At 42.6% G+C, this 143,188-nt stretch overlaps 8 protein-coding genes across 12 annotated transcripts in view; 3 read left to right on the forward strand and 5 right to left on the reverse strand.

The window, feature by feature from the left end:
* The first annotated feature begins 10,209 nt into the window (after positions 1–10,209).
* LOC306699594 (dolichyl-diphosphooligosaccharide--protein glycosyltransferase subunit STT3B-like) lies at positions 10,210–59,025 on the forward strand. The gene is made up of 16 exons (XM_079164241.1): positions 10,210–10,525; positions 36,280–36,388; positions 38,246–38,533; positions 40,577–40,642; positions 42,330–42,429; positions 46,216–46,314; positions 46,920–47,066; positions 48,840–48,888; positions 49,645–49,799; positions 51,563–51,774; positions 52,744–52,931; positions 53,583–53,754; positions 54,581–54,754; positions 55,079–55,192; positions 55,327–55,536; positions 56,504–59,025. The coding sequence occupies exons 1-16, from the start codon at positions 10,245–10,247 to the stop codon at positions 56,582–56,584; spliced, it is 2,445 nt and encodes an 814-aa protein (XP_079020367.1). The 5' UTR covers positions 10,210–10,244; the 3' UTR covers positions 56,585–59,025.
* A 184-nt stretch (positions 59,026–59,209) lies between these two features.
* Positions 59,210–61,988, reverse strand: kiaa1143 (KIAA1143 ortholog). The gene is made up of 3 exons (XM_079163880.1): positions 61,798–61,988; positions 61,274–61,415; positions 59,210–61,065 (listed from the first exon to the last, which is right to left on the reverse strand). The coding sequence occupies exons 1-3, from the start codon at positions 61,909–61,911 to the stop codon at positions 60,743–60,745; spliced, it is 579 nt and encodes a 192-aa protein (XP_079020006.1). The 5' UTR covers positions 61,912–61,988; the 3' UTR covers positions 59,210–60,742.
* A 526-nt stretch (positions 61,989–62,514) lies between these two features.
* Positions 62,515–65,327, forward strand: LOC306700144 (transmembrane protein 42-like). Its single transcript, XM_079165070.1, has 3 exons — positions 62,515–62,732; positions 63,745–63,891; positions 64,010–65,327. Exons 1-3 carry the CDS (start codon positions 62,571–62,573, stop codon positions 64,151–64,153), a joined length of 453 nt encoding a protein of 150 aa, XP_079021196.1. The 5' UTR covers positions 62,515–62,570; the 3' UTR covers positions 64,154–65,327.
* A 2,746-nt stretch (positions 65,328–68,073) lies between these two features.
* On the reverse strand, positions 68,074–83,254 carry LOC306699406 (palmitoyltransferase ZDHHC3-like). 3 transcript variants are annotated; one of them, XM_079164014.1, is made up of 7 exons: positions 83,193–83,254; positions 81,104–81,521; positions 80,608–80,732; positions 80,277–80,373; positions 79,836–79,917; positions 78,089–78,219; positions 68,074–69,228 (listed from the first exon to the last, which is right to left on the reverse strand). In XM_079164014.1, exons 2-7 carry the CDS (start codon positions 81,443–81,445, stop codon positions 69,022–69,024), a joined length of 984 nt encoding a protein of 327 aa, XP_079020140.1. In that variant the 5' UTR covers positions 81,446–81,521; positions 83,193–83,254; the 3' UTR covers positions 68,074–69,021. The 3 variants fall into 3 exon arrangements, with proteins under 3 accessions (XP_079020140.1, XP_079020141.1, XP_079020142.1); XM_079164016.1 differs by lacking the exon at positions 68,074–69,228 and adding an exon at positions 75,922–76,428; XM_079164015.1 differs by lacking the exon at positions 78,089–78,219.
* Positions 83,255–85,762: 2,508 nt separating this feature from the next.
* rwdd1 (RWD domain containing 1) lies at positions 85,763–91,136 on the forward strand. Its single transcript, XM_079164045.1, has 7 exons — positions 85,763–85,914; positions 86,424–86,489; positions 86,753–86,883; positions 87,653–87,796; positions 88,503–88,635; positions 88,729–88,791; positions 90,359–91,136. The coding sequence occupies exons 1-7, from the start codon at positions 85,842–85,844 to the stop codon at positions 90,466–90,468; spliced, it is 720 nt and encodes a 239-aa protein (XP_079020171.1). The 5' UTR covers positions 85,763–85,841; the 3' UTR covers positions 90,469–91,136.
* Positions 91,137–91,642: 506 nt separating this feature from the next.
* On the reverse strand, positions 91,643–106,274 carry LOC306700165 (amine sulfotransferase-like). Of its 3 annotated transcripts, none has more exons than XM_079165089.1 (7): positions 106,134–106,274; positions 100,544–100,705; positions 98,600–98,817; positions 95,276–95,402; positions 95,073–95,167; positions 94,802–94,982; positions 91,643–93,851 (listed from the first exon to the last, which is right to left on the reverse strand). In XM_079165089.1, exons 2-7 carry the CDS (start codon positions 100,698–100,700, stop codon positions 93,727–93,729), a joined length of 903 nt encoding a protein of 300 aa, XP_079021215.1. In that variant the 5' UTR covers positions 100,701–100,705; positions 106,134–106,274; the 3' UTR covers positions 91,643–93,726. The 3 variants fall into 3 exon arrangements, with proteins under 3 accessions (XP_079021215.1, XP_079021216.1, XP_079021217.1); XM_079165090.1 differs by having other exon boundaries at positions 100,544–100,760; positions 106,134–106,232; XM_079165091.1 differs by lacking the exon at positions 100,544–100,705 and having other exon boundaries at positions 106,134–106,222.
* A 3,953-nt stretch (positions 106,275–110,227) lies between these two features.
* zufsp (zinc finger containing ubiquitin peptidase 1) lies at positions 110,228–136,174 on the reverse strand. Its single transcript, XM_079164557.1, has 12 exons — positions 136,079–136,174; positions 134,730–135,258; positions 134,553–134,654; positions 124,210–124,260; positions 122,821–122,931; positions 122,572–122,681; positions 121,898–122,066; positions 117,930–118,118; positions 116,548–116,713; positions 114,688–114,845; positions 110,675–110,895; positions 110,228–110,414 (listed from the first exon to the last, which is right to left on the reverse strand). Exons 2-12 carry the CDS (start codon positions 135,247–135,249, stop codon positions 110,367–110,369), a joined length of 1,845 nt encoding a protein of 614 aa, XP_079020683.1. The 5' UTR covers positions 135,250–135,258; positions 136,079–136,174; the 3' UTR covers positions 110,228–110,366.
* A 5,490-nt stretch (positions 136,175–141,664) lies between these two features.
* LOC306699810 (calcium homeostasis modulator protein 5-like) overlaps positions 141,665–143,188 on the reverse strand; it is a 2,219-nt gene continuing 695 nt past the window's right edge. Inside the window, exons 1-2 of the mRNA XM_079164567.1 lie at positions 143,167–143,188; positions 141,665–142,322 (exon numbers count right to left, since the gene is read on the reverse strand). The exon at positions 143,167–143,188 is cut by the window's right edge and continues 695 nt beyond it. Of these exons, the coding sequence (XP_079020693.1) occupies positions 141,933–142,322; positions 143,167–143,188 (412 nt within the window). The 3' untranslated portion in view covers positions 141,665–141,932. The remainder of the gene's footprint in view (positions 142,323–143,166) is intronic.

Consider the following 143,188-nt stretch of genomic DNA (forward strand, 5'->3'; position numbering starts at 1 on the left):
GTGGACAGAAACACAACCCCAAATACTAATGTCCCTCGGTATTTGCTAAAATGACTCATTAACACATAGCCATAACAACTGTATAAGCTAATGTTTTAAATGTTATGACTTCAGAATGTCCCACTGCCCCCTAGTGGCCAAGAATAATTAAATGCAACTTTAACGTTTTTAATTTTATAAATAGTTTTCTGTTTGAGTGGTTTTAGCTGGTTACTTAATTCATGAAAACTCACTTTTTCAGAGCACGTACATCTGGCTGCCTACCAACCCACAAACTGTGAAACAAGACAATCCACTCAGTTTTATCTTTCACTTCCCAGATCAGAAAACAGGTTGTTCAACAAGCCAATCAGAATAGGCTCCCCTTCCTATGCCACATGCAGGTTCAATAGAATTACCCCCCCCCCCCCCCCCCCCCCATCTGAGTATCTCCACCCACAGCTGGAGAACTACCTTTGCAGAAGTGCACAATATATTTCCCACAAGGCAATCAGAGCAGAATGGGTTTTTTAGTAAGGGGGTCTTAAAGAGACATGCGCTAAAACGCAGCGTTTCAGACAGAGGGTGAATACAAGTATACTCAGACGGACAGTATGAGAAAAAGAATGTGTTCTTTTAAACATTAAAGCATATAAACATGTTCTAGTAGAAACCATAAATACAAGTAGGAATCTGAAAATGAGCACTATATGTCCCCTTTAAAGTTCCAGTGAATTATTTGTACCTCAAAAGCGAGTGCACTTTCACCATTTAAAGATCCTCATACTCCTTGATCACTAACAAGTGTACCTAACAAGTCATCTAACATTTCGTTTTTCCTGTAACGAGAACTCTGTTTTTGTAATTCTTTTATACTATATAATATATATATATATATATAATACATATTTGGAGGCCTAAGACCTATATGTTTTTCTCCCTACGGTATCATTCATTGACTAAAGTTCTGTAACTCACCTTAAATTGGTGTTAGGTACACAAATCCATTCAAAATGACCTTCAGAATATTCCAAATCCTCCTGTTGTCTCCGACTCATTCGCAGAATGTATTGACAGACGACGTAATGTGAAGTAACAGCATTCAAATGTGTCACCATACATCAACCAAATTCTAAAGTTGAAGTGAAAGAGAAACTCTGAACAAAACTCTCCCATCTGTCCATTCATCCTTTCCTCCCTTCCTCGTCAACTTTAGGTGACTAATGGACGACCCGGGTCATTCTGAACACAATCGGGACACTTTGCGTCCAGTTCTGGTCTAAAACATTATCCATTAACTTAGTCACCCCTCTAAGCTTTTAGCTTTAATGCAGTTAAAAACAAAACAGGAAAAAGAATGTCCACAGGGGCGGAAGGATTAATGAGATTAATATCAAGAGGATAAAGAGGCAAATACAGAAACACACACGTAACAGAGGACGCATCACAGAAAATATACCAGCAGTAGACAGAGTGTGCGTTTGGTGATGAAAATGTACTGTCATCAAGTCGTGCTGTACTTGTTTGTTGATGTGAGAACAGATTATTGTATACATATATCAGCCCATACATTTGTAATACTATTTACACTATCTTTCACCGTCCTATCTCTGACAGTGTTCCTCTGATGGGAGAAGAAGATCGAAGTAAGTATTCATGACACATCCGCGCGTCCACACCGGAATCCATTAGAGTCCCATGGATCCTGAGCACTGAGGGAAGAAGAGGAAACAATGTGTGACATTTGCACACTCGCCCCACTGCGCCCTTGTTATTTCTACGGTTGTAGCACATTTTGCCCACATCACGTGAAAGGACCACGAGCTGATAGATATTTATGGCTGTGCCATAAAGCTTGTCATGGTAGAGTAAAGCCACGTTCGACTCACTGATTTATCGTCATTGCAGGATTTGTGCACCTTTGCAGACTTCCCTTCTCATTGGAGGTTTGAAAAGACAAAGAAAATAGTCACCAGTGTGTTTACTTTCCTAAATGACGGTCTGCTGTCTTCGGGAGGTCACGTGGTGGAGAGGAGGTCAGGCTCCAGCTGTTTGGAGACACCTGGAAGCTGCTCGGAGTCGTCCCGGATCCATTTTCTTCAAATATGCTCACGTTCTACATTCCACATCCTTTTTTCATATCACTTATTTATTGTAATCTTATTAATCTGTGCCCCCTAAATCCTTTGGTGTTCCATCCAAATCCATGTGGGTTTAGGGCTGTCCCACTGTCAAATCATTGAGTGTTTGAGCTCTTTATGAACACTTTCCGTACGTTGGCATTTCTGCAGAGTTTGAGGGGATTACCCACAATTCACAAGTTCCCTCTGAAAAAAACCTTTGACTCAAAATGAAACAAACATTTTGAACTTGGCTTTATCGTTCGGATTCCTGTTCTGTAAAATGATGCAAATTAGCACAAATGTAATCAAATAATACCTCATTTGCATATTGAAACATTTTCGTTTCATGAGAATATCTAATTCAAACGTATCCCCCTTCCACCCAGGGCGTCTCCTCTTAATGTATTATATGTTCATACACAATAAACTTTATATTTTAAAAAGTGGATTTAGTTTTTTTCTGGTCAAGTTGTACTCCTAAATATTCAACTCGTGATGACTATGCACAGCCAAAATGTCTGTAGACGGTGAGGCCGCCGCTGGATTTCTTACTGAGTGAGGGATTGTTTTAATCAGTGACAGTGGAAGACACCAGAGACTGCAACATGTGCACACAGAACACAGAACACTGTAGGAAACAAACAGTTAGCATTCTGTCAGCCAGCACACTTACTTTACCCTATCTCACAGATTGTCGGGAGCGCTTACAAAATGATATAGTTGGACGTGAAATTCCATCAGATATTTACAAAAGCTGTGGGGGACCTAGTTGTATTTATTACCATTGATGACAACACTTTTCTTTCCCATTAGTAGCTGGTTGATTCCAGTGAAAGCCAGTGATCTTCACCACCGTGGAAATGATCAGGAATGAGGCAGTGAAAGGGCCGCTGATGGAATGATTCACTCCTCCGCGGTCTGTGGGGATGCACAGTAGAACTCTGCAACACTACCAATAGACGTCCAGTATATACAGTATGTACATATTAGTCCGACTATACTACAGCTGACCTTGGCTGACCAGATCTGTGAGCCCCCCCCCCCCCCCCCCCCAGCAGCTGAAGGAGTTTTGGACTTTGACTTGAGAGAGACAGAGTTAAAGTCCCTTTAGCTCTGCAGAGATGCAGCGTGAAGACAGCAGTGAGACAAAGCAGTTTGTTATCTACCCCGTAGCATTGTGGGGGATTTTTGTTTAAAGACCTGCTGGCCTGCTCTGCTCACCTTTATGTACCAATAACTCCACACTGGCAAGCAGATGGAGGGCTGATGTGGGCTGTCAGGTGCTGGATGACACAACCTCAGTGTTATCTAAGACAAGTCATTGATTTTGCACACGTTGCCAAGCAACTCCTCGCTCTGAGAGGCGAACAATAGTTCACACTTATCTCAACGTCTTGCAGGAAAAGATGTAATGCTGCCACTATCTGTTGTAAACTAGTTTGGGTAGTAGAGATATATCCATTAAAAAGATGTTGGACTGCAGCATCTCCCACAGACTATTCTGTAACATCCTAGAAAAGGATCTGGATCCTCTGCATCCATAGTGCACTCGCGTCTTCTTTAACCCTCAAATGTTTGCTTCTCAGAAATCTTCCATACCGCCCTGAGCTCCGGAAAAAAACTCCACACTGTAAGTCATGAATCACTAAAGAGTGATATTTATTCAAATTTGACTATTTTTAGTTATTTTTGGGCGACTGTGGCTCGTCCTATAATCACAAGGTTGACGGTTCGATCCACGGGTTCCTCTTGTCCGCATGTCAAAGTGTCCTTGAGCGGGACACTGAACCCCGAGTCACAATTAGACAATTTTTCAAAAAAGAATTGAAGTAAAAAGTAAAGAAAAAAAACGTTTCTTAAAGGGTTTTTGTTTATGTTTTTTAAAAAGTTTTAAAAAGTTTATGTTTTTTGAAGTTAAAGTATTCGAAGTTGAAGTTCTGCTGATGCTGATGGTGATTCAGAATAATTATGCTAAGTATCATGTCATATGCAAGACTTCATAAAGTCAACTAATACTACATAAAGAATACAACTTTTAGCACCGTTGATCTGCTGATGACGGTTTGAACGAGCACATGAAGAAGGGCAGAATGATGGTGGGCCAATTCTTTGAGGATGGTGACCATCAGCCCTCAAGTCAGCGGGGAGGACCTGGATGAGATTCACAATCTTTGTGATAGACTTGTTAGAGCAAGAGGAAGGGACATTGTCTACTTGGCAGCAATGTGAACCCGCTTAGAGTTTGAGGTTAGAAATAAACACTATTTAGCTTTTAGAACGTGTCAAATCCTAGATGACAGGATTGGGATCAGATCTAGGTTCATTGAGCCCATATGGTTCCACAGGAAAGAAGCTGGCCTTAATATAGCACCATTTGCATTATCTGCTCAGTGACATTGCCTCAACACAGAGAGAAGACAATTCTGTAAAAACCAGGGGATTTGAGTTAAACTGCCCATCCATGAATTCTCTGTTTTCAAATGTCTATTTATTACACAGCGGACATTTGCATTTTGGCCAGCTGCTGTGTTTGGGTGGGACTTTACATGTTCACTCACAAGAACAGAAAAAAGCATCGTAAGGCATCATGTTTGTACAAATCCAGCTGATGAACAGATCACCCTACCAACAAATTAAACACACCGACTGAATAAACTACCATGAAAAACCTCCATCATAGCAAAATGTTCACTTAGTTCCTCTCAAAACATGATCAGTTATGTAATTTATGTCATCTGGGGGAAAAACCAGCACTTTATTATTACTTTAGAGGATTTGCATAATGTGTATAATGAAAATACATACTACCTTTTATTTTTTTTAAAGCAGCTTTTATCCCAAGTACTTAAAGGCTTATTTGCCATCCTTTCATTTGGTTTTAGTCATTAGTCATTTTCATTTTAATTAAACATCATCTGTGTGATATTTATGTGGTGAAACCAACCAGAGTCATCTTGACCTCCAATATGAATTAATTGAAATAAACCCACAGTCATTCAAACTTTGTCGATCAATACAAAATTTGATAGAGACCTCGGTCTCAGTATGTGCTGAGCTTTTTAGGGTGCTTTTGACAAACAATGACATGAAGTCATTAGGACCAAATTGATTGGCAAAGTCAAGAAAAATTGGACCGATAGAATACAGTAATACCCATGACATATGAAAAGAAGTACACCTCTGAGGTCTAGTGGGTAGGATGAGGGTGGTGTGAGGCCTGCCTGTGCATCCTCCACACCTCAGCCTCTCATAGAGGCCAGTCAGCCTTAAAGCTGTGCCTCTACACACACACAGCAGTCTCTGATTTCACTCTCTGTACATGTGTGCAGCCTAACACGATGTTACATCTTGATACTGTCAAGAATACATTTCTACAAATGGAGATATAGGTTTATCTTGGGCATTATTTGCACATTTACCACATAACATTCTGGCTCTGAGCACAGTAAAAATAAAGAACTTGTTTGGGTTGCCATCTGTTGGCTGAAAATGGTACTGCATTACAAAGTTGTAGCGTCTGTGCAAACCAAAAGTTAGGCCCTTGGTAAGTATGTACAAACTTGTACAGTCTTTGTGACTCCCCTCCCCCACATATATGCTTATTTTATTTCTTATGTTGAAACATCAAATGAGCTAAAATATTTAAAAAAATTGGATACACAAGAAGCATAATTAATGGTCATATTTTATTTTTATATGTATTCCTAAACTTTAATTGTTTCCTCGGGGCAGTTGTCTTCTAGCTGCTTAATAATGGAGATTATGAGGTAAAATGATGTAGCTGGCCAATATTTTTGTTTAAAGGGGTCATATCAAGCTCATTTCAGGTTCATGTTCTACTAGAACATGTTTCTATGTTTTAATGTTCAAAACACACTTTATTTTTCTTATATTGTCAGTCTGAAAATACCTGTATTTACTATCTGTAGGAAATGCTCTGTTTTAGCGCAAGTCTCTTTAAGACCCCTGCACGAAAAGAAGCCCATTCTGCTGTCACTGGATTGTGAGAAAAATATGGCTCACCTTTGCAGAGGTAGCTCAAAAGCCTTGGGAGAAGATACTCAGATGGAGGCTTGTTAAACCACATGTTCTCTGATCGTGAACATGATGTGTCCCCTTTAATAAGTATTGCCAATAATCAACAAATGTACATATTATGGCCTAAAGAGGTAAAAAAAACATGATCAAGTGTGTGTGTGTGGATGGGGGGGGGGGGGGGGGGGGGGTGTATGGAGCAGTGCTAGTGAGGGTGAATGAGAATAGATCCACCAATCAGGTTGCATTCTTTGTTTTTATGTTAGTTAAACCGAGAAACAGACAAACCAACACAACTCTCATCGTATCAACAAGCATTCTAACGCTGTGTGTGTGTGTGTGTGTGTGTGTGTGTGTGTGTGTGTGTGTGTGTGTGTGTGTGTGTGTGTGTGTGTGTGTGTGTGTGTGTGTGTGTGTGTGTGTGTGTGTGTGTGTGTGTGTGTGAAATCAGTGGAGCTGAACGAGCTGTGTCGGTGCTAAAATCAGACTCAAAGGGCCTCTCTACACGATGAGGGATCTCATGCAACTGAAAGCTTTGTCACACCTTCACTTGTGTAAGTGTAAACTACGATGGTTTACCACCGCGCTTGCAGCAGGAGCACAGCTCACCACAAACTGCGTCATGTGTTTCAGTTTCAAGATGGTCGTCGCTGCAGAGATGAATGGAAATGACAAATGAATGAATTGGTCTCATTAGCCGCAAAGGTCACTCTCCCCCACTTCATTAATTACTCTAATAGCAGCCGCTGTTAAAACATGTAGTGCAGGATTAATACAACGGCCATGTTATCAGTCTGTTCATGTGGGCGCTACCAGATGTGGGCCTGCAAATGACTTGTTCAATCACATGTTTTCTGATCCAGGCAGCTCACAGAAGACAGTGTGTTGGGTTGGTACGCAGAAGCACTGAAAAAGGGAGTTTTCATGATATGTCCCCTTTAAGGTCAATGCCTTTTCTTTTTTTCTTTTTCAAACATCAATTGATCATTAAAGTTAAGAGAGTCTGCTGAGGAGGAACGCAGAAGTTGCATTAAATCCACAGGGGATATAGGGTCCAATCTCAGGCTTTAGTTCCAACAGGTTTGCTATTAACTGGCAGAAGATAAAGAGGTGCTGTACGTTAAGGCTCAGGCCTGCATTTAAATGAAACAGTTTCTAAAACAAAAAGATTTGAAATGAAATGGATGTGAAAAATGAAACCAATCTATCTTTGGTGTTACTTTCATATACACCACATTATGCAAATTAAGTGAGGAGAAGATATTGGCTTCCTCTTTTAATGCAGTCGATATAATCTGTACCTTTAATCTTGGTTTAAGCCGAACTTTGTTTCTTAAGAAATGAAGACAGGACATTTGCAGTTAGATTGTTTAACCACTAGATCTTACACATTTGCCCCACTTCAATTAGTTTTGTTGACTTCTGCAAAAGTAACTTTAAACTTGAACTCTAACTGTGCTACCTTGTACATCATCTGTAGAGCTGAGTTTGGGATATGAGATGACACAGGAAGATACAGGTCAACCTTAAACACCATCATCTCTCCTGCAGTGTGTCATAGTTCCGTGCAGGCCTGTGTGTGTTTTGCAGACACTGCAAAGAAGAGGAAGGCAATTCATGCGAGGAAGGATATAGTGCATGAGATAAATTTGGCTCCAAGAAAAAAAATGCCTTCCTTATTATTAGCCACAGACTGTCCTCGATCTCTTTTACATACGAAGGACGCAGAAACACTTTTTGACTAAACTCAATGTGCTTTTACACCGAAATGCATGTGCAACCACCCACCAATTCAAAGAACCTGCATGCACAGATGCACCATGGGATACTGTCAACGTTCTGCCCTAGTTGCTGACGTCCCTTATCAAGTTAAGATCAGAAGATTACTCATATGGTTCCTGACTGACTCTCAGCGTGAAACCAATTTCCTGTCTCTGTTTTTAAGACCTACTTCAAGCACTAAGTCTTTATTCAACGGTAAATGTTTTTTTTTCTTTAAATCAATACAGTATACCAGCCTGTTTATAGGAGAAGAATCAGAGGAGAGACAAATATGTAGCCGATGTCAGGATATTATGTTTCCTTAACATGTTGCCAAGCAGGAATATAAAGTATAATTCAAAAAAGAATTGATCCTTGTGGAACTCTTTTTTGTTTGAAAAGATTTAAATCCACTGATGGAAACATAGGAATTTCTTTCCTATAAAGACTCGAAAAGTTTAAAACTCAAAAATGTGGTTTGATTGACAATTGACAAACAGCAGTCCCTCCTACTTCAAACCAGTGAAAAGAGCGCCAGAAAAAAAGAAAAAAAACACCCCTGATCTGAAGCGATGCAAACTTGTGTTCACGTGAGACCGTATCACTGCTTGTAAAAGTCTGATTGAGAAAATAGGCTTTCGGGGTTTTTGTAAGAAAGCCAAAGTACACAGGAAGGCCTGATAGACCTTTCAATCAGAATAACCAGATCCACCGCTACACAGGAAGCTGTGAGGTAAACCCCAGACCGATCCGCCCATGTTTGCTCATTCCTCTCACTGTTCTAGAGGGATTTCAAAAGAGTAGGCTACATCATGAAAAGTTATCAGAATTACGAAGCATTTACAACGGTCCAGAAATTGAAATGGATAAAAGAATATATGTTCGCATCCTCTAGGTTAATTCTCTGTAAAACCTTGGAACAGTGGCTAGTCCTGCACATTGGAGCCATCCTCTGTGGTGGGCCGACTTTCACCTCATTGTGGACTCCAAACATTTCTCTGCGCTCACACAGCCTTCCCGTCTGCTTCAGCAGATACTCGATGAATTATCAAGCTCCTCCAGCTCCTCTCCGGGCCGCTGAGCTCATTTAACCTCGATATACTATCCCTCTCCTCGTTTTCTTTCTGTGAGAATAGGGACGCCTAATCTAATGGTCTCAGGTTCTCCAAAATACTGGAGAGCATCCAGCTTTGTTTTCGTGGGGTCAGTGGAGATGTTTCCTGCTCGGTAAATAAAAGTATTGTAAGTCTTTTGGCTCACGTCCGAGACGCACTGCTGCTTTCAGAGCATGCAAAGTGATAGAATAGAATAAAATAGACCAGAACATGTGATGTATTTAATGAGTGGATCTAACTATTGAGCTACAAAGAAACTAATTATTATTATTATATATTATTATTGTTCTTTACTTGTTGTATGTGTCTTTTGTAAGTGCAATACCAAATTGCTGGAGTAACTCTTTAATGGCGTATAATTGTTCAATTAAGAAATATCTAATTGTTTATTAACCAATAATAAAGCATATTACACCCTGTGGAAACGAAAATGGTTGTTCACGAGCTTGTTGAACGTTTTCAACAAATGGTTTATTGTTGACATCTAGGCTGCGTATCTCCATTAGGGAATTACAGCTCCTTACTTCCGGTGTTGATAAGTAACTACTGGCTTCCATCAGGGCCTAAGGTTGGCTCACAGCCCCGCTACTGAGCCTGTCATACTAGCTCTGGCTCCGTCAATATATTTTCAGTGAAATTCATTGATTTCATTGGCTCGCGCGACTCCAGCGCCCTTGCGCTGTTCGCGTGCCATACGCTCTTCCCGCTGTCCGTCATCCGACGTCTTCGCTTCAGAGCGTCTTCGGCGTGTCAGGCGGCTCTTTTGTCATTGGTCGTTCCGGTTGTCCGTCAGGCGCACTCTACTGTGGGATTGGGCTGCTCCCGGAGCCGCGTCCACCCCCTTGGCCGTACCTGTCTCGCTGTGAGAGGCTGACAGCTCTTCCTGCTCCGCGCGCAGCTCCCGCCCCTTCATCCAGCTCCCAAGGAAGGAAGGAGTAACTGCTCGAGCCGCATGTGACACTTCCAGTATGCTGCAAAACCGCGCTACTATGTGACTCCTCGGGATTATTTGAGCTGGTTTTGCGGTTGGTGGGAAGTAAGGTTAGAAAGTTTGCAATTATAGCCCGCGTGTTAGGGGGGGTACGGGGGCTAGAAGGGAAGGTGGTGCAAGTGGTTTCGGAAGAGGAGCGTGGCAGCGAAAAAGGAAAAAAAAGGTTGGAGGGGGGGGGGGGGGGGTTCTTTCCTGTGTGATACCAGATAGCTCTCTTCGCTCACCCGCCTGACGTAGAATATGGCGGAGCATCACCCGGTCTCCGACAACAAACACAAATCCTTGCTGAACTCCGGAGCGTCGTACTCGGGGAACGGACGCAGCAGCACGGCGGTGGTGGCGGAGAGAGGCAGCAACGCCGGGCAAGGAGGAGGAGGTTTGTCCGGCGGCCTGTCGCAGCCGGCTGGGTGGCAGTCTTTGCTGTCTTTCACCATCCTGTTCCTGGCCTGGCTGGCCGGTTTCAGCTCCCGGCTCTTCGCTGTCATTCGTTTCGAGAGCATCATTCACGAGTTTGACCCCTGGTGAGTTTGGTCTTCCTCCCCACACACACGCACGCACATTCACGCACTTAGCTTCTTTGCGTTGTTTATCAAGAAATGTTAATACAAACGTAGCCTCGGTTGCAGTGTTGGGAGGTATTTTTTCAAACATGTCAAGTGAACTGTTTGTCACGCGCCTAAATTCACAAACGATAAGACGTCTTGCTGTTTTTTTGGTTCAAACTTCAAATTGGTCTAAATGTTACTTATAGTGTTTTATGTATCTGTACCTTTTTCTGACCTGTATGCTGATTGAGAAACACTCCCCACATTTAAGGCTTTCCTCGGTACCAAGTGACTGCATGCGTATCTATTGTCGTTCATTATTAAGTGCTACGTTGTAACAGCCAGTTGGGAAGAAAGGAGGGGGTGGGGTGGGGGGGTCACAGCAGAGTAAACGAGGACAATGGTGACAGCCCTCATCTGACGCGGGTTGAACCCGGAAAAGAAGCAGTCGCGAGCGAAGTCCATCTGACACAGATTTTCCTCCTTTGTTTACCTGCGTCGCCTTGCATTGACACACTGGCACTGATTACGGGGTCGTAATGTAGCCTCAGTGACGCAAACTGTCATATTGTACCCTATTCTCGCACTCTATTCCTATAATACGGGTTTAGTGCGCCTTTGGCACAGCGTCCATCATTCTGAAGTTTAGAAAACCAGTGTTTGTCTCCACATCTGTGCCCCCTTATTCTGCACAACAATATCCAGTGTTCGGATTCAGCGTGGTCTTGAAAGTTTCCATCACCTTGAATACTTGAAGTACACGCTGCTGATTTTTTTTAAATTAAAGTGTGTAAAAGGCTTCGGATGTTAGTGCAGCCCGGGCTTGCAGCTGACAGTGAGGTTAGCAAGATAAGGTGTGAGGAGGGCCCTGGCCCAAAAAGTCAGATTTTGCACTCATTCATGTTTGTGTTCTTCTCAAATACTCATGATCTGCTCATGCACATCATGCATATGAGAGCTCCCCTCAGTTGAATCAAGCCGGGGGCCGACGCTCTTCATCGCAGCCCCTATTCTCACTTGTGTTTTGATTTCAAAATCTCTACTACCACTTCTGGCAGATATTGTCCAATAATGATTTTTTTGTTGCCTTGGCCCAAGCCTGCATTGCATCACTGCGAGCATTTTAATGATTATTCTGAGACCAAGCAGCGTGGATTAAACTGCTTGTCGGTGTCTCGTCTACTGAATAAAAGAGGGAGGCTTGAAAGCTCTGCTGGGTGGAGGGTCCTGCTCCTTTCCCCGCGTGTCGCTGTCTGAGAGCCTAACGTGGCATGGCGAGGAGTGAAATTTATTCATACGCCGCTCTCATTGTTCTGGTGATGCAATATGTGAAAGGTCAGGTAATCTCTGGTTGTACATTTATGACGTACAGTACATTTTCGGGCCGCCTCATCTGTGGAAGAGGAACCCTCTGCTCTGTGTCGGGGGAAGAAGCTTGTCTTTGCCAAACAGTTATTAATGTACAACAGGCTGGAGTTTGAACCCGCTGTTTTTCTTGCAGGAAGACATTTGAAAAGTGTGTAAGGAGTAATCAGCGGTCACACTAAAGACACCTGGAGGTTGTCGAGCGTTCAGGAAGATAAAAGCAGTGGAGTTTACAGCCTTTACCCGACTGCTGTTTGATGACAGTTCCCTCGTGCACTCGCAATGTTGCTGACTTTCTTATCTTTTAAAAGAGGTTGACCCCCCCCCCGCTACCCTGTTTCTTCTCTTTCTGGCCTTCTTCCTCTCTGTGATGTGTCCTTTTGATGTGGCTGGTTAATAGTCCTTTTCCTTCAGAAGCGATAGACGGAGCCGTTAGCTCTGACGGCGAAGTGGATCAGGACTAGTGTCAGGCAGGCGGCCCAGTAGATAGTCATGCTTTGGGCTTTGAGCTTGGGCTGTGTGAATCACAAATGCAACATTGCAGATAGAAAAACAAAATAGAAGGTCTTCATTAGTGCTTATGTCTCTGTCTGATGCACTTGCTAGTGAGACTTCATTTTCGTTGAGTCCAAAAGACCAAAATGAAAATGAAGTTGTTTTCTGGTTAGTGTGCTTTCTGATAACTGGTGTTGGTGCTCTGCCAAAGCTCATTTGTGAGTAAAACAAAAAACTTCCCTCTGATTGATATGTTAGGCCTGTGTGTCAGATAGAGCTGCAACGATTAGATTAGTCGATTTGACAGAATATTAATCGTCAGCTATTTTGATAATCGATTCGTCGTTAAAGTCATTGTTCTTGCAAAAAGGGCAGAAAATGCTGTTTGCAGCATCTCAAATATGGAGATTTCATGCTCCCCTCTGTTTCATATTATATTAAACTGAACATGCCAGAATAATATAAAGCCATTGTAAGACTTGGGGTGTTGTGCAGGCATTGCACATTTTTGTCAACGGAGCCGAGAGCCCATTTTATTCATCGTTTTATTTGTTTAGGATATTTCAATGTTTTTCTTCCCATTCCAACTCCAATGTCTCACTATTATTTCAGTATTAATAGTTAATTTCTCTTTGAAAGGTTGTAGTTGATTTATTATACTGTTATGTCATCATTATGTCAGTGGCATAAATTAATCTTAGTTGTATTAGATGTCTAGGACAATAAACCAACAAAATGTGTGGTTGTGATGGGAATAATCAAACCCCAACCTTGGTAACAACAGTATGATTCAAACATTCTCAAATCACTGGTTGGCTTTGTGACGAATGTCGATGCTTGATGGCAGCAAAGTGAACTGAGAAGGACCTTGTGAAAGCAGACAGGGTGACAGATCCTGTCTAATGTGAGGATTCTGTTCTCTTTGTTGTCACATGCACAAATGGAAGATAACTGGAAGCGGCCCCGTTGTTTATTGAGGATGGAGTTGATGGGCTTCAGAATGGGGGGGGTCATCATCAGCCGTGCCACGTTACAAGGCGCTCTGAGAGGTTTCTGTGTTCCGTAATAGACCCGACGCTGCGTTACCGTTGTACACGTGTCTGAGATGATCTAGTCGTTCCTCTGTATTTTCTTGAGGAAAAAGGTGCCTTTTTGAAGGTTTTGAAATGAAGGGGAGGGAGGAGAAATGAAAAGTGCCTGCTTGAAACAGAATAAGGAAGTAGATCCTCCATTTTGCCCCATTGGCTTCATTGTCACCGACTTTTCCCGCTCATTTCTGCTTAATCATCTCAATCCTTTCACTGCTGCTAGGGTCAAATGATGGAGCGAGTGAGTCAGTCCTTATTTTCTTTCTTTTTTTATTTTTTATTCTCGGCTGTAGATGACAGTTAAAAAAAACAAGCTGGATCCAGGTCAGCAATGCAAGGCCGATGATTCACGACAGCAAGTGCACTCCCGCTGCCTCTCCATTAGGGTGCCTTCAGCAGGCGCACTGTGCTCAGGTCGCGGGGGTCGTGACAGTTTGTGCCTGTGGCCCGGCTCTGTTGACAGACCACCTGAAACTCGATCCTCTTGGATGGCGGCGGCGATGGCGACTGCCAAACGTGGGTGCTTTTCACCGGGCAGGGGGAGCAAATGTTCCGTCAGCCGCCGGCAACAGACGAGATGAAGGGGTCAGATAGGCCGACACACTCGCAGACCCACCGGGAGGCCGCGACCTTGTGCAGTTTGGACTCCACACTGCTGCCATTTTCCCAATTGTTTACTGATGATGATTTTCTTCAGTCCTATTGAACAGCCCTGCAATAAATCTGTCTATATGAAGCTTCAAATGTCGAGCTGTTTACACCAGCACTGGGCCTGCTGCTGCATTACTGCAGTAATATGACTCCTACCTCACAGCGGAGCTCATTACCGTCGCCACTGCTACTGCTGCCGGTTATTCTTGCTCTCAGCCTTTAACATATGGGAACGATACACACCGTATTCATGGGATGTTATAATAGAACATGTTTGTGGTGTTATTCTGAGCAAATGCAGGACTTTAATGTCTCTTCAGTCGACTCAACTCATGGTACATTTGGCAACAGAAGTTAGTGGTATTGTGTTTGGATTGCTTTAAATCGAAAAGTGTTTCTAATAGTTTTCCACTTTCAATACACAGGGTTCCTGTGGATCCTTAAAGTCTTAAAAGTTATTGAATTTATGAATCTAGAAATAAGGCCTCACTTGGCATTACATCGATCTTACAAATGCTTAAACATCTGTTTTCTAAATCATTTACCGAATGCCTCTTGCATTGACGTTACACGGATCAGGAGAGAGGACACCAACGGCACTCGTATTTTGTTAGCGGTCTTGATGCTCAGAGCAGATCTGATGTCTGCTAGCTAGTGACGTCATGAGGAAGCGCAAACTCAATGATAACTGGCCACTCAGGCAAGATTTCACGGCATGGCGATGTAAATGAGGCACGTCGTATTTCTGTGCTTTGCACGATAATTGATGTTTTTTTCATCATTCTTGTAAAATTGCTCTGAAATTTCATTCCAAGTGGCAATAAAAAAAAGTCTTAAGAAGTGTTGAATCTAATTCTTCTTCAGATGTAGGAAACTTGATTCACCGCTGCAAACTTTTTGTCTGAAATGTACCATTAAGTTGAGTCAACAGTTCTCTGACACAGTGTCAACAAAAACGGAACAATGTTGGTTTTACAAACCTCCGACTCGCCGCATTACTGGCAGCATATCCTGAGCTGTGTTTGCCACACCAGAAGTCTGTCTACTGTAAACTGCAGTGAAGACCTTATTCTGTCAGCTAAACCTCTACATTGAGATTGAAGGGGTGGTTCTGTTTTGATTAAATTACAAGACAGAGAGGTTTCCATTTTTATATAAAGTTATGCTTCTGGATTATATTTGATCAATAACTCTCAGTGATCTGTCTACCTTGCTCGTAACTTAATGTGGCCTTCCTGTATCCCTTGAAAGATCCTTTATCGGCACAGTGTTTGGTGTCCCAATGGACCCAGTGTATGAGTGATCTTTTGAAAGTCCAAAAACAATGTACGGTAACAATGAAAAGGCTGTTGTGGGACAGTGAGCAGCGAGATGTTAAACACACCCTTTTGATTTGAACAGAGATAAATGTAATTCTCTTCACATCTTTACGTTTTTATCAGCAGTGTCTCCCCTGTATATTGTACAGGCCTGGCTGCCATGACAAAGAATATAAACTTTTTTCCTAATTGCCAAAAATAACGCTAAATATCGACTCCAGTGCGTCCCCTATATTCATCCTGGATTCCATGAAGTGTCTGTTAGTTCACATGTCTGTAATAACAGAAGGACAGTCGAGTGTCTGTTATCTGAACTGCTAAAGTCAGTTGAACAAGTGAAGTGAGCGACACTAACGAGGGCTGAACGATTTAGAAAAAATATTTGCGATTATTGTTGCACGGTATACCGATGTTAGAAAGGTATCGCAATACCATTTAAAAACGGTACGATACCCCATTTTATTAGTAGCAGTACTTTTAAAAATGAGTGTTTTACTAACAAAATAATGATAATACATGACGGATTCAGTGTTTTTGTGTTTTAAGCTGAGCTGAGACCAGAGAATATTGGGTCAAAACCAGGCGGCAACCTCCGGTTCTGCCGATGTGGAAGAGTCTTAAAACTTGCTTCTCTCTGCTGACCATCAGGGGGCGACTCCTCTGCTGCAAAAAGAAGTCTGGTTGTATAGAAGTCTATGGAGTAAAATGGTGATGGAGTAAATTGCTAGTGTTGCCACCAGAGGCAATAACAGTTGCTCAACAAACTTTACAATATATCGTCTTTTGATCTACGTCGGATTTCTTTAAACCAAAAAAACTCCAAACAGCAGACACACACTCTTTGTTCCTCCTGCTTCGCTATTTTCTGTTCTTTAATGTAGCGTCGGAGCTTCTTCTAGCTGTTAACAGACTGTTGTGCTGTACCCAGCATGCAGTTCGGCGGGGTAATTTTATAAATGTACAATTATTAGTGTTACAAAATTGTTTGTGTCACAAACTGTTGTGTCGTGGTGTTTTGCCCTGTTAAAGAGCGTTAGTTGTGGGTTATTAATTGTTGTTATAAAGTTATAATCATGATTAGGGGTCCCTCTCAATACACTTAAGACAACTAGCTCTGACCGTAGCGCCCTGAGCGGCGAACAATATATTTAGCTGCCTGTTAAAGAGTGACAGCAGTTGTTTCGGCTATGCACTGGTATGGCGGTATATGAAAAATTGATATCATAGCACTAGCTGCCACTACCAGAGACCTATATGTCACTCCTCCGCATTCCAAATATGGTAACTTCTGTTCTTTTGTTGCAAAAAACAAAAAAACTGCAGGGCCGTAATCCAAGATAGTGAACCAGAGGCTTCAAAACATCAGTCCACAAACCAATGTGTGATGTCACAATGACTACATCCACTTCTTATATGCACAGTCTCTGGTCAAAACAGCCCGGTGATGTGTTTTGCGCTCATTGTGACGAAGTTTGCTAGAAGTGATGTAATGTAGCCCTGGTGAGTTTTATGCGGAGTGAGCGCAGCGACAGACTCAGTTTAAAAAAAGAAATGTAATTGGTACATTGCTTGTCACCAACCTTTCAGATGGTCCACTTAGGAGGCAAGTTGGCCTTGGCAGCCATAATTCTTTGTTTGAATGAAAACTACATTTGTGGCATTTGCTCCTGCTGTTCTTCACCACTGTTTTTGGAGGAAGGAAATAACTGCAGTCACAGGCGAGCCCTCTTTAAATGAGAGGTGTTTTCTTTTCAAACAGCTGTGCGGCAGATTTGATTCATGCCGATGTGAAGAGCGGTTCATGTGGAATTTCGAAAAGTGATTGATAGACTTTCGGAAAAGTAACTGATGTTGATTGCAGAGTTGCCCATTTGTACCTATAAACTCCAACCTAGCAGAAGCTGGCAGGCAGCCATTACTTTCAACATCACCGCCTCCCCCTGTCACAGTAAAACAACTTCTACTGTGGCTGCTGTGTCACAGCACCGTTGGATTGCATGGACCTGTTGTCAAGGTGTTCTTAATGACTCATCAGAAAAGAGTTAATAATAATATTTCTGAGCGCTGAAGCCCAATTCTGTCAGTCATTTGTTTTTCCCAGGAAATCCTTCCCACCGCATACATGTGGAAGATCCCCTTTATTCAGCTTGCATAACACAAGTTCTAGTTTTTCATTATGCAACATCCAGGATGGGGATGAGTCATTCTAAGCTTTCATTTGGATGGGCAGGGTGAAATAGCCCAAACGATTGAACCACACCGTTTTACTCATGTAAGCTTGGTTTTATGTGGGGTAAGATGACAGGAAGTGCTTCTCTTTATGTCCAACTGGGTCACATTTAGGCCTCAATGGCATTAAGGTAAAATGTCACTCATTTGGAAATACTTTAGAGTGTTTCTTTCTGTTAATATCTCACTCCACCGGTCAAACTGTGAGATAGCAGTCAGAGGAAGTAGATTATCACAATTGATCAGGTTCTGTATCTGTGTGCGTGTCGACTGCTGCCGGAGCTGTGTGCTCCGCTTTCACACACTGTTGTAAGCCAGTTCCTCTTCCACCACTTTTGATCTGCGGTCGCCACCATGGCTACTTCTTCTTTTCATCTGTCAAAAGTGTGTGTGTGTGGGGGGGGGGGGGGGTCTGTGATCTGCCGTGGCACTTTTGTGGAGGATCTTACCCCCTGAAGCTAGATTTCTGAATCACAAAATACCAGTATTGTATAAGCATACTACTGACGATGATGATGAAAAAGCCACGCAGTGAACCCTCGCGTTCTTTTCAGATATCTGCTGCTTTTGGTTTATTGGTTCATGTCACCCGGGTGTTGGTTGATAGACTTTACCTAACGTGTTTATTGCTTAGTTTCAAAAGTTTGGAATAGCAGGTGGTTTTATCATATCAGAGAGACATTCTAGTCAATTTATTTATCTGGTTGACCAACGGAAAGTTTACAGGTAATGCGTACATTTTGAAATGACACAATGAATCGGCAAAGAGCTCCAGAACAAAGAGTAAGGATACCCTCTCCACACTTTAATGCAGTTAGATTCTCTGCCTGCACTGTACTCCAAAACTCCAGGTTTATGACACTCACTCTCTCTCTCTCACACACACACACACACACACACACACACCTCTGAAGGCCAGTGAACTTGTTTACCATTCACCCCAGCACTCTCACCTCTTTGAGCTCAGTACTCCTCCTGCTCTGCTGTCCCCCCCCCCCCCCCCCCCCCCCCCCCTTCAGCAGCTAATTGGCTCTCAGGGAATTAGCTCAGAGCAAGGAGGTGTTTCGGTCCGACCATGCTGAGCATCAAAGAGACTACGGAAGTAGCTGCTTCTTCAAGAAACACTGAGTTTTGGCAACCTTCATGACCTTGTAAAACAGAGCAAGTAATGGCTTTCAGCCGCTTGGCCTTAGTGTGGTACATTCTTTTTAACAAGGGAATTTGAAAATGTAAATGACAGTTGTATTGGTATCAGTACTTGGTATTGGCACATACCTTGTGTTGGGGTATTGGAATGGACACTGGGAGAGAGAAACGTATAACCGGTGGTTTCTTTGTGTCCAGGCTGTATTTCCTCTGGTTGGTGTGTGCTCACGGCTCCACTGTGTCAATTTGGTCCTAAATTTCTACATTTGTGTGTGTCAGACGCTGTCAGGTTTTCTGATGCAAGCTGTCTTGGGTCACGCCGAAAAGGGGCCCTGAGTGAACGTTTGAATGGCTCAGCATTTGTACTACTGTCTTGTGGGTGAGGCTGCATTGATTTTAACAAGCTATTATTTGACTTTTTTCATGATTTCTGATGGAGTAAACACACCAGGAGGCGTGGTACTCATCTCGGTTGCTTTCTAACAAAGTTCCATTTGTCATCTCCAGTAAGAGGAGAAAAGACTTTCTCACTGGGGTTGGGCTTATTTCAGCTCTTGCCAATACTTAAGATGATTTGAATATGAAGCTTATAATTTAGTGAATGGCCACTCTAACGACTTCTTCTTTTTTCTCTGCTTTGATTCCCACCGTGCTTTGAGCTGTTACTTCTGGCAGCGTGCCTCCGTGCTGCTAACACATTAGCTTATTCAGTCTTTTCTAATCACATTATAGGGACGCTGACTAGATGCACTGCTTTCCTTGCACATTCTCTTTATGCAAACATCACAGACACATTTGAATGCGTGGTTCTATATGCTGTATTTTTACTTCAGTCCACAGTACTTCTTCTACTCTTGAGTAAACTGCCTTTTTAAATTTTTTTTGAGAACGCCTTTGCAAATTTCTTTGTCAAGTTTTAATTGACTGTAGCTTTTGTATCTTGTGATGTATAAATGTGTCTACTGCCCAACCGACTATTGACCGATTTCATGTCTATATATATATATGACACGATAAATTGATAATGTAATTATCATGACAGGCCGGGGGGGGGGGGGGGGGGGTTTGATCTGAAGTAGTTTCCCCCAGAAACAACAAACAATAAATATCGCATTATAAAAATAACATCCCTTTTTGCCCACAAATGCTTAATGCCATTGCAGGAAGAAGCCGCCCTACGAGGACTGTGCAACGATGAATGTTTCTAAAGGGTTGAATATCCATGCTGTAGCCTCACCTGTACTTATAAACACAATATCACACAGGCTTCTTTTAAATGAGGATCATTGATAATGATTTTAATGAGGAGGATGGCACTAAAAAGTAGCACCGAGAGAAGTTGTGATCATTTAATGGTTTAACAAAGACATTTGCATTGAACTTGATAAGAGGTTTTACTGCATATGATGTATGTAAGGCACCGTCACCTGTTTTCTACTACCCACATCTGCCCCGTGTGTCTTCACTCTTATTCCCCTCTTGTTCTGGTGAAGAGAAGCTGACAAGCTCACTTCCAGCTCTTCACGGGCAGGCAGGAAATCAGACCGCGTGTCTGCTTTAGCTCAGAACACTTCCGACTGCACCAGTTTACAGAAAATGTGCAGCACTCGCAGATTGTCCCATGGCATTGAAGAAAGCCACCTGCGACCATTTCGGTCCTTGTGCTATCTGTTAGGGATCAAATGAGTGTTGGTCATTCTAAGTATTGAGTATTATTGAAAGTAGTAAACGGGTGCAGCCTCTTTCCTCCTCTGTGCCTCTGAAGGAGTCCCGACTCTACTCTATCTGTTATATAAATAAAACCGATGATATTTTATCATGATAATGTATGTGTAGGCTTTCTTTTCGTCCAACTGCCCTGCTGTCACAGGGATGCTTCACTTGGCTAAAGTCTTGCACATTCACACATTTAAGGCGCCAATCAGCAACACGCTTGTGTGTGTGTGGCTAATTAATCTGCTCTGTCATTAGAAATCTAGCTGGATCCCTCACCCGGATCATGGAAACTAGGTTTCTGGACATTTTAATAAATTCAGTCAATTAAGAACACCCAACTTAAAAGGCAGTCACACGCACCCCAACATTTCTTAGACATACACATGCATATATAATGTACATACATCCACTTGCTGTCCACTAGTACCCCGTACCCTCTCTAAGATGTTGCCTCCTGAATGTAAGTCAGATAAAGTTGGCTAGTTTTGCTTATGAACCTTGGTGGTCAAATTTTCAGCTGTCTCTGTCATGAGTATAAGCCACTCTGTAAACTCTGGTCTATGTGAGCTCTTGTGTAGATTAAGCCTGGCTGCTACAATAAAACCTGTTACTCCCAGTCCAGAGTCCGATTTAGTAAGGCCTGGTGGGCTAACAGACACAGTTGTGGGGATTGTGGTAGAGCTGGTTTGAGCCCAAATTCAAGGTATTTCAGCACCACCTTTCCAAAAAAGACCCATAGAGAAATGTTACATTTCCAACATGTATTGTCCTGAATTTAAGACAATTTTAAACAGTTTAAAGGGTGTAAAATATGTACAAAATTATAATGGACAAACTTACTTCTCTCATCCCTTGTAGCCGAAACCACATTTGAGATTACCTCCTGCTCTCGCTATCCTAATCCCCAGCCCTATCTCACCACATTAGTCTCAGGCCTTCACACGTTCTAGTTTGAATATTCAACATTGTCCCATAACATCTTGAGGCAGTGTCAAGTATGAATATAATTTAGAAACTCTAGAATCCTTTTTCTCTTCTTCCTCAGCTGTAAATACTTACAGAAATCGCCTTTATCGGTCATTCGTTCTTTACGGTCTTCAAATGACATAAACGAGCTTCTCTCATACGGCGGTTAACGGTGATTACGTCGTCCCGACCGTCGTCGCGGAAGCGTAGCACCTAACCCTCAGGTTAACACTGTCTGTCTGACTAGCCCTGTCAACACTGTTGGCGCTGTTGGCACCATTAACTTCTAGCAGCCGACTCCACTATCGCCATGTTGAGAGCCGTGCGGATGCAATCCCTCCATCATGGATTTGCTCTGAATTACATATAGAGCTCGTTCAAGTTCATATAAATGCACTGATTGGAAGTTCAGTACGGCAGTTGGTTTACCAATAGACCGAATGATGACATTTTTCAGCATGTCTGTTGCAGTGCAGCAGTTACAAAGTATTGTTGTGCTGTGGTTTGGGAAAGTCCCAGCTGGTGTGGTTACTTTACTTCATCATCTTACATACTTATGATACCATGGTAGTGGGTTTTTAATGAGCACAGTGTACATTGCTGTGGTCACAACAGACAATTCTTACATCATGGGCCAAGTGGGACTTGCCAGAGAGATAATGAAATAGCCATGACAAAGAGAGTGGCAAGGCCGATGAAGTCAACTTAAAGCGTAACAGAAAAGCAAAGCGGTCAGTATTGCAGTAGAAAACTACAGATGATTTCTCTTCTCCGCCCCTCTGCTGTGCTTCCTTGATAATGCCCCCCACTGTTCCTCTCTAAAGATCTGCATGAACGAGCAATTAAAGGAATTGACTACACAGCACACCTCCCATCAAAGAAACGTTGTTACCCTGATTAAATGTACAAACAAAGCGAGAAATTATCATAATGGCCTTGCCTTCTTTTCACAGCTGATTAATGTATTAATGCGACAACAGAGTCTCTGCGGCTGTCACTGATAAATATTCATCAGGATTGCACAGTCTTTGTCCCAGTTTGATAACCGACAAAAGAGCTTGTTTGACGTGTGTTACCTCGCATTACGTTTTGCTGTGCAAGACAGTAATGACATGAGAGAATTTTTAATTGAAAGATATCACTTACCCTTTCTACTCAACTTATTGCTAGGCTTCACCAGGCGGCAACCTCCGAGTCTGAGAAAATGAATCCAATTCTGGAGTGCCCTTGCACTCTTTCGAATGGCCACCAGGGGGCGACTCCTCTGGTTGTATAGAAGTCTATGAGAAAATGACTCTACTTCTCTCTTGATTTATTACCTCAGTAAACATTGTAAACATGAGTTTATGGTCTCAATCTCTAGTTTCAAGTCTTTAATACAGCATGATGTTCATTTAGTAAATGATGGTCCGTTTAGAGTCAAACGGACCATAAAGCAGGGGATGCTTTAGGGCGGGCTTACTGTGATTGACAGGTAACTAGCAGAGCTGTATACGGTGTCTCTGTCACTCCTCCTCAGTCCAAATGTGGTCACTTCTGCTCACTAGTTGCAAAAAAAACCAAGATGGCGACGGCCACACTGTCAAACTCGAAGCTTCTAAACGGCAGTTCACAAGCCAATGGGTGACGTCAAATGACTACGCCCACTTCTTATATACAGTCATTGGTTTTACTCGGCAGAACCGGAGGTTGCTGCCCGGACACCATATAACCGCTACAGCAGTCTGACAATTATCATCTGCTGTGTCCTTATTACCTCAGTAAACATGAGTTTATGGTCTCAAGCTCTAGTTTCAAGTCTTCTTCAATACAGCATGATGTTCATTTAGTAAATGATGGTCCATTTAGAGTCAAACAGACCATAAAGCAGGGGATGCTTTAGGGCGGGGCTACTGTGATTGACGGGTCACTACCACAGCGTTGACCGGTCTGGGAGTTGTCCATGTTCTCGTCTTGAAACTTTAACTTTAGTGTGATGTAAGTTCATGAAAGTTAATTGTTATATTTTGGTCGCATAAAAATGTTGGTGTCACTTCTGAAAAAAACCAAGATGGCGACAGCCAAAATCCCTTCCTTCACCTCCCCGTCATTCGTATCTCTCCCTGGTCTTCACTGTGTCGCTTTACCTTTCCAGCCATTAGGTTGCTGCTGGTTGGCAGGTGGATTAGCCCAAAGAGTGTTCCTCCTTGATGTAACCCAGGCAGTCCCTGCTCTCTCTCTCTCTCTCTCTCTCTCTCTCTGACTGTCTTGTTGCTGCTCTCTCTCTTTTCCATCTCTCGTCTCTTGGCCTGTGTATTTCTGTCTGCTCCTTTTCTCTCTGTTTTCCTGTCATGTGGCTTTGCTCCCTGCAGAGTGAGGCGGGTACATGATCGCCTGGCAGTGGCATGAGTGGCAAAGTGAACCTCTAAAAGATGTTGGTGAAGGAGATAGCGGTGGCGGCTGTATTCCTCTGATAAAGAGATTAGAGGGGTCACAGTAAGAATCTGATGTGTTGCTGTTTGGATGCTGCTGAATCCTGGCTGCTGACCTGTGAGACTACAGGAGATCTGTAACATCTCGGGTCGGTTAGCCTGTCTATCCAATAGAAGCATTCCACTTGGGTAGGAAATACTGCAGCAAATTCACCCTAATGAAATCCTAAAAAACATCTTTCAAAAAATAAAATAGTAGGTGACTGGATGAACCATCTGTCAATTTAGCTCTTATCGTGGGCCGTTCAGGAGAAGAGTGAAGAGAGTTGTTCTCGTTCTTTGCTCTTCTTTCAATGAATAAATACTCTCCAGTTCTGCGATGATGCTATTACAGCTATGCTAACCTCTTTAGGGGCTGTGTTGTTTAGAACAAACGTCTTTGTCGATCCCGGTCCACGAGCAGTTAAGCAGCTTTTTAAAACCTAAATGGAAAGCGTCTCATCGAGCCCCCCCGGTCGATGCCGAGGCTTCGTTGAGAGCCAAATGACAAATAGGACAGGCTCGCCCCAGAAGCCAGACTCATGGAAACATATTGCCTCCTTCATCATGCGGGCAGCCTCCCACCATAGATGGAACCCGTGACCCCTAATTTAAGAAACAAAGCTCCAGGCCTCACAATGACTGCAAATGCTCTACTTAACTCCTAATGTATTTGCATAGTTTTTTTTTCCACAGTCAGACCCAGTGTGGCCACATCGACCTACATGTTCCATATTGGGAACAGTTATGCTTTGCTCTGCACTCCGATGACTCCATTAGTTTCAATGGCTGGACTTTAGCATGAGGACACATACGGCAGCAACCATTTCCCCCGCTATAGCTCTCAGGAGATGAGAGAGAGGATGAGCGGCCAGCTCGTCCCGCAAGATGCTAATCGTCAAAGAGAAAGCGTGTCGGTGATAGTCACATCAGTAATACGGTAAACAAGCAGGCCAAGGTTTCCTCGTCTGCATTTAATAGCCCACAGCGTGCGCGCGCACACACACACACACACACACACACACAGACAGACCTGCTCATGATTTTCTGGTGGTATGGCAGAGGACACAGCAGTCACAGAACGGCAGTCCTCCGGGCCAAGGGCGCGGTGATGTGAAAGGAAATGGACTCATCACTCAGTGGAAAATATCAAAACCCGTCTGCTGCCAGAGCAGAACATTTGACAAACACATTCTGGATATGGACTCAATTTTGTGGATCACAAAATGGCCAGTACAATTTAGTTTACCGAGTAAAATTTGTGGATGTCTTGATGACATTTAGTATGTAAACACTGTTTAGTGTTACATAACTTGGGAAATCATTTCAGAGAAGGGCTTCATGACCATGTTGCCTCAGAATAAACCTTAAAGAGTGACTTGACAACCCTTTTAACATGATGTTCTAACTTTTAACTTAATATATAACCTTTATTGAAGTAGGAAGTCCCATTGAGATTAAAACCATCCTTTACAAGTCACACCTAGCCAAGACAGCACAGCAGAGACCGTGTATAAGAGGTGGACGTAAACATGGTGACGTCACCCATTGGTTTGTGGACTGCCATTATGAAGCCTCGAGTTTGGCTATTTTGCCATCGCGCAGGGAAATGCGAGCGGAGGAGACGAGGAAGAGACGCCAGGAGAGAGGAGGCGAGGAGTTTAACAAAATGAGACATGCTCCCCTTTGGAGTCGTCATTTTAAAGCGACGTCAATTAAATATGACATCATCAGCGGTCCATCGTCGCGCCTCTTTTATACGTTGCGTGTGCTGAAAGGACTGAAAGCCGCCGATGACACTGTTCCGATCACACCAAGAGGCGTCGCTACGTAACGCGGTGCCAGCAAATCCGTTGTTTCCCTATGGTACCCCAACATGACACCGCAAGTTACTCCTAAATGTTCATTAAGACTTTCTTGAAGTAAAAGGAATTTTGTAGGATGCAAGCAAGTATTGCTCGTGTACCCACGCTTAATAACCCCCTCTGACATGCAGGGTGAGTAATGGCACCGAGCCACTGGCTAAATGGAGGTCAATCTTTTGTTGCCATGCCCGGTCAGTTTGTCTCCTCCGTCAGCCTCTGTGGCAAGTAATTGGCCGTCAGCGAGAGATGCCATTCAGCACAGAGACTGTTTTCACTTTGAACTCTTGAGAAGTGCCAGACACCGTGGGCAGAAGTCAGCGTTCTGCCCTGCAGCTACAGCGCTGAAGGAATAGAGAGCTTTTGCACAGTCCCGACTACAGAGACCTGGGCTTTGGATAACGTTTGATAGTGAGGAGCAATCTGTTACTGCTGTTTGATTGATATGCTGCATGCCTCACTGTGTGGAGGTGACTGGGATCATTATTTTATTATGCTGCATGCAGCAGCTCTGAGAGACGTAGCTTCAGTTAGCGGCTGTAACAAGTCGTAACAAGTCACAATCAGCCAGCGCATTCGATGAGGGCGAATGAGGAAAAAGAAAAATGTAAAGCTCTATGTACAGTCAGGGCCATAAGTGGACTGTGACACAATTTTTCTAATTACACGACTAATGGATTTGAAAGGAAGCATTTGGTTGAAGTGGGTGGGCTGGTAGACCTGCATGCTCATTGAGTGGTCCGTTCTTTTTGTTCTTTTTCCCCCAAAATAAAGTTTGCAGAGCCGGTCCGCCTCGCCTCCCTGCGATCCGCTCCCGAGGCACTCAGACGTGTCGAGCAGCTGGTCGGAGCAAGCGAAGCGTCTCCTCATTAAATATTCATCATGACTGCATCGGGCTGAGACATGTGTTGTTGTTAGGCTGTTAGTAGTGCTTCTGACTGACCAACCAGCGCCGCCGAAGTCGAGCCCAAACCAAACCATGTGAACTCGGCCTTTTATCAATGTCACTTCCAAAACGTAGATTATTTTATTCCTGAAAAACAGTGTTATATGAGTTCGGCTTTCTTTCTGTACTGTGCATCCCTTGGCTTAAATGGTCAAAGGTCAAACATTTTTAGAATTAATACAGTGCAGAACAGCTGCTTCAAATCCTGGCTGCACCATCTTCCCTCTCAGATTGATGCTTCAGGACCTTTTTTTTCCTTCTTCTTCGACTTGCTAAAACACTCCAGAAAGACATGTTTCCTGAATGCATATTTGATAACATCGCGCCTCTCCAGTCCAGGTCTCCAAGCTAACCAGTCTGTGAGGGAAGGGAAGAACTTCCGGAATGCCCTTTTAACTTTGTTTGTTTTCCCAATAACTTTATCTCTATCTATGAATTTTTACTTAATTACAACTACAGGTTGAACTTTGCATTGATTTCCCTAATTCAAATCTCCTTTTTAAAAGAGTCAGCTTCATATTTTTTGTGATAGTATTGAATTTAATGACTGCATCAAATTTGAATTGGTCAGTGAATAACTTTAAAAAGTGCCATTTTCAGCAATGGATCAACCACAGTATGTCAGGAGTTCCTCTGCCCCCTAGTGGCCAGACATTGATCAGTGGAGCTTTACGTTGTGAGCTGTCAGAATCCTCAGAAACCCTTCTGGACGTCAGAGTCGGGTCCATTTCCGTTTTTTTGCTGGTGCGGTTTACGAGCTTAAATGTTGTCATGGCGCTAAATCCAACTTTCATTAGTAATAAGCAATATGACAACTTGATAAACACAATGTTAGTTAAGAAAAGGTGTAACTGAGGCAAACATGTCATGACCACGCCCATTTTCTGGTCCGGTCCGGTGCTAAATATAATGTTTACACTGGCCCGGCCCTACTGAACACCATGCAGTTACAAACCTGTGACTCTCGGTTGTGCCGCGAGTCCACTTCAAAACCAGACCGCACTCGGAGCTTCATTACGAGATTACTACTCTGATACGAAATTGAACAAAGCCACTCGGGCTGGAACGGCGAACAAGATAAGGAATCAGATGAACATGACAAGATGAGAACGGTGACCACACTTCTTTTTAAAGGTGCTCTTCTGTTTCTCATCAGTTTCTGAAATGGACTTGAAGAGCAGAGAATCAGACCATGAAATAGGCTAGTAACTCCAAGGGCTTTTTTTTGGAATGGCTTTTTTGAGGTGTGCTTAGTTTTAGCAACAAACAAAAAAAGAAGAAGAAGAAAAAGAAAGGACCCTTTGGAAACACACAGCTGGTAGCGCTAACAAAAAAAACCCATTCACTTTCTTCACGGTGAGCCTTTTATCACTGATGGTTCTACTTCTCTGGCTCCCCAGATATCTAAAGCAAGTTTTCATTAGAGCTGACCCTGGGGTCAAATAATAAATAGAAACCTGCTTGTTTCTGGCCGCTTGTACGACCACTTGTGATGATGTATCACTTCCCTTTTGTCCCCTCGCCCGTTGTGGGTGATTTAGAGAATGAATGAGGTTCACCAATGTCTCATCCGCTGCCTCCTCGGTACAAACTGAGCACAGGGTTTTGGGGGTCGATTTTATTTTGGAAATAGTTTGATCTGATTTATTTGACATTTGGAAAGCAAGGAGAACGTTGTGGGTGAGTTGGGCACTTGTTGGTTCCTACCTATACTCGCCCTCGGGTGTTGTTTTTTTATAAGCCAGTCAGACTCCTTGCCTGCCTCACCCCCTGTTTACTACAATATAGGATTTGTGGGAATTGGATGAGACGTTGCCAGATTTTAATAAATGTTTCTGTGTTAGGTTTCCCTCCTCCCCTGGACTCTAAACCGGCTTAGTTTCAACTCTCTGGTTTGGTTGGCAGAGACGAGACAGTGTGTAGAAATCAGAGCCAAACGTTTGAAGGGGACATACCATGAAAAAGTCACTTCTTAGTCACTTGTGCACATACATTTGCGTTTCTAGAGTGCCTGACAACCCACTAACTGAGACATAAGACGACCCAGTCAGCTTTTTTATTTTTATTTTTTTGTGAGGAGCCTGTATGTGATTCAACAAGTCAATCAGATTTGTCTCTCCTTCCCATGTCACATGCAGGCTCATTAGAATATACCGACCCTCCATCTGAGCATCTCTGCCGACGGCTTGAGAACTACCTTTGCAAAGGTGCGCCGTATTTCGTGCTGAGCCAAACGGAGCGGACTGGGCTTTGTGGTACGGATACATTCAGACAGACGGTGTGAGAAAAATGTGTTTTTTGAACATTAAAGCATGTGAACATGTTCAAGTAGAAACCCAAAATACAAATATGAACTTTAAAATGAGCACATATCCCCTTTAACCTCTCTTAGCACTATGCATTATAACTTTTTTCAGATCCTCTGTTTTGACAATTAGCATTCAGACCGTTGCCTTCCGTCCCTCTGCATTGAGTGATCATGGGCATCGCTCGTTCCTCTGCTCTCTCTCCCCATCCAACTCTTTGTATGGCTTTAATTAAGAGCTTGGAGACCAGCTTTCTCCCATTGGGGTCAGTTACAGTTCTCTGCTGTTTCTTTAACGATACACTGATACGATGTGTGAACACTTTTGTAATTAATTTTTTTTAATAGGCAGCAAAGCCAGATTACAAACTTTTATTACGTTTCCATTTATTTTCTGCGAGGCGTTCTGTGCCTGGCTTCTGTTCTTCCCCTGCACAGCCTCAGCTCACACGTTCTTTTCTCCACTGGAGGTAAAAGAAAATACAAAAACAACAAGGTTTTTTTTGTTCTAAGCCATGATGATCTTGAAACTATTATTCTTAGGGATGTCATGAAAACCAGACATTTAATAGTCGATACTAATACCAGTGAAGTTCCAAGATTCTCCATCCCCAATTTGATACCACGGCAAAAACCATAAACACTTACACTTGATTTTCAAACGGGTCATAATTCATTTTAATATCTGTGAAAACTTCTCCTTCAAACAACGTATTAGTTAAATTTTCCTGCCAAAAACATCATTTTACAAGATTACGTTTGAACACATCATGAAACCTTTGCCAAATACTCATTTTTACTGAATAGAGCTTGAACACATCATAACGAAACTCTCCACCCCAATTCGATACCGCCGTAAAATAAACAAAACAATAAACCCCATGTACTTCAACATACACTACTTTGTTGTGCTTTGATCGAGAAGTTAGCATGTTTGTTTATTAACATGAAGAGAATAAATTGGTGAAACTCAGATGAATCTGCTTTGACCTGAAGGTCTGTTTACCTATGGACATTCAACGCTGGAACTTTATGAACTTTGGTTTAGCACCACAAACAAATGAGTCCTTTGTTACCGTTTGCATAAAGATTTTTGCGACTTTATTATTAATCTCCGATGGTCTGCCTTAAGTTTCCCACCATAAACTCAATTTTACAAGATTACATTCAAACTCCTCATGATAACATTATAATTTACCTGCACACTTGAACGCATCATAATGTGCACCCTCCGTACGTTAGCGGTTAGCTCTATTTTTTAGCCAAGCAGAACTGTGCCGCCCACTGGCTGCTAACAGCTAACGTTAACTAGCTCTCCTTCTGTCGATTACAACACAGATTTGTTGTTTACAATGTAGCATTATTAGGGAAATGTTCTCGCCCTTAGTCTTGAGCCTTGATCGCTGCCTAATCGGTACCTGCGTTACTGTAGAAAAATCAAGGACAATCTCGTTTACATAATTATGGCATCGACTTGGTACCAAAGTATTGGTTCCCAGGACATCTCTATCAGGGAATAATACTGCATATGTCAGAAATCCTTCCTCCTAACTACCGTTATAGGGCTTCATATCATACCAAGATATTAACAATGTATGTTCAACAGTCAGCCTGGGCTCCTGGGTATAATACTTCTTTTTATAGTATATGAAATACACAGAACACTCTATTGCTACGAGCTCTGTCTGCAGAGGACCATTGAGCTAACTAGCTCAGCCTGGGATCAGGATGAGACAAACGGAGCCGAGAGAGGATCAAGTTGTTCTGTATTATCCCCAAGAGGAAGCTCGTCCTGGCACAGGCAGCCATATATAGCTCTGTACCATCACAGGGCTGGAGGCCAAAACATATTGTGTGCCTCACACTGTTGCAGAGGGCTGGCCACATGTTCAGAGTGGAGTGGGACAGGGGTCAGAGGCTCAGGGCAAAATAGATAGAAACCGTAATAACTTCTTTTTTTTCTTCTCGTTCACCTGCCGTATCTGGCCTGTGCCGGCTTGTGAAGCAGCCGTGTTGTGTAACTGGTCAGGGCTCTCTGAATGCTTGATGAGATGGGAGCGGCTGACATGAAAGGGATGACGCTCTCCTCCTCCTGCGCCTCCATCTGTCCGGAACTGCAGACAGCAATCCGCTAAATCATCGTCGTCTCTTAACTCCACTGGCCCAGTTTTGAGTGAAACCTTAAATTTCACAGTCCTTGAAGACTTCTATGTTTGTGAACTGTTCTGAGGCTTGGCAGAGATGTGATCGACAGAAAGAAGAAGGAAGGAAGACATGTAGAGGGGAGCAGTGGGGGGAGTAGAGCTAGGTGACGGGTATTACACTTCCAAAATGTGCTGCTTAACAGCATGGGGACTTCCTTTTCACACGGTGATACAAATCTCATTGGTGGTAATTGTATTTAGGACAAAAAAATGCAGCAACTTGTTTGGCAATAATGGCCCGTTATTGACCGCTTTTTTTTTAAGTTACTGCTGTGTGATGTTATGTTTTTTACTATTTCTTATTTCTAATCCAGTAAAGACCTCAGGCTATTTTTCCCACAGTTATTCGTGTTTCCTGCTGTCCTGATTGGGAGTTCGTTCCACCATCGGGGAGCCAGTACAGCAAACAGTTGTGACTTTGTAAAGTGGCCTTTCGTAGTGAGGGAGCAGCTAGCCAATTGGCTGCAGCAGAGCGTAGTGGACGGGCGGGGGTGTATTGGTTGACCATGTCCTGGATGTAGGATATGCCAGAGCCAATTACAGCACGGTAGCAAAGTACCAGTGTCTCGAATGGGATCGGAGGCCACACGCCGCCTCTCCCGGCCTCGGAGAAGAAGCTGCCGGGTGATTCTGCCCCTCTGTTTGGCTCGGCTCTATTGGCCACCCGCCACGCAACGCAACGCGATCGTCGGCGTGCACATAGAGGAGAAGGGCTTGTTGTTATCGGGAATGATAAAAGCAGGGAGGTGACTCCCGGAGCTGACATCATCTTGTCCTGGAAAGAAGACCAAAGACATATTTTATTGCATAGTGGACGGACTCTTAATCTGTATTGATACATATATGCTTAAATACAAGTAATACTGTTGAGGTGAAATCCAGCTTAGAGATGTGCGTCACACCCTGAATGATTTCCCATATGCAGTGGCGGGCTGACACAAGTGTTGCCATGGGGATTAGTCCAAATGATGCTCGCACATTTTACTTCCACTCACTGCCTTGAGTGTGGGCCAGGGAACGCGTTACAGCGGTCCCACGTGTGGTGGAATAGATTCACCTTAGTGCAATAAAGCTTTCAGCTGCAACTCTGAATTATTTACAGACTTTAATTTGTCTAGTGACAGTCCACCGAGAATGATTGGTGTTTTTAGTTTTTTTGCTGCAGTGCTTTGCTCCCCGAGACGTATTCATATTTAACCCAGAAGGCTGTCGCTAATGGAAGCCTAGCTCTGGATCTGAGGCTGGGTTTCAAACAAAGTCTCTCACACACGTGCCTGCTCAGCGATAGATTGATGTGAAAAACTGTGAAGGACATTGACTTCTCTCTGTGGAATTGAACAAATGGCCACCTGAATATGTTCTACGTATTGCACATGCAGCGTGTTTTTGTTTTTATCAGTTTATCTGCCAGACATAAATAGGACACTATATAGGACACTTGGTTTCATGCCCCAAAGGGACGCTTTACTCCTCAAACCGCCATTCTAGCACCTGTCTCAAACTCCTGCTGAGACGGGAGAATATTTCGTAGTTGCCATTAATGCCATCCTCCGTCTGACCTTAAGAACTCAACTTAGCCTCACTCCCGTCTCAAGCCCCTAAAGTCTTTTAGTTTTGAAGTTGCAAACCTTGATCGGGGTCAGCGGAGCAAGAAATTGAATCTCCAACTGGGATACTATTTTGTAGGATTACACTTTCAGTGTATAAGACTATGATACAAAAAGAAGAACTCTGTTTTAACATCAAGAGCACAAACGTACAGCCTGAGCGAATGCATCACGAGTCCTGCAGAGGCCTGGAGACCACGTGTGGGCCTCTACAGGACCATAACCTCAGATGCCTGTGTTGTGGAATCAGACGGTGGAAACCACTGTTTGAGGAACATTTATTTAGTTGCATTTAGTTTGTTTGTGATCGAAACACAAAAGCCTCGTAATCTAAACATCCATAATGAATTCAACAACCTCCAATTTGCCGACTAAGAGTTTCACAGTGGAAAATGATTCATAAATGAAGACTGGTGGAAGGACACATCTACCATATATTTGTTTGGCACTTTCAATTCTGTGCCCTTGTCTTGTCGGAGAAAGGTTATCCTACAGTATTTCTGGTGAGTCTGCGGTTCCAAAGAGCCACCCTGTCTTTTAATGAGCGGGATCCCATGGGTGAGACAAAGATTTAGCTTTTCATCTCAGACCCAGCCTAGAAAAAAGGTTTAAGAGCCCAGGACGCGATTGTAAGAAGAAAAAGTGTGTGTGTGTGTGTGTGTGTGTGTGTGTGTGTGTGTGTGTGTGTGTGTGTGTGTGTGTGTGTGTGTGTGTGTGTGTGTGTGTGTGTGTGTGTGTGTGTGTGTGTGTGTGTGTGTGTGTGTGCGCGTGCGTGCGTGCGCGCTTAAACACCTGTGTAAGTACTCCCAATATAGCACTCAATCCCGAGGGGGCAGAGAGAGCCGTATGCTGCAATCCATCCATCAAATGTTCGGTATTACATGAAGGGACAGTTTCGATTGATCACTTTAACACTTGGTGAAAAGCTCAGGAAACAAAGCAGACTAGCCGCTGATGTATCAGCACGGACGAGGCTGCAGTTGGACTGTTCCTCTCAAACTCTGAGGCTGTGAATGACTGGAGAACTAGAAGACCGGGAGAAGGTAGCGTGTGAGGAAGGAAGGGCAAATGTTGAGTTATATTCCTGGTGACTTCTGTTCTTTGTATGAATGCCAATAAAACCTTGTGTCTACTTCCTACGCTGTTAGCCGAGGCTGGGGTCGATTGTGGAGGTGTGAAAGAGTGACGTTTGTGCCGCTTTCTCAACAAATTGTCAATTAAAGGCCTTCACACATCAGTGATGTGGCGAAAAAAGTAAAAATACGCCCCTGAGAATATTATGTCACTGGCCTTTTATTGTGAAAGGTAAGAGGGGAAAGGGTGGATCTGCGCTGCCTTTGTCAAAAAACAGTTGGAACAAATCTATTGATGTGAATTAGTCGCAGAAAAAAAAGGTAAAGGCCTTTTGGATTCAATGGCATCAGCAGTTCACTGTGTTTCTGTCATTTCCTAGTCCCTCGTAGACTAATGCTGGGCGATAACGCAATACAATAATGAATCGTCTTTCAATAAATTGATAACAAGCAAGTACTAACTAAAAATCTCTATTCTAATTCTGTATTACGCAGGAAACGTATGTTCATTTTGCACCAAGATGTTGTCCATATCTTGCAGCCCTACTGTAGACCTGACCTCACATGAACTGACTCCAGTGAGAAGACCTAGATGTATTTATGACCACACTACGTGACCTTTCAGTCACATCCAGTTCAAACCTCTGTGCTGATGGAATCTCTAAAGCCAAACTAAATAGCTTGAATGCCGAGTTACAGCTCGCATCAGTCTGATGCTCTTTTACTCCAGTTAGATTGTGAACTCCAAAGTATTACACAGCGTGGTTAGATTAAGTGCTCATCTGCAAACAATAATAGTATTATAGTTTGCATATACAAACACTACTATAAACCAGTTTTCATTTCAACATCTTTCTTGTTGTCTCATCTATAGGGCTTCCAGCTCTCAGCTGATGTCTCCAGTGTTTTGTAATCGCTGCTCTGCGTCTCTTCTCTCTTCGCGCTGTGACTCCAGCCTCCGTCTTGTCAATCTGCTGGTTGAAGTTCTTCTACAGTTCTTCATGTTGATGGTATTTCATCAGTTTGCCTCGGTGGTATTGCAACTGAAAGCTTTTTTTCCCACGCTGTGACTTTGTTGCGACACAGTCACAACTTCCAACGTTGCTCACAGCCGGGACTTTGAAACCCCTTTTGTTGTTTCTTCTCGGCTCTGCAACTTTTAAACTCTCTTCTAAATACTCAAAGTGGAAGTTTGTTTGATGTCGACGGTTCCCCGTTTGTTTGTGCTTTTTCACACTGCTGTGTGTTCGGCACAGCTAGAGGGACTCGGCCCGCCACGCAACAGGTCAGCAGAGCCGCTTTGTTAGCCGTCTTGTTGCTCGTGCTGTAACAAGGACGCCTTTCAGTTTCTTACATGAAGGCTGAATGCACGCTAAAGAAAAACTTGCGGGCTGCATTTGGTTATGTTCACACCGAATGCAAAGTGAATTTTCACCTTGTGTTACTCGTGCAAGTTTGACCTCGAGATCGGAAGTGTACATTTGTGTCACGCGCTCTAGATGTGGAGTAGAGGAGGAGGGGCTAACCTTCATGGATACCAACAACGTTTCACTGAATATGGTTGCATTTGGTGTATCTAGGAGCCACACGGCGATTGAATTAATGGTTAACTGCAGTGGTATCAAGGTTTTGCTTTGTATAATTACAATAAAATGATGCTGAAACAAATACACAGAGATGCATCAAACAATCTGAATTCAGGTCTGTCCGCAAGACGACAAGCAAACAACGCCTCGGTTAAGATGAAGAGTGCTGTAATTATACATGGAGGGGTTGGGTGGGAGGTTGATGATTTGTGGACATTGCTGACAAAATGCCAATGTAAAGACACAAGCATGCTGCAACACTTTCTTTTCCCTTCCCCATGTGTCTGGGAAAGATCCCAACCCCTAACGTACACACACAACGATCCGCCCAGGAGACAGCCGTTTGCTTCACTCTCAGATCGATGGTGCGGTTGATGCTTTCAAACTGATCCTTTTTAAATCAATCCTATGCTTCGTTTAGCTCACCAGAGGCGACATAAAGCTGGACCCATTTTGATTTTATTTAGGCCGGTGTGAAAACTGTCCGACCACAAAAGTTAGGTATACATCGAACAGAAATGAGTGCGTTGATTAAAAAACTCTGCATTTGGACAAGTTTTGCATTATATAAATTTCATTTGAAGGTAAAAACCTGAGGAGCCGAGCTTCCTCGCATTGCTGAGGCACTGATGTCCCCTGTAGCCTCTTCTGTTTGGTTTTGGTGGCGTGCCATGTCTGACAGCTCCCCCCCCCCTCTCTCTGCCTCTCTCCCACTGTTGCAGGTTCAACTACAGGTCGACTCACCACCTCACCACCAATGGCTTCTACGAGTTCCTCAACTGGTTTGACGAAAGAGCCTGGTACCCTCTGGGTAGGATAGTAGGGGGCACGGTGAGTGGTGTGTGTGTGTGTGTGTGTGTGTGTGTGTGTGTGTGTGTGTGTGGCGCTGGGGTCTGATTGTGCACATGTGTGTAGTGCCTTCTTTCTCTTGACATTATTCCCCATGAGTCACATTACCGTATCAGTCATCCTCTTAAACCCGCTCTCAGCTACGCGTCTCACACACTCCGTAAGCATGTAGCTGGCTGGTCAAACGGCTCCTGGGGGAGGCAGGGAGTTAGCGGAGAGCACTCGCACAACACATAATGCAGATTTGTTGCCATAATAGCCAGAGGACAGACGGACCGGGGTCACTTTTCACACGTCATTACACCCCAACTCCTCTCTGAACGCTGATCTCCTCCTCCTCTATTTGCAGCGCTGCGTGTGATCGCTCTATTTGGGGTTGATAAAGGGAGAGCTATCGCGGGCTAATCTGTTCACCAGAGTGCACTTACGTTTCACATTAGCTGACGAAACAACAGCTTTTAGTATATTGTTTTCACTGCAATATAAGTCCTGCACCTCTCTCTATGGAAACGGCCCAACCACGCCTAGAAGAGAGGGAACTCAAAAATGTTTTTGTGCAGTGTAACACAGCTACAATGCCATAAATCATATATTACCATACCATATATTAAGTATTACCAATGTCAGAAAAAAAAACCTGAGGCTACACGTGCTAAGTATATTGAATTACTTACATTTTTACAACCTATACTTACAGCCTCTCCTGTCGTCTCTCAATGTGTCCAGCAGCCTGCAGTTTAACGGAATTGTTATCAGGTGGCTGTTGCTCTCAGATTAGTTAATCATGGCTTCCCAGTTGCACTGAGGAGTGCAGAATTTAATGTTTTTTACAGGATCTGGTGAAAGCAAACGTCTTATTTTTGAAGTATCACAATTTTAAGCTTTGTTCTGCCTTTTCTGACGGAAGCGTTCGTCACATGATGTGTTCAAGGACCGTCGGAACGCTGAATATCTGACAATGATGACGGTTTTTACAGCTTCTTGCTGTGACAAACCGTGTAGTTTTGGCGATCGTTTAAAGAAAACATGCTTTTCAATCCTGCCGCTGTCCACCAAGGAGAGGGAGAGGGAGAGGGAGAGAGGTGCTGAGCAAAACTCCACCTTAAAGTCAGTCCACCTTAAGTGTGGGCCAAAGTTGTAGCTAACTTCGGGACTAACCCCCTCCACCACTCAATCACAATCAATCAGTGTTTACACTCCTACTCTAAAGCAACCCTTTGGCATCACATGTCACTGGAACGACATAAAGGACCAAAACAATGCTCTACTTAAGAAGCTCAATTATTATGCTTGTATCTTTCTATTGGAGCGTTTATTTAGATATTGTATTGAACATGTCTTTGCAGTCACTGTATTCATACAGCAGCAGTATTTAGTTCACAGATGCAAACCATAGAGGGGAAGCTGACAGGTAGGGTCAACAGTAATGCTTTTAAACAGCTGCTGGGAATCATTTGTACATGATTAAACATAATATCATTTTCACAGTTTTAGTTTTTTGGAGTCAGCAATAATTTGAACATGAAGCACCAAACTGCAAACAAAAGGTGAAGTTTCCGTTGATTTGGACTCTCCGTAGCTTTGTTCTGCTCTGCTGTCGTCTTCAATATGAAGAAAACTCAGATATGCTTTGTTTTCTTCAAAGATTGTTTAGTGCGCTGGAAATTCAGTAACGTTCACTGCCATCACAAGTTTGGTTGTGGAGGTGATGATGCCGGCTGGTAAAAGCTCATCTTCTGTCTTGTTATGTGGTTATTATGGTTATATTTAGTTTTATGACACTTGACTCCTCACTTCACTGCATACTTCCTGCCTCATCTTCCCATCCCCCCCCCCCAGGTGTACCCAGGCCTGATGGTCACGGCGGGCCTCATCCACTACGTGCTCAACCTGCTGAACATCACCGTCCACATCCGGGACGTGTGCGTGTTCCTGGCGCCGGTGTTCAGCGGCCTGACCTCCATCTCCACCTTCCTGCTCACGAAGGAGCTGTGGAACCAGGGGGCGGGGCTGCTGGCGGCCTGCTTCATCGCCATCGTCCCCGGCTACATCTCCCGCTCCGTGGCCGGCTCCTTCGACAACGAGGGCATCGCCATCTTCGCCCTGCAGTTCACCTACTACCTCTGGGTACGTCCTATACATACTGTATCAGTCCGTCAGTCCTGACCCTCCATTACGCAGCTGTTTCTAACCGCTCTCGTAGCTGCTTTGGACGGCTGCTCTTTGTTAGAAGGTGGGCAGTAGAGTGAAATAGTCGGGCTGCAAATCCTAAACTCAAGTGTTTTTTCTGCAATGACTTGAAGCTACAATAATCAATTATTTCGTAAAGCGTTGGGCGACGAGGCAAAAATGTAATTTCACAATTATGTTGAGTCAGGATCAGGATCCGCAATGTTATCCCAATTCTTTTTCATGTCGGGTTTTCAGACTGTTAACCAAAAACCAGGAAGTGTTTAAAATATTTATCAGTCGCTTTTTGAAATCCACTTGAACCATTTTTCATCTGCATAATTCGACTCACTGCTCAGCTTACTTACTTAAAAATAAAATGTCATTTTATTTAAAGCTGGTTCTTCTGTTACTCCCATTATTTCCTTCTTCCAAAACAGTGTTGAAGAACACTGGAGATTTTTTATCAAAACCAAAGGATGCCTGCTGTGTTAACTGCATGCCAAATGAATCAGAGCACACAAAGCCAAATTGCGAACAAGTCTGGCGCAGTGCTCTCAGCATGTTAGCGTTTCGTTCACTACTGTGCCCATTTGTGACTCAAATGAAATGTGTAACGTGAAAGTAATAGTGAGTTAGTGACACAGAAGCTGTATTAGTGTTGCTAGGTGCAATGAACTTCGTTTTTAACAGGGATTTAAGCCTGTAGTGTGTTGATCCCATCCACACTAGTTGCCATGTTTTGGCAATTTTTCTGTCACCATTATTTCAACTACGCCATAAGACGATCCAAGCTCTGCAAAGCTATGATTGGCTCAGTTGTTTTCCCAAATAGGGAAACCGCAGGTGGTGTAGAGATTCTGAGATCTGGTGTCCCTCAGCTCCACTGCACCTTTTAGCCTTGGTTAGCTTTAGTTGCTTTGTTTTTTTACAGCTCAGATAGATCCACTTTCGTCAGAGTAGCCAAAACACAACGGCTTTGTATCTGCTCGATGGCAACGGTTTGCCACCATGTTGGCCATAGCAACTTTTTAAGGTGATAATGTTCCAGATAGCAAAAACAATGAATCAGTTAATTCAGATTTAGTATGAAACATAATATAATTTTACTGCAGCAAGTATGAAGTTAAACCTGAATGTAAAACTAGATCATGGCAGGAGAAAAAGACTTGGTAGCATTATCCTCGTTCAATCACGTGATCGCGTAAAGCTAAGTGTTCATTTAAGATGTTTCTTAATGTTAGGAGCAGCTAATCCAACTAGCAAATGCAGGTCATTATCAACATTCTACACAAGAGGTTCCAGTGTCTCCATCGTGATGCGTATTAAAGCCAGTAGGACATTGAACAGGTTGTTTGTGATTATAGACGTACTACACGTACACAGATGTGACCTTCCTCTGTCCGCTTCTACTCATTTATTCATCCCACTGGTCCTCAGTGGTTTGTGCATGCGGCTATAATGGCTAATGTTATTAAAGGACTAGCATAACCTGATTTACATTAACATTAAGCCTTGTTTCCATAGAGGGTAATAAATCACACAGGACAGAATGAGTTTCATAATAGTCTCTAGTGATTGCATCCATACCCATTCCTTTCCCTCCCCCAGCTCCCGCTTTCTCCCTCGTTTCCTTCAATCCAGCACATCTCCAATTTATCCAATCTCCTCCAGCCAGTAACGGCAGCTCCCGCCCGGGCCTTCGTTGAGTCGGGCCTCGTTAAGCCCTCGTTAGCTGCCCTCGCGCAAGGTAAAGCTATGTAGGACGCGGCGCTCCGCGTTGTGCAGGCCGTTAACGAGGGAAACATGATGAATAATTCAGACAGTTGTGTCGGGTGAGCAGCAAAGGAGCCAATGCTCAAGGCTAAACAGTGAATGGAGCAGCTCAGCTTAGTGTAATCATATGATGTCAATTAGACTCTGTGGGAGTGTGTGTGTGTGTGTGTGTGTGTGTGTGTGTGTGTGTGTGTGTTGGTTAACGCTCTCCTATGTGAACTACAGGTGAAGTCGGTGAAGACGGGATCTGTCTTCTGGTCCATCGGATGCTGCCTCTCCTACTTCTACATGGTGAGAATACACAAAAACCTCCATCATCTTCACGTTCATGACATGCAATACATGGATATGGCTTCGATGTCGCCCTTTGTGTTTGTCAACATGATGCCAGAACAAACAGCAGGGTTTTCTGTTCATAAGACTTGAACATTGCGCAGACATTGTGCATTTTTGTGAACCGAGTCTGAGAGTCCAACTTATGTTTTTGTTTTGGTTGTGTTTGCATAGAATATAAAAAAAAGTTTACATTCTAATGTCTGGGTATTGGGACAATATATCGTCTCAATAAAAGTAATAATTGTGACAGGCCTACCACATTCATGTCCTAATCTGAGACTTTAAACCTAACCCAAACGCAAAATGGAAATCTGAGTCATAAACTCGAGGGAGAGCACTGTGTAAATTACGCACTGACTCTGAAACACAGAAACCGTGCCACTCGCAGATGGCCATCAAACTGTGTTTGCCTCACGTCACCGAGAGCAAATTCCCTCCGATAGAAAAACCCTAAAAACGAACAATTTGAGAACCCTTTTCTTTACCCAGCGATCATTCAGCCAGACTGGGATGAATCTGCGATGAGTCATTTGAACGCCTCGCGCTGTAAGCTGCGACACCTTTTGTCTGGCAGCTGCTCACCGACCGGGGAGTTACACGACACTTAGAGACAGTGAGCACAAAGACTGAAAAGAGGTGCGTGTGTGTGTGTTTGCTGTTCTGAACGTGCATTGGCGTGTGTGTGTGTGTGTGTGTGTGTGTGTGTGTGTGTGTGTGTGTGTGTGTGTGTGTGTGTGTGTGTGTGTGTGTGTGTGTGTGTGTGTGTGTGTGTGTGTGTGTGTGTGTGTGTGTGTACACACCTTTTGAGGGACTGGGGACTGACAACATAATCTGAATGGCAGTCTTAACGCTGTAGCTCATAATGATTTCACAGCTCTCAGGTGGGCTGTGCGGCTTTGCACCCTCCTTGTTGCAACCCGTCTCATTATAGAAGTGTGTGCGTGTTGTTGTGAATAAGAGACGGAACACAGCCACCCTTCAGTTCCCAGCCCACAGGGACCCGTGGGCCGGGCACAATACTGATTATGTACTGCGGCTGGAAGCGCCGCACGGATTCAGCAGAGATCATAATCCCATTATGACAAGACGCAGTAAACTAACTGTGTACGTGGCTTTTGTCAGGTGAGCGTTTGTGTGTGTGTGCCCTAGACTGTGTATAGAATAAGGGGATGTAGTCATCGCGACGTCACACATTGGTTTGTGGTGTGAAGGGAAGTGACCATATTTGGACGTTGGATTAATGCCGCGTACAGCTGTGGTTGCAAGGTAGCCCTGCCCTAAAGCATCCTCTGCTTTATGGTCTATTTGACTCTAAATGGACCATCATTTACTAAATGAACATCATGCTGTATTGAGGAAGACTTGAAACTAGAGATTGAGACCATAAACTTTACTGAGGTAATAAATCAAGAGAGAAGTAGAGTCATTTTCTCATAGGCTTCTATACAACCAGAGGAGTCGCCCCCTGATGGACACTAGAGACGATGCTAATTTTAAGACACTATCGCACTGGCTTCACTCCTCAGAACCAGAGCCGCCTGGTGCATACCCACATTACAAATTGTTACACCCGTTCATTAACGACAACTGTTGCCGAAGCTCCAGCTAACTTGAAAATGCTCTCGTTTTGTTTGTCCCACAGGTGTCGGCTTGGGGCGGTTACGTGTTCATCATCAACCTTATTCCCCTTCATGTATTTGTCCTGCTTCTTATGCAGCGCTTCAGTAGGAGGGTCTACATAGGTGAGATGCAGCACACACACACACACACACACACACACACACACACACACCTTTTATGAGGACATGAATTCAAGGACCTAAACAGAAGACAATTCTACTCATTTGACATTCAGTGTAGCACATCCAGGATAAACAGCCAACTTAAAGGGCAGCAGCTACACACACACACACACACGGTGTGTATTTTTCTCTGCTTTGAAAAGACACAAAGCCACGCACAGTCATGCAGTGGGCACTAACAACAGAGTAGCTTGTTATTCTTTGTCATGTCTGCACTGTACATACACTTACTGATAATGAATAGCAATCTAGCAGCCGCCGATGTTGTGTCTGTAATGAGTCAGATATCAGGTTTACACAAACGGCCCAGGGGAGGAAAAGAGAGGCGAAGGGATAAAAGTAAGAGCGATGGAGAGACGGAAATGCGGGAAGCAAAAAAAAAGATTAAAGCTGTATTTCCTTCAAAGAGCTCGCCTCGTCGCACACTCTGAACTCGCCTTCACCGATCACACATGTAGTCCTGGCCCAGGGCTCACCGCTCCCCACTGATGCTGCAACACCAAACTATTGTTTCAGATCCAAACCGATAACCGCACACGTGCTGTACCAGATCATAATCCCGTGGAAATAACGACGCATTGAGGCAGTAAAAAGTCCACAACCGGGCGAGGTGAGGTTGGCAAGAAAGCTGTGAGATGTGGAAGCAAAGGACTGCTCGAACTTCGGTACAGAGGAGGAAGTCGAGAGAGGGAGATGAGACGGGCGACCCGTGGATTCTTCGTCCTCAAATAGGATTATTGGCGAAATGAATAATTTAGCATCAAGCCGACTTTTCCCATCTCTCCCCCTGCCTCCTTTCTGAAGACCAGCACAGCGCACTCTGACTACAGCGACACAGTAATTGAGTTAGTTCAAAGTTGTAATGGCTCACCGCTCTCCGTGATGCATACGTCGGCCTGTGATCCGGAGTCCGGTCCGTGACCCGCTGTCACACACCGGCCCTCTCTCGCTCCATCTTCCCCCGTCTAACAGAGCACAAATACCGTAATGAAATCCAACTGGAATTTCATTATCTCACCAGCAGCATAGAAAACATGGAGTAGAAACTCCTCTGATGGATACGTCTGCTCTCTAATGGGCCTCAGCTCGGCTGCTGGTTCCCGGCACCAGCTCGGGTCGTTCATCGTTCAGCGTCTAGATCACAGATCACAGGTGCCATGTGCCGCCTGCTGGGACGCTTTCACAAGGTGACTCGGGCTGGCAGTAGCAGGAGAACAATTATTGGATTAGACCTGATGAGTGGTTATTATTTTTATTTATTTTTTTAAAGTTTAATTTGGATGCAACCAAACATGTAGACATCCTCAGAGCTACTAGGGGGAACTTTCATTTTGTGTTTATTCTGGCGGTCCCTGTCGACAAAAGTGGTGGTGTTGCCGAGCACCAGAGTCCTTTAGAAAACCTCATTTTACTGCAGCAGGGTCTGACGGTCTGCCCCGCTCAGTCCTGGTTCTGGTCCTCCCGTGTCTCCCTTCCCTACAGCGGGGCCAGCCATACGGCACGGGCCGTATTCCTCGCAGTAACGTGTCTGTAAAAATTACAGTAGTCCTCAACAACTATGAAACTACACATTTGTAAAACTCTTTACAGAGAACTGTAGAGAGAGCAACTCCTTGATCAGCTGCAACAATATATAAGTGGCCTTCCCAAAGAAAACGCTTAAAGTCGTATTTCATGGAACTGGACTAAACAGTCACGGAGCTGAAGTGTTCATTCAGAGCAGAAGAAATTTCTAAAGTACCGGTGAAATGTAACCAAATACATCCACTCAAGTACTGTGATTACAAATAATTTATAATATTTAATTCACTACAATTCAGAAGGACAAGATTGGACAACTATAGGTTATTTAGCAGCAAAAGATTTACTTGCTTTTAAATGTAAAGAACGGTCTGGTCTGTGGAGCTTAATTCTTTCTGAAGGTCTGGTTGGTGAGCAGAATATTTGAGATTAATATTTCCCCCCTCGGTTCCTTCCACACGTGTCAAGGCAATGAGATCAAAATCACTTGAAAGTCTGTCCAACAGAACAGCAGGCTAGCTTCAACAAGCACAAAGACAACAAAGACATCCACCTTCTGGTGTAGCACCAATAATAATCACGTCTACTTGTGAAGAGAATTGAGGTTTGGTTCTATGCCCAGACACAAATTGCGGTGGATTTTTTATTTATTTATTTTCCTCCACACATGATTCCCTTCAGTGAGTTTATCTAAAGCCCAGCCACGGATGAACAGCACTCTGGTTCCAGAGTGACGACCACAGCCTCCGTCCCGTGGCTCAACATGGATTGATAATTGCTTTTTAATGTTCTGCTTTAACACATTAGTTATTTAAAGGTAACCTGTAACAGCAATTCACTGTCAAATTTAAGAAAAAAAATCAGCTTGAGGCCCGAAAGCACTGAAACTGTGAAATAACACAAAAGTTTTTTGCGTGCTGTCTAGATCCAGAACAGAAACATGTGATTCAACAAGCCAATCAGATTTGGCTCCCACTCCTATGTCGCATGCAGGCGTGCTCGCTTGACAAATACATTTACAAAGTGCACCATATTATTCTCGTAAGCCAATCGGAGCACACTGGGCTTTCCCGGGAGGGGGTCCTGTAAATTTCCCCACTGCGGGACTAATGAAGGATTATCTTATCTTATCTTAAAGAGAAAGGCGCTAAAACGGAGTGTTTCAGACAGAGTGAGTAGAGGTGTATTCAGACAGACCGTAGGTTTAATAGTCATTAAAGCATGTGAACATGTTCTAGTAGAAACCTGTAAATGAGCTTGATATGACCCCATTAACGAAGCAGTGCAGACCTACAGAACTGCTTCAAGTTGTTACAAACACCGTAAGCACAGCGTGTAGACACACAGCTGGTCAGAGTCAATAAAAATATAGCAATGTTCTATTTATGTACGTCTCTTGCATGTAATACGACTCTGCAGCTCGTCCGAGACAACTAACCTTGTTATGTCATTGGCTGTGCTTGTCTGGAGGCTTTTGTTACTGGAGCCGTCTTTGTGTTTCAGGTGACGCAGCGAGCCCGTTGTCTGGTTGTGCCGCCAACTATAAAGTGTGCAAATCGTTTGAAATCTGACGTTTGAAGTCTGAAGTTGGCTCTTAGACAGTCAGTCATGATTTAGGCTCAGAATGCATTTTGCTCCGTGTGTACTGCATCAAGGACTTTGTGAGGTTGTGTGAATGAAATCACTAGCACTGCATGTGTGCATTGTTCTCTTCCTTATTTCATCTTTTGTAGAATTTATCAAATTGCTGACATGTTATTAAACGAAGAATAGCTTTTTATATATATAGATAGATAGATAGATAGATAGATAGATAGATAGATAGATAGATAGATAGATTGAAGGCGAGACATTCTGATTCCAGTGTTAAGTTTAATTTTTAAATTTAGTTTTTGCTCATCATTGATATAGTTAGAGTGAATTTACATACATGCATACATGCTCTGCATAAACATATTACTGTTGTGCAGTGCCTTTTGGGAGTATTTAGAAGAATTCATTTCTCACAGAGAATTTTAGAAAGCAACTTTTGACATTGAGGGGAGAGTTGACGTTGCGTTGCTGTGCACGAAAGCTTCACGGAAAAACCCCACCGAACATACAAACATAGGATCGATGCCTCCAATGGCCGATCTTTAGGCTCGGCTTGGGACAGTCCCATAAGTAAGTGGTGGCTTCTCTTTAACTGCTTCTTTCTCCCTCCAGCCTACAGCACCTTCTACATCATCGGCCTGGTCTTGTCCATGCAGATCCCCTTCGTAGGCTTTCAGCCAATCAGGACCAGTGAACACATGGCCGCAGCAGGTCAGTAACCAGTAACCTGTGGTCTCGGTGGAAAGTGTCAATGATTTGTGTTTTACTGCAGGCCTATGGACTAAATCTTAATTTATGGAGCCGAGTGCAAAAACTACATATAACCTGTACCACTCTCACACATGAAAGTATAGTATGACCAGAGTGGACAGGAGGAACATTTACAGCATCCAAAACCCCTTTCAATGCGCACACAGGCCTGTCAGTGTTGTTTTAAGACTGACTTGAAAAAACGTGAACCTGTCCCTTCTAGTAGTAATGCTTTTTAAAATTTCCAGTGGAGATCGTATAGATATCCATATCAATCCATACATGCAATGAGCGTGTCATGAATCCTGGACCGTTCATTCTCATTACATCAGTGTCGTGGAGCACAATGATGGTGAAGTAGACATAAAGTCAAAGTGCAGCCTTAAATCATGCAGACATACACAATACAGAGACATTTATTGTTGTTAAATACTCATTTCTTTATGAAACTTAATAGGTTGAAATGAGAAGCATGCTGAAAAGGGCTCCGATAGATAACTGATTACTATATTTACTGCTTGAACCATGAATATATTTCAAGTCGTGTTTGTGCCGTGTCTCTGCAGGGGTGTTTGTGCTGCTTCAGGTCTACGCCTTCCTGCAGTACCTGAAGGACAGACTGACCAAGCAGGAGTTCCAGACCCTGTTCTTCCTGGGAGTCTCTCTGGCTGCTGGAGTGGTGTTCCTCTCCGTCATCTATCTGACGTACACAGGTCGGTTCACGTCGTCTCCCAGAAAGTGAAGCGACCACAGTTTCTGCTTTTTCCTATTTCGCTCCGTCCAGCGGTTCTGGATACAGAGCTGGATATGCACACCACACCGTTCCTGTGCTCACAGTAAAGCTAACTGGTCCCCCGGTTCCACGTTCAATAGAGTGAGAATGTGCCGCACAAACGTAATGACTACGATGGATTTACATTTTCAGTTTGTTGCAAAGGGAAAAAAGAAACCAAGCTGTGTACACAACAGCGTTACTCTGTGTTGTACCTCATGTTGTTTGATTGATTTTTTTGCATTGACTGGTTCTACTTCAAAAACAACTGCTCGGGTCGCCGTCTCGCCTATTTACATAGCGTTTTACATACAGGTGTCTGTTAGGATGCTTGGCCCTTTGGTTCCTGAGCAGCACACCTGACGTGACATTGTTGTGTCACAAACCCAAGTCGCTGCTACTCAGAAACACCAGTGAAATACTGGTTGGTTATGGGGGGAAAAATTCACCCAAGTTTGTCTACTCGTGGTCAGAAAACACCAGTGAAATACACTAAACACACAAATCATTTCCAGACAGGCATATCTGTCGCTGACTTTGACAAAACCAGAGCAGTCCGCTGCTGCTGCACGGAGGCTGTTCGCTCGTTTATTCAAAGTCTATTATTATTGAACGCGTTGCGTGCACCAGATTCGGACAGTGCACGTCCTCGTTGTCTGACGAACAGCTCTCGAGATATGCGAAGTACACGCACATGCACACAGACAGTTCTTTTAAGACAGAGTGAAGTGTTAAAAGAATGGTGTATCAGACTAAGACTGAGGGGTTGCATATTGATGAGTCATGATTGGTAATTGGGATGCAAGGTTCTGTTCAAGATTGCTTTTATGAAAAGTCTGAGTTGTGGAGAGAATGAAAAGTGGAGTAACAGTTGTTCTGGTTGAGAGTTATGGTTTTAAACAGACGTGGAACCATTCACAAAAAAGCTGTTTTTATAAAGAGATAATAGGCCTGCATCATACTGATGAGCTACAATCAATAGTTTTTTATCATAAGTTATCCTACGGTTGTTGAATAAGTGTATTTTTTGCGGACTATTTTCATCAGTGGATTAATGAACATTTCAGGCAGCAGGATGATGTATGTGAGATTGAGTCGAGATAGACTACAGTGTGTATTCATGGTAATGAAGGAGCATGTCGGCCAGTGCAACAGTGTGGCTCACTGATGAGTTTTTAATAGTTTGCGGACAACAAAGGAGCTCCATGTCAGAGGAAGAAGATGTATCAGGCTTTGACACACGCACACACACACACACACAGTGTGCTGACAGTAAGAACATCAGCAGGCTTATCCTTTTTAAGATGGGCCTTTAAGAAACCAACATCATACATGTATTATCCGTGTGTGTTATACGACCACCTGCTAGTGGTGATTCATCATTGCACACGCCGAGCTGCGCTGACGGCAGGCCGGCCCGCCGGAGAGAGTTTATTGCGGCTCATCACGTGCGTTAGAGAGTCGCCATGTGATCGATACATGCAGGAGGAATGTTGCACGGCCAATGCCACCTTCCCCCTGATGCCTGACGGAGTACACGGACCGCTGTGTGTGGGCCGGTTAGACGCCTGCTTGTTTAGATGGACCTGCGAGTGTATTCTAACCGTGTGTGTGTGTGTGTGTGTGTGTGTGTGTGTGTGTGTGTGTGTGTGTGTGTGTGTGTGTGTGTGTGTGTGTGTGTGTGTGTGTGTGTGTGTGTGTGTTTCCCCCTCAGGGTACATCGCTCCGTGGAGTGGGCGCTTCTACTCCCTCTGGGATACTGGGTAAGGCCTCCCAGCTGATGTCTTGTAGTTTTGCACTGGACACAGCACCTTAGAGCAGAGCTGATGATAATTAGATTTGAATCGTGCACGGTAACACGTTTGCTTGTAAATCTGTTGAACTGTACGAGACAGGAAGTGGCTACTGGTTGATTTATTCCAACTTAAGTTCAACTTTTGATTTAGTCCGTTTAATAAACACATGCTCGGGATAATGATTTAGAAAGTTGTGACCTATTTCTTTAATTATTTTAAAGACGAATCAAATGCATACCAAGAGGACCGCACTAAATATTCTCATGGTCACTGAGTCAGTCAGCCACTTCATAAAATAATGAAATGGATTCTTGGAAAATGCTCCGTTCTCCCGGATCTTGGCTTACAGAAAGGTCAGACTGCAGCATCAGCTGTAAAACCCTAAAACTCTCACTGAGTGCATGTGAGCGTATATCTGTGTGTTGGGTGCACACGCCCTAGTATTTGTGTTTAAAGGGAGTTGCTGCAGTGCAGTAAAAGTGATAATCGGACCCAAGATAACGGACATCGGCCAAACTAGATTCCTCTCCCACTTTCAGTGAGAGGGGTTCATTTTAGAGAAAGTACAACCAAGATGAGATTATTTATCTTAAAGAGATGGGTTGTTTTACACCAACGATACATTCACATAGCAATGCTGCCGTTATAAAGACCTCCTCCTTTGCCTTTACCGTACTGTTTCTATGGTGTCTGACTTTTGTCTGTCTTCCACGTTATCCACAGCTATGCTAAGATCCACATACCCATCATAGCATCAGTCTCTGAGCACCAGCCCACCACCTGGGTGTCCTTCTTCTTCGACCTTCACATCCTCGTCTGCACCTTCCCAGCAGGCCTCTGGTTCTGCATTAAGAACATCAACGACGAGCGCGTCTTCGGTAAGAGCAGAGTCCTTTAGATACAATCAGACTGTGACCCGGCATCGGAGGGTTGATATATAAGGCGGCATTTGTTGAGTGTTTGATGGAGTTATTGTTGAGATGGAGACAATGAACTTGAGAGTACCATCACTATCAATAAAAGTGACATTGTAACATTGTAAATCTTACTTTAATAACATTGCTGTATATTTTATATTTGATCGTGGAAGTTCATTCTTGACCGTGCAGCAGATGGAACTGATGTGGAGGGGAGATCAGAACCCCTTCCTCTTTGCCGTTCTATCTACGGACAGCATTACAGTTTAAACCTTTGTGAGCACTGTGGCAGCAGTACAGAGTTCCAGAGGGTCGGCTCATGGGACATGAGATCATATAGAAGAAATACAGGCAAAAACGTAATTATATGAAACTGTCTAAATTCTAAAAGAAACATGTTTTCAGAAGAAACATGAACGCAGTAAATGTATCTTTAATATGAGCTTGAGAATTACAGATAACAATAACAAATATGATTCTATTAAATGATTAGCATTTCCTGTTATCAGGGTTCAGACGGTTAAAACTTCATTTTAACCATCACTTGTTTTCAAGGTTAGGATGATGGTCCATTTAGAGTCAAACAGACCATAAAGCAGGGTATGCTTTATGGACGGGCTTACTGTGATTGACAGGTCGCTGCCGCTACCAGAGATGTATACGCCGTCTCTACGTTACTCCTTCTTATTCCAAATATGGTAACTTCCGTTCACTGGTTACAAAAAGAAAAACATGGCGACGGCGAAATCGCCGGCAGTCCACAAACCAATGGGTGACGTCACAATGACTACGTCTACTTCTTAAGTACAGTCTATGGCTTTAGCAACATGCCCGGCTGTCCTTTTAATGACGGCTAACAAAAAACAGTTTGAAAAAGGACGAACCTGCTGACCTGCTACATGCTCCATTTCTCACTCTGGATGTTAGCACGCGTTCAATAACCTTGATCCCAACATAATATCAAAGTTAATATGAACAGCTGGTAAAATAACAGCGTGACAACATACATTGATTGCTGTGGTTATAGAATAAGTGTGTGATGTTAAACATCAGGCAGCAGAGAGTCCAGTTCTCAGGCCTCCTTTGTCACATTAGTCACCTGGTTAAGGCTGTCCCCTATTTGACCCCACGTACTGCACACTGTCCAATAAAACGGGATATGTGCTTTATAACAGCACTTCTTATAGGATTGATTTTAGCATATTTGAAAAAGAAAAGTTAAAACGCCGCATTTGTATGTATTTGTGCTGTTGTCTCTTATCTTGTTGGGTTGTGATAAAAAGTACAACAAGTTGTTGGAAAATCTCAATGATTTCCCGAAACAGTTTAAATGGAGCGTGTGAGCATGGAATAACTTGTGACGGACTAGAGCGTAGCAGCTATTTGAGCAGCAACTCCAACCCATCTGGGTCAGAGTTCTCATCATGTGTACTCTTCTCTCTGCCGGCACATTTTCTGCTTTGAGCCTGCTTCCACATGCTAGTGAGATCGGCCCGAAGCGGCGGCATACACGGGGAAAAGGCCTGCATGAATTTTAGGTTGCTGTCAGACAGTCGAGCCGGCAGTGTACCCGTAATACGACTCGACAGCACTAAATGAAAGTAAATTGAATAAGTCAAGTTGTATTTAAAATGAGATCAAACTCGCCAAGCTTGGTTCGTAACATACTGGTGTCTCTCTCTCTCTCTCTCTCTCTCTCGCTCTCTGCTTTTTCCTCGCACTAGTGGCGCTGTATGCCATCAGCGCTGTTTACTTTGCCGGCGTGATGGTGCGCCTGATGCTGACTCTGACCCCGGTGGTGTGCATGCTGTCGGCGGTGGCCTTCTCCAGCGTCTTCGAGCACTACCTGGGAGACGACATGAAGAGGCAGAGCCCGCCCGTCGAGGACAGCAGCGACGAGGACGACAGGAAGAACGCCGGCAACCTCTACGACAAGGTCGGCATGCAATGTCCTGTTGTTTGGATGCGTTGCCGTACTGTAGATTGATGTTCGTGTTACAGTGGAAGACGTGATGCTGAAAGATGATGTTGTTTTGCTTTGGTTGTTCCACTACCTGGGGATAGTAACTTACACTGATGCTCTTTGGTATCTCAGGATATCTATTGACAGTTACCGGGAAGAACAAAAGCGCTCTCTTCCTGTTTTGGTTGACACACTTCTTCAGTGCCATAAATCGAGCCTTCATTTTCCCCGGAGATTGTACCCGGTTATAGACAGACTTGCGTAGTCAAAGTGGACCTTTGGAACTAATCAGGCGGCAACCTCCGGTTCTGAGAAGTGAAGCTCAATGCGTAAGCGTCTTCAACTTGCATCTGACCGGCAGGGGGCGACTCCTCTGGTTGTATAGAAGTCTGAGAAAATGACTCTACTTCTCTCTTGATTTATTCCCTCAGTAAACATTGTAAACATGAGTTTATGGTCTCAATCTCTAGTTTCAAGTCTTTAATACAGCATGATGTTCATTTAGTAAATGATGGTCCGTTTAGAGTCAAATGGACCATAAAGCAGGGGATGCTTTAGGGCGGGCTTACTGTGATTGACAGGTAACTAGCAGAGCTGTATACGGTGTCTCTGTCACTCCTCCTCAGTCCAAATGTGGTCACTTCTGCTCACTAGTTGCAAAAAAAACCAAGATGGCGACGGCCACACTGTCAAACTCGAAGCTTCTAAACGGCAGTTCACAAGCCAATGGGTGACGTCAAATGACTACGCCCACTTCTTATATACAGTCATTGGTTTTACTCGGCAGAACCGGAGGTTGCTGCCCAGACACCATATAACCGCTACAGCAGTCTGACAATTATCATCTGCTGTGTCCTCGGCTCATTTCCACAGAGCCCCCGCCTTAAGTGTTTAAGTAACCTTTACACATGGTGTCCCGTGGGCGTGTGCTTTGCTCTGCAGGCCGGTAAGGTGCGCAAACACGTGTCGGAGCAGGAGAAGGCCGAGGAGGGCCTGGGCCCCAACATCAAGTCCATAGTCACCATGCTGATGCTGATGCTGCTCATGATGTTTGCCGTCCACTGCACCTGGGTCACCAGCAACGCCTACTCCAGCCCCAGTGTGGTCCTGGCGTCGTACAACAACGACGGGTGAGAATAATACTGTAGATATTTAGGTTTTGAGATACTAAATCCTCCTCTGACATTTCTGCCTTCACTCTATTACCGTGGTGTTTTTGTTTACTCTCACAGCAATGAAGAAATGACATTGTAAAATTCAACAGTCGCATCTTTCCAGAAGCTGTGTTCCCAGTAGCCTCACACCATGTCCTGATCCCTGTTCACATACTATGTACTGAAGGCACAGTCTCTTGCAGTACCGCACAGATGGTTCTGCATCTTTTTCCCTTAGTTTAAACTATTTTGTTCACGCTGTAGCTGTCTGTCTTGATCTTTTGCAAACCTTCCCGTCACAGCTGATCCACACTGACACTCCTCCCAACAGACATCACAGGAAGTACTGTAGCATAATGTAGTCAATATAATGGACCCCCATCAAACCGATCTGTCTGCATATTGCTGGGATGGTGGCAGAAATCTCAGAGATGGATATCATAAGACAATTTCACACAAAACAAGCTATCTGCTTGGATAGGTACTATTAGAGGTCAGGTGAATGCATCTTTTGTTATTTTGGTGAACTGACCCTTTAAGGCACAGCGATACCAGTTTCATTAAGGGGTTGTACAAACACACATGATTGTGATTTATCCTCTATCTACCCGTCCATAACTCCACCAGCTCCCGTAACATCCTGGACGACTTCAGGGAGGCCTACTACTGGCTGAGGCAGAACACGGACGAGCATGTCAGAGTGATGTCCTGGTGGGACTACGGCTACCAGATAGCGGGCATGGCGAACAGAACCACGCTGGTGGACAACAACACGTGGAACAACAGTCACATAGCGCTGGTGAGAGCTGCTGGGCCTTTTTTAATGCTATCCATTACATTTGATCTCTTTCATGATAACCTTTGATTAACACATGAGGATCAGTTTTAAACAACCTGTGAAAACATGATGTGTTTCATGTCAAAATTATTCTATGAGACGGTAAACAAAACGGTACATTTGTGTGCCCGACAGCTAAACATTGAGCTGAAACTCAAAGCTGTGCCCTTATTGAGCTGTGCCGCTCAATAAGGGCGTCGTCCCTATTTCCCACCATGTGCTTGTGCCCGCTGCAAATTTGGTCATAAATCAACAACGGTTCGTCCAAAACTTCCTCAAACTTGTTGAAGAAGGTAAACAAATGCAGAGAAAGGTGACCGCTGCACACACGGTCATGATGAAACCAGTGTGTGATTGATCTAGATCTAACTTGGCAAAGATCCCCATGCAGATCCATGACGGGGTTTCTTACTACCTTTGACTTTGTCTCTCTCCGTGATTACATAGTTTGGCAGCTCCTGGTTGAGTTTTATTTCTTCTTTTTCAAGCACTTGGTGGAACTCTAGAGTGTTGATTGATTGTATGCCTTTAGTGCATTGCACCACCAAGTGGACATAACGCTGTATCACTACAGTGCAGTGGGATGTCTTCAATGGTACTTTCCCTGAAAGAAAAGACTCTCACTGTCAAAGAAGCAGAAGTACCAAGATATCCTGATGTGGGTGAAGCTCTCAGACCTTCACTACACTGACCTTGTTGTGTAAAATCAACGGAGTGGCCCTTTCAATATTCACCTAGTTTAATACGTGACCTCGTAAACACTTGTGATTCTTGGTGTCCCTCTCAGGTGGGCAAAGCCATGTCATCCAACGAGACCGCAGCCTACGAGATCATGAGGTCGCTGGACGTCGACTACGTCCTCATCATCTTCGGCGGGGTGATCGGCTACTCGGGCGACGACATCAACAAGTTCCTGTGGATGGTGCGCATCGCTGAGGGGGAGCATCCCAGGGACATCAGGGTGAGAGAGGCGTCTCTCACACACACACACACACAGACTGTAACTCTGTGCTTTTAGTGGGTAACGTAAGAGAAGGAGAGCGCTCTGCAGCTGTTAAATATTGATCACAGAGATGGTGGATGCCTGCTAAGTGGAATCCATATGACTGTTTGATACTCTCTCTCTCTCTCCCCTCTGAGGGAGGGAAGTGCTGAGGGAAATCAAGGATCTGTGGGCAGAGTTGTTTGGGTGCGAAATCGAATAAAGATCACAGATCAAAGTGTGTGTGTGAATTCGCTTATTTGTCTCCCTCATTTGTCTCTCTCTGTTGCCTCTCAACTCCAGGAGAGTGACTACTTCACACCGCAGGGAGAGTTCAGAGTGGACAAAGCTGGTTCCCCGACGCTACTCAACTGCCTTATGTACAAAATGTCTTACTACCGCTTTGGAGAAATGCAGGTACGTCGCCATCACGAACACGTTTCTATCTGCACTGCAGCGTATACTTCTACAACTGACACAATAATAGATCTCAAGAGACATAGAAATAGTTTGGACAAAATCAACTTCATCTGGTCTTCGTCTCTGTTCAGCTGGACTTCCGGACACCGCCGGGCTTCGACCGGACGCGCAACGCCGAGATCGGCAACAAGGACATAAAGCTGAAGCACCTGGAGGAAGCCTTCACCTCGGAGCACTGGCTGGTCAGGATCTATAAGGTGAAAAAGCAGGAGAACAGGGACCGCGTGGAGCACAAGCTGCGGGGCGCCGACACCACCAAGCAGAAGTACACCTCCAAAAAGGTAACCGCCGGACCCAGTCCAGACTAACATAGAACACACTCAGTCACACACAAGCTGAAAAGTCCTTTCTGCGTAGAAGCGTCCTCACTGAGTGAAATGACCGGAGGTATCTAAGTGGCCGCCGTGATGAGAGCGGTTTGAATGCTCTAAATGCTAAGGAAGGGTGCTTCAATGCTTCCTTTCTTAGCTCCTTTAGCATAGGAAACACAGGGCCTTTCTTTACCAAAGGGAAGGAGATGATTCCTTTGGGCAGAAACATTTAAAGTGACGCACCATTCGGCCGTCCATGAACACAAACAATATACTGATCTTACACACAGTCATGTACTAATGAATCGACTGTGACAACCATTTTGTTTCATTTCATATGTATTTATTTACTTTAGTCATGTAACAAATAAGTTAAAAAAACCTTTTTCTAAGAATTCACAGTAATTATGACAATTTCACACAAATGTCCAACAGGATAAAATGATGAAGTGATGACATGAGACTCACTTTAGTCTTTATTTCTTTCTTTGAAGGTGGGTTTCACTATGTTTCATTAATACGATGAATGTAGGTTCATGGTTAAAATCTTTCATTGTGTTAAACCTGCACATCTAAGGTAGTATGGGCGTCGGTAGGAAACGGTTCAATTGTTCCATTGTTTGTCGTAAAGCACTTTGTTTAGGCAAACGGTGTGAATCAGCTGCACATACGGTGGCTCTGAGTGGTCAAACAACTCCAAAGGCTTTTGATGGAAGCAGAAAAAAAGCAGAAAATCCAACCTTTTTCTGATAACTTAAATTACAAACGAAAGTTTATTTTTAAACGATAAATTTGGTAAATTTGGATACAAAATACTTGAAAAACCTAAAAAAAAGGTGAATCTAGTTCAGCAGGAAATGTATTTCCCCTGTGAAAGTGAAGAGGGTGAGAGCGAGCCTTAATCTCTTCTTTCCTTTGCTCCTTGTCTCCTCTGCAGACTGCCAAGAGGAAGCGGGGCTACATCAAGAACAAGCTCTCCCTGAAGAAGGGCAGGAAACTGACCAAGAAGTCTTTATAGAACGTCCGCCACCGACCGAGGGGCACACACTGTGGGACGGGAGAGGAGAAAGAAAATCTTAAAACACACAAAAACAACTTTCAACAAACCAAACCAAGCAGCAACAGTAAAGCCACCGATTAAACACCTGAGGTTCTCCGGACCCCCTGTCAGCCCTCAACCCGGAGGTCCAGGCTGGAAATGTTACCACCGCCTAAGAGAATGTGTCCAACCCCCAGCTGACCTTTGACCTGATAAGCGGGGTCAAGGTGAGGCGTTGGCTTGTCCCAGATCCACCCCCACGCTGGAACTGTGACCTTTGACCCGCTTTTCTTTTTTGTACTTGAATGTGCTCGGAGACGGAGAGAGATCAGCTGTCCTTAATGCAGGGACTGTAGGGGAGCCTACAGAAAACCAGACCACGGTCCTCCACGAGTCCCCGAGTCAGCGCTGAACCCCCCCACCTGCTCAGACTGAGGCCAAGAGACTTTAGGATGACTGGAATGGACTTTATTCGATTCTTCATAGATATTAAGTGTACCAACCTGCTTCTTTTTCTCTCTCATGTGTTCCATTTCCTTCAACCTCTCCTTCATTAACAGGAGCATGCATGTACACATATGTGCCAACAAGGAGAAGCCATCACTCGTCATACAACTTTCCTCTGCTGCGCTGAAGGTTCACATTAGTTCAGAACAAGACTGCACAGCACTCTTTAAAGGACATTTCCTCTTTACTGCAACTTGGTCCATTTTATTTTTTTCTTTCAGAAAAAATCATTTTATTTTGCGAGTTAACTGCTGAGACCCTCCGAATGTCAGAAACCCGAGAAACATGGGTATTCATCCCGTGTTCATCCCGTTTTAAAGTCCAACTTCCTGGTTCGACTTTAATTCACTCTACTTGCCGTAGTTGTGCGCGCACAGTTTTTCCTCTGCACTGAAGGAATATTTTTTAGTTTTTATAGTTGAAGGGTTACTCCAGCAGCTCATCATAGTCCTCATAGACTCACAAGAGACCGATTTAAAAACAAACTTGTCCATATATTGAGCGACTTGTAGTTTTATCTCCAGAAACACTGGATTCTACAATTCCCAAAATGCACCAGATGGCTTAATTCCTGGGACCCTTCATGCCTCATAGACGCTCACTTGTTTAACAGCTCCTCACTATCGGTGTGTAACACGCAGACTACAGACGCCGTGCAGCTCTTTGGTGGAGCGCTCGTGTTCCTCTCACACTTAGTTGTCGTGACGTCGCCGTGCTCCCACATCTCAGCGATGACTGAAACGAGTTGAATATTATCTGAACTGAAGAAAGAGTCGAGTTGTACCAAACCACAATAATGGTTTAATCAGTGTGTTATTCTTATCCGTATCGTTCGTACAATGCGGACCCGCACTGAAACTCAGGACCGAGTCAGACCTACGAGAGAGTCAGCGGTCAGTTGGTACGACCCAATAACATATCTTTATTAATAATGATGCTTTTAGGGACCGTCCACCAGGGAGTGCATTTCTGAGCTTCAGGGTGAGAAACGGACTGTGAGCAGTTTTAATGATCACTCTGGCTGCAGGTTTACTGAACTGCCTGCTTTGCCTGGAAGGTGTAAGATCGAGCGCCACTGTGACAGGAGTGCATCACCTGGGAGTCACTACTACTTGAGGGTGCTTTCCTTTTTTGTTGTTGCTAGTAACATAACCTAACACGTCTGCCTGTGTAATCATTAGAAAGCATTTGAAGTGTAACACTCATTCTGCTCCAATTTAAAACACGTTCTCGTGGCCGGCAGTATTTAAACCACTCTTCTAGTTTCACAACGACGTGAATGGAAAGCAGCGGCGCCAGTTCCTCCGTCAGTCCGGTGTCTTTGAGTCGGTCTCTTTTTGTTCTCTTGCACTGCGCTAAGCCTCGCTGCTTATTGTCTCATCAATTTAGAGCAAAATGTTCCGAAGTGCTCTGAGCGGTCAGCAGGAGGCTTCAACCAACACCGCACTCTGGTGCATCTTTCTAATTGGCTCAATTGACTCTTCTTTTTCTTTCTTTGTCTTTAGTTAGGTGGCATGTTGTTTTCATACAACATAAGTGATCTGCTCTGATTAGTCATTTGTCCCCTCTGTGAAACAAACGCTTCCTATTATCCTCTAAATCCTCTTTATTCTCGTTTCTTGAAGATATATCAAGAAACGACTTTGATTCTGTTGTGAGGTTTTGTCTGAGGAACAGGTGGAGAGGATAGCATTGGCCTTAACAGAAAAAACAAGGGTATGATTTCCAGAGCTCAGAGGCAGTGAGTGTATTTATTACATGGACGATGGAGGCTGCGTCCTATCAGGAAAAAGCAAGGATCCTCTCCGGGTTTTGATTTTCTAAGTCGAGGTTTCTTCCATCAATTGTAATGATCTGGATGCAGGTGTGAGAATGAAACATGCCTTTTTTTGAATAAAGAGGTTGAAATGACACATGTTGGTTTTTTTGTTCTTTTAGCTCAGATGCGTAATGTGTTATTATGCATTTACTTACTGTATATATTTAAAATGCACCTTTCCCCACAGGACATACTGTACACCTACAGTCAGAGGACCCAGCCTTGAGCTGAACGCACCTCAGTACAGTTCAACTGTGACACACACACACACACAATGATACAGGATGTTCAGTTTATTTAATGTTATTACAGTTTCAAATGTTACAGCCGCGACATTCTCTAAAAAATGCACAATAAAAACAAATTCACATTAAAAAGAAGACGTACAATTGCATTGACAAGAATGCATGGTTTCTACAAACTGTTACAGCTCCGTTGTCGAAGCTAGAATATACATTCAAGACATCATCGAATGAATTCTACAATGAGCACGTCCACACTACTCGCAAAAAACCACACGTACGGTTGAGACGACACCACAGAGATACGGACGGACGGGGGCTGAGGATCTTAACGCATGTGTGACGAGCAGCAGTAAAATGTTCTGAGGTGGAGAGTCTGCCATTGCTTTATTGTTCCCTAAAGTGGAAGGCACCAAGAGCACAGGAAAAAAACTAAGTCATCAAAAGTACGTCACTGTTTGGATTCAACCTCAAGAATATTACTTTCTTTTCGTCATAAAAGATAAAGTGGCAAATTTATTTATTTACTTTCCAACAAAGGAGATTATTGCAAATGGCTGCAGTCCCCCAGATGATCGACGACTGGTACAAATTTGGCAGAAAACTCGAACTCATAATTGAATCAAACGGTCTCCCAGTGTTTGCACCTGGAGTTGCTTGATTTCCATTTATCAGAATAAATTGCATAGTTTGCGTAGAACTGCCAACCGAATGTTTTGAGGAGCACCTTCAAACGGCAAAAGAGTCTCATTTTATTGTTTTAACTCCATTTCACTGACTACTGCAGATGTTCTCTCGCCAGATGTTTGATGAAAAAGGACGTCCCACACACACACACACACACACACACACACACACACACACACACAGGATCACACTGGTGCTTTTTCCCCCTTTTATTTTTTTTAGCCCATTGACTACAAATTGCCTACATTTCTGTTGACCAAAGATTTTTAAACTGGTTTCAGTGTTGAAAATCAACTTAAAGTGAACTTTATCGTTATAGCTCAATATTTGTAAAATAAAAATGTCTAAAACTCACAATGTATAGAGACTTGAAACTTGTTTGAGGTAGGTAAACAGTCAAAGTCAAAGTGAACATTACATAACCTTTAGGGTTTTTTTGGTAAAGGTGAGTTAACGTAGTCTCGTACTGAAGCCGTGAGCTGTTCCTGTTTGACGCTGTCTGAGCCTCATTGTACCAAGTGGAGTTAAATCAAATCTAAATCTGGTAATCAAGATGTTCAATCTGATGGATGAAGCCAATTGAATCTCTGCAAGTGGATTTTTTTGGTACTAAAATGAAAAGAGCAGTTGTCAGCAATGGTCTATTTGTAGTCAGTGGGCTTAGACGTGCACAAATACTGGCACTGTCCTTTAAAAAACAACAACTACAGAATGGACAGGCTGCATTGATGAACTCAAGACAGTATCTGTTTAGAATACAATGTCTGTTAATGCCCCCCCCCCCGTTCCTATTGGCCAATATTATGAAACATTTTGAGCATTAATATTCAAACGTCACTTTGACTCCTCTTGTCACAGGGCTCAGTGACAGTGGAACAACATCTAGTCCTCCTCGTCATCCTCGTCTCCTCCAAATGACAGAAGGCTGTTATTTTTCACTGTCTTTCCAGACTTCACCTTCTCCTTCTCCTCCTTCTTCACCTCCTTCTCCTCCTTCTCTACCTCATCCTGTTGCTCCTCCTCCTCCTCTTCCTCTTCCTCCTCCTCTTCCTCCTGCTGCACCTCTACCTTCTTCTTCTTCTTCTCTCCCCCATCGCTCTTCTTCTTTTTGCTGGAGCTGGCGGTGATGCCCTGGAACTTGTCGGAGGAGGAGCGCTTGGCGGGTTTCTTGAACAGGATTTTACCGTCGGCAGGAGTTTCATCATCTGCGGGACAGGATGGATGTGTGCGATTCATTGTTTTGTTATTCCAATGTTTGTGCAAAGACAGTGGGTTTTCATTTTAGGAGCTTGCAGCATAACATTGAGCCTATCAACAGTGATTAAAACATTCAACTGACCCTCCGCATGTCTAGTGAAACAAACGGGGCCCACTTTACATTAGGATGAATGGTTGATGCTCGGTCTGTCTCACCTTTCTCTGCAGGACGCTTGTCGCCCTTGATCTTCTTCAAGTCCTCTGCGCTCAAGTCTCCTCCTTTCAGAACCACAACTTGAGGCAACTCGTCCTCTCGATCACTCCCGCTGTCGTCATCCAGTGTCGGCATCACCTGGCGCTGAAGGGGGGAGGGAAGGGGGGTGGAAAAGAGAGACAAAGAGGGTTTCCTTTAGCGGGACACCCAGCTTATGAGCGCACTAGCCCCGTTTAATAGAGGTTCATTCACCGCGCTGGGTTATCCACGTTAAGAGTGGATGATAGAAGATGAAGCGGTTTGAATGAACGGAACGGCTCGTGGGTCCAATGCGCGTGGTTGTCTTGTCTCAATGCTAGTGAATAATTTCAATCAGACTGCCACTAAAACCCACTACAATACAACACAAAGCTGGTAGAAGAGACAGCAACCGCTACGACTCCACTCAAATGAGCTAACTTTAACGTTATAACGAAATATGTGCTGCTAGCTTAACATTGACAGAGCTAGCCAACCCGCCAAATACCTTAGTGTCAACATTCGGTCCTTCTTTGTAGCCGACGTCATTTTTAAACTTCTTCAGAAAGGACGGTTCCGCTGGCTTCACCCACGACACGCCGCTGGCCTTGTTTTTGTTCATCGCAAAAGGAGAAATACAGCACAGACACCCAAACCAAATACAGGCCCTAAATATATTGTTCGATAAGCACAGGGTCTCACCAAAACACAGGATACGTCATTAAGATGTGCCGCTGCGAGTCACGTGACTTCAGAAGCTACTGCGATTGGATCATGTTGTGGAAGTGAAGTAAAGACGGCGACAATGTGATCGGAAAATGTCTTCAAAATAAAATCGTACATTTCGTCGTGTGACAATTATCGGGAACACCAGAAGAGCATTGTTGTTGTGATTAAGTTAGATGACTTATTAAGGTTAAATGTATTTTGACATGGTCTTCAGTATTTTTGGCAGTACATATTTTCTTACTATTTCTTACTACTGTGTGGCATCTTCAGGCACCTTCAGGAAACTGTCATTATGAATACAGCTGCACCGAAGGCGACACTTTCGGAAGACACCGCACAAAATGACAACAAATAATAATTAAATGCCTGTAATATTTGGTTATCTTATCCTTTACATGTGTGAGGTCTATGCTGTGTAGCCATCGGTTTCAAATCGGATTTGTTTTGAAAATCTCTACCACGGTCTGTCATACTTGTGTTTACGTCTTGACAGTGTTATCAGCGGTGTAACTACTATAGACTCCTTTCCCCGGTAATGTGTGTCGTTCAAACATGGTTTCAGGGTCTGTGTATGCGTTATTAGCGGGCTTTTTGGGTGCCGCTGCCTCGTTGTCTGCCAAGCTGTCACTCGGTGCAGACTACTTGAGAGACATGTGTGAGTCGGGGCTCAGCGGCTGGACTCAAACACACGGTGGAACTTCAGCCTGTGACTGGGTGAGACGAACTTTACGTACTGGCAGTTCAATGGACGTACACAACAGTCTAACCAAACACAGTAACACCCGTTTTGTTACTCCTGGAAAACAGAACAAACTCTCATTCGGTCTGTGTTAACTAACTGGGTGTACCAGTACCCGTACTAGCATACTAGCATACTACCATAGTATTTAGTATTTAGTATGCCGGGAAAATATTTATGCTGCGTTCCAAATCTCATACTTTTACTTTTTACTTTTAGTACATACTGTTGCATGGTGTATATATAATTTCACATTATACTTCCTCATAACAAGTCTATGAGAAAATGACTCTACTTCTCTCTTGATTTATTACCTCAGTAAACATTGTAAACATGAGTTCATGGTACAGTATGATGTTCATTTAGTAAATGATGGTCCATTTAGAGTCAAATAGACCATAAAGCAGGGTATGCTTTAGGGCGGGGCTTACTGTGATTGACAGGTCGCTGCCACTACCAGAGCCGTGTACGCATCTCTACGTTACTCTACATTCCAAATACATAAATAAAATATAAATCCATACAAAATCCTTTTGTGGCTAAACAGTATGATAGTATGGGTATTGGAATGCAAAGTTAGTATGTCCCATTACATAGTATGTCAAATGCAGTATGCCGAAAGGATTTTCTACTACATTCCGTCACACTAAGCATGCTTTTCTGGCTATTGTGACCCACAATCCTTTGCGCAGCAGATATAAGAGCAAGAGGGTCAAAGTTCAGGGTCCCACGGTATGACGGAGTAGTACGTTCCAATTACATGCATGCTGCATGCAACAGGACGCACTTTGCAGGGGCAGCTGCAGTATTATTTTGTGTTATTTTGAACCCAGCTTAAGTTATTCCTACACCGAGGAGACGGAACATACCGCCTTTATAATCATGTTGTGATTGAAGCTAACGCTAAAACATGATGAACAAACAGAACATGCAGACAGTTGTCAGCCGTGGTTGCGTGGCTGACTGCTGCTTTCTGAACTGTTGCAGCTCCACATCCCCCTGCGGCTGCTGTGCGGAGGCCTGCTGTTCACCTGCAACGCCGTCATGTGGACCTTCTTCTCCAAGGCCCTCCGACACTTCTCCTCCTCGGCCAGGGCTACGGTCACCACCACCGCATCCAACTTCGTTTCCTCAGTAAGCATCTCCACCTCTTATGGAGGCTTTTGTAGGCCGCTCACTTACTGAGCCCGTGAAAGGAAATGTACACGGCAGCATGACGCATTAAAGGTCTGTCTTCTGTTCCTGTGTCCAGGCCGTCCTGGGGAGGCTGATTTTTGGAGAGAGCCACGCAGCTCTGTGGTGGGCGGGAATCTCTCTCACGCTGTGCGGACTGCTGGTGCTTCACGGATCTGCGCCTCGGACACTTTCGCCGGAGGAGGGCAAAAAAGACAAGTAACGCAGCTCACTCAAGAGGCAGACGGTAGACCGCGTCGCACAGAGCCGATGGTGCATTCTGCTGCAGAAAACACGCAGTTCTAGCTAATTCTAGACTTTTCCGCGCTTACATCCCACCTCAGACCTGCGCTGCAGCACCTGGCTGACCACATAACGGACGTGGAACCAAATCACCCAGACTCCCTGCTTATGAATCTTGGGGGGGGGGGGGGGTCCCCATCAAGGATAAATAACACACACACAGGACCATTGTTGCACCACATTAAAGGACGCCCATCGCTCTGTATCCGTGTGCAGCTTTGGGACTCTGATCACAGTCTCTCACGCGGAACTCTGAAGTGGAAAGACGGCGTCGAGCATGTCGTGGAGAAGCCGTTATCGCTGCTGTGTTTGTGCTGCTAAATGTCTGAAAGTGGATTCGCTGTGTAAGTTGACTCCTGGACTTTGTGCACGTCGTTGACAGAATGTTTTTATTGATGAATTCTCTGAATGTTTGTCCTTTCATGGTCACTACATCTGATAACCTGTTCATTAGAGGATGTCCGTCTGACCCACTTGCTCTGGCTTTTTCTACATTCTTCATTCCTGCATGTTGTGGATTTAAAGACTTTCCTCTCACCTCGACTATTGCGATTCTCTCTCTGTGGGAATCAGTCCCCTTGTCTCCCCCGCAACTTGTTGAGAACACAGCCGCCAGACTCCCCCCAGGTACCAGGAAGCCGGACCGTCTCCCCCCCCCCCCATGTACCGGCCTTCTTTCACTGGTTACCAGTGAAGTACAGATTCATTTCACATATTTTTTCATTTGTTTTTAAAGCACTGCATGGAGTGGCACATGGTTACATCTCTAAATTGCTCATCCCCTATGATCTGGTAGCCAATAAAGACCAAAGGGGATCGAGCTTCTTCAGCTGTTGGAATAGTTTGGCACTAACAGTTACATCTTCCACCGCCATCAATACCTTTTAAAACACGCCCAAAGACTCAGATCCTTTCTTTAGCCTATTAATTAGCATCACAAACACACGTCTGGCCAAACTGTGGTTTTTACTTTATTTAGTTTGTGCCATACTGTTGTGATACTCTGCTTTTATTCATTGACTTCTGTTCTCTTTATTATGTCTGTTTTCATTTGATCCTTCCTGTGTTCAGTTTATTTACTTTGTAAAGCACTTTGGGCCACATTTATATAAAAAATAAAAAAAGCTCTATAAATAAACCTGACTGGACTGTCTGGTTCATCTTCTCCCGACTTACCGCCATAATCCTCAATGTGCAATGAGGCACAGCTGGAGTCACAGACCCGCTTTGACTGAACTGATTGCAGTGTTTTGGAGACGGCAGCCTCTAAAGAACTCTAACGCCGTGATTGTTCATCACGTTTTGTGAGTGTCACCCACTTTCACATCAATCAACCACCTGTCTGTCTGTTGCATCGTTTACCATGACGTGTCCTTCCCTGATTCGTCACGCTGCCGGAAGAAAACAACAGCCTTGATTATAAATCGACTACCAGCGGTTAGTTCAACTTTTTCATAACTTTTTTTGACATAATATACATAACTTTCTTTTAAATCTTTTGACATACAGTACTGTTCTATGCATTTTCTATGAGTTATTCTCTTTTCGACATACTATACCATGACTTTTTAATATGTTTAGCCTTTAAAAAAAAAGAATTCACACACTACTATGACGGAGTTTTTTCGACATACTAAACTGCCTATTTTGGGAATAGTGAATACTTTCACTGTGCCAAGTGCCTCCAGTCTTTATGCTAAGCTAGGCTAACCACTTTCTGACTGATTGTCACATGAAATTATTTGTGAGGATCAGAGAGCGGATCAACAAGAGCAAAAGTAAAGTCACTGTGGATAAAAGGGAGTTTCATGGACGGATAACTGTAGGAAATGTCATGATATACACACACACACACACACACACACACACACACACATAATAAAAATCAATATCCATCAAATGTTAACATCACCAACAACCTAAATCTCTTTACAAAACATCTGGTAGCACACATCAGTGTGTTTGTATCTTATTCAATTATTATTTATCTGCAATCATTATCTTGTAACTTGTAGCTAACTACACAGATAATTAAAGAGTATGGAAATGAGATTAACTTCAAAAATTTAAATCATTTTGAAAATCTGAAAACAAATATTTTAAAGCGGTGACAGTATGTATTATGGTGGAGCTTGGAGTGTCTAGTAAACATTTTAAGAGTAGACACATTTTTGAAACCTTGAGCTCCAGAAAGTTTATTGGAGTTAAAATATTATTTTGATATACACTATCGTTCAAAAGTTTGGGGTCACCCAGACAATTTCGTGTCAATTTTCAGTTTCTTCGCAATTTCTCCCATGGAATAGCTTCATTTCTAAGAACAAGAATAGACGGCGAGTTTCACATGAAAGTTCTCTTTTTCTGGCCATGTTGAGAGTATAATCCAACCCACAAATGTGATGCTCCAGATACTCAACTAGCTCAAAGGAAGGCCAGTTTTATAGCTTCTCTCACCAGCAGAACTGTTTTCAGCTGTGCTAACATATTTGCACAAGGGTTTTCTAATCATCAATTAGTCTTCTAAGGCGATTAGAACACTGGAGTGATAGTTGCTGGAAATGGGCCTCTATACACCTATGTAGATATTTCATTAAAAACCAGACGTTTCCACCTAGAATAGTCATTAACCACATTAACAATGTATAGAGTGTATTTCTGATTAATTTAATGTTATCTTCATTAAAAGAAACAGTGCTTTCCTTTGAGAACTAAGGACATTTCTAAGTGACCCCAAACTTTTGAACGGTAGTGTATCTCCAAAAGTATAAGTTTATTTTTTACATAACATGAACAAAAATGCATTCTACTCCTCACTTCACACATTCTGCTTTGATGCAACAACTTTACAAAGTTTCTTTTATCATTTAAATGGCCTGAACAGTGCCGACATACCTTCATTCATTAATAAGCAAAACTATATTTCTTTAAAAAAGCCGTCTGTGAAACTTCCACCTGAAACAACCCCGTCTCAGAGTGGTTGTATTATGCTCTTGTACACTTATGGTTTGAGTCAATATATTAATCAGTTTCATCGCTTTTGATGGTATTTTCCTCTATAAAACATTTTTGTTACAATCATCAGAATTATGAAAAAACATGTTGAGACATTTTGTTCAACCTCAGTTAGGGACGCCTTCAAAGTACTGAAGCTCTTTTGAGAATTCAATTCAATACAATTTTGAGTCAAAGTGCGTTCACACGTCCCACCATTACAGCTGATTCTGATTCAGTACCATCAGCTACCAATCTAAAGTTTAGTGTTAGTCAATAAGCTTTATTTAAATATAACAGATATATAGATATATAGATTTAGATGGTATGGCAGCAGTAGTAGAGGCCACATGCTTAGTTTGGAGCGTGTGGTTTTATGTTACACATTTCCCCTTCAAGCAGTGACATGGTTATTAAAACGGTGGCAATAATACAAAAACAGGAAATTGCTGCAACTCAAAATGTCTAAAGACAAGTCGTTGTAACAATGGGAACATATTCAAAACTCCACAGCGCCAATTTTCAGGAGTAAGAACTGTTTAAATGTGTAAAGTTACATGTTTGCCCTCCAACCGAACAATACTAGAGCATTCAAACTCCTCATAGTTTACAGTGTGAGATATAGAGAATTACTACACCAGAATCATATCTGCCTTTGTTAAGGTGTGAGCAGGAATTGTTAAATAACATGCATTCATAGAGGGTGCCAATTTGATCCAAAGTCGGGACATGAATGATGACATCTTCACATCGCCACCATCTAGAGGTGGAATGTCAACGTGCAGTAGTACTGAAACCATTCCTGCTGTTCTGTCAGACTGTCGAAGAAAACAAACAGTCAAGTTTGAATTTGACACATTTTATTGTAAATATTTTTTCATGTAAGTTTGTAAAAAAAAAAATAAGTCACTAATTTCAATGCCGTTTCTTTGATTATTATTAACAGCAACAAAAAGTGTAACATTCGTAATGTACAGATATATGAAATATTTATATAGAATTTAGAATTCAAAAATTAAACCCACACAATTTGTTAAAATATTGAAAACATGATAGAAAAACAACATCAGCACCCTTTTTAAAGCCCTTATGTAGCGGTTTACTCAATTATACAACCACCTCTATTCCATATGTACAACAGAGGGATAGAGATGAAAACAGCATCTCCAGACACCAGAACTGGACGGATCAGTAGTGTGAACAACACGTCACACACAGTGTTATCTCCCCACACGGCTACGTTTCCTTGTCCGGACAGAGAAGGCAGAAACGTGAACTCAGAAAGGCATCAGAGAAAGTGGTTAAAGCAAACTGCCCCAGTGACACATTAGTGCTACCTTTAGTGCCGTTCACCAGAGACGACTCAACGAGGGCCTTCAAAATCCATCGTCAGAAAACACTTTGCAGAAGTGAAGGAGCTGGAAGGAGCTGGAAGGAGCTGGAAGGAATGAAGGAATGAAGGATTTCCTTCTTCTTCTGTGTGCAGTGGCAGAACATGTATAAAAGGAACAAGATGCTGGTTTGGTCAAAGTTTTCACAAAATCTACGTTTCCTGCCCGCATTCATCCTGCAAATGGCTGCATTAACACTGGAAGAGAAAGGAGACATTGTATATGTGATATTTTCACGTACATTAATTCTTTGAGTTCAAAAATATATATATATATACATTAAAATTCCAGGTGGATTCTCGCTATTTAGAAAGCCCTGATGAAGTCTCAAGTCCACAAATTCCAAAATGTCTTGCTGACCAGGTGCTGCCAGACAGAGAAAATGTCTTCCTGAGTGCGGGCAGCACTAGTTGAGTGGTATCTCTATGACGTCCTCCTCGATGATCTTCCCCTGCGGGACGGGGAAGTGCTCCGGCGGGCTCCTCTTGCAGCTCAGCCCCGCGAAAGGGCTGCACCACGACAGAGAGAACGGGCCGCCGAACGCCGTCCGCATGGCCTCCCAACACGGCACCTTCACCCACCTCCCCGTCTCTCCCTTCAGGCGCTCGATTCCCTGGTGAAGACACAACAGTGAGGGTCTGAGGGTGAACGGTGGAAAGTCCCCCCCCCAAAAAAGGACTGGTTGTCTTTTTCTACATGCACTATCAAACACAACGATGACACAAGGTTGATGACTGAAACATCAACACCACACTATGATTTGAGCTAACTGGTCCCGTTTCTCAGAAACAAATCAGGCTCAAGATGATTTGTAGGCGTTAAAAAAAAAGCCTTTAGATTTAACTTAAAAGGAAAGTTTGTTCCCAAGTCTATCTGAATACAATACTCATTTGTTGTATGTATGTTGAAGGAGTTATCGGTCACTGTAATCAGTCCTCCTGTCCTTATTGGCCATAAAGAAATCCCTTCCTAGTGTGACACAAAATACAGCTGAGGCTGATGGGTATGATGGACCGAGCTGTAAGGTGAAGGGATCATCCAAGTAAAGGAAACATGAACGTGAGAAACTGATTTCATGGCAATTCATTCTAATAGTCGAGTTCCTTTAGCGCTAAAGGAAAAGTCTAGAGATCACCAAGTTATTAAGGAACATTAATGTATGTGTAAAATGTTGCGACAGTCCGACCAGCAGATGACGAGACGTCACGATATGTTGAAACTTTGACCCATTGGTTATGGTTTGTTATGACTAGGGCAGTCAGTTTGTATTTGCAATTTGAACAACTTCTAAAACTTGGGGAGAAATAACATAATAGATCGATCTTCTGTTCAAATCCTGAATCCAGGGTGTTCCTATATATGCGTTGTTACTAAGGATGGGAATCGAGAACTGGATCCAGTTGAGAACCGGTTCCAAATTGTACAATCCATCAGACTTGTATGCGTCCGGGGTTTTTCAATTGTTTTGATCAATGCCGGCATGTCAGAGCCTAAAATGTCAGTTTTAGGATAACCATATGACAATATGCAACTTGTGTTACAGCGGAATGTGGATGCATCAGAAAGCTATGCAGTATTATGTTCGCAAGTGCCTTAGCTAACTACATTACCCTGCTAACACATAGCTAGCTAATGTTAGCTAACAGCTAACCCATCACAGTCCCCTCCCATATTCATTTTAGTTATCAACGGCACCCCTGGTAGACAGACGGTGCTAAAATAATCCTTTGACATTCTCAAATATAACGGCTTTAGCTAGCTACAGGCACTTCGTTAGCGGTTCACCCCTTGGTTGATTGTTTTAACTTGTTCAAATGTTGTAAGACAGACATTCTACATCGTGTTCGGGCTCAGATCATTTAACAGCTGAGCAGGTGTACGCCATCTTCCACACAGGAAATTGATTAGGAGTCAGCGAGGGGATCGGTCAAGATTCTGACCGATAAGCAGAATCAAGTGGCTTTGGTATCAATTGTTTCCCATCCAAAAGTATTACTCTGATCCATTGCATACTCTGCTGCTCTTAGAAACTAGCCGTCATGCTAAATGGATAATTATGACATCAAACCATCAGAGATAGTGTGTAGGAGCATTAGCTTAGCATAACTTGTCATTCAACGAAGCAGGTAGTGTGAATGAACAACAACAAATGTCCTCATTCGTTCAATCTTGATTTTTTTTTTTTTTTAAGTAACCATATTTTGTTAGTTGATTTGTCTAACTCAGCTGTCTGAAGCCAAATATTAGCCTCAGCTCAACTTTGTACAGTGCAAGGACTGTGTGGATTTTGTCCATCTTTTACAGTGTAGTCGTGTGAAAGGATCTCTTCGTGGCCAGTATAGTCAGGAGGAGTGGTTACTCTTTCAATGCACATAAAACATATGCGTATTGTAATACAATAGGAAAAGTCTATCCTTTAAAAGCTTTTGTATCAGTTCTGATTCATTTGTTTTCTAAGAAACATGCCCAAGATGAACAAAACACTGTACAAAATGACTCGCATGCACTTTAAAAATCCCTGCGGAAGAAGCAAACAAGTCAAATGGTCAAAATGGTGCATGCATCCTGTTACACAAACAGCTGACTCATTCACTCATAATGTTTAGTTGAATCTGAAACAGCAAAAAAAAAAAGGAAGAAGAAATGAAGCGTAATTTGGCCTTCAAATTGAAATCAGCATGCTTGTGATTGTGTGAGGCTCGATGGGACGGCTAACGTGACCTCTGTTGCAAGCTTACCTCTCCTCAAGATTACAAAGAGTTGTCTGCTTCAGAGAGCTTTTGGCAGAATGAGTTATCAACCAAAGCAAATGCATGAGCGGAGAGAGAACATTGCATGGGGAAGAGGCAGTTCACAGAGAGTAAATATGGAATAGAATGAAAGACAAGGACAGAGTGGAAACTGAGCAATGCAGGGTGTGAGAGGTCTATGCAGGGAAAGCAGAAACCTCTTCTGTAACCTTACTGAAACACAACAAACAGAGGTGGAAACACATCTGGGTGTAGAAGGGCCCTCCACAATCAGAGAGAGATAAATACATTCGAAAAAGCAAGCAAACACACTTTTTGCATTGCAACTGAGAAGTATTTATTCTCCGCGCATGTGCTGAAATATTTCCAGAATATTTAGAAAGAATTACAATTTTCCGTAAAAAACAAATCCTCTCCACCGCCGTCACTCTCACCAGCGATGCCTCACCGGCAGTGTTTCCACATACATGACTAAACTAACCTTCACCTGCACCATGCATTCGGATAACAAAAGGATACATAACACATCATGTAAACAAAGAATAGGAGAATAAAATGCACACTTCAGAAACAGAGCAGTTCACACAGGAGAAAATCCTAAATGATAAATACAAAGTGCGAATTTAGCATTTTTAGTACTTGTGTAAATGTGAATGATGAACGTTAATGTTTTGAAGGAGGCTGGAATAGAGCGGTGCAGGGATGACGTATATTTGTTACAAGTTAGCATCACACTGGTTCCCTCGACAAAAAGCCAATAGGACCCTTCCATAGGATTTTGGATTATTGCAGAAAGTAAACTCTGTGGCAGAAGTTTATGATACTTCAATATTTTGTTTCCTTCACAAATGGACACCACTTCTATGATTTGTTTTTAAGCTTGAATGCTATCGCTAGTAAAAAAAATGTTAGGCTACAAAAGAACTACACCACGGTCACATGACTTCACGTCACCACCACTAAGCTAAAGGCCGACTAGTGTTCCAGTGATGACGTTTGTAGTCTCATTCAGACACTTTTTTTTAAGACACGCAAATGCTTCTAATTTCGCGAGAGGGGTATTTACTGACTTATTTAATGTCGTGGAACACAATGTTAAAATCTCTTAAACTTGTGTTGCCACAGATGACAGCAGGCATCTGACCAATTCTTAAAAAATAAAAATAAAAAATCGACTTCCAGACGAGGAAACCAGAAGTGGAAAGATGCTGACTCATGTCCAAGTTGTAGGACTTATTCCTGCAGCGCTCTATAGTGCAGAAATACAGTCGGGCTTACGTCCAGCTGCTGCACAATCGGATGTATGCAGAGCTATACATTTTTATACACAATTCCCTTTGACTCCACATAGGATTTCATACAATTTACATTTGAATACTTTTACCTTTTTTTGAGGAATTACATGTCAAAGCTTTCCCAAATAATCATGTGACTGTGGGGTTAAATTAATTTGGCAAGCGCTCACAAAGTCAACACATCACAGAGCACACGGGTGTTTCACCGGCAAGGGTTCATACGCTCTCACACACACATTCCTGTACTTCTATCTTTGTGAGGACTCTCGCTGTTAAAAAGCATTCCCTAGCCCCTTACCCTCACCTTAGCCATCGCAAACCACATCAGGTCGGCCAATGTCAGGCCATCAGTGAGCGTCTGTGTCCCTAGTTCTTGCAGTGTGTCCCTTATCGTTGGCACTAGCGGGCGGCTTTTTTCGGGTGATGGAGCATGTGAGAGATCCCTTCAGTTGTCTGCTCAGCTTAAGCAAATCAGCGCACAAGAAGAAGAAAAAACGCATCGAGTATGTGTTATAACAACGGCTTGTTTACAGTAGGTCTTCCGGTTTCCCTTTTTGAGTGATGAATACATACTACCACCACCTGCTGGTGTGGAGAGTTAATTCCTCACGCAGGCCTAGAACGTACAGGCTATTTGGCCGCCGGTTTTTATTCTTGTGGTGTGTTCGAGTGCAACATTTTGGCCGAGACACAGGCGACGTGAGGATACGCAACAGTCGGCCTCCGTCGTCGCTATTTCTTTCTAACACCGAGTCTGTACAATCAAACAAGCTTTGAACCAGTGACGACCGGTCAAAAACGTTATCGCTGTCACTCTGGAAGTCTAAAACTCAAGTTGGTCCTCACACAGACAGATGTGCAAGCACACACACACACACACACACACACACACACACACACACACACACACACACACACACACACACACACACACACACACACACACACACACACACACACACACACACACACACACACACACACGCGTTGTTGGTGTTACGGTGGGAGCCCAAACCTTTCCTCAAAAAAGGGAGAAAGAGCATATGTTACGACATGGTTGTTGACAGCGTGTTAACTCTCCCCACAAGATCCTCACAACAGTGTTTTGTTGCTGAAAGACAAGATGAGGTCGACATCTGTACTAACAAACCATTTAATGTCCCCATAAAGCATCACAAGAATGATTCAGCAAAGACTGCCACGACCAAAGCAAGCAGACATTTAGTTTTCTGTTTGGTGGAACGTACAAAAACTTGCTGTGAGTGTGTGTGGGGGGGGGGGGGGGCAAGCATGTATCAGAGAGGAATCAGGGAGAATGTTCCACACCTGGGCAACAGGTAGGTATTAAAGTCATTTTAAACACAATTAAACTACAGTGGGACTTTTATGGCCTTGTATGTAGTTTTCTCAAAAGGGACACTCCGTCATGTGAGGCTCAAATACAACACTTAAAGAGGGACACTTTAATCCTGTTCTCTTGTATGGTAAGACACCGTCTACTTGACCACTAGGGCTGTCCCCTCTTAGTCGATCTGTCAACTCAGTTTTTGTTTAGTTTGGTCTCAGTTGACTGAGATTTAGTCAACTAGTCATTTTCTATGCTTTTTTTCATGCTGAATGACGTATTTCCAAGAGACTTATGAGCTTGTCTCTGGTAAACACAAGACTAAAAGAGGTGCCTTTGCATGAGGCTTTGTGGAGGTGAGTTTTACAGATCATTAGTTAGTCCACGAAGATATTCGTTGATCCAGGGACAACACTAAACACCACCCATCCATTTACCATCAATAACGTTATCAAAATCATTTCCAAGTCTAGATTCTCTGGGTTTTTCACAGGGGGGGGGGGTCAGAGCTCTGTATTTATAATACATACAGTGTATTGCACAAAGGGATGCAGCATTGAAATGATCCCAAGGAAAAGGAAAAACAGAGCACTGGTATTACATAGGGAATGGATTTGGTAGATGCTCTGAGTTGAGGTATCGGGAGAAACATTGGATCGACGTGTTGTATGAATGAGTGAAACAAGCCACCGTCTTGACTCTTAGCACAACTTGGTATAGCTAAGATATTATACCAAACATCCACAATAATTCTGGCAAACTGTTCTCTTAAGTGTTGCATTTGGCATCATTTACAAAGGGTCAGCCTAAAGGCCTTTACCCACCGAGAACTTGAATATGACGCAGCAGAAAATGATCTTTATTGGGACACTTCTTCTGAGCTTCACACCACGAATTAAGGCATCAACCAATCAAGCTGTGTGGAACGGACATGTGAGACTCCATAGTCTGAACCAGGACAGCAAACATAATTACTACTTAAAATAGCTTCGGCTAGAAAACATTTCACCATGGCCAGACTGCCAGACGCTGCTCTGGGTCGGTTGACGGGTGCGAATATTTTGCATTGTCGGGTTGTTTATTTGTCAGGCTCCCGGTGTGTCAAGGACTTAAGAATGGATCTATTTTCAGAATGGCTCCCACAAGGATTGTGATTAGAGAACCTACTGTAACCAAACCATCCAATCCATTTTAGTGGCCATATCTAGAACACTACTGATTACTATCTGACAAGAAGATGCTTTAAAAAGGGTCAACTCATCCAAATTACACAAAGACATTTTCCCCCACTTACCACTAGTGGTGTGTAGCCATGCAGATAGTTTGTAGTAGTACAAGCAAATTGAACACATCAACTTGGGCTCTGGGTAGGGCTGCACAATTAATCGAATTTTAATCGCGATCACGATTTTGGCTGCCACAATTAAATGAGCATGATCGTCGGCGATATTGACGTTTAAAATGCGTGCTCTGCTACATATCAAATCAAGATGCCCCCCCCCCCCCCGCCACCGAGGACTGTACACAGCATGGCAACAGTCGGTAGCACCCCCTGCCGACGCCGCTAAGGTCCAGTATCCGGTTCATGCCCAGTAGCACCCCCCCCCCCCGGCTAAGGTCCAACACTGGATGTTGTCCCTAAAATTAATGAATAATCGTGATAAATAATCGTGAACTCAATATTGATCAAAATAATCGTGATTATGATTTTGGCCATAATCGTGCAGCCCTAGCTCTGGGAACATGTGGAAGGCACCTTTTTACTCTTCTCTGACATTCTTTAGTGGCAGCAATATATTAAATCCCATTCTCTTCCATTGTATTGGGGTGGCGGTTTCAACAGCGAAAGCTAAAACTACCAGCACGGCCAGACATCACTGGGCATAAGTGAGAAAATGTGTCTTTTTTGGAATTTAACTGAACTAACTCTATAAAAAGGGAAAGCAAGAGTAAACATAGTTCAAGAAAAGAAAAGGGGTTCTGACACAACAACAGAAACAGAATTATCACAGTGCTTTCAAACAGGATTCGCAAAATGAAAGTGCTTTCTTTTTCTCTGCAACTCAACGCACAAGGCAACACAAAAATAAACGTAGAGCGCACTTGGATGGCAAAACAAAAAGCAGATGGGAAGCTGTCCATGGCCAATGTGTGGGACATACAATGTAAATCGTGTTCAGCATTGGGAGCTGAGCTCTACGGGGCTGGGCTCAGGTTTCCCACTTTGGTTCTGACCCGGCCGCCTCGCTCAATGCGCTGAGCTCTCACACCACATACTGGTAGGTCTCAGCCTTCCCATGGTCAGGGGTGGAGAACGGACTAAACCACAAAAAGGAGAAAGGGTGTCCAAATACCGCCCTCATGTTCATCCACTTAGTTTTTTTAGCCCATCTTCTCTCTTCCTTTTTCAACTGCTCTATGCCCTGAAAATGAGAGACAACCAAACTTCAGTTGGTGTGCTTTTTGTGACCCAGTCAGCAACACAAACCAAATTCCAAATACCGACTTCTTCTTTTTCAGCCCACTAAATGTTAAAAAAGAGAAAAGAAAACATGAACTCTTTCTGAAGATCATCCGGGCAACAAAACCCAGTATTTCAGTGGTTTCCTCTACAAGCATAATGTAGCTGCTTGTGTCCTGCAGCGTTCCCCTCTGGGAGTTGTACGGTTCCCTACATGGCAAAGCCCTTTCTCCTTGATTAAGACATCAAATGTCTCTTATATAGATCTGACCTAGAGTTGCAGACAAAAAGAAGTTCAAAGCAGGAAAGGGAGTTTGGTTTGGTGAGCTCCAATACACACAATAGACTGAATGGTTTTAGGATGGTTACTGATTCCTTCTTCTACTGATACATGGACAAATTCACCTTTCTTTAAAAATCACATTTGCATCTTTTCAGAACATCCCTCAGTAGCTTTACACACTAACCACTACCTCTGTGACTGTAGCAAAAAGTAAAAAGTCATGAACTGATTGTTCACGCTTGTCAAGATAAAGTGAGGCATACGGGTTAAATGTATGGCCTGCAAAACTGACTTTTAGGAAGACTTCCACCTTTCAGACAAATCTGGATTATGATTTATAATAATGGCTCAGCCATTGTTTGCACCTTGTAAAGAAATGATATTCAGAAATTATTTTGTCACATTTCAAACATAACTGGAATAAAAAAAAAAAAACATGAATAGCATAAGATAACATTCATATTTAAATGTAGTTGTTCTATGAAAATATTTGAAAAATTCTATTTCCAGAAAATCAATTTGCTAACTGACAGCAGGTTCAAACGAGTGAAAAACGTTGGTTTTGGGGAAACCTTTTCGTCTACATTTAGAGGTAACTGCCAAAATGAGGGAAACAGCCGAGTACCAAATGGTGGGCAAAGAATGGAGAGCCGGGGAGCGGATAGACTGAATGTCCTTAAAACATCTGCGCTCTATCTGAAATGTTCAGCCAAGCCTCCTTCAGACCGAGGTTGGGGTCTAACCGGTATGGGTATAATTTAATGACGCCGACGGGTACACGCCACTTAAATCACCAAAGAAAGAGAGAGACAGACAAAACATGACAGAGAGAGGGACGGTCCTTACATTAACAGACGGGGAGGTGACACTGAAATATAACTGTATTTGGTAATTATTCAACTACAACGCACATTGAATAATTCAGTGGAGTCCATAGCTCCTGTATGAAAGGGGCATTAGCTACCGTTGCTTCTATGCCTGCCAAGCTTTGAATTTGAATGCAGAAAGTATGAAGTTAAAACTCAGTGGCTGATTTGTACAATGGATCGTAGACGCCACACATTTCCCTTCAAAGCACTCGATATCAAAGTTTCTCTCTTTTTGGCAGTTACTCTTTTTCAGACAGTGTTTTCAGTGAAAGTCAAGACTTGCAAGTAAACCGCTGCACTTTATTCTACATCAGGCTGCAGAATGAAAGACGACAGTTTGAATCAGAAGTAGGAGGTCGACGATGCCGAACGCTAAAAGTGAAGGGGGGCGGCAGCGGCAGGGAGGAGAGCGGAAGGAAGTAGTGAGATAAGAGGGAGGAGGACCTCGGGTCGCCCAATGGATCACTTACGGTCTCGTCGGTACAGATGGAGTGGACTTGGGTGCCGAACATCACAGAGGTGAAGATGAGGAAGAGGAGACCCTCAAAGCACAGGAGTATGAGGAGGATGACTGTTGCTGGAGGAGAGAAGGAACTGCACTCTGGGGGAGGGGAATGGAGGGGAATGGAGGGAGAGAAGTGAAGGGGGCAGAAAGAAGAGGGCCATGTGAGGAACTACTACACACTAGAATAAAGGAACTACTGCGCTCTACTGTTGACTTGTCTGCAGCGGTATAGTGAGGATGCCAAGCGTTGAAGCATTTCTTGTCACCTGCTGATGGTGCTGAAGTGAAAGTGGGGGAAGGCACTTAAATCCCCAGTGCGTGCTGCATTGACCGAGACAGCTGGTCTCTCCTGCTGCGGAGCTGTATAGTCTGTGCCTACATGTACCAGGATGCATTGCGCGGGAGCTGCAGTTTTTGCTACGGTTGATAAATAAACAAACAAAAACAACTCGCAGAACCATCAAATGTAACCGTACACCTTCTCAATTAAAGTTTATCTCTTACGCTAAACTAAGACCGCAATCGCCTCGTTAACTCATAAAGACTTTATTCTATTTGGACAGAAACAAAATGAAACTCAGAAAACACGTCTTGGTCAATCTTTCCACTGTTCCAATGATCACCAACTGTGGTTTGGTCGAAATAAATCCTTAATTCGCAGAGTAAGAAAAAATATATAAGAAAAAAAATGTCACAAACATGAAACATGAAAGTGACGAGAAAAGGGAGCTTTTGGAGCGACATCGTGCTCCAGAGTTACCAAAGCTGAGAGGAGAGCTCTGTAGTTGGATGAGGAAGAACTACAGATTTTGCCGCCGCGCCCCAGAGACACAGAGAACATCAGGAGCAACTACAGGCCTTTTTCACACTACATATACGGTATATATATATATATATAGGTAGAGATAACATTAATAATAGGAACTGTCCTTTTTAATAATAATAATAATACAAACTGATTAGGTAAGAATATGTACGTTTCTGTATAAATTTAAGAGTAATATATTGTTTTATTTTACTGATAAGTAATGTGCTTTCTGACACAAACATTTCAAAGAACATTGTCAGCGTAGAAAGTGTAATGGTAAAAAATATATATCAGTATCATGAAATGGTTTAGAAACATTTCACGGCTTAGAAGAACAGAGGTAGAGACATTTAGCTCTGTGTAAACATGGGTTAAGTTTGTGCAAACATGGTTTACGACCAGACCAAATACTGAGTGTTACTGTTTTACTTTAGAGGGCCGTAAAGACAGACAAAGGTGAGCAAAAGTTCACACTGGGGGTTCTTCCTGTCCTGGGGATGTTTAGGGTCACGTAAATGTATCTGACAATGAGATAAAGGGAAAATGGAAGATCAGATACACCAGCGTGAGACATCCTTGACCTATCTAAAGCTGGAGACTGTTCCTGCTTTAGTATATAGTATGTGAAGATTTGAACTGATGTGGAAGAATGCTTCCAGCAGACTCTGTGTGAAGAGCTGTGTTGGGTATTCTCCCTCTTGCAAGAGAATAAATGGAACAAGACAACTTTGAATGATTTGGAGACTTGGATTATTTTGATTTGCGAATAACACTCTCTTCTCCCGATTAACATAGAAATATTCTACGACAAAAGTACTTGAGAAAAGACTTTTCTTTTGATGAATGAAAGGAATTGACAGCTAAATAGTAAAAATATATATATATATAAATAAAAAACACTCACTTGTCCAATCATCTTCAAAGCAGTAGAGGAAATGGAAGACCACCATGAGCAGAGAGTGGAGAGAGACGAGAGCAATGTACATCTAGGTTTAATAAAAAAGACACAATAAAGAATGACTCATCACATACGCTTAGTGCAAAACAGAGTCATATTCGGAGTAATCCCTCCCTCTGCATCTGTAATGCATTACAGCAGCCACCAACACTGAATCTCCTCAAGACAAAGTTAGCACACTTCACATGGACCCTCGCGTAGTTGCGGGCAAAGTACGCGAGGGTCCCTGTGAAGTCATCAGAGGGTGCACGTCTAGGCTGTCCACGTACCGGCAATCTGGACCTGGCTAAAAGTTAGGGCCTCCAAGTTAACTACAATCTGATGGCAACGTCTTATTGTGAAAAGCAGAAAATTGGCTTCTTCAGTTTATGACATAATGAAACTTACTGTGAAAAGCACAAAGTACTTTTGGTTGTTCTCCCCAACACAGTTATTGACCCAGGGGCAGTGGTGGTCCATCTTGCGTATGCAGCGTTTGCAAACACTGTGAGAGAGACAGCAAGTTGAGATTCAAATAAAATCTTTACCGACTTAACTTTCCAAGACGACAAAATAAAACAACTGTGCACAAGTTAAACATTAGTAGAAAGCGACGTGCACTATATTCTGGGAGCATTTATGATGACTTCTTCACTGCACCAAAACACTGCAGCTGTAATCGTGGGGCTGGGGCTGTGAATGCGGCAGTGAGGATTCCATGTCTGGGTTCTTGCCTCACCTGCAGTGGTGTGCTCGGTCAGGCTTGATGCTGCAGCACTTGGGACATTTGTAGACCACCTGCCCTGGTTTCAGCTGAAGGCTTTCTATGTATTCCTTGGTGGCGTTCCCTTTTGGCACCGCCCCCTAGCAAAAAAAAAACATGAGCACACAGTAGATATCCTCAGTTATTTACGGCTCATTAATCACAATGAATTAAGTGGGGAGAGGCTAAACATAGCGTTGTCATGTTATGAAGGTTCAGCCCCATTAATCACGACTTAAAGAAGCTAAAGACTCTTAACCCCAGAGGGAACAGGGGGAACCATGTAACTAATAGATACCACAACCAAACATCTCCAGTTCATTACTTCTATTGAGACAATTCTTTTTTGTAACTTTTGGATGAATTTAGAAGAAATCTACAGACACAAATAGTAAAATAAACATCTAAATGTGTATTTTGGATGTTTTCTTTTCAGTAGTCTGAAAGAAGCAATATTATGGAAGTTACTTACCGGGTCAGTGCACATGGCCCTGAGGTGTGAGGCAAGGGCGAGGAAGGCCAGGATGTTGAACAGGGTCCCGTTCACAATGCTGTAGGTCAGATTCTTGGAGGGCAGCAGCATCACGAACAGCACCACAAAGTCCGCATACAACACCAGCAGCCAGGTGATGACGGCGCACACAATGCCACAGAGGTCCCTGATGAACCACATGGCGGAGGCCGCGGAGGAAGTGATGACGTCTTTGGAGATAGGGATGCGCTGCTCGGCCTGGAGGCAGCTGGTCCCGGCCCCGGTCCTGCCCTGCCCGCGCCCGTGCTCCACATCCCTGCATCTGTGCACCGGGCTCTTCATCCTTCATCTAAGCTAGACGCCCGCTGCTGCCACCGGATCCACTGCGCCGTCGGGCCTCAGTCTCAGTCACCGCATACTGGAGGAGAGGAGCAGGAGGGTCACAGTTTAGAGGCAAGGTTAAGGCTTGGTCCTCCAGAAGAAGGAAACGGGTTTTATCAACAGTTACGCCAGCCACAGAATGCAGTGTTTAACAACCCCACCTGAAACAGGGCTGAACGATTTGGAAAAAAATATCAGTCAATATCTTGACTGATATTGCAATCCAATATGATTTTCGATATTAGAGGGATTTATCATTTTTACATAATTATTCCCATTTTCATTGAAAAACTTTCGAATTATTATGGTGTGAATCGGCTATAACCGTTATTATACTATTTTCATTATTGATTATTTATAATTTATAGATTTGTCTATAACATGTCAGAAATTAACACCAAAAAAAGACCACTTGATGAGAAAGAGCTCTGGGAGTAAAATTATGCAACTAATAAAAAAAAGATAAAGAAATAACAAAACAGAATTGTTGCTAATTATTCTTTAGTCAATCAACTAGTTGCTGAGGCCTGTAACTCTAAAGGTCAAACAGCAGTGAGTAGCACAGGGCTGTGCATCTGCACACCACGCAGAGCTCTCAGCAATGATGCAACTAATGCTGAGCTTTGTGCACGTAGAACGCTACACCTGAAATGAAGCGCGTGACACAGCAGCAGACTTGTGTGTCAACACTGAACCCTTTGCTGCAGGAAATACCGACTGAAGACTGAACTTTCCTGTTCTACAGTAAAACATGTCCGTGTACGTAGACAACGAAACTACATTAAATATATATATATATTTTTTAAACTTTCGTACAACTGCAACTCTCAACATTAGGGCCCCATGCTATTTAGACAACATGCAGCTGACAATATGATACTATTATTTAAAAATGTAAAAAAACAAAACAGTGGACCATTAGTGGTTTTAAAGCAAACTGACAGACATTAGGGGGGTAACGTTAGAACAACAACCCAGAGTCCTATGACACCTGGGCATACTAACACACACACACCTCATGACAGAAGTCTGAGGGCAGAGATGGTCAGTCGGGTTGGGATGTCACAGCTTTATCACAGCAGTGAGCAGCACAGTGCTCCACCACCTGGAGCTGTGCAAGAGACCACTGGCTGACAGACCCTGACCCTGGTGTGCCTGTACTCATCCTCACCTGGCCCATAGACACCTCCACATTATTACAGTTCAAGGCCTGCAAGACCATGTCATCATACAGGTTAATATCGTATATGATCAGCTATGTAGACAATATCATTCGAATACATTATCGTGTATGTCAGATTAAAGAAGTGGGGATTGATTGACTTCTTTTTTGTTGTTGCAAAAATGCGGGTGACTGGATCCCAGCTCACCCTGTCCCCGTGGGTGAAACAGTTTCTTCCTCGCTGACAAGCAGCGTTAGGTTTGGCCGGAGAAGGAAGTAATACAGCTGCTAGTAAAGTCAACTTCAGTGAAACCCGCTTAAGGCTTCAGGTTAGATAGTTCATAGGCCTATGTGGTACTGAAACCATTTGAAAGCAGCTGACACACATTAGCTAACGTGAGACGCTAGCAGGTTAGCTAATGTTTCAGTGACCATTTAGTGAACCCGTTTTCCTATTTATGTCACTATCCACTAGCGGTAGGTGCTCCAGTACTTCAGTCCGCCTTAACTCCGGATTAGTCATCATTATATGCCGCTAAATCTCACCTGAAAGACGAGCATCCTTCGGGGGCTTTCTCGGATGTTGCTGCTCAGTAGCTCCCCCTCGATGACACGCACGGGTACCGCCCCTTCACCAACAACACGACGTCATGACGTAGAGGAAGCGAGCCAATGGCGTCATCGGAAAGGTTTCAAGCCTTTTCTCGCGTCACAGGACACGTCCAGACACACCCATCTCCAGATCTATTTATTTATCATCCATCGTAGTTTTAAAGGCAACTCCCGTGGGGCATATTGTATCACAACAGTATATTCAACGTTTTCTATGAGAATTCATATGAGGTGCATATATTGCTTGATTCCATTCATTTTTGATGTAGAAAGAAGGCTTTGGCAAACTGTAATATGACTTTATAATACAAACGACAAAATAACATATTAAAAATGCGGCACCAGGCATAATTACTGGCAGACAGCTGCCATCTTAATCTCCACCTACAGGCTCTACCAACAACCATCACCGCTGCCTCCACCTGCAGATCCTGGCAGACACCTGCAGCCTGAACCTTCACCTGCAGGCATCAACCTCAGCCTCCACCTGAAGACACCGCCAGACGACTTTAGCTCCACCTGAAGCCTCCTCCATCAACCTGCACCGCTGCCTCCTCTCCTATCGCCATGTGAAGAGAGGAACAGCAGGGACCAGAGACACACTCGTAAATATCACCTCTCAGATAGGAAACAGAAACATAGCTGTGTCATAATAACATGTCTGGGCTGATGAATGAAAGCTGCCTTTCTGTTTACATTCTCTTTCTCCTCACAGCTATTTCCACACGTTGACTGACTGTGATGCTGAACTTCATGGACCAGAGAGAGCTCATCTTCCTCCCACTAGTCTCAACTCAAGGTAGAGTTGATCAGCCGGATGTTCAGCAGTGTGAGATATTTGGTTGAGTCTAGCCTTGCTTTTAATGGAGCGTTGGTGATGCATGTTATTTCAATACAACACTTGTTCTTTGTGGTTTCCTCCAGACCCTGTTGGACTTCACATCCAGATCTACCAGGAGCTGATCGAGAGCCGAAGAGGAGGATCCCTTCTACCAGAGCTGTGTACCAGCGATGCTCCTTCCTCCTCCACATCCTGCACATTCGCCTCTGACTCCTGCTGCTCCTCTCGTATATTAGTGGAAGTCTGAAGGATGCACAGACGCTCCACCTGAGACTTTAGAGCCTCACGTTTCCAGCCGTGCTCGCTAAAAATAGACGGCCAGAGTAGTATATTACTGGTTACTCTGCACGTGCACGTTTGGTGAACAATTCGAATTTGCATAATCAAAATCTGAAAACTGACCTTTTTTGCGCATGCATGGGAATGCGTGTGTCCGTGCAAGTGTGAATATGGCAGGGGTTGGCAACCCGCGGCTCCGGAGCTGCATGCGGCTCTTCGGCCCCTCTGTTACGGCTCCCTGAGTCCTCTGTCTACACGTGTTTAAGCATCGTTTTCGAGATGATCTCCGTCCAGACTTAAACGCCTGAAAACGAATATCACGTGACTATTCACATACACTGGGCATGCAGTGGCCAAATCCCAATGTCCCCCCTTACGGACTTTGAGGCGCGCTCCCGCGAAGTCCGTGAGGGTTTAGGGATGTCCCTCTGTCAAATCGTCAAGTGTTTGAGGGCTCTCTCACAGACATTTTGGCCAAATCCCAATGTCCCCACTAAACCCTCAAACCCTGAACCTTCAAGGATTTACTGACCTCACCTGGTAAGTGGTTGAGTGTGAGAGGCTGTGAGGGCTTCAAATGGTGTAAATAGGAACGGGACAGTGCGTAAATGAGTTCATGTTTTTCAACCACAAACCACACACACACACACACACACACACACACCTCCACGGCAAAAAAGGTCAGTTTTCAGATTTGATTATGCAAATTCAATATTCAATCAGTCAGTCCACTGTAATTATAAATGTTAATAAATCCTTAATAATGAATAGTGTTAATGTTGTAGATGGGGTCATGTCTATAATGCATTACAAACACAATACATAATGTATTTATAAGGCTTCTTGAAATGATTTTCAAGATTTATAAAGTACTATAAGTGATGCACAAACAGTATTTTAAAGAAGAATATGAGTCCTGGGTTACAGCACATTATAACTTCCATAACTAACACTCATTCATAATACAGGCACTCATGTTATATGGCTCAGCGTTTTCACAAGACAAAAAAGACAAATAAACAGAAAATAAAGAGAAAAGTTCTCAAAAGACTAAGACCTTCATAGTTAAATGTATATTGCGACGGTTTCCTCCTTCAGTTCCCACCTTTGCCAGTTGGTGGCACTGTCGAATTCTTTGTGAATGACCCAGCCAGACCCAACCAATGGATCTAAAACAAGTGGCGCCGTCGTTGTCACACTAGAAACAGGTGAAGAATCCCTGAACAAAACAGAAGTGGTTTGTTATACCGCCCACATGTGTCCAATGAGAATGTCCAAACAGCTGTCTCTCCCCTAAATGACATTTTACACGGGTCGGTAACTATACCGGTATCAGACCAAAAAGTCCGAACACCGATATCCTCCATCACCACTGTGGAGCACGCACTACAGCCAGTTTGTGTTAGCTTGGACGTAGCGGTGATGATTTGTCCAACTTCCAGATAACCTGCAGCCACGCCAAAATGACAGACTACGCCGAAGAGCAAAGGAATGAACTCGAAGCTATAGAGTCCATCTATCCAGACTCTTTCACAGGTGTGGATTCCACTAATGTCATCCAAGACGGAAAAGCGAAAGACAGGAGTTAGCTAGCAAGCTAGCGCGCCAGCTAGCTGACTGGCAAACGTGACTCAAAGATAAATCCAACAATAGCTAACTATTTTACCCAGTGGTGTCACCCAGTGGTATATATTCAGTGTCGTTATAACTGTACTCTAAGCAAATGTCAGACATGCAGCACTGATTTGACAAGCTGTGACAGTGGGCCTTTACTGTATATATCGTATGGTACTGAGTTAACTGAGTTACGCCAAACTCCATTCAAATTCCGTGTAACACTGAGCACCATATACAATGGTCGTGTGCATTTATATTCTGCATATATCTCTGTATTATACCGTTTGTATCCATGTTATTGTTGTATCATGACAATCTTTCCAACATTAAATGTATTCTGAGATGATGCCTTGTGTAACCTCGGAAGATTGTTCATTTTGTTGATATGAAATATCAAGATGATGACATGAATCCATGTGTGTTTGTAGTGCTTTCAGACGACCCCACCAGCTTCACCATCACTGTAACATCAGATCCAGGGGAACATGGTGAAAGTGAGTATACTGAGTGATGTGTGTGGTTGTAAACATGTCATCCATTGCATGCATGACAATTGTTATAGAAGTCTCACCTTTGGCTTTGTTGAAAGGTGAAAATTGTAAAGGACATAATCACAATATGGTGAGTGTGAGGGAAATAGCATGCCAGAGTTGATTTGACTGTGTAAGCTTGTAATAAACGCCACAGAACTGGAAAGCTTGTAAAGTGACAATAAAGCTGACTGTCATCACACCAGCTGTCTGCTTTCTTCTTGCAGTCGTGGAAGCAACGCTTAAGTTCACCTACGTAGAGAAATACCCGGATGAGCCTCCGCTGTGGGAGATCCACTCCCAGGAGAACCTGGAGGACAACGACGTGGAGGACATCCTCACCTTACTGCAGCAGCAGGTCTGTCTGTCTGAACTTCATATGATCTCTTCAGTAGATTTGGGTTCCTGGTCTGTCAACCTGCCATCTGTCTATCTGGAGTTGTTCACACAAGATGGCTTTGCAACGTTTTTTTGTTGTTGTTGTTGTCTAGACTTGACTATTGCAACTTGCGACTCTTTTTATTCTGGCAGTGGCAACTTTCACAGCTACAACTGGTTCAGAATTCTGCTGCCAGTCTTTTAGCAGGCATGATCACAGCTGTCCCAGCACCATAGCACTGGCTTCCTCTACGTATTAGAACATATATACAGTGTGTATATATTAGAATATATAAAACCACTTTAATAGTTCTACTTTTGTTTGTGCTTCTATTGTCCTATAGTCCTTTGTTACATTTGTTTGGTAAAGTGATACAAAAAGAAAAAGTATTATTATTATTATTGTTTTTATTATTTATATTATTCTACTAGACTGAGCCTCTACATTACATTCATATTCGATTTTGACAGAAGGGTAATAATTTGTGAGGCAAATAGAAATGTGATTCTGGCTAATAGTGCTTTCTTTGGAACTAATCTAAATATATCTCTAGAGCTAATTCACTTGTTACTCTTCCCATAGACAACCAGTATATTGATCCAATCAGAAGCTGAGAACACGTAACTCACTGCCTGCTGTCTTGATGATCGTTTTCATGAATAGTTGATAACGGCTCCATACACTATAATATCTGTCTGTTACCAGTGTAACCCATATCAACAATGTGTTTTATGGGGTTCCTCTGCAGGCAGAGGAAAACATGGGCATGGTGATGATCTTCACCCTGGTGACAGCTGTTCAGGACAAACTCAACGAAATAGTGGATATGATGAAAAACAGACGAGAAGAGGAGAAACAGCGGAAAGAGGCCGAGTTAGAGGAAGCAGAGAAGGTGGGAACAGGACAAATGTACACGTGGCATTCACTAAACGTATTTCTTCCACATTGCGATGACTCAAATACCAAATCATTGATTTCAGTCCTTTTTCTCACTTCTAGTGTCTAGTTGTTTGGGGACAAAGGGGTACAACAGTACAGACATTGGTCCAGTCTGCTCTCCGTCAATGTGCGTCCAGTAAAAGCCTGTTGTTGCCACTGACAGGCTCAGATTGTTATTATAAGTGTCAGACAACATAATGGAAAGAACCCTACAGAGAATTAAAACCGTTTTCTTTATCTTTCGCATGATCCGTCTGTTTGGTTTTGTGTGTCTCTAAACAATCAGCCACGACATTGAAAATCTTTCAGATAACATTGAGCTACGTTTTCTGTACTCCAACACAACAAACGTTGACAACACCGGCACTCTTGAATAAAGTGAAAGTTAAAAGGAAAAGTCTAATATCAGTCTGAGCCATTGGCTCGTTGGTCAGTGGCACTTTTAGTGGACGTACATTGACGCTCCGAGCGATTCCATTGCAGCCTGTTCAGTAGCTGCCGTCTGCAGCGTTCTCCCTCAATACTGGACCAATTTAAAAAAAACCTTGTCCCCTTTAGTCTCTTAGAGAGAGTGAAAAAAAAAGGATCCAGGTTGAAAAAATACCCAAGTTACCGCCAATGATCGCGCAGTGTGTAATGATGCGTGTGTGTTTTGTCAGGTGTTGTTCCAGGGCACCGTGGTAACCATTGAAAACTTCCTGACGTGGAAAGCCAAGTTTGAGCTGGAGATGTCCGAGCTGAGGAGTAAAATACAGAAAGAGGAGGAGCAGGGAGGGAAGCTCAAACTCACCGGTAAACGCTTGAGGCTTTTACTTCAAGGCTCTCAACTTGCAAAGATGATTCCTGATCTATGAACTAAAGAGAACGTAATCTTTTCCTCACCAGGTAAACAGCTGTTTGAGACGGACCACAACCTGGACACGTCTGACATTCAGTTCCTTGAAGAAGGTGAGTGTTTGAACTGACGCTCTTTGTAAGGCGTCCCATAATGTTGTTGTTGGGGCTTCGTTTTAGTACAAAGAGTGAAAACAAGTGGTTTACGTCACTTTACAAAAAACTATTTTATTCACATTAACTTTAATTCCATAAGTTCATGGTTGTGTCTGGGTTGTTTCTTCGTCGGTCCCGGATGATATCTTTTGTCATAATGCACTGATTTTAAAGACATGTTTTAGAGTGGAATCAGATGAGATCTTTTTTAGTACAAACATATTAGTTATTGTTCAACTAGATCTATCATTTATTTTGTTGATTTTCACATACATTACTCATTCACAATAAACCTAACAGATTATTGCGAGGTGTGTAAATATATAAAAACAGAACAAAAACACAAATACGAAAAAAAGTGAAAAGGGTTCAAATATTTCTTGGTGGAGCCTCAGGCGGTGCATTTAAGCACCTCCTCCACCCGGCTCCTGTGAGACAGGTGGCATAACCTTCTGATGACAATGCTGTCAAGGGGGGTTAGGATCAACAATCTTGTAATGCAGATATGAAAAGGCAATAAATATACCTGTCCAGAACGGAGCCCGTGTGAAACATAACCCAAACATGTGGCAGAGCTTTGGAGTATTTACAACCTTTATTTTTGCAAGCAAAACAGTTACAGTTACGTGAATAAACATTTATAAAAGAGTGTGAACATTCAATTTCAAATATCTAAACATTACAATCAATCTATTTAATAACAATGTGTCCTCTATTCAAACAACGACTCCCTTTTAAGAGTCTGTGATACGATATCGCAGCATCGGCTTCCGTTTAACATTCGTATCTAATCTGTAATATCACAATCCAGCTCATATCCATAACTAGGGCTTCATTTGAATTCAACATTCAAATTATTAGTATTGATAACTTGAAGAAACATTGTGTGCAATAGTCCACCTTCTCACGTGGTGCTCAGTCATCAACTATGTAATTGTTTCAGTCCAAAAGTCAAAACGTATTGAAAAAAATAGATGTAATCATTTCCAAAATTTGGAGCCTGTTTTTAATCCAACTAAATCTTGTTTGTTTGGTTGTTGGCGTTAAGCCTTTCAAAAGCAGTCATTCAATTGTACAATAGCACAAATCATATTTTTTAGGGCGACAACATCATAAAATATGACCTCTCAAACAAAGCTGCCAATGTAAAAAGAAAATGGCATTCTATACAACCCTAACCAGAACATTAGCTCCTCTTAGAGCAACGTTTTAGTGAGCAGGCATATGGAGAACGGAGACGTGGGCGTCTAAAAGTACGGTAGGGCACAGATTAGAGATTATTTGCTATTGAACATTATAAAACATGTCTAGAAAAGCTGTAGTCTTTAGTTCAGAGTTGGTCTATTGGAGATTTGTTTTTAACACTAGTTTTATGCTCGCGTGCATCCGCGATGGCCAAAAACCAAGATGGCGACAGCCAAAATGACAAACTCGAGGCTTCAAAATGGCAGTCCACAAACCAATGGCTGACGTCACAGCGACTGCGTCCACTTCTTATACACAGTCTATGTTTCTTCCTCCGCAGTTGGGAACAACGTGGAAGTGGATGAGTCACTCTTCCAGGACATTGAGGACTTGGACTTGGATGAGGACCCGGACTTTAACCCTTTAGAGTTGGGGAGTGATGAGGACTAACGCTGAAGTAGGACAGAGGACTGATGGGAACCACACCTGCTCCTCTCTGGGATACGATCATCTGACATCTGACCAGACAAATTTATTTTTGAAAGACTCTTAACAACAGTTGGAGAGGGAATCCTCGTGAATGCAACACACACACACACACACACACACACAAACAAATAAGTGTTAATTTCTATGCCTGAACAATTAAATTGACCGAATAAACGTGTGACTTGGCTCTGGTGCTGTTTGACATGCAGGACGTCCCGGTGACAGGCCTGCTACTTGGCCAGAAGGGGGCAGTATAATATCACGTATGGCCTGGGAGTAGAAGAAGTATTCAGATGTTTTCCTGGCATGAAAGTAGCATAATACTCCATTACATAAAGATTACTGCATTCACGCTCTTATTTAAAGGTGCAATCAGCAATTGATGTATTGAGTTCAATTATCAACATTTTGTTTCCAGATTGGCAGAATCCACCTTTAAATAACAGTATTATAATATATATATATATAATATCAACTATGAAAATGAAAATCACTCTATGGAGAGTTTTAAATTGTGGTTTTATCTTGGATGTGAACCGCATTTTTATGTTGTAGCTGGTTCAGGGGGAGTCGAAAGCTTCTAATCTAGTTGAATTATATTTTCAAATGTACATCACATGTTCGAAATGTAGTATGCATTTTATATATTGACCATGGAGCTCTGCAAAGTAATTAGGAACTAAAGCTGTCATATGAAGGTCAAACAAATGCAGTATGTGCTTCTGAAATGTGGGGGAGTAGAAGTAGCAAAACATTAAAATATTGAATTGCAAGTACTTCAAAACAGTAATACAAACAAATAACTGATCCATTGTAACTAAAAACATCAATTAGAGCAGTTGTAAGTACAATACTTTGGTAATTATATACTTAACTGATGAATACATGTGACTACAAATACAGATGGTCCTATTGTTTTCTAAATAATTAGGAGACCCCCCAGGTCAATAGGTCAATAGGTTAATAAACTAAACGATTTCATAAAACGTTCCCAGTTGATTACTTACATTAAGACAATTCTTTTGTATTACGAGTTTTGAGATTTTTACATATGCAATTTACCCATTATATTATTGGATATCTTACAACATGTGTGCTAATCTGCATACGTTTTCAGAACAGAGGATAAAGCCAGTCTCTTGTTTCATTTTATTGACATATTGGAGTCGAAGGTTTTAACAAAGGGAATTTTGGATATTTCATATGTCAGAAAAAATACAGTCAGCAGACATAAATAACCATGTTTTTCGTAATAAAATATATAAATCAGGCTATGAATGACATGAACAAACCTCTTGTTAAAAACCTTCAGAATAGAGAGGCATGAAACTAAGGTTTGGTGTATGTAAGAGCTGCTGAAGAGGAGATTTCTGGATCAGTCTGAGAAAAAAAATAATTTCGAGAAAAAGGTCATTTTGAAGACACTACAGGTGAATAGAGTAATACATTATACTAATAGATATCACCATGAAACTTCACCAGTTGTTTATTTACTAGAAAAACACATTTTGAAGTTCTGTGTTTGAATATGCAAATTAAGCATTATCTAATGGTAACTTTTGGGGAATTTAGGAGGAATCTACAGACACAAATAGACAAAATAGTAAAATAAACACGTAAATGTATATTTCGAAGGATTTCTTTCCACTAGCCTGAAAGAAAACAAAATGCCAAAATCTAAAAATTGACAAGTACATGCAAAAAGATTGTTTTTACCTGTAGTGTCTCCCCACAAGACAAAAGCTATTTTTCTATACAAAGATACAATGTAACACACAATGTATCGATAGGCTTTACAGTCCCAGCCCAGTGTCCAAATAACTCATTTTCTGCTACCTAGCATAATATATTTTATATATATATATATATATATATATATATCATATATATGCTAACAATGGAACAAAAAAAGGTGCTGTCCATAGCATGTACACCATGTTTAGTGAAAAATCCCACAATGCAATGTTTCACTTTTGATAAACTGTAAAAAGAATACATAGTTATACATCACCACACCAGTCAGCCGCAGAGTAAAATTATGAAGATTCACAAGTGTCTGAATATTGCAATTTACTGCTGATAATCTAAACAGTGTGGAGCGTTTATTACAGGGAATGGTCAATACACATAGCGAGAGAGAGAGAATTGATCATGGTAATGATATTTACAAAAATTTAGAAAAAAATTCCAAAAATAATTAAAGCATTTTGCAATCTGTATTAACAGCATTTCTTTCATAAAAACGTTTATAACATTCAAAATGAATGGTGTGACACAGATACTATAAACCAATTGGCTAATAACATTGCAGAGCAGTGTTTAGTCAGCACAGAGCAGCAGACACACAGACAAGCGCCTCAGATTATCGGCATCAGATGTGAAGACAAAAACTCACTGCGATGTGAAAAACATGCCGCTGAGAAACGACAAATGATTGTGTATCTGTTGTCAGGAAAATGAAGAATAATGATCTCCGCCAGGCTGTGCGTGCCTGCGTGGTTGTGTGAGCATCGCATACATATCTCATTTCTGACTATGCTCAAGGACCCCTCGTGGTTTCAGTGATTTACACTTCTTGAAAACATTTTATTGACTGTCCCGACTACTCTTAACTGGCCGGTAGGGGCCGCAAGCGATCAACAACTGCTTCAATTTGGATTTCTTGTTTCCGCGAAAATTACTCCTCTTGATTTGCACTGACACTCCACACATCTAGGCAAAAAACACCTCAAGCAAGCGTAAGAACGTTTTTTCCGCAAATGAGAAAACTTTATTGAATTTCGTTGTTTCCGTACAGGTTTTCTATTGTCATACTTCAAAACGAATATCTTTTTTTTTCTAATAGAAACCCAGCTAGTCAGGGAATGGTTATATTTTCATATGAGCACCAGACAACAAGGCTCACTGCTTGAGGTCACAATATCTCTAACGGATGTAGTAAATAAAGTCTACTATGTAAAGAATTACTACATATTCTGTACTCAATGCAACTTTGCATAGATTTTCAAAGTAAACTAAAATAAATGGAAACCAATGGGTGCCTGGAATGAAGGAAACACTATAGTGTGCTTTGGGAAAACTGCAGGAAAGCAGAGCCTCTGGTCTGACAGGGGTAAAGAGATGCTGACGTGAATAATGTTGTTTTTCTGCATAGCTTGGTGTTCATGAAGCTGCAACTGTGACCATCTTCTTCTTAGGATTCATGCGACCAACAACTGATCACGCTATGTCCTTGATGTCCCAGGTAAAAACCAGAGGAACGTCCGCCATCTCTCTGTGGAAGACCTTGTCAAACATCTCGTTCTGGGCCACAGTGAAGTGACTCTTCCAGTCACCGATGGTGCCTGGTGTTCACAGTACATGAAAGGAAAAGAAAAAAGGTTATAGTCATCCATCCTCACTCTGCCATGTATCATTAGTCCTGCTATTCAGTGCATTACATATTATGCTGTCCCAGTAAAGCTCATCATTGGCAGGCTGGTGACACCGTGTGCGCATGTGTTTTCCTCAAACATCACTACTACAGCAGCAGTTCAATATTTACATATTAACAACAATGGATCAAAATACTGCTTTTATGTGAAAGGTGCCGCTCTGAACTCGGGAGTTGGTGGAGAACAAAACAGAGCTAAATGTTGGACTTACATGTGCTAAATTCGAGATGCAGACCATTCATATAGTAGCAAACTACTGTTAGCTATGTAAAGATACAGTGGTGTAATGTCTACCTGAGCAGAGAATGAAGTCACTCTCGCTCTGTGTGTGTTGTAAACCGGCCTCCTAAAAAGTCAAAGCCAAAAAAAATCTGCACAGCTGCCGCAGAAGATCCGCCTCCCCCAACCCTTTAACCCCGCCTCCCTGGGCCGTATAGCACCACATGACGCAGAATGCCACTATGGCAAATTTGCTTCAAAGCCCTTTGGGAGCTTGGGCCCACTGGCTAGCTAACCGTCGCCGTTCACACGGTGGTTGCAGCTGATACACGGCGGCCTCACAGAAGCACCGTTAGCTCCGTCAGCACTGTTGCCGTTGTGTGCACCGTTCGTGCTGTTAGCTCCGTCAGCTGCTAGCCGCTGGCTCATCTGTCATTGCTACATACTGAACATGATTTTGTAAAAACAGGGCCTGCACCTGTCTATGATCACGCGTCAAAGTTTTGTTTTTACTGTGTTACGAATTATTTTTCGTTAAAAATCTGCAACTTGAGTTGACAGGTGAATTTGTCTTGGTTTTAATCATTATCAATTAGCAGTTGAGCAAAGTGAGCCACATCTAAAGCAGTAAACTCTCTTACCTTTCCTCATGAATCTTCCCTGGTTGTGGCTGAGCAGTTCACCTGGCACCCGCTCATAGTTGGCCTGTGGGATATTCTTCATGTTGTTGAAGGTGCTGTGTTTCACCACATCGGCCAGCTGCTCATCGGCCAGCTCTTTACCCAGGAACAAGGCGATCCTCTCCACTGCTGAACGCAGGTCCTGAACATAAAACGCAGTAGCATAAATTATCTTTTTTTCAAGTCAGACTGATCCTTGTGTGTTTCAGATTGAAATGATTTCAGCTCCTACTTGAATCATCTCTTCGTAAGTGATGAACAGCATGTTAATATCATCCTTGTGCGAGTACCACGTCTTAATGTGCTCAAACCAGCTGCAACCAAACACTGCAATGAATAAGGCACACATGTTACCACTGCAGACAATCATGAGCTGCACTGCTGAGAAAATGTCACAAGCAACACTATTTTGCAAATGACAGAAGAAGAACTTGCCATCTCCTCTCATGAATTTTTCAAAGAAGTCGTCGAAATCCGTTGGAGTTTCCAACATGTTTGCAACCTTATGGAAGTAGAAGTAAGACACAAGGACATCTTTGGGATTTCTTGCCACGTAGATCACCTAAAAGAGGAACAGTCTGGGTGTCAACGGTTTACAACTATTTTGTTTATTGGGGACAGACTGACTATGCTGTCCTCACTAAAAGTTGTTTTAGGAAATGTATTTTTTCAGCTATACAGCCAGCTTGACAATATATTTTCCAGCACCGTATTCACCAAGGAACAGACAGGTTGTTGCATTTGGCAGGATTTAATGGAGGAAAATATGTAATTTTGTAAAACTGAAAAAGAGCACAACAATTCAAAAAGTAAGTGCCTTTGTAAGTACTACATATTATCTCTAGTACACGAGTAGATAAAAGAATACTGTCATAAACCAAAGTGGACAGGTGCTTAAAAGTATTTCAATGCAAGTAATGAAGGATGAGATACAACAGTAAATAACATTTACACAAGCACCAATGCTTTAACCACTAGATACTGATACGTACATATGTAGATGAGACAGTGGCGGGCCGTGCATTTTATACCTGGGCCTTCTGTGCTGTCCTACTACAGTTGCATCATAATGAGGTTATTAGGAGGTAATTCAACAGCTACGGGTTATTATTTGTTATGTGTAAAAGCTGCATATTCACATAACACTGCAACATTTGACAAGTGAATTAAAATGTTACATGAAGCTCAACACCTACAAAACACTAACTGCAGAGTGCAGATACATGAATACGTGCATGACGGGACTCAGCGTCATTAACGGAGAATGCATAGTCCAAATCAACGTAATTAACACAATGACAACAAAAACTCATAAGAACCAGTCACATATATTTATATGACAACAAAGCATGACACATCAACCGGTGGGATCCCGGCCGCCTCAGACCGCCCGCGGCCGGTGAAATACAACTGGGGAGCTCCGTTTCCTTGCAAACGTGTTCGTTGATCTGCAGATCCACTCGGGTTTCTCCAAAAGTTTTCAAAAGCACCGTAGTGTCCTGCCTTGCTACGGCGTCCTCAGGTTAGCGTAGCATAGCTCCAAACACCAAGACGCTCAGTTAAAATGAAACACATTCCCAGCCATAAAATGTGCGATGCTGTCAGCCAGGAACACTGTTCATACAAATCCTTTTCCTGGCTGAGTCAGGGCTGCTAGCTCTGGGGTTGACTGACTATTTCTTATGATGTCCAGTCTTTCCTGAAATGTCCTATTTGAGAAAGGTGTTGTCAGTAACTCTGCCACTAAATCCGTTTCTCCTCCTCCTTCAGCCATTGAGTGTTCAAAAAACAAAGCTAGGTAAAAAAATAAATAATCTACACCAAGCAAAACCCTAAAAATATCATAATTTCTTCCATATCTTTCAATTTGAACTACTACTCCAACTAACTTCTGCCAGCTTCCTTTAATTTCACATTAGTCACGTGCTCGCCCACTGACCAATCATGGCGCACGTTAACGCTGACGTACTTAGCAGGCTACCTCGGTGCCACTGGCACGTCAAAGAATACGCCCAACATGTCAAACTAAAGATCTGATTGGTTGAAGACTATGACAATCAACAATATCGTCCCCATTTACTTAAACTGCAAAGGCTCTCTAGCGGGCATCGGGCCTCTCTCCTTACATAGAGACGTAGAGGCTGAATCTCATTGGATAAAAGCTCTCCTTAAAACAAGCTGTGCTGGAAGCAGAGCAACAGAGGAAGACAGGAGCTGTACTATGAGAAAATAAGCTAATGGAAAAAAAAAAATAATACATGTAGTGTATTTGTGAAAAATGATTTAATGATAAAATAGCTATAACTTTGTGATTCTGTTTAGGCCAGCAGAGAAGGCTCAGCTGGCCCCGACGGCCCACCACTGACATGAGAGTAAACTAACATCATCAACAATACTGTAGTCAAACCAAATAAATATTAATGTAAACATGTTAATATAACTGTATAGTAGCTGACTTACAGATGAAGCCAATTTTGTGGACTTTGAGGCACAGGATTATAAGGATTATAACACTGAGATGCTCACTCTATGAGTTCATTGGGCACAAGGAACGTCCTGAACATCACTTCCTGTAACTCAAACAGACATTTCTGCGTCCATCTCAGCTGAGAATGGAGAAATGTCTGATTTGAGTCCTTCCCGAGGCGTGTCATGGAGACAAGCCAAGCCAGAGCCCCCGCGCTCTTCGTGCCGTCGCGGTCCAGCACAAGCTACAGGTTGAATCCCCCCACCTCTACCTCTCTGGCCAAAGCTACTCTTCTGAGACCTGAAATTGGCCTATCAGTGTTAATGGGACGATTTGGATGTGTGCCATGTCCTACAGCTACAGAACAGGAAGTCACATGGCCAACTGCTACACTCAACAGTGCAAAGCAGGATGAAGACAGGACAACAAAACTGCTGGAACTAAATGATTGGGGTTTCTGTTTGTTGTCACCTTGGCCGCAAGGCTTAAGAATGATCCAACACTTTGGTCCAGAACATGCAACAGCTGGAGAGATTTCTATGAATTCTGCTTAACTAGCTTTAACTAGTATTAAAGTTATAACATAACAACCGTAACCAGCGTTGATAAATAGCAACCACCCTTACTGGACTTTCTTAGGTGATGTTATGTTTGGTTTCACACAGGACATGAACAGTGGTCTCCTCTGTGAAAGTCCTGTGTTTGTTTGACCCCTTCCGCCAGCTCTCATTGGACGTTCTCGCTTATTGTACTCGATATTATACCACGTTACTTTCATACCACCTAACTTTCAATAACGGTTACTACTATGTTATTTTCTCTGCAAGATGCTGGCTGTCACTTGCTCTAAACAATTGCAAAAACGTGGACATTCAACAGGACATAAGTGGTTTGCAGAAATTTACAATGCCAACATTTTTTCTTGGCAACTTGGTTGTTGGACCGGTTTAGAATTTGTGACATAATTTAATTAATTAATTTCTGTTAGTAAACATGATGACGTATTTTCTGTAGGTGGAGGCAGGTCATTCTCGGATGATGCCTCATATTGGCTAATACTGGCTAGCAAATTTTGTTGGCTTGTTTTGTTGTTTGTTTTTATAGCGGCTGAAAAAAATACGAGTTTCTCTGAACATGTACCGTCACAATGAGAGTGTTATTTTAGAAAGATTAACGTTAACCAACAACACCAGATTTGTACACACTTGATAGAGAAACCTGGCGTGCATATCAAAGAGAAACCTCCTTAGTGAGTATGTAAAAAAAAAAAGACACCTGGCTAGAGAGCTGACCTTGCCCTTCTTCTGGCTCAGAGCAGAAGGCATGAACTGGAATAGCAGATGGCTGACTCTCATCCTTGGCGACGGGGCCGTGATAAACGTCCGTCTGTTGCCATACACCTCGATCCAGGGGACGAGCTCAGCATTGGAGTATTTGCTGAGCTTGCTGATGGCTGTCTGATCTCCCTTTGCCTCAAGGAGCAGCAGGATCTGCTGCATCCAGATGGTCCCTGTCAAACAGAGCAGACAGGCCTCATTTCCATCTCCCAGACCCTGCGTGTCCAATGGCAGCAATTAGGTCCACCGTGTGTGTGAGCACACCTCTTCCTGTTCTCTGTGTGGAGCTTTGTCCTGGTTTCTCTTTTTCACAAAACACGTGATCATTTGATACCCTGCTCTCAGTTGAAATCAATTTGCAACACACAAAAGAACAGGACATTCGTGTGTACATACTAATCAGTCTTGTTCCTTCCTCTGTGCTGAGAGCTCCAAGAATCACTTTGACCTTAAGTGCACTTCCACTGCAGGACTCTGGGAACTAGGGCTACACGATTATGGCCAAAATCATAATCACGATTATTTTGATCAATATTGAGATCACGATTATACATTAATTTTAGGGACAACATCTTTTTATTGCACTTTCACGTTTAAGTTAAATGAACATGAACACTGCTTCCACTATCATTGTTGTGCTACATTCTGGCTAATGTACACATCTTTGCATCAGACTGGTCCTTATCACAGTGCATCTCGTAGAAGGAAAATATAAATAAAATAGTACCAACACTTTTTACCCAAAATTAAATCAACAGAGCACTGCCTTCACTTCCATGTTGTGCTACATTCCAGCTAATGTACACGTCTTTGCATCAAAATAAAACGTATACGGTTCTTATTCACCTGAAGAACCGTGTCTTGCTACTGACATTTGATTTCCCTTTCACACGACACCCGTGACCGTCTGCTCTCTGTTCTGTTGTCTCTCTACTCTTCTACTAACACTGGAGTTGACTGCAGACAGAACTTTTTTTGAGGCTGCCGCTGCAGGGTGCGCGCATGACTCCTCCCATCTCGTTCTTCCCCTGGTGGTTGGCTGACTGTCAGTTGAGGAAGCGCTTGATTTGATATGTAGCAGAGCACGAATTTTTAACGTCAATATCGCTGACGATCATGCTCATTTAATTGTGGCAGCCAAAATCGTCATTAACATTCGATTAATTGTGCAGCCCTACTGGGAACCACTGTGTATCTAAAGGAGGAGCCTCCTCCTCTGTCGCCCTGTTTACACCTGGTCCTGGGTGATCCAATCACGAGGACGACTCTAAGTACGTAAGTTCACACGTGGCATTAGAATGCACGTCCTTTTCATTTTGCAAAGATCAAATACGTTGGCAGGAGGCAGCAACGCACTTCCCCTGCCTAGTCTGCCGAATTAAAAAAAAAAGAAGAAATCAAAACAATATCTATTTCTTGGTGTGATCCAGGCAAAACACACAATATTGACATAAAATATCTCTATTGGCTTTGCGAAATGTTCACCGTTGTGGACAAAGCCAGCTTTGATTTAAGAACCAACTCGAGATGAGTAAAAGGAGAAGAAAAAAGACCTTTTTTTCTTGTTGCGTTCTTGTCAAATTCTTTCCCCTCTTGTGGCAAAGGCATGATCCACCCTACTCTGCTTCTGATTGGCTTATCCTAAAATAAAAAATAAAATTGGCATCTTGGATGAATCACGCATTTAGAGTAACGCGTGAAGGGTCGTGCACCCTTGAATTTTTAAAAGGCACTTGCTGCAACATGACATGATTACTGAAAAAAAGCGAACAATTTAAAGTAAGAAATAAAATATTGAATAATTTCTGGTGATCTAATCGCCCAAGACGTATTTTAAAATGAAGTGTAAATAAGTTCTGTGTGCACAAAAGGGCTCTTCCATCTTGGTTTTCCTCTCACCTGATTTCGGGTATGTGACGACAAACACATCAGAGTCTCTGGTCTCCAAGTTGTAAATCTGGTCCACATCATCTGGATCATGAGTCCCGTTGATCAACTTGAAGCCTTTGTATGGCACCAGGTCATGGTCATGAATCTTGACCTCATTTACGTCCATGATAGCTAAAGCAAAATAAAAGGACACGTGGTCTCCTTAACCCACTCTTATCCGTGTGTTCTGTTGGTTGTAAAGCAATTGAAAAACAACAGGGTCCAGTAAGCACATATATGTCGCCGCAATGTTTGCACAAGATTGCGACATCAATTGCCAATTTTAAAGTGTCATCCATTGTGCGTCTGAATGTATTATTATTATAAAAGTGATGATATCCTAAATGTCACAACGATGTAATCCCGTTTCAATCTTACAACGGTTCATTTCCATTTTCCAAAACATTTCTGTGCTGATTTTTAAAGATGTTCATGTAGATTATTAAAAGTAATGACCATGATGGCAAGTGTTTGCTCCATTTGAAATGGAACCTAAAATATGCCATTGAATCTAACCACACACACCACACTTCATTTTCCTGCAATACAATATGCTATATTGACCCTTCGCTAAGCCCCGCCTCCTGCTGCTACGCCGTCAAGCTCTCAGAGCTACGAAGGAGCCCACACTGTCACTAACTGCACTCCCTAAAGAAATATTATGTCATTTTTGAAAAAACGAAAAAGTGATTTCAGAGAGAAGCAGACAGAAGAGTCTTCAATATGCGTTTGAAGGATATGTCCAGGATGTCAAACAGACTCAGCAGTGAAAACAGGTTAATAAGATAGAAGCTAAAGCTAAAGCTAAAGATCACAGTGTGAAAGTAAACCACCACATCACCTGGCGATTGAGACTGAAGAAAATGAAATGAAGAAACAACACTGTTCCTGTAAAGCCGGGTAAGTCTTAAATCACTATTACGATCAAATCAATCAACAGAAGTGCAAACGCTAAAACATGATGTGCTAATGTACTAATGTTAACTCCACAGGTTTCTATGTAGAAACGCAACATTTTAGAAATGTATATCTCCTTCCAACCTCTCCAGGTAACGAGTATCACTGTCGTGCGACGTTTAACCGTGACTAGCTCCAAATCCAAAAAAAACAGTCTGAAAATGAAGAAAATCTTAAAACAATTGCACGAGAGTCTACGGAGCAGAGCCGGATAGTTGGATCCTGGTCGATGCTACGCTATGATTGGCCAGTCTTCGTTCAGGGACAGGTTACGAGTTATCTTTAAGTCTGTTGTCATCTGAAATTGGGAGTATTCTGTGACACTATGCTCAAATCTATTTTCGCCAACATCTACACCCCAGGTGTATATTTATTTGTTTAGTTTTTTTTATTAGTTTTTGCCGTCTCACTCCAACCATTCTCCAACTACTGAAAAACTTGTAAATGTAAATAAACTGTATCCACTCAGTTTGTAATTTGCCACTCATCATGCCTTTAATAGGTTCGGGCAAACATTCCATGGCAGCCTATAACTATAAGAACTTCACACTTCAATAATGCTTGGTACAATTTTGGTGTACGACAGCTGTAAAATGTTCCAGCTCATGGAGCAGTGATGTTTAAACGGTGTTTCTGTTTATATATGGACACAAAGAAAGATGTGTTGAGAAAGAAACTAGTTGCAGATACAATGTGGACCGTTGGCTGTAGTTGATCTTCATTTAAGGGGAAACACCCCAGGTGAATTTGTTTGTATTACAATTTTCTTTTGTGTTACAAATTTGTATGTTTAAATATGCAAATGAGGAATTATGTTATCAAATATATGCTAATTTGCATACATTTCCAGAACAGAAATATTGGGACATTGGATAAAGCCAGGTTCAAAATTCTTGTTTCATTTTGTTGCCATATTAGAGGATTTTAGATATCTCTCTTTGTATTATTCATAAACCAGTCAATACCGTCAATAGAATTATTGCCAAAAGCTCCACAGCTGCATAGATTTACGTAGGCAATACTGTGTGTTTAAGTTATTTCACAACATTTAAACTAACTTTGACCCAAAAACTAGAGGCATGTACACACCATGGGTGCATAATAAAAGTCCTATTTCCATTTATCATCTCTAACTCATCACAAAATGCCACCTTGAACAAGAAGTGTAAAACTTCACCTTTGTTATAAGAAAATATTAATATCTCCCATTATCACCACAACTGCCTAGGATTGTTATTGATCGTGTTGTCAAACAACACTGACAGATCTTCAATGTAACGAAGTACATTTACTCAAGTACTGTACTTAAGTACAATTGTGAGGTACTTGAGTCTTTTCTTGTCATGCCACTTCCTACTTCTACCCCACTACTTTTCAGAACTATATGTACAGAAGACATATGAAAGGTTTGACTCTATTGTATGTACTTTTACTGAACTGAACCAGGACTTTATAGGATGGTGCCAGCGGAACCGCCTCCAGATAAACTCTGGTAAAAGAGCTGGTGGTGGACTTCCGCTGGGGTAAACGCTCTCCTCCGGTACCAGTGAACATCCAGGGAACGGACATTGAGATTGTGAGATCTTATAAGTATCTGGGTGTTCACTTGAACAATAAACTGGACTGGACTGATCACACACACGCACTTTATAAAAAGGGTCAGAGCAGACTCTATCTGCTGAGGAGACTCGGGTCTTTTGGAGTGCAGGGAGCTCTCCTGAGGACCTTCTTCGACTCTGTGGTGGGATCAGCCATTTTTTATGGAGTGGTCTGCTGGGGCAGCAGCATCTCGACAGCCAACAAGAAGAGACTAAACAAACTCATCAAGAAGGCCAGCGGTGTGCTGGGGTGTGTAATGGTAAAATATGTATTAAGTATAATAATGGTAAAATATATTTTAGTATCTTGGGATGTTTTGAAAGATGTTGTTCTACTGATGGGAAAGTACAGAGATACAGGAAAAGATCACTGCAGTCCTACAGAGGTATTTAATTAGTTCATGAAACCAATGTCCTATCTTCCAAGGTTGTTCATATGTACACACGAGAAGAAGATGAAAGGAAACATTGTTTCTGACCTCTGTATGAAACTGACTCCCAGTTGAACGCACCTGTGAGACTCCAAATAATGAGCAGAACAAATCAACCCGTGTCCAAAAACCTATACTCCCTTTTACTATGAGGTAACTAAAGGCGTGACTTCTTTATGCATAAAACATAATGTGCCTTTTAGTTCTTTGACAGTGTTTGCACAGTTCACTGAGATACGTGTCTGTGTGTCCGCTCTCCTGCTTGCAAGCATTAAATTGACACACTACTTTGAGCATTTATCAGACTCTGTTTATTTAATCGACTCTTATCCCGCATCTACATAGAAATATTCCACAACAGGTGTCCACTGGATACGGTGGAGGTGGTGGGAGACAGGAGGATGATGGCTAAACTATCATCCCTGATGAACAACACCTCCCACCCCATGCGGGACGCCCTGGCAGCTCTGTGCAGCTCCTTCAGCCACCGGCTGATTCCCCCCGGTGTGTGAAGGAGAGGTACCGCGTCCTGCTGCTGTCAGGCTGCACAACAAGCTGTGCTCCCAGTAGACCACACAACACTAACAACACTATCAAAAAATCGCTGCAATAAAAAAATACTCTGTATATATATTTTATTTAATATTTTATTTATATTTAGTTATTGTGGATTTTTGTACGTTTTCTTTTTACTTAGTTGATATTCTTTACCGTTTATTACTTATTTATAATACTTGCTGCTCTTGTTTCTTTTTTACCATGTATCTTGTGAGCACTGTCCACTTTGCTGTGATCCTGTAAATTTCCCCACTGCGGGACTAATAAAGGATTATCTTATCTTACTTTAAAAAGAACTGTTACAAGTAAAAGTCCTGCATTGGATATGTTACTTAAAACAAGTATAATCAGGAAAGTTTTCAGGAAACTCTTAGTGTGATATTAGTACTTTTTCTGACAGGATCTGAATATGAAAAGGCGAGTTTGATCAGGATCAATTCATTGTTCATTAAAAGTTGTTTAATGAAACCCAGAACCTGTTTATTAACTGCAGTGTATTGACCATTTTAAATGACTATGTAGCATGAAACTTGTTGTGCTTTGACACATACACGTGAGGACAAATACTGAGGCCATAGAACCAGCCGTTATCATTTTTCTCTCATAAAGTTATTGAACAACTTAATTTTGCTTTTCATATGTACAGTGTCTCTGCGTTGCCTACACTGAATCAATCAAATGTCATTTAACAAGGAAGCTGCAATAATAATGATTAGTACTACTTGATAATAGATGACAAAAGAGTCTGAAATAAAGTTTTTAGATTGGAAGGAGCTGATTGGCTGGCCTGAAATCCATGTTGCCATGATGCCAACGGGCAGCAGACACAGGTAGAAAACATCTGTAATTTGTTAAAAGTTAAGCAATTTGAAGAGTGAAAGTATGTTTTATATGTTATTACTATTGGTAATAAGTATTGTAATACAGACCCGTGTTGTGAGCAGAAATATGTGCACCCTGTTGCTGACTGACGTCTAAAAGTGATTTTTATGTGGTGGACAATCATGATGTTTAAGCACTCTATACACAGAGGATAATCCTGCAAAAGGATTTGGACTTTAAAGGACTTTACATTGAATAACTTAGTGACGTCAGTGTCATGACAACAGAGCCAGCAATGAAGTCAAAATTGAGGGTAAACTTTTACTTTGAAGGCGAGCTCTCTCTGCTTCCGACTCTTGACTTCCTTTACTCAGTTGTCATTATTAAAGTTGGATAGTGGAACAAGCTGATGTTTTGGTGCTGAATTGCATTGCACGTGTTCATTCAATGCAACAATAACACAGTCAAAGCGTTAACCGCGTTCAGTGAGCATCAGCTATAGAACCACGAACTCACACGGAGCAGAAAACATTTACATTAACACAAGTAGACCAATGAGATTAGGTAATGCCCCTAAACTGACATTGTTCATTATACAACGTAAACAAGGGAAAATGAATTATACTTCGTGCACGGACCCAATTGCCATATTTTTAAAAAACAACACAATAAAAAAAGGTTTTAGTAATACAATGTTGTATAAATCAGGCAAGAGAAGAGGAAGAAATCCCTCCGTAAAAACCTTCAGAATATAGATAGGAATGAAACAGGAGAGTTTGGTGTAGCAGTGCTGCAGAAGTGGAGATTGAGTCTGAGAAAAAAGTAATTAGATAGCCTTAGATGTTTGTTTTACAGGTGGTGGGGAAAAAACTAACACATCACCATGAAACTTCCCCAGTTGATTACTTTAAGATAATAATACATTTCTTTTTGTATTACAAGATTTCTGAAATGTTATGTTTGAATATGCAAACGAGGCATTATCTAAAGCGGACTTTTGGTATTTATTAGAAAGCTACAGACGCAAAGAGACCGAAGTGACTATTTTGGATGTCTTCTTTCCACAAGTCTGGAAAGATGACGTGTTCACGCTCAAAATCTTAATTGACCGGTGCATGAAACAAAAGTGTTTTTTGTTTTTCAATGGCCAAGTAGAATGAGTTTAAACGGCAAAGTTACCGACGCGTTGCGTACCTGCTCTGTTCGCTCTTCAGTCCGAAGCAGAATCAACTTCGTCCAGTAGCGTTTTAATAAGATCCCCTCTCTCCGTCAACCATCGGGACATGTGCACAACTTACATTTGCACCACGTTATCGCTGTCAATAGGCTACGTGCGGGCGGTCCCGCCTCCTTCTGTTCGATGAAAACTCGCGCATTTTTAAAAAGGAAAACAACGCTGTTCGGAAAGAGAGAGAGAGAGAGAGAGAGAGAGAGAGAGAGAGAGAGAGAGAGAGAGAGAGAGAGAGAGAGAGAGAGAGAGAGAGAGAGAGAGCGCTTCCCGTTCACCCCAGCCCACCTCAGAAAAGTATGTGTCTACAGCGAGGGGGGGAGAGAAGGAAGGAAGGAGGGAAGGAATTCCCAGCAGGTCACTTACCAGTCAGCGGCGCGTGGTTCAATGCACCAGCACTATGCTTCCCATCTGACGACCGCCACGGGAGACTGCAGCGGGACAAAAACCAAAAACAAGAGTGGTGTTTCATAAGCAGCGCTGTTAGTGATCCAAGTGAGACAGCATGTCCTCCAATGTACGAGGAACATAAACAAACTCAACAGAATAAACAGACGAGAGCCAGAAAAAACAAGGACGTTCGAACCGGATGCAGCAGAGGCCCCGGGACGTCGTGATTTTAAGGCCCCAGAAATAGTGCAAGTTCAAAAACAAACACTGGATCCTAAATGCAACTTGACTGCCCTTCATTAAACCCTTTATGCCTGCACAATTGTCACATCAGTCCGACTCCACACCCCGAGTTTGTGAGTTCTGTTAAAAAAATGTGTAAGTCCAAGCTGAAATAACCCAGATGACATCACTGTGACATCACCAGGGTCATTTTCTCTGATGTGACCGAGCATCTGTGGAGCCACAGAAGATATTATACAACCACGTTCACAGGCTGAGTGCTGTAGCACTGTAGATGGCAACCTAACGACTTTTAAAAATGCTTGTTTTCCGAATGGAGTTTGGTTCGATCGGTGCTCAGGGATGCTAACAGTCTAGCTGTGATCGAGGCATAAATAAGCATGATTCGTTTTAAATTCTTTTTATTTGTTATATGCACAACAATTACATTGGAGAAGTTTTTGGCCATGACATTGTTGTCCCGCCAACAATGCTATGCTAAGTTGCAGTTAACATCCAAATGATTAGCATATATACTCTTGAGTTATGGCCAAAAATGTGCTTTTTTGAGGCCACAGCATCCTTGACCACTAAATTCTAATCAATTCATCCTTGAGGCCAAGTGGATTTTTGTGCCAAGTTTAATGAAATTATCTCAAGGTTTCCCTGAGAGAATGTGCAGATGTTAAAATAGGAATAAATTAGAATGTATATAAAATATAATTATATATATATGTATATATATATATACATATGAAATCCTGTTTGATCCCAGAGGAACCTGAAGCAGCTGACTCTGTCCACTTGATTGCCAATTAGGATTTTGACACTTTAAGATACGTCAAAAGGAAACTAAATATCGACAGTCAGATCTAAGTTCAGTTCAATTATAACACACTAAAGTATTCATCCCCTTCAAGTCAGAGGCACATCTGGACATTTTACTACATTCCTCTTTAGAAAACTACTCAATCTCTCTCCAGCTGCATGGAGACTGTGAGGGAACAACAATTGATGTCAAGTCCAAATACACAGTCTGGACTGGACTTCATGTCCACAAACCTCCCACACGACTGTCAGAGCTGACAGCAGGGGTCAGTTCATTTTGACCACTTGTTCTATTCAGATTTACAGCTGTGACTGTTTGCCCATTTTTACGACTGACCTTTTTTCTCTGAGGACATTTGTCTTGTGTCGCTCCCTCGATAGTTTTGAGTAAAGATGTTTGTCTCCCTTGTAATGGTACATTTCTACTGAGTATATCTTTCTTCTTGGTATATTGTGTAAATGCCTAAGCACTTGTATTTTGCTGTGAACTCAGTACACCTTCACCCTTTGTGTTAGCGTACATGCTCAAATATATCTTGCTGGTTTTTTTAATGGAAATATGATATTCTTATGAGTATTTTATTATCTTATAAGTAGAACTGTTTTATAACTTGTTTTGAAACAAGCTAAGTTGCATCATGTAACTTGTGATCCGTGCAGCAGCTGACTGCCTGCACACATATCCTCTTCTTCTCTGTGTTGGATAACAATTATTGTATATTCACATGTTCTATGCCTTAAGGATAAAACGTATATATCTGTGTGTCTGTTGTTACACAGATAAAGCACTTCTTTTACTTCTTTAAATGCTGTGGCCTGCCTGTCCTGAAACAGGATGTTCAAGTACACAGGCCCCCACCCTCGATCACTCTCTATTTAACTTTGTATGACTTTTAATCTGTAGCGCACACTTCTACAGACTCTTTGTGACTCTGTGCATCTCCTTGCAAGAATAAATACTTTCAAAGACAAGTTCTGTTTGATGGCATTCTATATTTCAGCTTAATTAAAAAGACTCAACAGCGGGTACAATTATTTTCCACCACACCCTTTTCTGTCACAGATTTTTTTGTTGTCTTGGACAGTTGGTTCGGCAAAACAAGACATTTGAAGAAGACTCCTTGGTGTTGTGAGGGGCTTTTTTTAATAGAAAACAAGATTAACCAACTAATCAAGGAAAAAAAGAAATTTACAAAAATATCACGTGAGCAGCATAGTGCAAAAAATTGGATATCACCAGCCGCCGTCTGACTTCCGTTGCTCCTTAAGTAGTGTCATTATGGTAAAAACGGCCTCTAAGCTAACGTCAATAGTACAGTTTTGCACTCGGCGGCTCACATGATCGCTGTCTTGTAAAAGGGGAGAGCGTAGCTAGTCAGTTGGTTGCAATCTGTAACCACTCCACTAGCTGCCACTCAATTCTCACTGGCTTTTTAAACAGCTCGTATTGTCTTCTTGATGGTTTTGCCAGAAATTTGACAAACCAGCAAGGTCTCCCACTTAGTACATGACAGCCTAAATAACAGATACAGAGTGCAGCGCCTCACATTCTGAAAACCAAGGCCACCATAGGGGAAAACAAAAAGGCGCCACAATATGCAACAAAGGGCTGAAAAATGCCTGGAGCTAGCTAACAAGTTAGAGTTCAGCATGTTATCTCAAGGTTTCCCTGAGAGAATTTGCAGATGTTAAAATAGGAATCAAATATAATGTATATAAAATCAGGACTATTTTAGCACCCATATGTCTTCCAGGGATGCAGTTGATAACTAAAATGATGGGACGAGTTAGCTGTTAGCGAGCTAATGTTAGCTATGTGTTATCAAATAACTGTAGTTAGCTATATGATGATACTTATAAGCATAATACTGCATATCCTACTGGTGTATGCACATTCCATGGATTCCACACAAGTCACTTACAATAGAAATGCTTTAGTTTAACTTACAAAAATATAGTTAGCCTAATCTGGACAAAATGTTTGCGGCACATGTAACGTGAGGGATACTGCCTGTCAGGATCCCCCTGTTTTCACATTGCCTGTATCCTCAGTTCTTTTGGTTCTGCAGCTTTTAAGAACTTAGTTGTGGGTTCTTTACCCTGTTGGTGGAACATACTACCACAGAGCAGCTTTTAGGCATTTTTGTCTTGGTCACCATCAGACGAAAGAGATAGGAAGAATTATTTTCCCCCCCATATTCATGTTCCATTTTTTTTTTACAATTGTAATCATTTCTTTATGATGTTACTAGAGGTGGTATGCACTTTAGAGGAGGTGGCTGGTCCAAGACAACACTGACCAGCTGTCTGACTGCCTTCTGTATTTGACCTAAAATCACTCACCACACCTTGGTGAAACACCCGGATGACGCCGTCTGGATTCTCATGTGACTTCTACAAACAGATGGCTGCTGAGTGATGATTTAGGTGTGTCACATGATAATGGGTGAATCACTTATGCAATCAAATATTTGAGGTTTTAAGTTTGTCCTTTGTGAGATTCTCAGATGGACTCTGTTTTCTTGTTGTGCAGCTTGTTTAAGGACAGCCAGGTTTGTTCTGCTCCATTTCCTCTCAACCATTAACTGCTAAGTGTAAATAACTGGACAGCACGGAGTAGCATAGAGTTTATTAAAAAACTAACATTTTAAAAAGTGTACATTATATAATTTATTAGGGAACGACAACATGAAATAGTTCCTGAAGTGCAGAAATCCAATGCATGTTCACAGTAGAAGCGAGATGAAGTGCGCTCCTGTTCACGGGATCCGTTCAGCACATAATGTCCTGGAGTTCAAGATGCTAATCTGTAAAAACAAAGTGTGTTGATAAACGGATTAAGAGCATTTCATTTGACAATGATTCGTTGTGTGCACATCAAACTTGTAATTCAACGACTGTAAAGATCTCCAGACGAGGGCAACAAGAAAACCAGTTGTTGTATTTTGATGATAGTTTGAATCATGTTCAGTCACATTTAGTTCTAAACCTCAACTGGACTGTCATCTTATCTTATAAAACCACTCTCACACCTACATGCACACACGTCTGTTCCACGACACCTCACCTGTTTCTCCTCAGCAGACATCACACCGTGCACTGCCACCACCTGGTACTGTTTGTGCTTCAGGCTGCCGGAGAACTTCCTGACCTGGCGGACGGCCGGTGAGACGGTGTCCCTGCTTAGCAGCCTCCCGGTGTCTGACGCTGAGATGCCGGGATCCAGAAGCAGTAGGCACAGGCTCCCGTTCTTCTTCTGCTCCAAGCCCACTATAGAGCGGCTGTGACCTGCAGGAGGACACAGGGTTTCGACCTTGTCAGAAGGTAAAAGTGTTCGTGAAAAGTCGGGAGTCATTCTTTCTTCTTTCTCCGTTGGCTATTGTACACCCGTGGCCAAAAGTTTTGAGAATGACACAAATATTGGTTTTCACAAAGTTTGCTGCTTCAGTGTTTTTAGATCTTTTTGTCCGTTGTTACTGAGGTATCTGAAAGTGTCAAAGGCTTTTATTGACAATTATATTAAGTTTATGCAAAGAGTCAATATTTGCAGTGTTGATGAGAAGTTGCTCTCGGAGGATGTTTTGGTACCATTCTTTATTCATGGCCGTGTTCTCAGGCAAACTTGTGAGTGAGCCCACTCCCTTTGCTGAGAAGCAACCCCATGAATGGTCTCAGGGTGCTTTACTGTTGGCATGACACAGGACTGATGGTAGCGCTCACCTTTTCTTCTCCGGACAAGCTTTTTTTTCCAGATTGCCCCAAACAATGGGAAAGGAGATTCATCAGAGAAGATGACTTTAGCCCGGTCCCCAGCAGTCCCATCCCTGTACCTTTTGCACAATATCAGTCGGTCCCTGATGTTTTTCCTGGAGAGAAGTGGCTTCTCTGCTGCCCTTCTTGACACCAGGCCATCCTCCAAAAGTCTTCGCCTCACTGTGAGTGCAGATGCACTCACACCTGCCTGCTGCCATTCCTGAGCAAGCTCTGCACTGGTGGTGCCCCGATCCCACAGCTGAATCCGCTTTAGGAGACGGTCCTGGCGCTTGCTGGACTTGTTGGGCGCCCAGAAGCCTTCTTCACAACAATTGAACCTCTCTCCTTGAAGTTCTTGATGATCCGATAAATGGTTGATTTAGGTGCAATCTTACTAGCAATTCATCTGATCACTCTTCATAACATTCTGGATATGCAAATTGACATCATAAAAACTGAGGCAGCAGACTTTGTGAAAATTAATATTTGTGTCATTCTCAAAACTTTTGGCCACGGGTGTACATAATTATTTCTGAATAAAGTCCTATGGTGGACACTGGGAGGGGTGGGACTTTGCTTCTCTATTTAATAGACCTCAGAAGACAGCGAGCGTCACCAGCAAAACGCCATAAACAAACCTTCTAAATGCTAAGGAGGAATTGTAACCCTCTGAACCCTAAGCAGTTCCATGTGGCGCTTTTCGCTCCGGTCACATGTTTCTCTCTGTGGCCTTGATTTTCTCTGCAATAGAAAAGTCCTTCACCTCTATGGAAACAGCACAACCACGGCTAGAAGTAGAGGGAACTCAAAAATGTCTTTAGTGCAGTATGACAGTTACAATGCCATAAATCATAAAAAAGAAAAAAACTGAAGTTTAATTCCTTTGATAATTTATTTTACAAAAATTGCAAAACAATGGAATCTATATATCCAACATTTTAGTGTCACCAATGTTGGAAAATAATGGAGGCTCCATGGGCTATAAATATTAAATGTGTTCAGCAGCCTGCAGTTCTGTCGAAGTTTCACGGAATTGTTGTCACGTGACTGTTGGTCTCAACCGCATCAATCATGGCTTTCTAGTTGCGCTGAGGAGCACAGAATAAAAATAAATCCAGGATCTGTTTAGAGTAAACTGTTTATTTGGAGCAAAATTTGAAACGAGACAATTTTAAGCTTAGTTTTGGTTGCGTTTCCTGATGGAAGCGTTCGTCACACATGACGTGTTCAAGGGCCATCAGAAAGATGAACATCCTGGCTATGCTAAACAGTGTAGTTTTGTCTATTGTTAAAAGGAAACATGCTTCTCCATCCCGCTGGTGGGTTTTGGGGTTCAGATAGTTCATTGCAAACTCGTATCTCATATTCATGTACTGCGAAATTGCCTTTATAGAAGCCCTGCTAAGAAAGGATTCAAGTATTAAAAGTATTATAATGAAACAAAGGTTGAGTATCCTATAAACAATTTGATTTAGCTGGCAAAATATATACTCAAATGTAATTATTAAGACCTCTTGTTTCTAAAGCTTTTAAAAACAAATTGTTGGTCTTTATGAAATCCTCAGATATGTTAATACTGTTTTTTTTGGGGAACTATTTATGACAAATACAGGCGGTGTCTGTATCTGCAGAGACCCTGCCCTCTGCCTGTATCTTCTCTTTCCTTTTTGATTGGTGTTCGGGACTCTTCTGGGGCATCAGCAAAGAGGATTTGGACCCCATATGGGAGCGCAACCCCCAGCCAATAAACAGGACATTCCCAGGTCAAAGACCGGCTCATGGTATGTGGCACTCTTTAGCGTCTGATACAAAGCGGGCGGAGAACGAGGCCGTTACATCGCTGCGTGCGTTTACAGGCTTCCCGTGCGCATGTGTTTGCCCCGTCGGTCTCTCTGCTGTGTACCTCTATATATCGGTGTGTCAGCAACTGAGCGGAGAGAGACAGACCGGCACAGTGTGAGCAGACAGGAATGTGCAGCAATGCGATTTCAGAAACATCAGTGAAAACAGAAAACCCAAACTCTGTTTTCACGCTGAGGGATTAGAGAAACTTGCGTAACACAAACCTGATTACCAGACCACTGAAGTTTTTCTGAAAACATGTTGCTGGATGAACCAGTGTTTGGAAGAGAGCTAGGACAGAGAGTTTCACTGTGGCAGCAGTGTAGAGGGGGAGAGGGAAAAGGTCACGAGCTAACTAGTAGCTTTGCATCAGCATGCCCGGAATTATTCCATCTCAGTCTGCATTAAAAGAGCACAAACTCAAAGTTCGACGACTGAAAGAAAATCGAATTCAAATAATGGTCAAAATTGAAGCAGTGGAGGCCGAGACATCTGGCTTTCACTCCCTGGATTGTACAAATCCCCAAAATGCCACTCAATAGGATCTTTGCCATCGACACTCTCGGCCTCTTAAGCCCTAATTTCTTTTAAACTCCACACCTCCGGTTTGTAAAACAATCTCAACTCAGCATCAACATCCACAGTTCCATGAGAACCGAGCAAAGCACATCTGCCGAACACTGTGGGATATGATCAAAAGGTCCAGGAGAAGCAAATGAATGGACTTTGAGTTTGGATGATTTTGTCACACTATACAATAGTTTTCACAGACTTCCCCTTATTACCCTTATTACCTCCTTACTATGTGTAACGTCTCAAGTTCTCCTTTAATGCCTCATGATATCACATTTCGCCAGTTACATCATAAGTAATTTAAATGAGGAAGCAGGATTACCTTGTTATGTCAATAACATTCCAGAGAAAAAGCCAGAACTCCTCCAATCTGAGTAAAGTAAAAAATGCAGTCCTATCTACACGCAGTTCTAGTTGTTCATGGAATAAACTGGACATGTAAGTAAGCTGGAGTGACCGACAGACAAAACATTACCATCTCAAACCGCTGGTTTGGTTGAGGAACAGTAGTGCATACTGCAGCTTGCGTTAGGTCAGTCAACCTCAACATTGAAACCTGCAATTAGCTCCGCATTACAACACTTGTAAAAGATTAACCGAGTAATAAAGTTTAATGCTCTTCTATGTTTAGACTTCCACAAACGCTTTTCAATTTAGGTAATGTTATGAGCGGATCATTAAAAAGCCATTTGGGGCTAGTGTTAGCCTCGAGGGATTCAGATCAGTCTCACTATCTATGAATGCCTGCAGAAGGATTCACTAATGTATTTGGGGATATCTATGAATGACTCCGCCTCGAAAACATTATCCAATCAAAGAAGCATGTACATGCAAATGTATGAAGACCTCACCAACCCCGTACAGCTATATAGTGTGCGACGAAGGAATATAGCAGGTGATGTTGCTGTGTACCTTGGTGCTGCAGGTAAAGCGGGGGCAGAGAAGTGTGGATGAGTCTGGGGGGCAGCTGGCTGCTCCTGCTGGACATGAAGTACTGCTTCACCCACTCAAACAGCCGGGGGTGGGTGTCACCTGGGCCGGTCGGCTTGTGGAAGTCAATGATGCGGGCACTGAAAACATACAATACAAGCCTCAGTGTTACATTGAGCTGATAGCTTCATGACGATTTTAAGTCACTAAACTACAACTAAAATGTGACCGGAATGAGATTCTGGAGCGGTCACTGAATGGATTACAGTTGGCCAAAAAGGAGCTGCAGCACCTCCGGGGCCCCCTCCTGGAGCCAGACCTTGGAGGGAAACTCGCCGACGAGCATCTGGCGGCCTTGGTCGGTCGGCCACAGCATGAAATAACGTCAGGGAGCAGCTGCGTGAACAGACCTGGTAAACCCAAACGTGTAGAGAGGGAGAACTGGGAAAACCACAAGGTCGTTAACTCCCACCTCCACAATCATTTTTCCCATGCGGGAGGTTTGGGATGTGGAATCTGAGTAGGCCATATTCCAAGCCTCCATTGTGAAAGCAGATACAAGGAATTGTCATCAGCAGGTTGTCTGTGCCTGTCATGGCAGCAACCTGGGAACTAGTCACTCAGCCTCTTTCTTCAGCTTGACAGACTCTGAGGCCTTTCGGGCTCGGTTGGCCGAGGGGACTCCGGAAGCAGCAGATCGGTATCAGAAGAGCGGGAGGCCAGAAGGGCTGCTGCCTTCAGAGGTAACCAAAGCAAAAAGTGTGGGAGGAGTTTGGGGAGGGTATGGAGAAGGACTTTTGGTTGGCCTCAAGGAAGATCTAGCAAACCGTTAACACGACTCTGGAAGGGAAAGCAGGGCTTTGCTCTGGCTGTAATCAGCAGGGGAGGACCCTGACTGGGGATTTGATCATTTAGTGAGAAGAGCACTTTCAAGAACTCTTAAACCCGAGCAACACATCCTCTGTGGAGGACGCAGAGTTTGCAGGAGCATGGGGGTACCGGGCCTGTTGCTACGAGCCATCCGGTCCTTATATAACCAGAGCGAGAGTCGTGTCCGTATTACCGGCAGGAAGTCAAACGCGCGATCAGTGGGTGTTGGACTCCGCCAGGTTTGTCCCTTGTCACAGCTTCCGTTTCTGATTTAGAATCTCAAGTCACAGTCGGGGGCAGGAGGAGATTGTCCGGTGGGGTGGGGGGGGGGGGGGGGGGCCTTGTCTGGACATTCTCTGCTTTTTGCAGAGGGTGCGATTCTGTTGGCTTCATCATACCGTGACCTTCGGTACGCACTGAGACGGTTTGAGACGGATGAGAATCAGCAGAAGTCTGAGGCCATTGTTCTCTGCTGGAGAATAAGCGATTGCTTCCTCCGGGTTGGGAGTGAGTGGCTGTATCTGGGGGTCTTGTTCTCGATAAAAATAGAGTGTGCAGTGTCTGTTGTGTTCAACAGGGACCTGGGCCAGAGGTCAAAGCTTTCGAACTGCCAACTATGGTCATGAGAGTGAGCGTGAAAGAGAGAGTGAGAGAACTCTATTAATCCCAGCAGGACATTTTTACTGTTACAGTTGTAGTGTAGTTATGGATCAGATAATCTTAAGAGCATGACGGTGTATGAGTCCAGGGTGAGAATGTTCACCTTCAGATCTTCATGTCCTGAAACCGAGGGGACGTGTACACCTCCTGACCTCCTCTCCAGTCAGTTAAGGAGCTTAGATATCTGTAGGGAGCTTGGAAAAGAGCCGCCAGTTGATGTGGTTTATGCATCTGATCAGAAGGCCCTCCCGTTGATGTTGCATGATGGATCCTGAGGTTATGTGCTTGACACAACATTAGTGTCACGCTCACCTGATTCCCAGAGAGGCGAGGAGGGCGTAGATCTCTGTGGCTCCGATCCAGGCTCTTGTTCCCTGCAGCCGCTGGTTGAAGTGGGACGCACCGTGTGGATCCAGCCCTGCTCTCCAGGCCTCCTCGATCATACTCTGCACCCGAGGGATGCTAGGCACTGCCTTCTCTGGAGGAGGAGGAGGAGGAGGAGGAGGAGGAGGAGGAGGAGGAGGAGGAGGAGGAGGAGGAGGAGGAGGAGGAGGAGGAGGAGGAGGAGGAGGAGGAGGAGGAGAGCGTCGAGTAAATGGAAAGAATGGGTACAGGTAAAAAGTTGTTTTTTAATATAGGTTTATCTGCCATACATTTCTATTATTATACATGGCTAACTGACTAACAGCCGTCGATGTGATGTGACGCCAAGATAGTTCCAGGACGGCTACAGTGACGCTTGACAGCAGTCATTGCTGTTTTTGTTTTGCACCCACTGCCACCAACCGTACAGGAGGACAGATACCAATCCCAACAACAATAGTGCACCCAGATCAGAATGCAGAACAAGGACAAGGCGTGATGTGCTTTGAGTAAACAGTGTGGTTGTAGACACGCCCCAAGCTTAATGAATGTGAAGTGCTTTATCATGCTTATGCTTACCAAAGGGAAAATAAAGAGTTTGTCTTTAAATTGTTATGTTTCTAGAAAGCACTTCAGCATTAAAAAAAAAAATCATAAAAATAAAGGCAGGTCAAAACTGATGGTACAATCTGCAGCCTGAATGAGTTCACCATTGGATTCTGGCTCTGTTGGAAGAACTCCGCAACTACGACGCCGTATTTAGTTTCCAACTGCAACAACGAAGCGTTCTGAATTGGCTGCAGCTCGGATTCACGCTGGTGGGCAGAGACCTCCACACAGACGGGGGACTGTTTCCTTGTTTTGCTGTGGTGGTCAGGATTCAGGTGGCGAACAAACTCGATTCATGGCTCTTTGCACATTAATCCTTCTATCCATTAATATATCAAAATATTGTGACAGAACTACCCTCAACTCCCAGATATTTACCTCAACCTCACAAAGAATCAGCAATTTATTTGAAACAAGCACATATTCGAGACCCTCACTTCTGATATATTTTAGTAAGAAGCCGCCCTGTTTTCAGGCCTGCCCCCCGTTTTAAGTGAACGTCAATTGAAACTCAACACTTCCATGTTCACCAGTATAATGTCCACTTCCACAGCACTACTTCAGTCATGTCATACTCACACAAGCAAGCAGCCTGTATTTGTTTGTGCTGGACCAGTTCCAGGGGAACATTCTCAAAATCACATCAGACTCATAAAACAAAGAGAGTGTTGGCAGGGATAGTGCTGATTCCAGGTCAGATATTATGCAGTGGGATCGTGCACCTTGTAGGAGGGGAGCATATGCATCTATTGTGTGTAGAGAGGAGAGGAGCATCTGGAGGTTTCTGTATCCACAGCCCCAGCCTTTATCCCCCGCTGAGGAGCAGTAGTGGTCGGTGTCAGCGCTCAGCCACACGTGGACGGAGTCCTTGCATTCGGTCTGGTAATATTCATACAATGCGCGGACCACGCCTAGATAGAGAGGAAACAAGTTCAGCTCAGTACATTCCAGCAGCGGCTCAGCAGTGTTACAGACACACAGCTAAACCAGAAGCCGTCACATCTCACTGATCAACATGCATCAAAAGGTGCTGACAGCTAAACAAAAGGGTGGTGTACATAGTAAAGTATGTTTCTACTTCTACAACAGAATAATTCACCCTTGCCTGCACGCAAAGATAGCTGTAACTGTGTTGTATGAGGATGTTCCAGCTGCTTCTTTTTCATTGTTGTTTTCTATCAGTTTGAGAGTAGAATGTCCGTAACATTGGCCATCGGCCTCCACACTTTGCGCTTCTTCTGTATAAATTAAACGCGTTCACTTTATACCTGGTTCTTCCTCACTGAGACTGTACGCATTCTGTTGTGATGATCGAACCTTGTCTGCGCAGAGAGTTAATATTTGAAAGACAACCTCTGATTTTTGTATTCTTTATTTCAGCATTAAAAGACTCACACAAAGCTGGTTTGGGATTTTTCCACCTCAGTCTGTAGTCCCTGGGCAGGTTATTACAAACTGGTGGCCTAATATAATCAATGCAATGCTACGGCAAGCACTGTTGTACAGCACAATGCAACAAAACAATGAAACATTAATCCCTTGTTGGAAGAGCCGAGAGTGATGCGAGTTAAAATGTAGTTCCTTGGTCATTGAATTACGAGGGTGTTATTGATTAGCACTGAAAAACAAGGAACAAAAAAATAATATTAATGTAACTGTCTCTTAAGATCAGCCGGCCTTCCTGTCGTACACACCCACGCTCTACCGGTGAGCGATGTTCCATTATGTCCTGAGTACATGCAGATGTTAGGGATTTCAGGGATGCTAGTGCACGTGCATTATAACCACGTGCACACACACTTTATTCCACCACAGACTAGGAGAGATCAACGAAATAAAAAGGAACTTAAATAGATTGCCGTCTGAGCATAAGATCGGGTTATTAAAATAACGCTGAGGCATGAAAATGGATACCGATAATCAGTAACAATGATAGCAAAAATAATCATGAGTGGTAGTGAGAGCTTAGCGTAGGGAGGCGCCTGCTTTAAGTTAGAACGTGTGAGCAGTGCATGAGACAGCTTTAAGCCATCTCTTAAGTATATTTGAATCCTAGAGATCTTATTTATGAGAGGATAAGCCATGATTACAATATCCTGAAGTCATAATTAGCAGGTAATGCAATATGCTTCAGTACAGCACATGCACAGTTGACTAGCTGAGCGTGTGCTGTACTGCCAGCCCAATAGGCCCCCGCTGACCGACAAAGACTGTGTATGACATCACTTTTATAGGCACTTGTTTTCAATGAATGGACTGGAAAAGGAATGTGAACCAAATAAAAATAAAATCCCTGCTGAAATAAACACTGGTTAAGGTTAATCTGTGCCAGGCAGTATACACTACAGTTCAGCTTCTTTTTTGAATGGTTCTCAATACGATAGTCCAAATAGTCCGTCATGGAGACGGCTGAGCCAGTAGCTAGCGGCTAAACTGGCTATAGCTTTAACAAGTGCTACAGAAGCAGACCACATCCAAATGACAATATTGCCAAAAAATATATATATATATAAATATACAGCCCCATTAGTGGCCAAGCTTCATTAAGACTAGCATGACAAAAAGTTTAAATGAAACAAAATGCTGCATCCCAGTTCCATACTACGCAATTTGCAGCTAACGATGCAAACGGTGCTAACAAAGGCAACAGTGCTGACAGCGCTAACAGTGTTTACCATAAGGGGAACGGGAGGGTGGGTGCTACGCTTCAACGCTGTTGGTCGGGACGGCGTTATAAGCATGAGCGCAGTGCAGAGAGGCGGGGATTAGCTAGCCGGCACAACAGAGCGACTCAAATGCATTAACATGCACGCACGGCCAGCCCTGCGATGTAAATGGACGTTCACATGTAGCGCCTTTCATGTCTTCCTGCCACTCAAAGTGCTGCACACACACACACACACACACACACACACACACACACACACACACACACACACACACACACACACACACACACACACACACACACACACACACACACACACACACACACACACACACACACACACACACCTTTGTACGTTGATGGCAGGGGCTACCATGCAAGGTGCCACCTACCAGACAACAGGCTATTGACAGTGTCACCACACGGATCCTCCTCTCACTGCATGCCTCGTCAATTGATTTGCATAGCTGAGAGTAGGTTGTATAAACTACTGAATAAAGCACATGTGATTGGGCGGATTAATACACACACACACGCACAGAGATGGGCAGTATTTCTATTACTTGTATTTGAAATACGTATTTCAATTACTTTTGAGTATTTTGTCATTTGTATTTGATAGGGCCAATTAAAAATCTAATGTAATTTGTAACAAAATACTTTAGAGTGGAGTAATTTTGTATTTAAAATACTCAAAATACTTTCTCCACGAAACAGTTCACGAGTTCAGTCTTCAGATCTTCAAGTTCAACGGATTGTCTGTCAAGTTAAATATTGTATCTGAGTGTGACAGATGTCAACTAGCTTGATGTATAATTCATGTCTGGGTCTGGCTACATAGCCTATTGTATATACATGGTGATGGTTATAATATCAAGCTAGCGATCGATGCTAACATGCTAATGACGCTAGCATGCTGTGTAGGCTAGTGCATAGCCAGTGTTTAGCAAGTTAACTTATCAGTCGAGTAGCTAGCTATAGGAAGAGGGAGATTGGGAGCTTGTAAGTCATATGTGATGAATATTTTCTTGTTGATACAAAGCCAAAGTTTATGGGCTGTTAAGTCCCATTAATAAAAATATATATATATACATAATCAATCAAGTTGTTGTCTTTTAATAGCTTTGCTTAGTTACACTGACATTCTGTGACTGTTCTTCCTTGTTGTGGGGTTCACCAGAGCTTGGTGTACATTATATAAACCTGAATGCTCTGCTATACCAAATTGTGAGAAAACAGAAAATCCAGAAAAAGTATTTCCTATATTTTAAATACAAAATACATGTATTTTGTTACATTTTCTGGCACCAGTATTTTGTATTTTGTATTTTGTTGTAATACATTTATTTGGGGGTATTTTGTATTTTGTATCAAAATACATTTTGATGTATCTTTGCCCATCTCTGCACACGCACACACACGTGTATGCCTGGCATGTATTTTAGTAGCCTATCCCACAACCAGACAATGACAGATTAACTAAAAGAACATGTTGTGAACGTTGAGGGAATGCTGAAGAACTGGTTGAAAACTGAAACTGTAAAGGAGAGTTGACATGCAAGAGCGTGAACAACAGTCCAGGTGTATCCATTTAATCATTGACATTACCGCACCTTTTTCAGCAATTATTTATATTTGATTATGCATTTCCCTTGCAAACACTGCAGTACTAAACTCATTAACTGTTAGCACCCATGAACATGTCCATCTACTCTTAATTCCAATCTCTGCATCGGATATTCAATTTTAGGTCCTACTCTCTTCTCTCTTTATTTCAACCCAAAGTTTCCAGGAAATATGTAACCAAAGGAATTATACCAAGGACCTAGAGAAGAAGTGGAAAGGCTCTTTTGTGCGTTCCCCTCTGCAGTCCACAGTGGTTGGGAATAGCTGCTGCGTTACTGTAACAGATGTCCGAGTTGCCTAAACCTACAGGAACTTTGGTGTATCCCTTTAAACCAGCGGTGTTGTCTCTGTGTGCTTTTGCAGAATTGTGGTTCAAGGATGCGAACAAACATATACCTTGAGTTCTGGTTCTGCCATCATCAACCCCTGAGGCCAGAGACTCCATCATCTCGACCCTCTTACAGTGGAACTCTGCAGGGTCCATAAGACCCCTGGCCACAGCCCTCTCCATGGTCCTCTCCATCTGTCTGCTGTAGCCCCCACTGCCATCCAGACCAAACTGCCTCTGCACAAACAACATATCACACAGTGGAGATTGAACACTAAAATAAAACCATGACTATTAGGATACAGTAGGGCTGCACAACATAAGACTGTTTGTTTAAAGAAACAATGAGTAGAAAACTGCAATGAAACTATCATTCTTTTTTTTTTTGTGCCTTTTGTGTTCAGTTCAATGTTTGTTCAACAAAAGTGTGTCGGAAATAATTTCCTTTCATTTTTTTAAATTCAACAAGCAAAAACTTGTGTTTTAGCAGTACTGAGTACACTTTATTATCGCAAATAACATCGCTGTCGCGATACTCAAATGCGGTATTGCATATTATAATCTTATCAGTTGGGTTAGCCCTAAAAGTGACCCACAGACAACCCTACGGGGTTAAGAGTAAAGGAGGGAATTGTAGTTCTTATGAAGTATACGTACTTGTGAAACCCTCAAATGAATGCTAATGTATTGGAAATCCAATAACATCACTGTCTAAACGGTCTGCACAGCGTAGAATCCAGACCTGCAGCTTCTTGAACTCTTCTCTCTCCTGCTGGTCCTCCTTCAGCCTCCTCCTCTGCTCCTCCTCCTGCTGGAGCTGTCTGGCCAGCTTCAGGTCAGAGCCGGGGCTCCCTGCAGACGCACACGTGAACCAAAGGCAGAGAAAGATGTGACATTTATATGAGTGTGCGAGACAGAAGTGGGAAAAGAAAGTTTAACAGAGGGACCTGAGTGACTCATGCAGCACGGGGGGGTAGGAACATATGCCCACCTGCAGAGTTCCCTGCAGCTCCGTGGTCTAAATGCAGTTCCACGTGTTCCTGCAGAGAGAAGCTGTCACTGCAGACGACAGAGCACATAGGGCACTGGAATCTCTTCTCTCCTACAAAACAGAAGGGAAACCCCATGCAGGTTTTAAACATGTTTCCTACGAGGGTTGACCACTGAACAGGTAGCTTAATGGTCCTTTCTCTGGTCCAGTCTGTGTCATCCATTAGAGGAGAATTCCACTGGAAACATTTGTGTTTAAACACCTTACAAGAAACAAATAGACACAGTATTAACCATTCATGTTTGTGCAATTCTACCGTACAGTTACTAAGATCACTGAAGCACCGTGAAACCTAACTGAAGCTCGAATGAAGGAGTCGCTTCAATATTTGTGTCGTGTTCACGCAACACTGAATCAGAACCTGAACCCGTTGATTCCGTCGTCATTTTCATCCACACGTCTCATTCCCTCTTCTGTCTAATTCATCATCCTTCTGGCGAATGAGATAAATGTGCATGATTATCTGAGAGAGCCCTAATGTGATTGAGTGATACCAGTTATTAATAGTGCTGCCCGCTGTTTGAGCCACTAAGTGTTCCTAAAGGACAACCAATCTAAGGGGTCTCATGTGGGTTATAGTTGGGATCAGTGGGTAAAGGCTTATTATAAAAGAGCAATGTACATTGTGGCAGCCCAAACCCTTTGGAACACTCATCTAGCTGGGATCCGTAAACTATGATGCTAATCTATGGACGCCTTCGGGAAAAAAAACTCCTATAGACTCAGTTCGCTCTTTTATTGCCAGAAAAAACACTGCTACTGTGTTATTTGTTTGAAAAACAAAGAAATGTAATAGAAATGCAGGCTATTATTGTTATTATTTAAATCTAGAAATAAAACGCTCCAGGATCATGCTGTTGGGACCCATAAATAAAAAAACTATATTAAAAAAGACACAATACTCAAACAATACTGTGGTTGTTGAGCATTACTTTCTGAAGTTAGGAAACAATACACAATTTGACCTGGGAAAAAAAAAATCATTAGCAAATTACAAACCCAAGAAACCAGGCTGTGTCAGGGTAATGTCAGGATCATCATTACAGTATATGTTTTATATTAGAAATACTGAATTTACTCAATTGAAAGGAGCGCTGTTAATGCTTTATTCCGTGGTTAGGAGCTGTAGACTAGACTGTAATGAGTCTACAGCCATGCAAGAGGCAATCCGTCAGCCACTAAAGTGAACCTCATGGTGGCGCTGGAGGAAATGTCATTGGATCACCAAAGCCAGTCGGAGTAATCCTCTCGGGACCGAGAATGCCCTCACACCATAACAACAAAATACTGTGCCATGCGAGCTAAAAACAAAAGACAGAGGAGACACACCTGAGAGGCTGCTGGCTGACGGTGAAAGTGGACACGCCTCCAGTGTTGACCCTGAACAAAGAAACAGTCATGAATAAAAGGTACATCATGTACAAGTATGTCTGCTGACTGGGTTATGCTATTTCATAACTGCTCGCCCTGCTGGCTCGATGTGCTCAGCTCGTCAGTCTAAACTAGCCAAACAGAGACTTGATCTTGGACAACATCGACATACACATTTAAAAAAAAAAAATGTTTTTACTTAAAGCCATGACAAAGATGGGTTTTTGTTTTCAGAGGGATATCTAGAAAATTGCCATGATATGTACATTCTATTCAGTTATATTTCTGTAATGCCAACTGTGGAGAATTACAGTATTAAGAAGCATTATTTAGTAGAATTTATAGCAAACCTAGTGGTGAATAAAATTGTCACAATGATGAGAATGTAAATTATGTTAAGAGTCACAATATATTTACTTATGGAATGTAATATAGGTTTATAGGATGTTTACTTATAGAAGATATTATATGTTTGCAATAAGTTTACTTGTAGGAGTCTTAAACATAATCATTGGAAGTATTGAACCAACGTACAGTCACATAGGTTAGGGGGTTCTGAGCCATGAGGCAGAGAGATCAAAGGGGAGATAGGGTCAGTGAGGAATGCAGAGGACAGGCTCTTCACGACCATATAAGGGAATAGGTCGAGGACCGGAGACATCAAAGGGGACACAGAGGTGCTGGACAAATGACCAACAAAGGAGGAGGAGAACCGGAGACAACTGATGAGAAGCAGACTGCCATAAAATAACAGAGAGGACTCCTGGGTAACACCATGCGGCCGCAGGACAGAGGGCAGGTCAGAGGTGATGTCAGAGGTGATGTCACAAGGAGCCAGCCATTGAGATGAGCAACGGATCGATAGAGGTGGGGTCAGATCAATCGGAAACCAATCACTGACCCCGGATAACGGCCTTTATGTTTTGCGACAGCGTGGGACGCTTTCCGCCCATCAAAGAACATAAAAAGAATGTTTGAGAGAGAAAGTTTCAGTTCTCGGCAATATTCGTTTTTCAGCTAACTGACCAGGTCGGATCTGTGAGTGAAATTGCACGTGGACTCTGTTCTCGAGAACATTACCATGCATGGTGTATTTCAGATTGCATTTGTAAAACATTAGGTTGCAATTGAGTGCATCATTTTGCATTCCGCTATAGGGATGCACTCTGGACGGAGGCTAACCGCTTTAAAAGCGCTGGTATGACTGAGTTCTAGAGAATTAAAACGAACAGTTCGCTAAAGGATTTTGCACTCTGGACGGAGGCTAATCGCTTAAAAGCGCTATAATGACTGAGTTCTGGGGAATCTGATCTTGGGGTTGGTAATAGGTAATGAATGGGGCGAATTGTACATTTTGTTTTGTAACGGCTGTATTTTGTGATAAATGTTGTGGTGTTGTTGAAAGTTGTGTTGTAAGAAAGGGTAACGTACGGTGTGAATGAATTGTTTGAAGCCGGGAGCTAAAGGCCTGCCCCGGTGCTTACTATAGATAGTTGGATAAACGAGGAGATTATAAAATAACCGGTGCATGTGGAGAAGTCAAAGCACGGTCTAGCAGAAATATGTGTGTGAACTCGGCATGCTGTGAGAGTTAAAATACGGTGCTTTGTGCGTAAGCTGGAGATACGTTGTTGCCGGTTAGCATAACTTGTAGCATTAGCCTATTGTTCTCTAGCTGCGAGCTGGTTCGAGACACATATTTTGAAAAACCATAGAAGAAGAATCCGTAAACATCGCCATCTAGCGGTTTGGATGAGTAATTGCATGATAATTACAGAAAACTCCATTTTCTGCAATCGAAGTTGATTTAGAACTGCAGAACTACGCCACCAGTGGTTGGAATGAGCTATTGTTTTGAAACTGAAAATAGTTGAAGGAAAGTACGCCATCTAGAGGATTGATAGATGAATTGCAATTAAGTGTTTCGGTGATAAACTTGCAGCATTCATTGTTTGTGACTCTATAATCTTTTAACTTGCATAGTGACTTCAATTGTTGCTTAGTATCAATATAGCATTTTAGACTACCGTAGATAATTCGATTGGTAATTAGTTTAAATTCAACAATTTAACTTCAGATGGTAAGTTTGGTTTTAATCCAATATTTTAACTTCAGCTTTAATCCAATTTGATCCTATAATTGTTAACTTTGATTCAATATTTTAACTCGCATAGTTGATTTTGACTTTGATTCCAACATTTGTAATTTTCTATTTTAATTCAGAATTTTTTATTTAATTTAATTCAGAATTTTAATTTTCATAATTTTTTAATTTTTAGAAAAAACTTGATTTTTCACTCAGTCAGGGCTACAGTCAGAATAGGAGATCCATAGGATAGAGATAGTTGAGAGGTAAGGGAACGCTCCTAGGCTGCATAATGTTTACATCAACTTCGGCCGCAGGGGTGTTGGAAAGACAAAGACAGGAAGTGCTGAGAGAGAAAAAGGAGGTGTATAGACAGAGCAAAGAGAGAAAAGAAGAAAGAGAGACCACAAGGCACAACAATGGTGTCTACACACAAACAATGACATTATCGGACGTGCTGAGTATAGTGGAGCAGGAAGAGAGAGAGTATGAAGGGAATAGACAGAAAGAGGGAGAAGAATTAAGAAAACAAGAACGCGCCAGAAAAAATCTACGACTGCAGATAGAGGAAAGACATAGAGAGAGTAAAGAAAGAGGGGAAAAGATGGAGTAACGGAGAGGAAGATCTGACTAAACTCATGCAGCGGCTGCTGAAAATGAAAATAGCGGAGGCCGATAGAGAAGCAAATCAAAGGAAACAGGCAAAGAAACAGATGGCAGTAGCCGAGGCTCAGGCCTCGCAACGGCCTCAACATCTAGCAGCACCCCCGACCCCATATCCAGCAGTCCCGCCCCCTACAGTGGTGTACAACCGACCACCTCCACAGTACAGTGGAAGAGGACTTCAGCAAGGGGGGTGTGAAAGACCCGCAAGTAAAGATACATGCTACATATGTGGAAAAGAAGGTCATTGGACAAGAATCTGCCCACATAAAAGGAGAGGAAGACAATCCAATGCACCACCACGACGGGCTCCATTCCCACCACAACATCAGCAGTACTCAAGACCAGGTCCGCCAGGACTACCTGTACCTCCCATCATCAACAGATGCCCAAGCTGCCACCAAGGCGTTGGGACGGCGCTGACCAATAAGATGAACTAGAGCGCTAATTAACATGAGTCAAGTTTTGTTTTCACAGGTGGCGAACACAGAGGTAGCCACTGACGGGAGAAAGCAGGCTCCTGTTCTATTAAGGTAACGAGTCGAACCATCGCAGAGACTCGATTGAACATCGCACAATCAATATTTTGAATCTGAAAGCATACAAGCAGAGGGGTTAGATGGCACTAGAAACGATGCCTCCCCCACAGCTTAAACAATGACATCCATTCAGAAACCTAGATTCAGTGGGTTATGGAAGTCTGTTATTATTCTTTTTTTTTATTTCAGTAGCAGTAGTTTCAAACTTAGTGTGAGAAGCTAGAAATAACAAACAGAACCATAGATCCAATGTTGCCTAGTGATTGGACAGGCACATGTGCATTTGTGCAACTTATATTGCCATTTTATATTTTACCTGTAAATGACACGACTTATGAAGAATTAATTTCCTCAAGCACACAGGTCAACAGAAGATCCAAAGAGATGCTGAAAGCCCGAGAGGCTCATTTTACAGCCAAGTTTACATTGATGACTTATGAGCACCAAGGGGGGTGCTTAATTAATTTAAAGCCAGAAATCAGATTTCTTCTGAAGGGTCTCAATCAACAAAAATGTCGATTGGATTAATTACATATAATATAACCAACAACGTTTCGTAAACTTCACTAGTGACGCCATATTAGGACTTTACGCACAGCTAGAGAAAACTAGTTTAATGGCCTTGCAGAATAGGACGGCATTAGAATATGATTCTAGCAGAGTTCGCAGAATGTTTGGATCTGCCTGTTGTACTTCCATTCCAAACAACACAGCGCCTGATCATCTTCACTGGGATCTAAAGGACCTGATTCAGTCCAGAAAGACTTCTATAACATCCGGTGAGATACTGAAATTTGGGAAATTTACTCTGAGAAATTGTTTTGTTTATGTTTTGTTTTGATGTCAAATTGGGATTTAAAATTGCAAGGAATTAGAAAATAGAATTTTTGTAAAAGAGCAGACAAAGCTTCTCAGAAATCTCCTTCTCTATCCCTCACTTTACAGGATGGATCCTGACCTCGACGCATGTCCTCCACCTGGTCCAGCAGCACAGCAAGGACCACCCACACCAAGCCAGCCTGCCTTCAACCCATCTCCAACCAGCCCTCCTGCCAGCAACCTCACAATCTCCTCCATCGCCAACCTCATGCACACGCCATGTTCCAACTAGGCAGCCCAGATAGTCCTTGTCCTTCGTGGATGCTGATCCATCCCTAGCATCCGTGGACTTGACACAGGCTTATTGATACTGCGCTCAGTGAGACAAACATGTAGGGCAATCAGTTAGGTGTATAAGATGAGGATGAATTTGAATTGTTGATGGCTACTGTTTAGTTAAGGGAACACACCCTCGGACCATAAAGGACCACCTAGAGAGGGATTGTGTAATTCCTGGGAATTGATTAATTCGCTGTGAACAGCGAATTAGGGGGGATTTGTGGAGAATTACAGTATTAAGAAGCATTATTTAGTAGAATTTATAGCACCCCTAGTGGTGAATAAAATTGTCACAATGATGAGAATGTAAATTATGTTAAGAGTCACAATATATTTACTTATGGAATGTAATATAGGTTTATAGGATGTTTACTTATAGAAGATATTATATGTTTGCAATAAGTTTACTTGTAGGAGTCTTAAACATAATCATTGGAAGTATTGAACCAAAGTACAGTCACATAGGTATGGGGGTTCTGAGCCATGAGGCAGAGAGATCAAAGGGGAGATAGGGTCAGTGAGGAATGCAGAGGACAGGCTCTTCACGACCATATAAGGGAATAGGTCGAGGACCGGAGACATCAAAGGGGACACAGAGGTTCTGGACAAATGACCAACAAAGGAGGAGGAGAACCGGAGACAACTGATGAGAAGCAGACTGCCATAAAATAACAGAGAGGACTCCTGGGTAACACCATGCGGCCGCAGGACAGAGGGCAGGTCAGAGGTGATGTCAGAGGTGATGTCACAAGGAGCCAGCCATTGAGATGAGCAACGGATCGATAGAGGTGGGGTCAGATCAATCGGAAACCAATCACTGACCCCGGATAACGGCCTTTATGTTTTGCGACAGCGTGGGACGCTTTCCGCCCATCAAAGAACATAAAAAGAATGTTTGAGAGAGAAAGTTTCAGTTCTCGGCAATATTCGTTTTTCAGCTAACTGACCAGGTCGGATCTGTGAGTGAAATTGCACGTGGACTCTGTTCTCGAGAACATTACCATGCATGGTGTATTTCAGATTGCATTTGTAAAACATTAGGTTGCAATTGAGTGCATCATTTTGCATTCCGCTATAGGGATGCACTCTGGACGGAGGCTAACCGCTTTAAAAGCGCTGGTATGACTGAGTTCTAGAGAATTAAAACGAACAGTTCGCTAAAGGATTTTGCACTCTGGACGGAGGCTAATCGCTTAAAAGCGCTATAATGACTGAGTTCTGGGGAATCTGATCTTGGGGTTGGTAATAGGTAATGAATGGGGCGAATTGTACATTTTGTTTTGTAACGGCTGTATTTTGTGATAAATGTTGTGGTGTTGTTGAAAGTTGTGTTGTAAGAAAGGGTAACGTACGGTGTGAATGAATTGTTTGAAGCCGGGAGCTAAAGGCCTGCCCCGGTGCTTACTATAGATAGTTGGATAAACGAGGAGATTATAAAATAACCGGTGCATGTGGAGAAGTCAAAGCACGGTCTAGCAGAAATATGTGTGTGAACTCGGCATGCTGTGAGAGTTAAAATACGGTGCTTTGTGCGTAAGCTGGAGATACGTTGTTGCCGGTTAGCATAACTTGTAGCATTAGCCTATTGTTCTCTAGCTGCGAGCTGGTTCGAGACACATATTTTGAAAAACCATAGAAGAAGAATCCGTAAACATCGCCATCTAGCGGTTTGGATGAGTAATTGCATGATAATTACAGAAAACTCCATTTTCTGCAATCGAAGTTGATTTAGAACTGCAGAACTACGCCACCAGTGGTTGGAATGAGCTATTGTTTTGAAACTGAAAATAGTTGAAGGAAAGTACGCCATCTAGAGGATTGATAGATGAATTGCAATTAAGTGTTTCGGTGATAAACTTGCAGCATTCATTGTTTGTGACTCTATAATCTTTTAACTTGCATAGTGACTTCAATTGTTGCTTAGTATCAATATAGCATTTTAGACTACCGTAGATAATTCGATTGGTAATTAGTTTAAATTCAACAATTTAACTTCAGATGGTAAGTTTGGTTTTAATCCAATATTTTAACTTCAGCTTTAATCCAATTTGATCCTATAATTGTTAACTTTGATTCAATATTTTAACTCGCATAGTTGATTTTGACTTTGATTCCAACATTTGTAATTTTCTATTTTAATTCAGAATTTTTTATTTAATTTAATTCAGAATTTTAATTTTCATAATTTTTTAATTTTTAGAAAAAACTTGATTTTTCACTCAGTCAGGGCTACAGTCAGAATAGGAGATCCATAGGATAGAGATAGTTGAGAGGTAAGGGAACGCTCCTAGGCTGCATAATGTTTACATCAACTTCGGCCGCAGGGGTGTTGGAAAGACAAAGACAGGAAGTGCTGAGAGAGAAAAAGGAGGTGTATAGACAGAGCAAAGAGAGAAAAGAAGAAAGAGAGACCACAAGGCACAACAATGGTGTCTACACACAAACAATGACATTATCGGACGTGCTGAGTATAGTGGAGCAGGAAGAGAGAGAGTATGAAGGGAATAGACAGAAAGAGGGAGAAGAATTAAGAAAACAAGAACGCGCCAGAAAAAATCTACGACTGCAGATAGAGGAAAGACATAGAGAGAGTAAAGAAAGAGGGGAAAAGATGGAGTAACGGAGAGGAAGATCTGACTAAACTCATGCAGCGGCTGCTGAAAATGAAAATAGCGGAGGCCGATAGAGAAGCAAATCAAAGGAAACAGGCAAAGAAACAGATGGCAGTAGCCGAGGCTCAGGCCTCGCAACGGCCTCAACATCTAGCAGCACCCCCGACCCCATATCCAGCAGTCCCGCCCCCTACAGTGGTGTACAACCGACCACCTCCACAGTACAGTGGAAGAGGACTTCAGCAAGGGGGGTGTGAAAGACCCGCAAGTAAAGATACATGCTACATATGTGGAAAAGAAGGTCATTGGACAAGAATCTGCCCACATAAAAGGAGAGGAAGACAATCCAATGCACCACCACGACGGGCTCCATTCCCACCACAACATCAGCAGTACTCAAGACCAGGTCCGCCAGGACTACCTGTACCTCCCATCATCAACAGATGCCCAAGCTGCCACCAAGGCGTTGGGACGGCGCTGACCAATAAGATGAACTAGAGCGCTAATTAACATGAGTCAAGTTTTGTTTTCACAGGTGGCGAACACAGAGGTAGCCACTGACGGGAGAAAGCAGGCTCCTGTTCTATTAAGGTAACGAGTCGAACCATCGCAGAGACTCGATTGAACATCGCACAATCAATATTTTGAATCTGAAAGCATACAAGCAGAGGGGTTAGATGGCACTAGAAACGATGCCTCCCCCACAGCTTAAACAATGACATCCATTCAGAAACCTAGATTCAGTGGGTTATGGAAGTCTGTTATTATTCTTTTTTTTTATTTCAGTAGCAGTAGTTTCAAACTTAGTGTGAGAAGCTAGAAATAACAAACAGAACCATAGATCCAATGTTGCCTAGTGATTGGACAGGCACATGTGCATTTGTGCAACTTATATTGCCATTTTATATTTTACCTGTAAATGACACGACTTATGAAGAATTAATTTCCTCAAGCACACAGGTCAACAGAAGATCCAAAGAGATGCTGAAAGCCCGAGAGGCTCATTTTACAGCCAAGTTTACATTGATGACTTATGAGCACCAAGGGGGGTGCTTAATTAATTTAAAGCCAGAAATCAGATTTCTTCTGAAGGGTCTCAATCAACAAAAATGTCGATTGGATTAATTACATATAATATAACCAACAACGTTTCGTAAACTTCACTAGTGACGCCATATTAGGACTTTACGCACAGCTAGAGAAAACTAGTTTAATGGCCTTGCAGAATAGGACGGCATTAGAATATGATTCTAGCAGAGTTCGCAGAATGTTTGGATCTGCCTGTTGTACTTCCATTCCAAACAACACAGCGCCTGATCATCTTCACTGGGATCTAAAGGACCTGATTCAGTCCAGAAAGACTTCTATAACATCCGGTGAGATACTGAAATTTGGGAAATTTACTCTGAGAAATTGTTTTGTTTATGTTTTGTTTTGATGTCAAATTGGGATTTAAAATTGCAAGGAATTAGAAAATAGAATTTTTGTAAAAGAGCAGACAAAGCTTCTCAGAAATCTCCTTCTCTATCCCTCACTTTACAGGATGGATCCTGACCTCGACGCATGTCCTCCACCTGGTCCAGCAGCACAGCAAGGACCACCCACACCAAGCCAGCCTGCCTTCAACCCATCTCCAACCAGCCCTCCTGCCAGCAACCTCACAATCTCCTCCATCGCCAACCTCATGCACACGCCATGTTCCAACTAGGCAGCCCAGATAGTCCTTGTCCTTCGTGGATGCTGATCCATCCCTAGCATCCGTGGACTTGACACAGGCTTATTGATACTGCGCTCAGTGAGACAAACATGTAGGGCAATCAGTTAGGTGTATAAGATGAGGATGAATTTGAATTGTTGATGGCTACTGTTTAGTTAAGGGAACACACCCTCGGACCATAAAGGACCACCTAGAGAGGGATTGTGTAATTCCTGGGAATTGATTAATTCGCTGTGAACAGCGAATTAGGGGGGATTTGTGGAGAATTACAGTATTAAGAAGCATTATTTAGTAGAATTTATAGCACCCCTAGTGGTGAATAAAATTGTCACAATGATGAGAATGTAAATTATGTTAAGAGTCACAATATATTTACTTATGGAATGTAATATAGGTTTATAGGATGTTTACTTATAGAAGATATTATATGTTTGCAATAAGTTTACTTGTAGGAGTCTTAAACATAATCATTGGAAGTATTGAACCAAAGTACAGTCACATAGGTTAGGGGGTTCTGAGCCATGAGGCAGAGAGATCAAAGGGGAGATAGGGTCAGTGAGGAATGCAGAGGACAGGCTCTTCACGACCATATAAGGGAATAGGTCGAGGACCGGAGACATCAAAGGAGACATCAAAGGGGACACAGAGGTGCTGGACAAATGACCAACAAAGGAGGAGGAGAACCGGAGACAACTGATGAGAAGCAGACTGCCATAAAATAACAGAGAGGACTCCTGGGTAACACCATCCGGCCGCAGGACAGAGGGCAGGTCAGAGGTGATGTCAGAGGTGATGTCACAAGGAGACAGCCACTGAGATGAGCAACGGATCGATAGAGGTGGGGTCAGATCAATCGGAAACCAATCACTGACCCCGGATAACGGCCTTTATGTTTTGCGACAGCGTGGGACGCTTTCCGCCCATCAAAGAACATAAAAAGAATGTTTGAGAGAGAAAGTTTCAGTTCTCGGCAATATTCGTTTTTCAGCTAACTGACCAGGTCGGATCTGTGAGTGAAATTGCACGTGGACTCTGTTCTCGAGAACATTACCATGCATGGTGTATTTCAGATTGCATTTGTAAAACATTAGGTTGCAATTGAGTGCATCATTTTGCATTGTTTACCTTCGTGGTTGCAGTTGTATCTGCTATCTTTTTATTAAATTACTATTTTTGATTTTTAATTGGATCCAGTTCGTTTTTGATTAGTCTCCGTTGCTGGAAGTCAGCAGCGGCGAAAGTTTGCAGCCTACCTCCTCTCGTGAAGTTCCAGCCTCAACACAACCATTGCTCGTAGGGGCCTTTTCGTTATTGGAAGGCCTGCTCTCTCTATGGGCCCCCTCATCCCCGAGGCCCCTGTATCAACACTCCCTGACTGGGTAGGTATCTGTGACCCCTTGAGAAATGTGCCCAGATCCTACAGATTCATTATGTGCCAATAACAATAGGTGACAGAGAGACCGAAAAGGAAATGTTCCAGACATGGCAGCAAAGATATCTATAGCCAATCTAAGAGACACAGTTACCTTCAGCTGCGCGCTGCTCCTGCAGATGTAACTCCACATGCTCCTGCAGGATGAAACAGCTGCTGCAGACCAGTGCACACATGGGGCAGGAGAACAGCTTCTCTGTAACAAATACAGGACAATTCAAGTCAACGGTGACTTTAAAGTTTCAATTAAAGTTTTAAATAGTTCAATCACCTTCTCCCGGTGAAGACCGTCGCTTCTGTTTGGCTTCACTGTGCTTGGCTTTAACCCCCTCTTTGTCTTCAACACAGCGCCTGACAGACTCCTGTCTTGTTTTAGGGCTCCATGTTGTCAAAGTCGAAGTGACGGGTGCAGCCTCCCCAGTGGATGAACCTCCGCTTCCTGGTGTACTATTCTGTTTAGGCCGCACAGGGTCTCGAGAGGCACCGGCGGGTGCTGCGTCACCTACTGCGTCGCAGCCGTCCCCGGCCGGGCGGGACTGAGGCGTTTGGGGCTTTTTGCTCCCCATTCCGGCTGAGCAGCCCGAAGTGGATGCGAAGCGGGCCGGATCCTGCGCTCCGTGCTGCTTCTCTGGGTGCGCCGAGCTGATGTGGAAGCAGAGTTCGTCGTAGGACACACCAGAGAGGGGACAGAGTGGGCAGTGCATGTCATTTTCTAGGTGGTTGAGAAGGAGATGCGTCCTCATGTCCTCCTCCAACATAATGTCCTCACCGCAGATTTCACAGGTCAGCATGGCTGCAGCCTACACACACACAAACACACACACACGCACACGCGCACACACACACGCACACACACACCAGAGTATGGAAAAGTGTCAGGTGCTGAAAGTTGGTACTGGCACAGCATAAAATAACAGATCAAGTTAATTATAATAAAATATAACCAGCTGACCAAACACAACCTTGACTCCGTCTTCCTGAAGAGATTGTTAAGGGATGCAAATAAATGTCCACATCAACTGAAATAAGTCTGAAATTGGGAACATGATTTCTTAGCAGACAATTAAGTCTCATACAATCATTCATAATCATTGGTCATTACATCTTTGTATTATAAAAAAATAATAAATACATTCGCTCAAGCAACTAAACACAAAGACTAATCTGACTAAATTCATTGTAGCAGCTGGTCCAGCCTGCAACACTGATTCTATTTCAGAACTACAAAGTGAGCATGAAGGAGAAATATCTACTAAATGTACTTATGCATGTGTTACATAAAGGGTTATGTATCTGCCGAAATAAAGAAAGGTCTCGTACGATGAGGTAAATGTGTTGACAATGATTGAAACGTTACCATGATCTAAAACTATCGTAAATGAGCAGGTTTGTTGAATGGAACCTTGCCTACGACGTACACTATCGGCGCTATCAGACACTACGGGAGGCTGTCAAAATGAGAAATTGTAATCATGGTGTCACCGCGATTCATAACGTTATGTCACACCCGGTGGCTAACGTGAGCCACACCAAGTACTTTAACGTGCGTGTGTTGCCTCTCGCCGTCCAGACTGTGACGTCTTTGACGTCTTTGTCTCAGTACGTTGAAAATCTACTCACGGTCGATGCAAGGAAGTCCGTGTTTACAGCAAAGCTAGAAGTCTGTTGCGCTTTCCTTTCTTCACGTTCCAAACCGTGTTCACATTCAGGCTCATGGCGCCGTGTTAAAAATACAAATAAACCGCAAGACTTCCGGCATAAACTTTCACAATAAAATTATTGCAAACGAGAAAAATATATATATATATTTAAAGAAAATAATACTATAATATAGTATTATTATATCATATATCATTATTTTATATGTATATATATATTTGTATTAATTACAAGGGAAATTGCTGTCCAACAACGATATCTTCACTTCGAGGTTCAAATCGTATCATTATGACCATAAGAGTGATCACTTTAGTATTAGTTGGGAATAGCATTTCCTCTGTTTTTATAAAGAATTTTAAGCCTATCACACTAAACCAAAGTGGCCTTAAATAACATATGTGCTTGTAACACCATTTAATTCCTTGCTCTCCAAACAGGTAGATTTGGGGGCCATATATGCAAATTCAAAATCCCTCCTGCCTCATCCTGACCTTTCACCTGGCTTCAAAAGAGAGGATGCGGTTCTTGGCAGCAAATATAAATAAATAAAAAATCAGCTACACCGGATTATGCCTCATTTCCCTAAGATCTTTTCCCCCCGTGGAAACAGTATCAAATGGTTTAACAAACACATATTTTGAGCTAAATAATAATGCAATTGACACAACGATAAATACACCTTTTAGTCAGTAAGGCACAATTCAACAGCCATTGACAACGTGACCAATGAAAGGTGCACTCAGGTGACATAATCCTTGATCAGAATGAGACTACACCTGATTAATATAGGCTACAAATATCTCTCCCTCTAGCCACCACCGCTACCATGTGGACACACAAAGACATGTTGCAGTGAAAGCACCTATGGCCACGATCAGCGCTCCTGCAGCAAGGACATATTGGTGCTGGATGATGTCATTATTCAGTGTGCTGAGGAAACAATCCCTAAGAGTACAGGAGCTAGACATACCAAGAATGTACCTAGGTGGAATAGCAACTACAAATATAAAAGTAAAAAAAGAATGCATTCAGGAGCCCCCGGCTGAGCGCCGCTGTGTCGCTTCCATGCGCCTGCATGCCTTCTTGGAGTCGGTGGGAGGGGTCCATGGTTCTCCTGGGGGACTTCAACGCTTACGTGATTGAGGAACGGCTTGCCAGAGTGGTGCTAACCAGAGTGGTGTTTCGCTCTTGGACTTCTGTGCCAGCCATGGTTTGGCCATAACGAACACCATGTTTGAACATAAGGTGGCTCATAAGTGGACCTGGTACCAGAACACCTCAGGCCGGAGATCAGTGATCGACTTTGTAATCGTATCATCTGATCTGTGGCAGTAGCCTGTGGCAGCAGTTTGTTTGAGCCGTCAGCTCTGTAAAACAGAGACATTCTAGTTGTGAACGACACACTAATTGTTCAGATTATTGCTTTAAAAAAAGAAACGTGAATGAGAAAACTGTAAAACAAATAAAATGTGTAGTTCCCTTTGCTAATGTATTAAAACATATTTTTAAAGGTATAACATAACTGAGGTATGATTATTATTTAGTATTTGTATTACTACGACTCGGTCAATAACATGACATGCATATGTTTGTCCAGTATGAGTCCAGTATATTTTCAAATAATTTGATCAATTCATGACATATCATTTCAATCTAATAAACCTATTCAGTTTCAATATATTTTCAGTACATTCAAATAATATATATTCTTTTACGTTTTGACACCTCAAACTCTCAAAATGTCAGCTGGCACAACCGTCAGAGCAAATGAACAGACTAAGAAAACTATTAAAAATGGTATTTCAATGATAATAATTTAGACAAAAAGGGTGGATTACCAAAGCCTTAAATAATTACGTTGCCTAAAATACACAATTCACTGTCTGATCCTCCAGGCGTCCCAGTGGAGCTCAGACCAATTCACTTCCCTGTCAGAGTTTATTGACTGGTTTTATCATATGTCCATACTCCAGCATACATTAGAGATTCAACTGATGTTATTAATAATGTTTCATGTCTCAATGATTTACCTGTCGTTTTTCTTCTATTACTGAGTATGACTTCGCCAGCATTTATACTAATATACTGCATGACGGTGGTTTGGAGGCATCATACTTTTATTTTCAGAACCGGGGCTGTTCCGCCAAAAAGTTCAAATAATTATTCTAACTTAAAAAGAGATTTTTATTTACAAGTTACTGGTACCAGCATGGGCTATTTGTGCACCTAACTAAGTCAATTTATTTGTGGATTTTTTCGAAAGAAATTTAGTTTTGAACCCTCGAGAAAAAGACACATTGCACAAACGTTATTTTACCAAACCTCATTAAATAATATGTAGACAAGATAAATACAAAATCAAGTCAGTTTGAATTTAAGTCTAAACAGATTTTTAGTTGGATTTTATTTTCTTCACTAAAGACAAATAGAATTGAGTCTGTTAGAATAAAATCGCAGGTGTACATCTATTACATATGGTCTCACCAAGAAAGTACATTTAAATTAGAAAGTTTCTTCACTAAAATAAAACGATGTGATAAATCAAAAGTCAGTTTTCACTATGTGAGTTCAGAGTCTGAGTGAAAATCAGTAGAACATCACATGGAAGTTACGAGCTCCTTAAAATCTGTTTCTTCTTTTGTCTCTTTTCGTATACAAGTTCTCTTTTCTTTCCAACTTCATTCAGCCTGTATTTCATTATTATATTCATTTGTCATCAGAGACTTCTAAGGGTTGCCTTGAATTTATCATTTCATATTTCTATCAGACCAAATCAAACACAACACACAGAGCTGCTCCCCATACACTGAACACACTGTATGAAGACAATACTATATTTCACAGACAGTAAGGCTGCTTGGTCCCGTTTGTTTGTTTGTCTTTCTGTTGTTTACCAGGATATCTCAAAAGCAACATACTTCAATGACACGTGGAGCAAAGTTGGGCCATGAACAAGAGAACAAATGTTTTTTGATGGGAGAGCACCACCATGAGGACTTTTACTTCCTGTTCTGACTGAGATCTCCTGAAACATGAGGTCTCAAATCAAACCTAGTTTTTCTGGATTCCTTCATTAATAATGAATCTGCCCAAAACAGAGCAGCAGCCTCACTTGTCTGATATTAAATAGTCTTTACATTATATACATTCAGATATTAATGCAGGTGTTCTGCTGTAGGTGTCCCTACAATAATGATGTAGTCTAGACTTTATTATTTTAATGTGTGTAGAATGATCGTATATGACTTATTATAATAATAAACATGCCTTATTTATAATTTTTGTATTAGAGCCCGCCTTCATATGAGTTGCATGTGATGTGCAGGCTGTTGGTTTACTGACATCTGTTAAAAAACATGGTGCTGTAAGCATGCAGTGAAAGAATATGAGCTAAACCAACAAAAGGACGCCCTTCATATGTCTCTCTGTAGCTCGGATGAGTCCCAAAGCGCTCTATGAATTCATGTAGGGGTGAGATACTCAGCTTTACTCCTCAATTATGTACACAGTTCTGTACAAGAAAAATCAACACAAAGTAATAGTGCTTTTCTTTATTGATGGGAACTTGGAGCCAGCATGTTGATCAACCATTGCAGAGGTCAGGACGTGAGGAGGTCAGTCTGGGCCCCAGCAGTAAACCTTTTCTCTGGGGCCCTCAACAGGTCTTCTGAAAAAGACGAAGTGTCTCTTTTCGATAATATAACAAAAGTGGACATTCATGTCCCAAGTCTTCCATTGCATTAAAAAAACATGAAGTAAGTTGTCGTAGCAGTCGTCCACCACCAGAGGGTGCAGCAGAACACATTCTGACAGGGAGAGGATCGCAATTTGGGAGTTGAATTAAGAGAAGAAGAGTTACACCTGGAGCTGGTTGTGGACCTCGTGAGAGCAGATGCATACCTAACATGGTTATTTTTAGTGGAATAACCCTTTAATTACTTTAATATTCTGTTCTTTAATGTAACGTTACTGTAGCGACGGAGCCTCTCCCAGCTGTTAACAGACTGTTGGGCTACCGTATTTCAAATCTAAGACTTACTCAATGGCTGTTTATCCTCTAATGAAAAGCAAGGGGCTCATATTTTGGGTGTAACGTTTGACACCCACCTTTCTTTTGAAAACCAATACAAGTGGCTGACGTGGTGTAGTTGAGCTACTGGGGATTGCTCAAGTTTCAACTTGTCTGGGAATCGTCTGAGTTAAAGAACAAACAGACCGATGGTTTGCCGCAGGGTATGGCAATCCCTATAGTCTTCATCAATGTAAACAATACAGGTTTTCAAACATATTTTAAAAAAGCTTTACAAATGCTTCATAGTCGGAAATGCAGTCAACGTGTTTGTCTTAAACGACCAGTGTGTAAGGTTTAGGGGTGTTTATTTGTAGAAATGCATTACAATATTCAAAATATCGTATATTATAAGAATATTTCTACAGTAGTGTTTTGTTACGTTATCTGAAGGCTACCATAATTCTCCAATAAGGGAGGGGTGAACTAGAGTATACAGTTTGCTGCAATCTGCAACCTCACCACTAGATGTCACTAATCCTACACACTGAACCTTTATGGTTATAACCGCTAAAACAAGGATTTAACGCGTAGTGTACCAATAACTTCTCTCCCGTTTCCCATTCATATCAAGTTTTGCAGTTGTATAAATAGGTAAAGATTAAGTTTGGTGGATTTACTTGTACTGTCAAGGTAAACAGTTTGGCTGTTCATCTTTTGGAAAGGGACCAATCAAACTAATAATTTGTAAAGAAAATTACAACAATAATGACTTTTAAAAAATTGTAAAATACACATACATAGCTTTAAGTGCGGCCTAGTCTCATCCACTGCAGTTCCCATTAAAAAGGTTTTGGGAGGGTTGGCTCATCCGAGCTTGTTTTATCCCCTGAAAAGGAGTTTGACATAATGCAATAAAGGATTGTAACTTTAAGGACATACAAGGATGCAAATCAATTACTATTCAGTTAAAAAAAAAGAGGATCCAAATACAGGAAAGCAGGCGGATAGGTAAAGTGAACAAAAGAGGACCTTTCATTTAAAAAAAAAGAAAAGCTGGTTCCAAAAAGTACAAAGGAAACACGGCCAAAAACTCAACTGATATGGCACGAGGACTACAGGTAGGGAAATCAGAAAAACAAGCGACAAACGCATAGGACCTAACAACTGAAAGAGGGAGAGCACGCAGACTAAATACACAAGGGACTGATTAACTATCGAGGGGTGTGATTTAAAAAAAAAAAAAAAAACAGGCGGGGAAAAGGCAAAAGAAACAGGAAACTAACTACAAACAAACCTGCAGTGACTCTGTAATGACATGGCAGGGAACCGCGCTCGCTTCGCCTGCGGATCAGACAGGATTGGAATGCTGAAAGACTGTCAGGAGGATCAGGAGGACCTGATGAACACAGTCAAACATGACTTCGTAGGCGAGACACAGCATGTCCTACATGAAATGCATGTGTACAGTGGCTAGCTTGAACTAAAATGCTGCCTAAATTCTCTCATGTTACACACAAATATCAGGAGACAGTAAATGTGGTATTACACTTTAAATAACAAATTATTCAACAGGTATGCAACCAGGGCTATAGCCAGGACTTATAGTGGTAAAAATAGTGGTTATGCCCTTCATTATTTCATGCGCTTACAGAACGTTTGACAAATACTTTGGAGTAACATACTGCAAGCTTTTTGACAGCTTGTCTCTGTAGGAAAGCTGTTCCTGAGTTAGACTTGCACATACAATGGACTTAAGAGTTAAATACCAGCAGTTATGACGGTAGCACCACAGTTTGCCCTCTCTCAATGCATCTCTATTCCATGCTCCAAGTCCAACACAGGTCTCTTCTCCGGTGTATAGTCCCTGTCTATCCTCTCCACGTACCGCTGCAGGGTGCTGTAACACTGGTCGCTCCTGGAAAAGGTGTAGTGTGCCGAGATCTCCTCCCAAGCCTTGTGGCTGGGGAAAGGGAACACCTCGGGGTCCTTGTTCTCAAAGAAGCTCTGCAGGTTTCTCTCTGCCAGCTTGGTGGCGTAGTCCAGCGTGAAGCTGTCGAAGCGATCCTTCTCTTTCTCCACATAGCGCTTCCAGAACGTGAGCTGCAGGTAGCTGACTTTGGAGCGGCAGTTTGTGCAGCAGGTACCGAAGAGGCCCCCGAATGCAGCAATGATGATGATACACCAGCCCAGGATCTGCAGACATACGGGGATGATATGAAGGGATGCACACTCGATAGGGAATGCATTTAAAGGGGACACATCATGCTCATTTTCAGGTTAATACTTGTATTTTCGGTTTCAACTAGAACATGTTTATCTGCTTTAATGTTCGAAAAACACATTACCTTTTCTCAAACAGTCTTTCTGAATATACCTGTATTCTCCATCTGTCTGAAACGCCCCGTTTTAGCGCCTGTCTCTTTAACACCCCCTCCACAAAGAGCCCAGTCTGCTCCGATTGGCTGGCAAGAAAAATATGGTGAACCTTTGCAAAGGTACTTCTCTAACCGTGTGCGGAGATGCTCAGATGGGGGCTGCATATTCTAATATAGGAAGCCAAATCTGAATCGCACACTTTCGGATCTAAGCAGCCCACAAAGAACTGACTGGGTTGTCTTATTCCAGTTTGTGGGTATCGAATGAGGTACTCTTACTGTATTACATACATACATTGTCATTTTTTAAACGATACCCATACCTACACCATATATCCTGTCTTTTAGTCCCTAGTATGGCAGAAACTCCAAAAACCCAGATCCTAAATTTCTGATAATTCAACTGGATAGCATCTTTTATCAGATCCTCCCTGCCCGATAAACACCGTGATCTTTTGAACTCCTTAGCACGCAATTTGTAACAAATTGTGCTGTGAACTTGTGTCTATTTTGTGTCTCCCAACCAAAGCTGAGATAACCCTTAAGACATCACTGTGACATCATCAGGGTTGTTTTCTAGACTTGAAACAGCTCATCGAGATCCACCGATGAAATGATATACCTGCTTTAACAGGATTATGAGTAGTGCGAGTCTCTCTTACCTGTGACTGGGCCCTGAACATC

Source organism: Pholis gunnellus (assembly GCF_910591455.1).
Source record: "Pholis gunnellus genome assembly, chromosome: 8".
Classification (NCBI taxonomy): domain Eukaryota; kingdom Metazoa; phylum Chordata; class Actinopteri; order Perciformes; family Pholidae; genus Pholis; species Pholis gunnellus.

Excerpts from the sequence above, each read along its gene's own strand:
- LOC306699594 (XM_079164241.1), top strand. The coding sequence starts at position 10,245 with ATGGCGGAGCATCACCCGGTCTCCGACAACAAACACAAATCCTTGCTG. Across the intron at positions 49,800-51,562 it reads CAACGACGAGCGCGTCTTCG|TGGCGCTGTATGCCATCAGC; the intron begins GTAAGAGCAGAG and ends TCCTCGCACTAG. Across the intron at positions 55,537-56,503 it reads AGAAGTACACCTCCAAAAAG|ACTGCCAAGAGGAAGCGGGG; the intron begins GTAACCGCCGGA and ends TCTCCTCTGCAG.
- kiaa1143 (XM_079163880.1), bottom strand. The coding sequence starts at position 61,911 with ATGAACAAAAACAAGGCCAGCGGCGTGTCGTGGGTGAAGCCAGCGGAA. Across the intron at positions 61,416-61,797 it reads GACCGAATGTTGACACTAAG|CGCCAGGTGATGCCGACACT; the intron begins GTATTTGGCGGG and ends TCCCCCCTTCAG. Across the intron at positions 61,066-61,273 it reads CAAGCGTCCTGCAGAGAAAG|ATGATGAAACTCCTGCCGAC; the intron begins GTGAGACAGACC and ends CCTGTCCCGCAG.
- LOC306700144 (XM_079165070.1), top strand. The coding sequence starts at position 62,571 with ATGGTTTCAGGGTCTGTGTATGCGTTATTAGCGGGCTTTTTGGGTGCC. Across the intron at positions 62,733-63,744 it reads GAACTTCAGCCTGTGACTGG|CTCCACATCCCCCTGCGGCT; the intron begins GTGAGACGAACT and ends GAACTGTTGCAG. Across the intron at positions 63,892-64,009 it reads CATCCAACTTCGTTTCCTCA|GCCGTCCTGGGGAGGCTGAT; the intron begins GTAAGCATCTCC and ends TCCTGTGTCCAG.
- LOC306699406 (XM_079164014.1), bottom strand. The coding sequence starts at position 81,445 with ATGAAGAGCCCGGTGCACAGATGCAGGGATGTGGAGCACGGGCGCGGG. Across the intron at positions 78,220-79,835 it reads CTTTGAAGATGATTGGACAA|AGTGCAGTTCCTTCTCTCCT; the intron begins GTGAGTGTTTTT and ends CCCCTCCCCCAG. Across the intron at positions 69,229-78,088 it reads CCATCTGTACCGACGAGACC|GGAATCGAGCGCCTGAAGGG; the intron begins GTAAGTGATCCA and ends TGTCTTCACCAG.
- rwdd1 (XM_079164045.1), top strand. The coding sequence starts at position 85,842 with ATGACAGACTACGCCGAAGAGCAAAGGAATGAACTCGAAGCTATAGAG. Across the intron at positions 86,884-87,652 it reads TCACCTTACTGCAGCAGCAG|GCAGAGGAAAACATGGGCAT; the intron begins GTCTGTCTGTCT and ends GTTCCTCTGCAG. Across the intron at positions 87,797-88,502 it reads AGTTAGAGGAAGCAGAGAAG|GTGTTGTTCCAGGGCACCGT; the intron begins GTGGGAACAGGA and ends GTGTTTTGTCAG.
- LOC306700165 (XM_079165089.1), bottom strand. The coding sequence starts at position 100,700 with ATGGACGTAAATGAGGTCAAGATTCATGACCATGACCTGGTGCCATAC. Across the intron at positions 95,168-95,275 it reads AAAATTCATGAGAGGAGATG|TGTTTGGTTGCAGCTGGTTT; the intron begins GCAAGTTCTTCT and ends TATTCATTGCAG. Across the intron at positions 94,983-95,072 it reads CTTACGAAGAGATGATTCAA|GACCTGCGTTCAGCAGTGGA; the intron begins GTAGGAGCTGAA and ends TTTTATGTTCAG.
- zufsp (XM_079164557.1), bottom strand. The coding sequence starts at position 135,249 with ATGCTGACCTGTGAAATCTGCGGTGAGGACATTATGTTGGAGGAGGAC. Across the intron at positions 134,655-134,729 it reads ACGGTCTTCACCGGGAGAAG|AGAAGCTGTTCTCCTGCCCC; the intron begins GTGATTGAACTA and ends TATTTGTTACAG. Across the intron at positions 116,714-117,929 it reads ATATGCTCCCCTCCTACAAG|AGAAGGCAGTGCCTAGCATC; the intron begins GTGCACGATCCC and ends CTCCTCCTCCAG.